Here is a 103,705-nt window from a genome sequence, read left to right on the forward strand (position 1 = left end):
AAAAGAAAACGAACTTTAAAAATTCGAATTCTAAGGGTCCTAAAACTACTGATATCTGTAATTACTGTAAGGAGAAGGGGCACTGGAAGAATGAGTGTCCTAAGAAAAAGAAACAGCAGGATAAAAGTGAAGGTTCTGCTGCTTTGGCAGAAACTGGAGGTGATTCTGAGGAAGATCTGGCCCTAGTAGTTAATAGCCAGTCACATTGTAGGGATGTGTGGGTTCTTGATTCTGGGGCATCGTATCATATTAGTCCATGCAGGGAGTGGTTTTCAACTTACAAGCAGATAGATGGAGGCAATGTTTCTATGGCTAACAGTGCTGCCTGCAAAGTAGTTGGGATAGGCTCTATAAGGGTGAGGACTCATGATGGTACACCTGTACCTTGAACGAAGTTAGGCATGTTCCATTAATGACAAAGAATCTGATATCTCTGAGTCTTCTAGATAGTAAGGGGTTCAGTTTTCAAGGTGAAGGTGGAGCTATGAGTGTCTACAAGGGTTCAAAGGTGGTTCTGAAAGGTATTAAAGTTGGTACCTTATATATTCTTCAGGGGTCTACTTGTGACAGGTCTGCTGCTTGTTGCATCATCTGAGATTCACAAGGAGGAGTTGACCAAGTTGTGGCATATGAGACTTGGGCACATGGGTGAAAGAGGGATGCAAATTCTGTCAAAAAGGGATCTTCTATGTGGGCACAAGGTGCAGAGCCTAGAGTTTTGTGAACACTGTGTGTTTGGGAAGCTTCATCGCAGCAAGTTTCCAAAGGCGGTTCATACAACTAAAGGTACACTTGATTATATTCACTCTGATTGTTGGGGACCTTCCCGAGTTGCATCTATTGGAGGTCACAGGTATTTTTGTCTATGATTGATGATTATTCAAGAATGACTTGGGTGATTATGATGAAGCATAAAAGTGATGCTTTCAAGAATTTCAAACAGTGGAAGGTTTTAGTGGAAAATCAAGTTGAAAGGAAGTCAAAAGGCTGCGAACTGATAATGGTCTGGAGTTCTGTTGGTCTGAGTTCGATGAGTTCTGCAAAAATGAAGGGATTGCTCGCCATCATACTGTTAGAAACACGCCACAACAGAATGGAGTTGCAGAACGCATGAATCAGACACTTCTGGAGAGAGCAAGGTGCATGCTCTCAAATGCTGGGATGGCTAGGAGGTTTGGGCAGAAGCTGTAAGTACAGCTTGCTATCTGATCAATCGGGGACCCCATACAGGTATTGACTGCAAGACACCTTATGAGGTGTGGTCTGGTAAGCCTGCAGATTACTCTTTGTTGAGAATTTTTGGTTCTATTGTCTATCATGTAAATGAGGGAAAATTAGAACCTAGAGCTAAGAAGGGTAGATTTGTTGGTTTTGGGATTGGGGTTAAGGGCTATAGAGTATGGTCACCTTCTGAAAATCGTGTCATACTTAGTAGGAATGTAATATTTGATGAAAATTCCATGCTTAACCCTTCTGTGAAGTCTACTGTGGTGTCCGTCAGTGGAGATGTTGATAAACAGGTGGAGCTGCAAGTCACTCAGGCTGAGAGTGAATCACAAGCACCAAGGTGGAGAAGATCAACATGAAGAAGACCATCTGAAATTCATCAACCAAGCATAGCACTTGATAGAGCTAGAAGAGTTGGTGTGGGGCCTCCAAAGAGGTATGGTTTTGAAGATATGGTGGCCTATGCACTTCAGGTTGCTGAGGAGGTGGAGGTTGAAAATCATGAGCCATCCACCTATAAGAAGCTGTTTCTGGAAGTGAGTCTACTTTATGGCTTGCTGCAATGGGAGATGAGATGGAGTCTCTCGATAAAAATCAGACTTGGGAGTTAGTCAAACGTCCTAAAGAGAGGAAGATTGTGACATGCAAATGGGTCTTCAAGAAGAAAGAAGGGTCTTCACCTACTGAGGGGGTTAAGTATAAAGCTCGGGTTGTTGCAAGAGGGTTCACACAAAGGGAAGGGGTAGATTATAATGAGATTTTCTCACCTGTAGTCAGACATACTTCCATCAGGGTGCTACTAGCAATGGTTGCACATCAGGATCTTGAACTTGAGCAACTAGATGTGAAAACAGCTTTCCTACATGGGGAGTTGGAAGAAGAGATTTATATGACACAACCAGATGGGTTCCAAGTTCCGGGAAAAGAAGACTATGTTTGCAGATTGAAGAAGTCCTTGTATGGGCTAAAACAGTCTCCTAGGCAGTGGTATAAGCGGTTTGACAGCTACATGATTGAGTTGGGCTACAACAGAAGTGAGTATGATTGCTGTGTGTACCATAACAAGCTGAGTGATGGTTTTTCATATATCTGGTTCTGTATGTAGATGATATGCTTATAGCTGCTAAGGCTAAGTCTGATATTCAGAGGTTGAAGGGTCTTCTCAGTGCTGAGTTTGAGATGAAAGATTTGGGTGCTGCAAAGAAGATTTTGGGGATGGAGATCTATAGGGAAAGAAGTCAGAAGAAACTTTTCTTGTCTCAGAAAGGTTATATTCAGAAGATTCTATCAAGGTTTGGCATGACAACTGCAAAGCCTATAGACACTCCAAGTGCTTCAAATAATCATTTGTCTGTGGCTTTTGCACCCAAAACTGCTGAGGAGAAGGAGTACATGAGTCGGGTTCCTTATGCTAGTGCAGTAGGGAGTTTGATGTACGCTATGGTTTGCACTAGGCCGGATCTTGCACATGCAGTCAGTGTAGTTAGTAGGTTCATGGGTGATCCTGGTAAGGAGCATTGGCAGGCAGTCAAGAGGATTTTTGGTACCTAAGAGGTACTTCTGATGTTGGTCTCATTTATGGGAATGATACCCAGTGTTTAGTCACTGGTTATTCGGATTCTGATTATGCTGGAGATGTTGACAGTAGGAGGTCAATGACTGGTTATGTATTTACTCTTGGTGGTTCTGTCGTTAGTTGGAAGGCAACTTTGCAGGCTACAGTTACTTTGTCTACTACTGAAGCAGAGTACATGCATTGACAGCAGCTGCTAAAGAGGGAATATGGCTAAAGGGACTAGTTAGTGATCTTGGGTTGCATCATGATCAGGCTACTGTTTACTGTGACAGTCTGAGTGCAATATGTTTAGCTAAGGATCAAGTTCATCATGAGAGGACTAAACATATTGATGTGAGATACCATTTCCTGAGGAGTGAGACTAGGATTAAGGTGAAAAAGGTAGGAACTGCTGATAATCCTGCTGATATGTTCACCAAGCCGGTTCCGCAGAGTAAGTTTCAACATTGTTTGGACTTACTCAATGTTCGTGATTGTTAATTGCCCTCCTTGGGCAATTCTGGGGTCCTTAGGGACTAATCTATTGGTTGTCTTTTGGGACAAATCTGGTGTTTGGGAGATTCTGGGCATTGTGATTAATGCATCTGTTTTTCTGGGTATTGTGAGAGGATTCAAGTCAAGGTGGAGATTTGTAGAAGTTTATGCCTTGAATATGTTTGTGGAAATGCGTCAAAAGGCTTCGAGGGCTGTTTTGGTGCACCGCCCGATCGGACCCGTAACTGAGCTGAGGAAAGAAGTTAAAGGAGTTCGCCCGATGCCATCGGGCTGGTTCGCCCGATCAGGCGAGTCACCGAACAACGACTCGGGCGACTTCGCCCGACCGGGCGCGCAACGAAGATTGGGAAAGTGAAATACCGCCCGATCGGGCGGGTTCACCCGACCCGATCGGGCGGCTGCCCGGTAAACGCGGAAACGCGTTTTCTGAACGGGATATAAGTACCTTTTTTGTATCCTAGGGTTATATACTGTGAAATTCATTCTTTTCTCTCTGTAATTTGTTCTTCTCATATAATAAAATATTCTCCCTCTCTCTGCCGTGGATGTAGCCAAATTGGTGAACCACGTAAATCTGTTGTCTGATTTTATTGTTTTTGCATTCGATATTTGTTTCTCTCTCACGTCCGTTATAACAAATAATTATACTAACTTTATATTTCTATATTTAGCACATAGCATATCACCAAGTTAGAGCATATTACATTTTAATCCAAAGTAACTATTCTAAGGAACATATAAACTTGGACTTCATTCTTGATTCTTCTTTTCTTCAAAGTCTTCGTTTATCAATTTCTTTCTTCATGCATCTGTTGCAACTGTTACATACTTTCATACTACAACATATTATATTAATTTTCATCATCAAAACATAACATGTACATGCACAACAGTAACTTTTAAAGAATGAAGTTCTCATGTCAACGACCATGTGAATGAAACTTTATCCCAAAATATGGTTTTCCCTTTATAAATTTACATTACCACCCAATACCACCTTCGTTAGTGGTAATGGATAGTCACGAGATTTTAGGAAGAAAATGGATATATTGGGATGAAGTAGGCAAGTAGCACTGCCATAGGTAGCGACATTATATTTTTAGTACAAATTTACACTACAACGCATTACCATTCCCACCATTTATAACATCTTACCAAACCGGCGGTAAATGTGTAAATTGAAAATAAACAACGGAAGTATTACTAGCAGCAGATATGTAATATTTGTACAAAACTAAAGCTTGTCCTTCCACTTGAAACATAGTTTAATTAATTACTATAAAAACTAAATCCTAGAGACTGGAACAATTGTTCATTTGAGAATATTGAGTGGAAGTAATCATCTCAAACAAGTCCATATCTTTTGGCTTCTGATCATGAGTTGAATGCCAGCTGAATGCTTCATCCAAAATCAGTGTCTCCTTGTGATCATCATCATATTGGCTACTGCTCATCGTCTCTTCATAAGATATAGATTGCTGAACTTCACCTCCATGTAGCAGATCAAATAGAAATTTATCAGAGTAACTAGTACTAGTATTATAATTACTATTACTACTACTACTACCTTCTTTTGTGCTCATCATCCAATGATCACCTGTATTAATAATCTCCTGTGGTTTTACCTGATCATAATTCTCATGCAAACTTACACAAGTACCATATGATACATCATTAGTAGCCCTCAACAAGTTTTGCATGAACTCTATTTCCTCATGGTAATTAGGGTTTACTATGGTTAAGGGAAAAGAGTAGTAGTAGTCATTAGAAGGTTCTAGATCAAGGTTGGTGTACGGGTTTTCGACCTCGCCCGAGATGGTTGTAAGCACCGATCTAGGTGGGTTTGATGGGGTTGTGTTGGTCTCCGGCGAGGTGGTGGGTGTGAATGTGGTATTAGGGTTTTTGGTTGTGTTGCATGGATATTTGTTTTTGATGTATTGTTGCAAAATGGATGGTTGATTTCCACCCTCAAACTCATTATTAATCTTCATGTTCTTCTTTCTCTTTGAATTTTGCCTTCTTTTGGTGGCATTCCAATGATTTTTGATCGAGTTTTCGGTTCTTCTAGGAAGTTTCTTAGCAATTTCTGCCCATCGGTTACCAAATTGTTCATGAGCTGCCACCAAAATCCTCTCTTCTTCTTCATTCCAAGCATCTTTCTAAATTTTCAATCAAAAAAGATTTGTAAAAGAAGGTAGAACCTTAGTATATATGCATTATATCCAATATAATATTAACCAATGAAGAAAGTTCAAGAAAGACTGAAAATTTGTTTGTTTTTTCATATAAAACAGAAGTCCCGTGCATTAGCTAGCTTTTTTTTTTTTTTTTTTTTAATAAGAAAGTCTCATGCATTAGCTAGGAAGATATCCAAAGTCCAGCTTATAATTTTCCAAAAAATTAACCCATAATGGAGATCAATTTATTTTCTTTACAAATTTATGATTAATGTGGTATGAAATTAACCAAACACTAATAAAATAATCAAAGTATAGTTTAATCTAATTTCAAAACTTTAAAATATTGTGTTTCCTCACGTTTCCTCATTTTAAGAATGTGCGTTTCCTTGTTTCCTCGTTCTCATCTCCGTGTCCGTTTTCCGTTTTCATGCAGCATAGCATGTGAATCAATGGTGCAAATGCATGATGATGCCTTAAATCATCTATAATAAAAGCTAAAGAGAAATATAGGAGGAGGGGAAAAAAAAACTTCACTTGATCAAAAAATTTATCAAAATCGAATACCTTAATATCAGGTCGTAAATGATTATGCCATCTTTCACGACATTGCTTGCCTGCCCTACCAATCATCTTTTCTGCTATCAAAGCCCATTTCCGATCTCCATATTGATCAACCAACTTCTTAAGAAGACTTCATTAGAAAACATCAAACATATAAAAATGTCATGAATTAGAACAAACATCAAATTCTGATCCAACAAATAATAAACAAAAAAAAAAATGCTTCAATAGCATCTACAAGTAAAAGAACAAAATATATATACACCCTTTGTTTAATTATTACTTGTTCCAATTTGATTTGTCACGTTTCCCTTACATAACTTTGATCCTTAATATACATATAATTCTCTATAATTAAAAATCATAAAAATTTAAATATTGAGTAGCAAAAATATAATTAATATGAAATATATGATTAGTGCAAAAAACAAGAGTCTAAAATAACTCAGATAATTTTGCACAAAACAAACCAATCTACCATGTTTTATTTTCATTGGAAACAAAAAAGACAGAAAAACCTCAACTTGATTAACAAATAAAAAATTGTAAAATACAAGGAAATAATTTTGTTTAGTTTACAAAAATTTGAGAGTAATCATCTACTAGTAAAGAGAAAAGCACAATATGAAAGATATGAAGTTAGATATATAGACACAAAAACAAACCTATCTTCCTTGTCAGTCCATTGGCCTTTGATACAAACTTTTCTCTTTTTCTCCTTTGATCTCCAACTTTTTTGGAATGCCAAAGAATCTTCTTCATTTCTAACTAATTCTTCATGACTTAATTCACTAGTATTCAAAGACTCATCAACTTCATCAACAAACAACCCATTTGCAAAGCTGATATCATGCATGCTACTAGTAATAATCCTAGGGCAAATGCTATTATCATTATTATTATTGTTATTACCAACACCATAAAATTCACTAAGATTACTATTACAATTATTATTAGATGATGGTGCATAATTACCAAAGTAGTAATCATGGTCTATGGTTGCTGGTATGGCGGCTGCGACGGTGGTGGTGGTGGTAGTTGTTTCAGTTTTACTATTAACGACGGCGGCACGGCCGTGGCCAAGTAAAAACCTATCAATGGCTGTTATTGGAGGAGGGGAACAAAATGAGGAGACTAAACTAATACTTTCTCCTTCATCTTCCATGATCATGGTAAAAATTGATGGCTTTTTTTTGGGGGTTGGAAGGAAATTTTGTTATATGGTAAGTAAATTAAGGTAGTCAACTAAAGAGTCAGCTGGTGACCATGCATAAATAACGACTGATAATTTTGCCATAATTAATTAATTACTACAGCTAAATTTTAGCCATTATAACTGCCTTTAATCCATACCCTTTAATTTCTAATATTTAATCCTGACCATTCATGGTATTTCCCAAACCTAGCTCAAAACTCAAAAGAGTCAGCTGAGCCAAGATCGTTTTTTAATGTAATAAATTTTAGTTAATACTAATAATTAAATAGTACTAAATGAGAGAGTTTAATAGGAAAGAATTGAGGAAAGAATTGCATGTATTGACATTATATTTGTGACGCCTTTTTATATTGTGAGGGTTTGATTTGTTGGCCATCTGCAAATTAGTAGCATTGCACATTTTAATATACTCTTGGGAAGAGAAGATGAAACTATGGTAATATTGTGTGTTGTATTGATCTCTCACACTGAGTATACATGTAGATTATATATCACTACTACACCATGTTCCACTACCTTACACTAGCAGACTAAATCAATCAAAGATAAGGTATCATAGATACCAAAATAACAGAATTATTACACTATGGGCCATATGCCTTTGTTACTAACACAATATATAGTAATGAAACTAATTGATCCATATATGGATTTTTGCTACAATTGTTACTAATAAAATTTGTTTGGTAAAATTTGTATAATAATAGTTAAATGATACAATTTCTATCATGCGGTATACGGAGTACATGGTATACCAATGACTAATTTTCTTGTTGATTTGCTTTCTTAAAGAGCTAAAAAAAAGATAGAATTAGAGAGCTCTATATTTTTGGGTTCCCCACCAGGGAACCTCTTGGTAAGAAGGACTCTGTTGGACCATCACCTTTCGCAGGTCAACCAATCTAGTTACACAAGTCAATACTTGAAAGTAGGGGGATATAAGAAAATCCCTGCTCCCAAGCACAAGTAGGTAGTGGGGTTTGACCTTTCAAAAAAAAATGTAGTGGTTTGAACTTGTAACCTCAAAGTCACAAGGTATGTTCCCCACATCACCTCCACCAAGCACTACTACAAAAAATGGCAAAAATAACTGTTAAATAAGGCTTTACATACATAACAGTTTTGAGGTGTTATCCAAGTCAATGTAATGTAAAGTAAACATAACACCTGACGAAAGTGTTATGTTTGCAAGAGAAAATATAACAGTCACTTATAATACACGTTATACTACCGCTAGATAACACATTTTGTAAATAAGTGTTATGTTTGCTATTTATATGACAAATTGGAAGAAGGAAAATTTAACACTTAGGGCCTGTTCTCTTCGGCATAAAACAGCTGAACTGAACTGAACTGAACTGAACTGAACTGAACTTATCAAAGCTGAACTGAACTGAACTGAACTTATCGGAGCTGAACTGAACTGAACTGAACTTATCAGAGCTGAACTGAACTGAATGAACTGAACTGAACTGAACTGAACTGAACTGAACTGAACTGAACTGAATTGAATTGAATTAAATTGAATTGAATTATATTACATTGAAATAAATTGAATGTAATAAATATATAATAATATTTTAAACAATAATAATATGAATATTAAATTATAATTATAATGATAAGTAATAAAATGAATAATAATAATAGTAGTATTTTGAATATCTTTAAATGATAGTTATAAATAAATAATATTAATAATCATAATTAATAATAATAATAATTAATGATAGTAATGATAATTAATAATAATTATTTTATATTATTTGTATTAATATATTAATACTTGACGATGATTATAATAACATAATATCTAAGAAGTAAATTAATATTACTATTTTAATAATTAGATTTAATAATTTAAAATATTTAGTAATAAAAATAATGATTGGGTTGGACCGTGAAAATTACATCATAAACCGTCTTGACGCGATTTGATTGGTTTATGGGCTAAAAAAAGTGGGTTTATTTGTGCTTTAATTGACCTAAACCATGTTCCTCCTAATAATAATAGTAATAATAATTAGTAAAGCTGTAATAAAAAAAATATATAGAAACAACAACAACAACAATAATAATAATAATACTTAATAGTAATGATATATATTTAAATAATAATAATAATAATAATAATAATAGTAATTAGTAAAATAAATTATACCAACATAATAATAATAATATTTAACAAAATGGTTATAAAAGAATAGAGCTGAACTGAACTGAACTGAACTGAACTGAACTGAACTGAACTTATTGGAGCTGAACTGAACTGAACTGAACTTATTGGAGCTGAACTGAACTGAACTGAACTTATTAGAGCTGAACTGAACTGAACTGAACTTATTAGAGCTGAACTGAACTGAACTAAACTGAACTGAACTGAAAATAAGCTGGGGAGAACAGGCCCTTATCTTGAATAACTGTTATGTTTTCCTATAATATATATAACATATATTACCTATAACTGTTATCTATGATATTTGTTTTTTTAATTATCATATTCTCACCTGTGAGAGGCGTTAATTGCAGCAGTACAATACCTGCTATATATCTCACCATAGGATCTTACAACCAAAATTGAATCCCAAAATTTTTATTTCACAATATAATTCAACGAATATTCATAATTCTAAATTCCAAAATCTACTATATATACAAATCAATATTAATCTAAATCATAAACGATCAAATCTAGACTAGCCACATCCACATGATATTAATATCCAAATCCAAAAATATAATGTACATCCAAAAATGGATTAAGGTAAAAAAAATTAGGCGGGAAGTTAGAATCATTCATCATTTGTGCTTCTTGTTGATCTCCGACATATGTAATCCACAACTCTTTGAGTTCATCATTTTCTCGTGAGAATAGGTTCGACCAATGCTGTAATAATCTGCAATAAAGGTAATTACATAATAAGTATTCATAAAACAATTATGCATTTGTATGTATGTGCCACAAATTGTCAAATATCTACAACAACATCTTTGAGACTCAAACAATAAGACTGTATATTAATTCAGGTGCCACTACATTCACCTTGAAATAGACGCACTTTCTATTTCTAAACTAGATGCTTCAATTCAAAGTATTAATTATGAGTTGGGCCTTCATTTCCTTATCACTTCATTGATATACATGTATGGGATGCATTAAGGTTTAAACAACCTCATTGCATGTTTGTCTACTAATGTTCTCTTCGTAAGATAAGAAAAAAGTAACCTGATTGCTAATCCAAACCTACTGACCTGACATTGTCAACTTCTCTAATTCTTTCCAGCAAGCCCCTACCTACACTCCTCAACTCTTCCTTGTGCCCATCGAAGATTCAAGTTTGTATATAGTAGTCAATTTGTTCAAATTTACCATCGAGGGTCCAGTTTTTGAACCTCTAACCAAATGTGATGTAGAAAAAAGGTCATTTTTAGCATTCTGATGATGAAATTATATAACCCTCACATGGTATTGGGAAAAGATTATATACTTGGCCTTCTTTGCCTCCATATACCTCAGATCTCTTTTGTCGCTTTCTTAAACTTTTGTCATTTTCCTATTAGTCCTTATATCTTGATTCTTCTCAATTCGTTCCTGAAGAGGAATCTGTTTAAGAAAGTTATGGTTTTCTTTTCTTCCTACAACTCACTTAAATTTCATTCAAAACTTCTGAGATACATTCAGATAGACTGCTTTGATATCCATGGGAAATAAAAGCAGACTAACAGGATAACAACATTTTTCAACTTTTGCAAAGCATTACTTTTATGTACTGAACACATACATTTAGTATATCAAGGACCCAAAGATAATTAGTCTTATTTGTCTTTTTCTTCGAGATAATAACCTTAGGGATGCCTTTTCTAATGCAAGTCCTCGAGACATGGGGTTGTTTGTTCAAGATCTCATGAATCATTGTTCGATATTTGATCTACTACAGTTGGTGATCTTGTTGGTATTCATTCATCTCATATGGATGATCTCTTGGTGGTCTGTTGTCACACACGGCGAGAACTTGGGGACAATTTTTTTTTTTCAAGAGGTGGATATAGATACAATATCGAATAATCTTTATTTGTTTTTTAGGATTGTTGCATGGTTTTAGTTCACTCTTAAAATGAAGGTTTTACATGAAACCAAAAATATAATTAGTTAAGTTAGTTAATTAAAGTATTTAATTCAAGTTAGAGGGCCGAAATTTATGAAATGATGGGTGATCATTGTAGGCGTGTGATGTTTATAAGATTTATGGAAAGTTTTGAAAAGCTTTCCTAAATCAAATTTTTCTTTATTTTGTGCTAGATTGTAGACTAGTTTAATAGTTTTAAGGGAAAACTTTCCTTATATTTTGACATGTAATTTCGGCCATATGCTTGCTTCTGAGCAAGGGTTTTCTTGTTCATCTCCGATAAATACATGTGCAGTCCTATGAGGCTAAAAATAATTGATTATTGAAATTTTAGACTTGTTTGTCTTTGTAACTGTTGGACGTATTTTCCAAGACTTGATTATTGTTTTTAGGGAGTGAATCTAAATACAAGAACCTTAGTGTTAGGCGAGTGAAACCTAAAACTAAGTGAGATTCGAGTGAGTTAGTGAGTGAAGCTAACAAACTTAATCTCAATATACATCCTAATTCGAACCCTTGGTGAGTGAAGCCTAGGTATTAGAGCTAGAACCCTTACAGAATCATAAGTGAGTGAAACTTGTGAGGAACTAAACTAGATTCCGTTCACAAAATCATATCATCATCTATCATTGAGAAAGGCCAAGAATAAGGTAATGTTACCCACTTACAGTCTTACCCCTTCATGTATATATAAATCAATAAAATCTAGCTCGATCTGTTTTAGATAGATATTCTATCTACGTATTCCAAATAGTGTTTTGCATTGCATTGCCTTAGCATTAAGCATCGCTGTTGAGATCTCATGAAATCTCCTATGAGTTCTTACATGCACATTGAAAAAAAGGGAGAAATAAATCACCTAATAATATGAAACTTTCTCTGCAATTTTAAGTGAAAGTCTTCTAAAATAATGGGGTGTGCATGATCTAGGAAACTTTTAAGATGTCTCAATAAACCGTCTCTAGATGTATCTGATAAGAGTAGTTTAATTTGAAAAGGACAAAATCTATCCTAACATATAAGTAAAAAAACAATGTGATTTACAGAAGGCCGATAAACCCTTGCTAAGTACTACTGACTTTATAAGGAAAGAAAACATACTCCTAACAAAATTTCTTGACCAAGTTATCTAAGAAAACCATGTAGAATTCAAAACCATGTGAATCTGCTTGTTGCTCAAGCCAAATGCGTATCCTTATAGATTTAGGAAACTAACTTGCTTTAGGACATACTTTTAACCAAGATTAAGAAACATCTTCACCTTGTTGTTCAAGTAACCAACTTAAAAGTCACCTCAAGTAAATCTGACAGGGTTATTGAATGAACCTTGGTTCAATGATTCCTAATATTTTTTACTTGTCAGTTATCAGAATATATATGACTACTTTCCATTAAATGTCTTATACAACTTATATGATATGAACTGGTATTTTTGGCCCGTACGATGCCTCGGGTCAATTACAATAATAAATATATATATTTATAAATTTCGTAATTTATATTGTTACTTTTTGCAGTTTTTTTGTCCATGAGAAGTTGAAAATTTGACGTTATAACATGATAAGTAAAAATAATCTTAAAGGTTTGAGTTTGAATATATTAGCTTAAAAGGAATTGGGGTAAGATAATTTGACATCAATAGTGTCTTGTTAGTACCGTAACAATAGTGTTGAAAATGTAAATACTTGTTTCAGTCTTTTTCGTTAAGTGTAACTATTATAAGACTTTATCATGTTTAACTTGAAATATTAGACGACAAAGTTATAGTGTAACTATTATAAGGTTTGAGCTTGAAAATAATAGCTGAAAAGGAATTGGGGTAAGATAATTTGACAACATTATTTTATTTTAATGCTCCATTTCTTATAATCCACTATATATGTAGTATTTTTACAGAGTACTCCCTCCGTTTCCTAAAGATCTTCCCACTTACTGTTCCTACAGATACCAAGGAAAATCAAGTTGTGTGGGGCATGGTGTGAGTAAAGTAGGAGAGAGAAAGGGGTTAGATAAATAAACAAATATAAAGGGGTTAAAGTAGGAGAGAGAAAGGGAGTAAAATTGAATTAATAATGTAATGGTGGACCATATGATAGTGACATGAGAGTGTAAATAGGGAAATTTGTTTTGTCAAATAAGGAATAAAGCAAAAGAGGGAAGATCTTTTGGAAATACCCTTAAACGGAAAGTAGGAAACGGACGGAGTAAAAAGGAAAAGGTAGAAGAAATGAGTTTTTGGGTGCCCAGAATTTTAATGAAAGAGGAATTATGGGGTTACTTAGGATGGTGGCCAACTAGCCCGATAGATATACATACATACATACATACATACATACATACATACATACATACATACATACGTACATAATATATATATATATATATATATATTATATATATATATATTATATATATATATATATATATTATATATATATATATATATATATATATATATGGGGCTAACGGCGGTCATGGTGGTTGCGGGGTGGAAGGGAGGAGAGGGGTGGGGGCTAGGCTGGGGGATGACATGGGGAGGGTAATTGTTAGTGTTTAGGGATTAGGTTAATTAGGCATTAGGGTTAGGGGTTAGGATTGGGGATAATAGTGGAAAAATTGTAAATAAAGCTAACGGTGAGTTAACGTCCGTTAGCAAAAAGGGTACATGGTGCACAATTTTGTAAACTCAAGGGTATATGGTGAATATTTGAAACATGGAGGGTATATGGTGAATTTCGTGATTTGTCGGGGGTATTTGGTGAAAAAAAATCGAAGAAACTAACATACACACGCAAGAAAGGGGGTTCGAAGCAACGAAGGGGTCCGGAGAACCTCATCTCAAGGAATTGAAATTAAGAAACTAATGGTAAAGTTAACGTCAACTTAACGGAGTGTTACAACATAAAATAGATTAAAAGTTCAAGAGTACAAATTAAAAGAACAAATATTAGGTGTACAACATAGAAAACGTAGAAACACACGAGTAATTTGTAGAAAAATCTAGTTTCATTTTATCCACCCAGAAACCCGCACAATCGCCTAGCCTACTATCTATAACTAAGAGGTTAACTAATTGAGAATATCGAGGAAATAGTAGGCATGAAGAACATATAGTTTTGGACATTATAGGAAGTACATAATTATGATGCCAAATATCAGAATAAAAATATTTAAGTAACAATTTTTTTATATCAATATTTAATGTTACATTGATTTCTTTTCCGATTTTAAATTTGAAGAGCAAAATGGAAGGGATTATGAAACCACCCTCTAATGATTCATTGTGGAAGTAAGATGATCATTTTTGCTATGTTAAAGGAGTGTTTAATTTGTTGGTTTATTATTATAAGTACTATTGCCTAGTGGCCATTTGATTCCATTTAATTATCTCAAGACTAAACCAGAGATTGATACTTTAAAAAATAGAATTATTCTACATATTTCATTTATCTAAGTTTGACTTTAACTTCAACCATGTTGAAAAAGGTTCCATCTCCACTTAGCTACAGCTTTCTAATTATGTTCTACAGCTTTCTAATTAGGTTTCACAAATAGTTAGTGTGTTGCTCTGACTTGCTCAAGAGGATTAATCAACACATTACTCAAGACAACTATAGTTAATAGTCCAAAAAAGAAATCCAGTTGGCAGAACCCTACTTGGCCTCATGATTGCTGTTAGTTGCTTGAATAATCCTCCAAATTAGATCGAAATTCGAATATGATGTAATTAGATTCACTTGGACCGCAAGTGGTCTTACCAAAAATACTGCTAGAACAACACATATACACCATGACCATGCCAACACAAATTAAACAAACACACGGTTTCAACACACAACAACACATTAATCGTCCCTGTATTGGCTGCATGCTTAGTTATCCTTTTATGTTTTTCTAGAGCAAGTTATCCTTTTATGTTTTGACTTAAAAGTGACCTATCTGAAAAATATACTTCATTAGACTTATTCATCTATTTTAACTATTAATATCATAAATTACGAACAAGTCAAAATCATAAAAATTTGGAAAACTATATATTAACCAAATCTTTTCTTAGATATAGATCATTAGACGTTAATAATGATAGTCAGGGTCAATTATATGAATAGTATTAACAAAAATTATTAAAAGAGACGGTCTAATTTTAATATAAAAATAGACCTAGTCACTAAATGAATTAAACTAGTCACCGAAAGAAATTAACCTAGTCACTGTTTGACTTATTCTCTTTTTAATATTGAGCTTATCATTGCCTAATTTTAATTTTAAAATAGGCGTTCTCTTACAAGACAAACTCTAGTATTAAAATACGAAAGTTTTTCCACGTTATACCCTTGTGTTCAATTTCTACATTATACTAAAAATTCCACACTTTATCCTCAAACTTACTTTTTTTAATATACAATTCCCTGCCTGATTATACATCATTCATTTCGTGCTTTTTATAATTTAGTGGAACAAATCTAATCTGTGAATAATTTCTTTAAGGTTTAAAGTATATATAAGTCAAATTAGTTCTAATAAATTCTAAAAAATACCAAGGACTCTTGGGTTCAATAGTATGGCTTCCTATCTCCCACATGGGAGATCAAGGTTCAAATCTTGGTGGAAGCAAAATTTCAATATTTTTGGGGGTTAGAGGGGGAGGGGGTTTGGAGCTTGTTGTACCTCTAAGTGAGTGATTTTATGTATGGGCAGCCTTGAGGAAATTCATCTTACCACGGGTTTCCGAAGGGTTCCAAAAAGATTAAAAAAAATAAACAAAATTACTTAATGACATATAATCAACAATTTGGGCATCGTGTATTAAAAAGGTAAGCTTGGGGACACTACATCGAACTTTTAAAAGGTTGAAGTACAACATAAAAACTGAAGAAACACAAAAGTATAACGTAATTAGAGCTGAAGTTAATTAGTTAGCAGTGAGGAGAATAACGAAAGCACTGAGCTACGAGTCCCACACACTGACTACCCACGGTTTTGGCTAGCTGCTGTGGGCTTCAATTCCCTCTGCCCTCATGACTACCACTGAATACTAATGACCATCATAAGATGGGCTCGACAATGTGGACGGTTTCTAAGCGTTGTGATGCTCCAGCCTTTCACGTGCCCCCAGAATAAGGTTGTCTTTTTCTATCAAGGTTGCTCAGTGGCCACTTTCATGTTACTGCTTTTAATACTACTGCCAAAAAAAATTATCCTATAAAAGACTATTGAGGTCTATATGTCATCTCTTTGCACATAAATTGCCAAGCTTGAAAAAAAAAAACACCACATTTTTTATAAGGTAAAAAACCACATGCTTGTGTCATGTGTAACGTTTGTTTGAGGTGACCCTTCTTGTCCAGTACTAAACTACTAATGCTTAGTTGATCAGTTTTTTTATGATGCATGTATATGAATACTTTTTCTGCAAAGAGTTGTAGTATGAGATAAGGCTATCATTTATTCGGTTTGGTGCAAGTATGATAAGAATATGATTGGCTCAGTTTGCATTTTATTGTTGAATTAAGAGTGAAAATTTCTACAATATATAATATTTTCGCTTCCATTGATTAATGATATAATATGATATATTGATATGTTATCTTCATGTTTATGTTAGAAGATCAAATCATTCGTGGATTCTTTTTTTCCCAATATCACAATAAAAATAAGACGTGTAGGCGAATCGACTTATCTTGTCTCTCATATCTTTAAAAATTCCCATGAAACACCAACTACTCCGACATAATTCCTAATGGGACTACCAACTTCTTGGCAGGTCAGACAAAATCAATTATATTGTTGTTGTTTCATCCACCAGTGTGCCAATACCGGTTCACAACTGCAATTGGAGCCAATCCCAAATATTCTCGAATAGGAATGAATCAAATACATTAACAAATGAGAAATATATCTATTGTTTTGAGCGCTCATGAAGTATGAAAAGTGCCAAACATTGAACACTACCTAACATATTAGCCCAGACTTCATTTCCATAAATATATATAGTCATTCCTATCCCCTCACGTTAATCCTAAGGATAAAGACTTATTTTGAGTTATACGTTGAATAAAGCAGCCTTAGCTTGAACGTAGCGTGTATAGGCTAAGGCCTTAAACGCAGACTCCGTAAGACAAATCTCTTGATGATTTTTCAACTATCAAATGGAATAGCACAAGTTCTCATAAAGAGTGCTAATTCTAAGTTGATAATAAACCCTAAAGAAGGAGGATCAATGATAGTATGATCATTGGAGTCTTATAGATAATTTTAATGAAAGAAAAATAAAAATAGGGAAACCGAAAGAAAAGCAAAGAGAGAAAAAAAAAAAGATCATGAACAAATTCAACTTTGGAATTATAAGACATAGACTATAGAATCATATATAGTGTTTTAAGGAGCAGGTCATTATACATCAAATCCATTGACAACGTCCTTATCTTTTTATCCATGGGTGCGCATGAGAGTAATTGCATTATAGAAAAACACATGTTCTTTCTGTTTTATCCAATGGTTCTAATACTAATGAGAATTATTGTATTCTCAAGATAATATTGATATGACCCTAAAAAGCCTTGTTTTCATATCACTTATTATGATATTCGCTCTCTTTTTTCTATTTCATAAATGTTACCCCTACTTCTTTCATATTTGCAACAATTATCATTTTCATAATCAGCGAAGAACAGAAATTCACAAAAATAATCGTAATTATAATTAAACGAACTAATAAGAAAACTGTGGCAAGTAAAATAGACATAAGTAATCCTCGCTAGTTTTCACCGTAAAACCAATGCAAATCTTCAACAGCAAACAACATATTTTTAGAAACTAAACAAATTTGAGACAAAGTCACATTAAAGTTCAACAAAATGTCATCACTCCAATTATATATTGCTCATCCATTATTGAATATCGTTCTAATACAAGATTTGAGTCATGTACACGCTTTGATCTGTCAACTAGGATACAACACTATATATGCTCTTTTAGCATTTAGGATCACTACAAACTATGCTAATTGTTATTTTCTTTCTCTATATATCCTATCATTTCATCCCGTCCCTCCCAAAACAAATTTACAACCATATCACAGGACAAAATTTAGAACCAATAGCATTGTCATTGTGTCATCACAATTGCTTTCTCGAAAATTTATATTATCTTCCTACTTCATGTTAAATGTTCCTATTGCGCAAGAAACCAAATGGCATCTTTAGTTCCTACAAAAGAAGGGGAAAATTTTACATCAGCATACTTTATTCAATGTACCACAATCAATTGTTGCTAATAAGAGCAAGTTTAAAACACAATTGCATAGAAGGTTTTGTTATTATCAATCTCATTATATATAACATTTCTAGGGTGATATGTATTTCTATTAGAATTTTATGTTTTTCAGAAATGGCTTGTAAGTGCCGTTTGGCGAAATATTAATGAAATCCCTTTTCTTTCCGTCAAAAAAAAAAAAAAAAAAACATAACTTCTCATACCAAAATTGTAACCCTCTTGCCAACATGAACATTACAGTCTGAATATAATAACTTCACTTACGAAAATTACTCCTGATTTAAGAACTACTTAATTAACACCTTAGATTTAAAAAGCTCGATATTTATTTATTTTTTTATTTTAAAAATTGGTAAGAAGAATTCCTCTGGACTGCCATCGCACAAGCTCCATCCATAATCTCATTACAAGCCAGACACTCCCAATCCCCCTCCCCCCTTAAATCCTAAGCAAAAGTTTCCCTTTCTAAAGGGAATACCTAATTTATTAATAGAGAGCACTCTCCTCCTTTTATTGAAATAATAAATATACAAATTATGATACAAATAATTTTATTTTTAAAGAATCAATTCATATTTCATACATTTTTTTGTTTGTACAATTTGAATATAATAACTTCACTTATGAAAGCATGAACTTAAGTCCTATCTCAATATCATTTGCCAATAATCTTGTTGGGTAAGAAATTAACTAAATAAGGTAGTCCCCCTTCAAGAGAAAGAAAGAAAAAAAGAAAGAGCATATAATATGCAATACATAAAGAGAATATAAATGTGATAGAAAAGATCAGAAAAGAACTACGGACGAAACACGGAAAGCATGCAGCAACAACCAAACGTAATCGATAAGGTTTGTATACTTGTATCTACTGGCTAGTTCAGAATAATAATGCATTTCCCAATTTGCACAAATTGTCAAATCCAAAATAAATAAATTGTCAAATATAATGTGAATCTGATTCTACTTGCCCAAGTGTGTTGCATAAGCACCAGATGTTTTCCAACCCTATTTAATTAATCTTTTTACTACAAGATATTATCACACTAATTCATATGAACATGTACTGGATGCCGACTTAATAACATAATTAAATCATCTCTAAACCGACTTCAATATTTTTAACACAACATCGGATCAATACATCTAATATTATTATATTAGCAATATCTTATGTCGAACAAAAAGTAAAGTGATTCAATTCATCTGAATTGAACTGAACGTATTAAACCTGATTGTACCTAATCAACCATGAATATATTAGCTTATAATTTCACCCGATTGAATATGATTGAACTTGAGTAATCATGATCAAACCTAAAACTTTTTTTTTTTCTAAATCGAACTTATTAGACTTAATTGCACATATATAATTAGCCACGAATTTATTAACTTACAATTTTACCTGGCTAAACCTAAGTAAACATGATCAAACCTAAAACTTATTTTTTTCCCTTTTAGATCAATAGAAGCACCCTACAACTATTCTAATTTAAAGATATGACTCCGTAACATTTTCACATAATAATTTATAACGTCTTACGATAAATTAGAGATTATCCATCAAATATAAGACATTGCATATAAATGTGCAAACTAAATTCAACTGATAACCGAAAAAAGGAAATTTAAAAACAATTGCTCACCTTAACGCCTTTACAAGATTTTTTTTTTTACAAGATTTAATAACAGCAACCAACAGCTTGTCCCCTGCGATTTGTCTCACTATTTTTATAAGCTCCGGTCGAGAAATTCTCTTTTCCTGGAAAACAGAAACAAAATAATTTGTTAATAAATAAACTCAACTAATATCTTAATCAAAAAGTTCCTAATTATTATTATTATTATCAACTAATATAAAATTAAAAGAAAAAAAATAACACGTACTTTATATTCTACATGATACTTGCTGATCAAGGAAATAGCATCAGGTGGCAAGAATTTCCCCAAAACTGAAATCAATGATGGAAACGAAATCCACGGAGAACTCGGCATTTTCATTCCATTCACAATTTTTGAATTTCCTGCATAATTAAATCAAAATATTAAATCACAAATAACTAAAATAAAATTTAAGATAAACTTAATTTTGTTTGATTTTAATTTTTACCTGTAGTAGATGAATCTGTGAAACTAACAACATATTCTGGCAAAATGTGAGAGTTCATATTGGAACTCCAGATTATATACTTTTTCGGATTCTCAAAATCATCAACTCCTGAGTCAAACTCGTTTGAACTCGGCTCTGTTTGAGCTGAGTTAGGTTGAACTAACTCGGATCGTCCGAGTACGATTCGGCAAAGTAGCAAATGTCGAACTCCATCTTCGTCTGGAATCGCCTTCTCCAAGCTTCAATCAATCCAAAAAAAACAATGTCAAAAAATCAATTCTAATGAGAAATTAATGAAAATTACAAGGAATTGTGTTAAGTATGAAGTAATTTAATTACCTGTTGACAGGTGAATGATCAGGAGAGAGAAAAATGGCAGCATTAATGTTATCTCGAATATCGTTAAAGCTAAAACCACGAGATAAAATGTGATGAATTCTTTCTTTTGAACCGCCAAACCAAGCGAATTTCATAGAATTAGGAGAAGCTCCAGCGCCGCCATTGTTGTTAGAGGCTAAAGCTTTGGAGTGAACTTGAAATGATTGAACACGAGCTTGAGCAGAGAAATCAGACGACCAAATCCTCTTATGAATTGAGACAACTTTAGTATCATCTCTCATAGCAGAAAGGAATCTCCGGCGAATCACCTCATGAGTTCTCTCTTGTTCAGAGAGTTCAACAGCAAGATTCTCGTCGAAGATTCTTCGCCGGAGATTCGATCTCCGGCGACGACGTCTAGAGTCAGAAGATGACGATGATGAAGAACTTCCGGTTACACCACTTTCGCAATCGGAAGCTGAATCTGATAGTGATCGTGAAAAATTACCGTTATATTCACCAGCGACGGCGATGAAATTCTCTTTGGAGAATTGAACAACATCATGTTGTTGAATGCAAGTTTCCATTAATAGAAATTCGATCTATAAAAAAAAATATCAGAGAAATCAAAGAATTTGAGGATGAGATATGATGATATTATTATGAAGATAATAACAATCTCATTGAAGAAGAAGAAGAAGGTATGATTTCTTTATCTTGAAGGAAAGAAAATAATTTTTTTGTGGTAGAATGTATTTCTTAGTTCATGCAATTTGTATTGTCGGAAAAAAGTAAGGAGGGAAAAGGTATATATAGATAAGAGATTAGAGAAGGCGGTGGAGGAGAGAGAAAATGAAGTACGTAACAGAAGAAACCGACTTGAATTAGGAACCCGGTTTATGGTTTTGGGTTAAAAAAAAGGTTGGCGGTTTAAATTTGCAAATTGTATTTTGGGGAAGAAATTAATAAAATAGGGTTGTTTTGGGTGATTAGATTCGCCGTCGGTTTACTAAAAGAGGAAGGGGGGAAATTTTTAATGTGACTTTGAAACTTGGGAAGGAAAAAACTGTGGGGGTAGTGAATTGACGATTTTGCCCTTTTGAGGAGTTGGGGGAAATTAAGTGTTTTATTTTTGGAATTTAGCCTTGTAGGGTAAGTAAATTAGATGAAGAAGTGTGGGTGATGGTTGAACTTTTGTTTGTGCCACGTAGGAAACGTGGGGTAAAGGTGTGAGAAGTTTTTTTTTTTGTTGTTGTTGATATCTTTATTATTGATGGTTGTCTATTTTGGGAATTTGGTGAGATACTTGTGATAGTAGATTAGGAGAAAACTAGTGATTTTGGGTTGTTTTTTTTGAATAAAGGATAAGTTTATTTTGTAATAGGTATGGAAGGGAGATGATGATGATGATGATGATGATTTTAGAATTAAGATGATGTTGAAATCCAAATTTGATTTGAGGGGTTTATAACTTATAATAGAAATATTCTTTTGGTCAACTTATTGTTTTGTTTTCAGATTATTTTGCTAGCATCACAATGAGAAAAGGAAAAGAAAAGGAAAGATTAGCCGTTAAGATTACACTTAAATGACGTGTTTAATTAAAAAGAGAACACGTGCTAAATTCTAAGTTAACCAACTGAAAACACAAATATAACAACTTTTTATCAATTGTAGTTAATAACGGTTGTTCAGTATTGCCAGCTTTAATTATCCTGAATCTACTAACTTTTCCAGGATTATATCCTCGTAAAAGGCACATGGTGCTCACCTGGGAAATGGATATTTGCGACATAAATTTTTGTGATCGAGAAAACTTCTCTAGAGATTGATTTTAGGAGATATCCCAAATCTTTTAAGAGGATCTATTTGACTAATATGATATAATTTAGGAAGGTCCTTGATATATTAAGTTACCTAACGTGGATAGATTAATGTCGTCATTGATTACCATACGAGGACTTTACAAGAGAAAATCTCCTAGATAAAGCTTTATTAGGGACAAGCTTTGGGGAGCAAGGATCACAACCCCTTATATGAAATCTATAAAGTGTAGTTACAAGATCCAACGACAGTTTACGCGAGCAATAATGCTGCTCCGATGAGTAGCTTATTATTGGTCCAGACGGGATGCTTGGTCCTGTAGCTAGCTATTGAGTTCGCTGTTTGGAGCCATAGGTCGGGGGGGGGGGGGGGGGACAATATGCCTGCCCAGGTGTTAGGGTGTTTGCGACTAGTACTTCGTATATGGGAGATATTATTAGAAAGGTTATAAAGGTAGGTTAAACTAGCTACCTCATATAAGTAGGTAAAGGAGGATTGTAGGTCTCCATAAAAGCAACTCCAAGTTACAATTGATCATTGAGCGGTCAGGCTGGTCAAGCCAGATTTTGACCAAATTGCATTTGAGACCTAAGTCTCAGGTTGAACCATACCTAGCATATGACCAAGTCAATATTTTTGTGCTTAAACCCACTATTTTGGGCTGGTAAGAGAACTTTTTCGGTTTGGGTTGGGCCAAATTTTGCCAAAAAATTCAGATTTGGTCAAAACTTGCGATGTCCAAAATCCAGTTGATTTTAAAAAAATTTAGTCGGATTAGGTCAAACTTGAAAAACCCAGTTAGTAATTCCTATCAAACCCGCGCCTTTTGAGTCGAAAAGGATCACTCATAATCATATCTATTTGAAGAGTTCCCTCTAACTTAAAATTTATATTTATATTGCTTTTCCCAAAATACTACTTTTGCAACTAAAAGTTACTCTATGTCTTTAAATACATTACTCATTATGCCAATATGGATGTCATGAAGTAATTTATCCATTTCTTTCTTATTTGACTTAGGAACAATATATACTCAACTAGAATATATACTACTATATATCATCTATGAGACTTACTTTTTCTATCTTTTCTTAATAGCCACTATCTTAAATAATATCTCATTTATCAATTGCAATTTCTTTTAAATGAATAACCTTATATTTTCTCTGGATCTTTGTGCCCAATTTTTTCTAAGATAAAGAGATTATACTAGGTTGCTATTTCAACAAACACCACCTTTTCATGTTTAGTGAAGTCTTGATTTAGTTAAAAACCCTTCTTAAAGGTAAAAACAATATGACACCATTAAGCCTTAATCTTTTCAACTTAAAATAATTTTAGTCAGTGTAAACATTATTACTTTTCATAAGCAAAAACTAGTTTCAATTATAGAAAAATCAATTTAACTCCATAAAAATCCGTATGAGAAAAATATTAGGCAATGAACAAAAATCAATTTTAACTTTTAAAGTATTAATTTAGCTTCAATCCTCCTCTCCTCTCCCCTCTCTCTCTCTCTCTTCCTTCTCATAAAATCCTAATCATTTTTCTTATATATAGTTTGGGACTGTCATATGTCATAGGTAGATATTGTGCTCTTTCGGGACAGGTCCGCAAGGATTTGCTTTGGTGCAGAACCGAAATATTATCCAAAAGACTTCTACTAGGTTGAAGTGTCCACGGTCCACCTATTAATAAAGAAGGATTTGTTCTCATCAACTTCCGATGTGGGCTCTTATGCACCTTAAGAGGATAATATCTACTTGTAGGCTCCTCAACACTTATGCATGTTACATATGATATCAGAGTTAGGACCATTTCGATATCCTATAGTGTTTACGTGAACGGAGGCTCCTTAAAAGAGGGGAGAAGGTGACTAAGATCTTGGCTATCCCACATCAAAAGTTAAGAAGAACAAAACATGGTTTATTAATTAAGAGGTGAACACTCCAACCTAGTATATGCTAAGTGTTTTTGGTTAGGACTTCGATTCTGCAACAAAGTAAATCATTGCGGGCTAGTGACCAAAGTGGACAATATCTGCTAGTGGACTCCTGAACACCGAGGGGTGTTACAGCATCAACATCGAGATATATCCGAAATTCGAATGCGGTCAACACAAATTTAATTTGATCTTGTTTAATTATATCGTGTTATTATTAACATAATTTTTTAGACGAAATTATAATTTAATATAAAAATCAATAAGTGAACAAGGCATAGAAACTATAGGTAGAATCGCAGAAGGCAATAGATGGCTAAGTAAAAATCGACAGAATCAGAAAGTCAATTTGGCGGAAGGATGTCCATATCAAAATTAATGATGTGGGTAAGTAGATATGGCTCGAGCTACAAATCTTTTGACTTTTCTTTAAAGGATGTTCTGCTTTTTTTTTTCTTTGATCGATCTTTTTTGTTGGAAGTAAAGAAAGTCATATTATAGAACTCAAAATGTTTTTAAAAATCTAATTAAAAAGGCAGCAATTTGAGGGGGAACATATACTTCCCATTAACTTTCAATCCCCCTTATACAACATTGACACCAACAATATATATATAACATCATATCTGTAAGATGAAATCACTTGCAATAGGGGATTCGGGAATACCTTCTTGTAAGGGGGGGAGATTCGATCCCAAGAGAATTAGAGTTGATCTATTTATTGTGAGACCCTCTTTTAATACAGTTAGTCTTGTAAGAGATCGACTAGTTTTAATTTAAAATTAAGCACGACACAAACCCAATATTAAGAAGATAACATGCCACCTTTTTTCGATATAGTGACTAGTTTAATCTATTTAAAGACTAGTTCAATCTATTTCGTTACTAGTTTAATCTATTCAATAATGACATTCATTAACCCATACAATGACTAATTTAATCCATTTAGTGACTATTTTAATGCGTTCGGTAAGACTATCTAGTTATTGTTTAAAATTGTTTGTTGTATTTCGAGAATCAAGAAAACAAAGGAATGAAGGAGAAGAGAATGGATGACTAGAATAATGTTGGGTGAGAGTGAAATGTAATGGACTTGTTAGAATAAGTCAATTGAGTTCATCTAATTCTATATTAAAATTAGACCACCTATTTTAATAATATGTGTTTTTTATCAAATATATATGTCAATTGTCAAGTGTTCTAAAACAAAGGCTGTAAAATTTAGTCTGAAATAAAACTATAAAAGTACCATGTAAAGTTTTCTCAATCCTAATTTGAAAAAATTGGCTTAGCTTTTACCTACACATACCAATCCTCACATCTTAACATCCCCCTAGAAGAACATTAACTCCCCTTTTTTTTCCTGATCTTTTCTTTGATTTGACATAAAACCTCCCTTTAAAATAAAGCACAATTATAGCTAAATTGCAATAGATAGCTAAGTGGAGTTAATTAATGTCCAAAATGCTATGAAATAGCAATCGACCTATTGCTGAAACAGTTCCTGAGTGGACGTGAAAGGTCTAACATGCAATGATATAGTGCCTCTTTTCTTACTTGGTCTTTTTTTTTTTCCTTTTTGTACTTTGGACTTCTTTTTTACAAGAAAATTGGTAATTTCTCACTACATTTAGCGCACAAGAGCCTTTTTACAAGAAAGATATAGGGTCCGTTTGGTAGGACGTAAAACATTTTCAGTGTAAAATGATTTTCATGGAAAACTATTTACAATGGAAAACACAATTTTAAAATTAGTTTTCCGTTGGTTGGTTTCATGTAAGGAAAATGATAAAATGAAAGGAAAATGAAAGGAAAAGTAAGGAGGTAGTGAGAAAAGTATATAAGAGAGATAAAAAAATTATTTTTCCCTTCATCTTGAAAGGAAAATGGTTTTCCATCATTGGGAGACTAATTTTACCCCAAGAGAAAATGGTTTTACACTCTTTTGCCAACGAAACAATGTAAAACTGAAAATGGAAAAAAACAATTTTTCGGGAAAACGTTTTACGCCCTACCAAACGAAGCCATAATGTCGAATTGACTCACTACGTCCAAATCAAGTGAGGAAGTGATGGTAGAGCAGTGTCTTCCCACAAAGAATTTTAAGCAAAGGGTTGGGTTCGAAACTTCATCTTCATGTAAGTTTTAGGCTGTCAATGAAGGGTTTGGGTTGGGGGCCTGAGGTAGGGCAGCATGGGCCTAGCCCGAATCTGTACCCAAAAAAGTTATCATTATACGTAATAAATGATAAAAATGTCTTAATAAATCGCTGTAAAAAAATTTAATTTTTTTTATCAACTTCACCATGCACTGCAAATTGAATACTTTCTTCGTTTTTTAATTGTTGTAATATTTTGACTTTTATAATATTTATGTACTTATTTTGACAAAAAAAATATGTGAATAATATACAATACAAATTTTAGTATGTAAGATGTTGTAGGATTTATCTCAATATATATTTGCAAGATTACACTTTTTTTTTTTACAATTTTCACAAATATATAATTAGAGATATTAATGGTCAAAGTTGTATATTGACAAACTTAAAAGTTAAAATGTTGATTATGAAAGAAGTATATAGTACAATGACATTAGATTAATTTTCTTAAGTTATGTCCTAGAATAAAGTTAGGGTTTTATTCTTGTAAGAAGATTCTCTATATAAGAATCTTACTGAAAAAAATTAAAAATAAAAACAGTGTTAGTAGGTAGAGGCATTAGTCAGTTTTAGTATCAATGAAGAATGTAAAAATATATATACTTTTAATTTTATTCTCTTCCATGCATGATTTGATTTTCTTATTTAATTTAAGCACTCTAGTTGTGTAGTAAGTTTTCTTTCCCCCTACTCCTAAGGAGCCTTGCCTGTAAACCCGAACCGGATTGACCTGTGCAAGGTTCCGGTCCGATTAGGGCGCCTTCTTCTTATTTTAAAATTTTTTTATATTATGTCTCTAACATTTTAATATTAAGTGTGAATTATGTAGGCAAATGCTAACGAGTGCTATGTGAACTTGTAGGCTTATCTAGTAATTACCTTCCTAAAATATCAAATAGTAAATAAGCCATATGCTCTTAATAATAAGCTTGAGTTCATCATAAGATCAAAACCTCTTTACGGGCCTTTTAGAAGTACAAACTCCCTATCCTCAAAAGACATGACCTATTAATTTAGGCCAATTGATCAGTGAGAGAGGTGTCGACATAGTAGAGTTTTTCTCCATATCATATACTATACTTAAAAGAAATATTTCATTATTCTTGAATGCAATAGTAAGGTAATGAATATTTAAAGCTTGTAATGTGATCTTGGGATTACTTAGCCCCCTTATATTTGTAGCCAAATCTAAGTAAAATGCATTCATGGTTGGAGTCTTAGGATAGGAAAAGGTTCCAAAATAAACTTTATCAAAAGTCGAATGTAGGAGAAAGGAATAGAAAAGGAAGACCAAATCTTCATCCTTTTTTAATTTTTTTTGTATCTTAGACATTATTTTATTTTCCTAGCCTTTTTCTTTAAGAACAAAGTCTTATTATTGGTCAATACTACTATTCTTCTTATATGTTGTAGTGACTTGGATACTTCACCATTAAGGTGTTTCCTACTTCCATTAGAATTTAAAAAGAAATATTCTAAGCCCTCTTTTTTCTTCTTCCTTTAGCAACTATCTGTATCATGATCACTATATAATTATTGAAGTATCGAATTCTCCAAGTATGTTGCAGCTCCAACCATCTTAGAATCTAACTTTTCGCCAGGAAGATTCACATTTTTGTATTGAGAATTGCGTCAAACTTACGGTTCATCAAGATGATTAGTAAAAAATGTGCAAGGTAAAATCTAATGGTGCCAGTGACATATTGCTCCTGTATTCCTGTCACCTGTGTTTTTCTTTTGACAGGATAAAAAATTTATATTAGCAGAAGTTAATCATACTTCTTGATAAATAAATAAAAAATCTACTTAATTGATCTGTAAAATCAAATATATTTCTCTCTAAAGTAGTATTATTGCACTGGGGTTTTAGAGTAAAACGTAAAAAGAAGGCTGGATAAGTGAAGTTAGAGATCAGCACACGGGTGAATTGCAATAAAGGTTTGTATAGGCTGTTTTTCTCTTGTAGGACATCGTCTAATTTTAATTTAAAATTAGACAACGACCCAAATTCAATATCAAGAAGAGAACGTACCACCTTTTTTTTTTTTAGTGAAAGTATTGTATCAGACGGTCTGACCGAAACTTTCGGTCGGACAACAACAACAACTCACAACAACAACAACGATGAACCAACAACAGCAGCGTCAATTATTGTGTCTTGAATAATTTCAAATTTTCAACAACTTTCTCTCTCCTGCATCTGGGTGTGCTCCTTCTTCTTGAGCTCAGTGATCTTCCAAGTTTGCTCGCTGCTATTTTCTTTGAATCTAATTGCTTATTATAACTACAATTAACCATCGTAAAATTATCGCTCCAAAATAAGTGTATGTGATTAAAGAATGGTTAAAGGAGTACCCATCAGCTACCACCCCTTCTGTTTGTTTTGCTGCCGGCAACCTAAATTTAGATATTCGTTTGTGGAGTTGAAGATGATTTTGCTCGTTAAAAAGCAACATCAATAATTGGTCGGCAAATCAACGCAATATTATTATTAGTATCGCAATTTTCATTCTTTATTTACACATATGCTTCTATGAAGCATGCCACGTCCCAAGTGTTTAATATATATGTGGCTGTCGGAATTGGAACTCCGATGATGGATCTAAGTTCATGTCAACAACCAGAGGTTCTTCCATGGCTACTGCAGCAACACAAGCTCCTGAAATTTTCTTTCAATTGGACTTTGTTTTCTTTCAGGTGGACTTTGTTTTCTTTCAGTTAGACTTTGTTTTCTTTCAGTTGGACTTTGTTTTCTTTCAGTTGGACTTTGTTTTCTTTCAGTTGGACTTTGTTTTCTTTCAGTTGGACTTTGTTTTCTTTCAGTTGGACTTTGTGTTTCTTTCAGTTGGACTTTGTTTTGTTTCAGTTGGACTTTTTTTTTTTCAGTTGGACTACCTGAAAAAAAATGAAGACTACCTGAAAAAGAATAAAGACTACCTGAAAAACAATGAAGACTACCTGAAAAAGAATAAAGACCAACTGAAACCCAAAGTAAGTCTAACTGAAGTACAAAAACCAACTGAAAAAAAAAGAAGGCTAACTGAAAACAAAATGAAGACTACCTGAAAAAAAATGAAGACTACCTGAAAAAAAATTAAGACTACCTGAAAGAAAATTAAAACTAACTGAAAAAAAATTGGAACCACCTGAAAGTCGTCCGACCAAAGATTATGGTCGGACGAGTCCGACACAATACGTTCTCTTTTTTTTAATATCTGATGCTTGAAGAAACTTTTCTTCTGATTACTATAAGATTCATTTACATCTCAAAATGCAAGATTTCTCCCTCAAAAATAGAATGAACCTCACTGTACAATTCTCTAACTCGCAAAGCAGCACCTTGGTATACATATATGTACATGGCGCATTTGCACTACAAAAAATACATAGGAAAAGGATTACATGGAGAGAAGGTTGGGGAACAAGACCAGATATACAGCGAACTTTTTAGGGTGACCCTGTTTCTTTACATCCATGCACCCCATCCAGGGAACATGTTACATAGCCTCTCTGGGTCAATCGCGTCTTGGATCAGCTGTTGAACCTGCAACACAAAGATAGGCTATTACGACCCAAACAGAAAGATATAACAAGAGTGCAAACAACTCCAAATGTATGACCATAAGATGCATAACAGATACACAGGATATTCAGTAAAATCTGCCGATCAGGTATTTCGTGGACTGGAAATAAACTCATCTGCTGGGCGTGGGAAAAACATTTTGTATGAATTTTATCACATTAATATGTTGGATGGATTAATAACTATAGAAGCATGAGCAAGAAGCAACATTCTAACATGTTACAAACAGCTCTTTTTCTTGGTTCACAAACATCTTTTCATGGTATTACATATCTTATCAAATACAAGATTTTAAGTTGAAATTTGAAAATAAAGAAGACAGTCCACAAGAAAAATTTTGCCTGGTGGGAACCTTACTACGAGGTGGTTGTTCCTGTACTTGCCTTTTTTTTGTTGTTGGGTGGTTGAGTATTTACCTATGTGGCTATGTGGAACTCCGTTTCAATATGGACCTCATGTAAAACAATAAAATAGGCAAAGCAGAACACAATTTGACAGTGCTTTTATGTGTCATCAAATAGAAGCAAGACTGAAGCAAATGGGACACAGAGAAGACAAAAAACCTTGAGCTGGAAAGCGGCTTATTTACCGAATGTATCTACTGATCTGTTACATCAAATGATATCTAGCAAAATTTACCTGTCCATGCACACTTCTCATTTCACCATCCTCATATCCATCTAGTTTCTGTTTAACACGCATCAGTGCACGTGCAGCGTCCTTATTCCCTTCATGTTCATCTTGCGAGTCCTCCCAGCTGGTCTCTAGATCATCATCTGTCTCCTGTCAAAAGGCAAAAAATCATGAATGAGCATCACTTACGGATGATAGACATTGAAGCGGCAATTTATTTCAAAATTGATCAAATTTTTCATTATTTGATTTCTCCAGCACGTGCATGAGCTGTGGGGAAAAACAAATATGCAAAAATAAAAAGAACACATTACGCAAAGGATTCCTGCTACACAATAAACTGGCAAAATTGTGCCCAATCATTGGACTATAATGGTCTGGATCAGACCCGAAATATACTCGAAAGAAGAGAACCTGACCCCTCCAAATAAACATGACCTAAATCGGCTAAATGTGACTTGGATTGAAATGACTAAGTTGCAACAGACCTAGATATGACATGGATTGAAATAAACGAAACTGATCTGAAAAACTGAACCGAATGTTTGATAACCTCCTTTATATGGTAGAAACCAAATTGAAATCAAGTCGGTCAATGACTCTTCTGTTAGCAATAGTCTACTTCTCTCAAGTGCTGCAGATTCCATAGGGTTTCACTCCTTATCATTTAACACAGAAGAATGAAGACTCCACTAACAAGCATGATCTTAAATTCTTGACCTTGTGCACAAGAAATTGTAAAGTGCATAATTATGTTAGCTGTTGCAAGTTCGGAGCTACAGCCTATCACTATTTCATACTAGATACTAATTCAGTTCTGCGGATTGCCTTCATAATTTAGCATAAGATAAAAGGCATATGACCTATTACCTTTTGCCTTTGTAATGCCTTCAGCGGAGATAGAGCCCATTTATAAAGAGGATCATGAATAAAAACCTGCATGTCAGTAAAAAGGTAAATTACAGATGGTAACAAGTTCATTAAGATCTTCCGGGAAGATAAGAGATTTCATGAGCTGGCAGTACTTCAATAATAGTCAGGAGAGCTTCTTTATTAGTTCGCATCACAGCGAGTGTTTCCTCACAACATCTTCTAAAAACACCTTCGACCCCGGTGACGCCCATCCCGTCTATGATGTCTCGTGTTAGCCTGAATGGTACCTTGAAAAGATAATTGGATTCACATAATCAACAAAACGAGAACATGAGAACACTACATTTACGCAAAACTGATCATCAGAGTATAGACAAACCCGCTCTGGTGTTTTAAGCATCAATCCCTGTTCAAAAGCTACACCAAGATCAATATGAACAACTTCTGCAGTAGCCTGATCAATCAAAATGTTCATGGAGTGTCGATCTCCCAGTCCAACAATGTACCCTACCTATGGAAGCGGAGAAATGCAAGTATTAGAAAATCTCTAGAAGATAAAGATCACTGTTTACAGCTGAGATGATAGTTATCCTAGATAACAAGACATTCAAGTCAAAGACATGCAAGAAAGATTCAGATGTAAGGTGTGCAGAAATGATCACTTGGAAGGGATACAATCTTCCTGACTTTTGAAGTGATCTGGTGAATGAATTCTCATAAATCAAGCATAACAAATTTGCATAGCTATAGAAGTAGGTACTACAGAATTACATTGAAGCTAATCTATAGGTCAATGCAGTTAGTGGGTTGATTAAACTTAATCTACTTGATTAACCTACTTGCTAATACTACCTCCAAACTTTTTTATTAGTCACAGTGCCTTTTTTGACCAAAGGACTAATTTACAATAAATAAGTAATACTGTTTGATTCATATATACTACAAATTATGGTTTATAACATCTTCCGATTCATAGTGAACATCAAGGGTCAAATTTGGTCCCAAAAGGTTCACGGTCCACATTACAAAGAAATTTGACTGGCATATAGCCTTGGGAGAAGACATTCCAAAACTTCATTATATCCTTAACTCAAAAAAAATAAAAAGGTTTGAGAGGCAGAGAAATGATAACCAATGCTAAATGTAACAGAAAGGTTCAAGAGAGGACGATAAGTCGATAACAGAAGAACAAGAGGGAAAAGATGAAGGAACCAAAAAAAGGGGAAAAAAACACGAGGGATGACGGAAAGGAATATAGCCAGGACGAGAATTACATATGCATAGAGCACACCAATAAGGAAGCATGGGTATTGTGAGGATGAATAGTGAGGATCTTGAAATCCATATACCCTAAGAAAGTAATGGATCATTTGGTTCATATAGTGGTATGGGTTTGGAATCAGGAATGAAATCAAGATGGTATAGGTTTGGAACTTGATACCTAATACCATGTGTTTTATTTCGGAATGAAATTTTTTCTTCTTTTTGACACCTAGAGGTATTGGTATGAGCCATATCCACCTCCCCCCTTGGGTTTCTAAACCACATACGTTATGGGTTTGAGGTATTGGTTTCAAATCTATCAATTTATTACACGAACACTAGGTATGGGTTTTGCTTATTCTAAACCCATACCTCATACCAGAATTATATAAACAAAACGCTCCCTAAGAAGTATAAATTACTAAAAGCTACTGCCACCAACTATAGATTATATGATTATGTGGAGCCTATAATTGTGTGTTCTTTACCTATTACATCTGCATGCCTTTTGATGAACATTTATATTTAGATTCTCTACCATTCTAATTAGATTGATTGGTTAAAGGTGAAACAAAAAACATCTGTCTAGACCCCCACTAATATGTGAAGCCATATTGGACTAGTGTTGTAGTTCCATAAGTCGAATGAATTTGTAAAACCTAAGCTCGCATGGCAACTTCAGGAATGCTTGTTAATTTGTTACTGTCAATTCGCATTGTAATTGTATGAAATTTAGACCATGGCAACATATTTAGAAAATATTTTAATAATATTGGCAGAAGACATTTTGCTGGGATCAAATAGATGAGTCTTGGGAGATGGTATCCAAGACTTGGAGACAGGCCCCATTTTACATCAATACCCTTGCAGCCCGGCATAGACCCCAAAAAGAAGGCAAGAGTTCAGACTTGACAATACGCACCATTGAGCTGGCTGCAACACTTCGAGTATAAGCCAATCTCTTCTCGAACCAATCAGCTGGCTGCAAAAATCTTTCGAGGAAGAAATTATGCATGACAGGCCTGCAAGGATCATCATGTCAGCCAGGCAATGTCCCTAAATATCAAAGCGTAAGCTGTTATCTGAAAGAACAGTTACCTAAAATTTTCATAGACTTCCTGAAATGCTTTGCGCTTGTCTTTCACCTAAAAGAATTAAATAGATGGGTTGAACATAAAACTGCAGGTTTTTTTCTTTTTAAAAAGAAGTGAACTTGTTAAAAGGCCAAATATAGTGAAAAAAAAGGCAAAGAAAACATACACTCATCATGTGCTCCCGGCATTTAGAAAATGCCCAATCTCCTGCACCATAACGCCCATGTGCTCCTCCACAACGCGAACTGACCAGCAGAAAACATTTGATATTTTTTATTACTTAAAATTTAGAGAATGGGGTAAGATAATTTACTTTGAATCAAACTCACCTGCCTATAAGATATTCACCCAAGGGAAGTGTACCATCTACCCACTCAATAATACCAGCACTAGGAGTAAAAGGCACAACCTGCAGCACACTTTTCATAATTAGTCCAAGAGGCATCCGTCTCCATAAACATCTGCACTTGGAAACAAGTACGCCAGATGCTTTGCAAACCATAGTAAAGGTGGTTCATGGCTTCATGCACATGAATCAGCTTCGTGACGAAGCACACTTCAGTACCATTGATGTGGGTAAAAGAAATAATCACAGAATACATCAGGAAGGAAAAGTACATACCTTATATGTGCGTACTCCTAACTTCCTTTTCCAGGTGTCTGGATTATTATGTAAAAATGTGTTCACCAAGCCAAAAAATTGCTCCATAACCTGAAAGCACACACCAATTAAACTTGCTACAGAAAACAATGTCTATGGAACTCACAGATGCACAGAACATCAAATACATGTTTTTCGCTAAGATAAGGCGAGATTTAAGCTGCATATAGCTCTGATAATAGTAGATAATAATTGAATGAGGAACAAAAATAGGAGATAATGAACTCAAAACTTTCGGTTCAATAGAGTACCGCATCTTGTCTCAGATCATCATTTCCAGATTTTGCCAATTGCCTATATGTTTTACCATCAGACCCAAAGCACTCAACCACTTTTGGAGCATTGATACCATTCATCACTCTGCAAAAGGCAAGTCCATCAATTTGATTATTGAACAATCTGATTAAATACTGTTCAAAAATAGAAGACACAACCAACTTGTCATTTTCAGTTCTTTTGAACATACACAACTGAATCACCCAATCCTTTGAAGTGAGGAAACGTCCCTGCACGATATTGACAGCTACGATCAACAGCGAAATTAGATGTCAATACTGGTACCTGAGGAATCAATTTGAAGAAGGAAACTCAGTGACAGTGCCCAGCTCCAAGTTGTTCAAGACAAGAGTAGAAGCATGATAGCATTGCATTTCGACCCTTTGACAGATCAGTATAATTTTTGTGGCCCTAGATGAGATTCACAATATATGCAACCTTGAAACACTAAGGTATATTCACCTCTAGAAGGCGGTCCTTATTTTTCAAAAGAGAAGATTCGGTACAGTGGGTACACAGTGAGATATGTTGACTTTTTAAGGCATATGGGTGTGGAGTGACATCTAACAGGATGAGGTTGCATGCACTAACTATAATTTACTAGTCGACACAAGTATTTTTAGACTTCAGCAATATTTTAAAATATCTACAAAATATACGATTTCAGCAATATTTTAGAATATCTACAAAATATGAGATTCTATGGTCTGTTTGGAACACTGAAGAGCATAAGTTCCCAAACTCGACAACTACAAAAAATACAGGATATATCCAAAATGAAATCAAAGAAACAATTGTGAGATAGAGAATGGCAAAACGAGAAACCATTTGAACAAGACACACTAGTTCAATATGTTGCAGGGTGTTACTCCTGTGATTCCATTTCAATTTTGAAGCGCCAGGGAAGCTACTATGAGGTATGAGTCTATGACTGCAGATGACTAATTCCACAAGAAACCGTAACATTACATATAGGTCATCACTCCCACATCATGATATGTCAAAACTACTATGATGAGCTATTTAAGGGGAGCTATTTAAGGGAAGTAAGTGTTATGGGAGACATCTCTTATGTAATCAACAGTTCAACACATAGATAGAGCATGCAGTGAGTAAAAATCTAATGTAATCATAGGCAAAATTCACTTTTTTTTCACTGGAGCAATATAAATATGTAATAAGTTAGTGGCCACCCAACAGGAGAATATTGCATTTACTAAGGGTAGCAGTATAAATAATTAAGGGAAAAAGTAATCTAAACAGACTACTCTTACGTATTCATTATAATCACTTTTGGCTTTAATGCTCTATGAAGTCTGACGTACACAATCATGGATTATGGTAAGAAACATACAAGTTCGAGTTCCCGAACACTTCGAATATCTCTTGGAAGGTTAACTTTCTTGTTGGTATCCTGTCAACAAAAAAGGCTTGAGCAGTCTTTCAGAAAGCTAAATATCAGAAATTGTTACAACTTAGTTTCAAAATGTTACAGCTCTAAGGAATCAACATATACATAGCCAGAAGCGCAAATTCTAGAAAGCCCAAGAAGCAAAAAAAAGTCTGCACTAACCTCTCTCTTTGTCTCCAACTCCGCGAGTCTAATATAGATCTCCACCAGTTGTTTCATCTACATAATAAATGAATATACCCATTACTCATCTAAATAGCATATAAGAAAATAATAAAATCTCCGCTAGTGACTCACATCTGCACTATAATCCAACCTTGGAACTCAAGTCAAGCCAAACTAGGCTGGGTATAGAGTATCGAGATAATAAACAAACACCAAAAGGGCAGCGTACACAACCTAATACGGTCAAAATCATGTGAATACCTGCTTGATGATGCTCCCATGATGTGATTGTAACTCCTCCAAAAGATTTTCTGCTGCAAGCTTTTTATCTATATCAACCACATATGAATTTCTACTACGTTGTTTATCCTTTATTCGATCACCATTTGCAAGAGCCAGAAGCTGGTGCCAAAGAAAGTAATATACAGTAGAGAAGTCCAGAAACAAAGACAAGGTATCATCTTAGTTAGAAATCATAGAAAACCACTGCCCAGCGTCAAGCCATCAACCATAGAATAAAGAGACAAAATAAAGAATTGAAAGATGCCAGTAAATGGGAAGGCTGAGAAACCTCAATGTTCCTCCCTGAACCCATATATGATCATTACAGAGGATGTAGCAGTTAGTGTACCTGTAGAATGGTGTGATATGGGTGTTCAATGGCCATTTTCTTCAAAAGTGAAGTCAACGCAAACTGCAGAATATATAAGGTAGTCAGTCAATTCTTTTGAACAGAATGTTTCATATTTGGGTATTATTAGACATAATTTAATTTAGATGTTCAATAGATGCATAGGCTCAGAATTAGCATTGGCTTGAAACATGAAGGGACAGCAGTATATGTTGGAATTGTATATAAGTTATTAGATCTACTAATTTATCAATGCCCAATATCGAAAAACTGAAAGCATAACAGTAGTTACTATTAAACACACCTACCAATGCTTATGTCCTCTCTCCGTTTTTCTCTGTTTTCTTTCTTTGTAGAAACTAAAATTTGACATTTCCCTTCTTTATTTTATTTTTTGCTTTCTTTCTTTTCTTCAGTGCTACTGTTTCTCTATTGCTTTGCTTTTGTGGCTTGTCCTTTATAATTTACTTTCTTGGAACTTGTAAATATTCTTTTTCCCACTTTATGGTTTTTATCAAATTTTCTGATTTATATAATTATGTTAAACATTGCTATTTCCTGCACTAGTTTTCAGAATTTTCAGATTCGCCCCTATCCATTTACATTTCCATCCCCGACTCAATGCTACTTAGTCCAACACATCATATTGGACATTCTTTCTACGTACATTTCTTGCTGTGTAGATGCAAGAAACCTAGCAGGCAGAACATGCATGCATTCTGATATACCTGGAAGCTATGGGGACCTTGAACCTCTTTTGTGCTGCCCATCCTAGATGCAATCTGGTAGACAAGCGGTATAAACTTGTATGACTGGACCTGCAAACATTAAGGTAAAACATACATTACGCAAAAATCAATATATTACAATTTTTTTAACTCCTGTGAAACTAGAATACAATTTGAGAAGTTGATAGTTGATTATGATGCACGTGTATCATCACAAGAATGAATCTGCATTTATGCTAAACAAGCCGCTTCTTTTGAGCAGTTTGTACTTAACTACTTAGTAAGGACTAATGATACCTAGTGACAACTTCTACAAGCCACTCAAGGCCTTTAAAACCTAAACCCACCAAAAAACGTGTTCTGTTTATAGACACTGCATAGTGTTCACAACATTTATGCATACCTCTTTGACAGTGTTAACCATAGCCTTGATAACATTTTGCCTGGAAGAGAGCCCAAACCAGATTGAAACAAGTCGAAATACCTGAAACAATGTCAGCAATTGCATTTAGCGTTTGTAAAACACACTTGCTGAATTCAATACATAATACATCCACAAACGCATAAAGAACTTTAAAGAACTAGTCAACAAGCATGAAGTATGCTGCCTCTACAAACCATGTAAGCAACTAGTGGAGTAGTGGTCAAATATAGATGAGTAAAGAGCAAGATGTAACTACCATCTGTAACTTTTGTGGCCCCTTTCAGAAATTCTACACCCCTAGATAAATTTAAAATATTATGAAACAAGATTCATTTATGATATCTATCCAACAAATGCAAATCACCTGTTCAAACATTGATAGTAATAGAAATAAAAAACATCTAATTCAATAATGAACTGCGATTCATTAAATTCAGTTTAACATAAAACAACAAAGACAGTTGTTTTTTGCTATTAACAAGAAAGATAATATGATTATACTAGAAAGATAATAGTGTTTTCTGCTAGGTTCTAAGGAAAATTATGATGGCACTTCTAAGGAGTTACATCAAAAAGACACCATGAACAAAAGCAGGTTATCATAATCTTCGTTTTTCATGCAGACTTGTGTCCATTCTTCTTTCAATTCCATTTGGCTATGATTCATAACATTTTAACTTTGGAGTCTAGATTTATTTATTTTCAGTTCTTAAGCATGCTTCTTAATTAGTTTCATTTTGATGCTGGATTATTTTATATTTAATTTTATTTATATCTATGAGAAAATTATGTGGCCTTATTCTTATTAACCTATGGCGAGGAGAACTCTCAGTTATCCCCAATGGTTGTGGCTTGTATATTTAATTTGCAGGTTAATTGCTTAATTTTCATTTTAAGAATGGGTTACTTTATGGGAGTTCAATCTTCAGGTATTGAGACTCTGCTATCGAAGAATGCATTCCTCTAGGGATTGATTATCTAATTTCATATGTTCTTTAACTAATCTAGTATTTGGGCCAATGTAGTGCGGACAACCAGATCATGGTATTTTCCGCTAAAGTCAAAGTTATTAAATTATTAAAATGTATGTTCTCTATCAATTTCAGCATTGTAAAAACTGAGGTTTTACAGTATGTCTATCCTCCTGAAATAGAAAGATGTTACAAACTTCTCTAAAGTGGAGCAAAAGGAAGAGATCCAAACATTACATATCAGAAAAAGATGAATGGAGAACTGACCACTCTCACATCGTATTTCTCCCCTAATACCAGACAATGTTTATATCCCTCCAGTGCAAGGTTTAAAAAATTGTCTCTGTCATCCTGAAATATGTAAAATAATGTCAGAGGGAATTTTTTTTGCTTCAATTACACTAATCAGAAATTGTAGATTAAGAAAGGAAGAAACAGATCAATTAAAGGAACCTAAATGGCGTAATAATATTTACAGCCACATGTAATATGACTGATGAAGTGCAACAATGAAACACACATATAATAGAATTCCTTCCATCCCATTGCTAATGTCAATGCGTATATTTGTCTGTCAAGTTAATTATTCAAATTTCACAGAAGTATTTAATGTGTTCTTCTAGTGGAAAATGATTTAACTCCATGCCAATACTCAGACTTAATGTTTATTTTCAGATATCCCCTAGCACGGACAACAAACATCGGATGCAGGAAATGTCACAGGACATGCCACAGAACATTTCAATCATCACATTCTCTGGCATGCACACGCACCAGCACATATTATCAATATGCATTATCCAACTCCAGGGCAGATGTAACTCAGCATGTACATGAATAAGATGCAGAAATTATACAGTCAATATAAATACCTGTAATTTTTCGGCAACCTCAGTATCCAAAGCAAGTTGCCTTTGCAACTCCTGTATTTTTAGCGAATAGTCTGTTTTCTCTCCCTGTATGACAGAAAAAAGGAAAAAAAAAAAAAACAGTCACATTTCAAGGATGTTAAGTTTCATAAAGCTCCAGCATTCGATGCACTATTTTTTCCTTGAATAGGGGGCACTAGTTCATCTATCGGGATGTGGATGAGGAAGAAGTTATAGCCAATAGGCCAATAAGAGAGTGCCCACTTGCCTTTGTTGAACTCCTGAATCTCTTAATGAGAGCTTCCAATTCCATTTTCTGCATGGAAACAGACTTTCCTGAATTAATTCGTTTCACTTGGCTTGCTGTTTCGCTATTGCTTTCTAACTAGATTAACTAGTACCTTGTGTTTCCTCAAACGCAAAGCAGCTTGCCATTCACTAGAATTTAGCCTGTCTTCATGACTTCTAAATAGTGCATCTGCATAATGTGCAAGATGGAAACGTGTTTGACACTTTCTGTCCAAAGATTTTCTGTTGACAGCTTTAAGATCCTCAGCAAATGTCACTGCACGCTTCAAGTACTTTTCCAATATTGTCCTTGAGCTGTATCCATTTCAACATAAAATGCCTATAGGATCAATCATGATTATACACAGAAAAACATGCATGGTTTTGATAACTGACTTGCTAGATCGCGTTTCTGCAAGCCACTTTCCAACCAAACGATGTACTTCTGATGCTTCTTCACTTGATTGGTTCTCATCTGCAATATATTTTGCAAGGTTGATAGCCATCTCTTGCCGACCTTGTGCTCGCAGAAGCTTGGCCTCTTCAAGCTGCAATCACAATTCAGAAACACTGTTAATGCTAATAATCTTTTGGGTTTAAGAGCCATCTTGGAGTCTTTGTAATAGACTCCACCTATTCTTCAGTTAAATTCTGACATTAATGCTAATTATGGCCCATTAAGTTCGTATATTGTTTTTTTTTTTTTTGATCCATATGAGTCACGAAGGTAGTACAAAGTACAAATAAGGGGAGGGGGGATTCGAACCTCACAGCACCTCAATCTTAACTAGGCCCCATCCTTTGGTATATTGTTATTTCTTAGCATGTTAAACCATTCATACATTTACAGTACACATTGGGTTACTGAAATCAAGGTGGACAGATTTGATGAAGATTATATTGAAAGGAAGGGGGGGGGTACAGCAAGAGGTAATTGCTGATGTGGACAAATTCTTTAATTGATAGCTTTGAATAGGCTTCTTGGCTCTCAACTAACATCTAACGCACACCACCTCCTGTAAGATTGCCTGAGTTCACTCAAAGAGATTGATCATAATTCTGGGATTATGATTTATTTTCTCATGTTTTTTATGTTGAATTTCAGCTACAGCTCTTTACAGTTACATGACCTATGATAAAATTATGATTATGATATATTAGCAAATTTACCCAGTATATAGACGATATTTTCTTCTTCTGTTTCATATCCATCGATTTTCCACTGAAAACTGCATCCCTCATTCTAAAGGCCATTTCTGGGAAATTCTCACTGGGATCACAGGGATCGATCTCCCCAACACCCTAAGTTACAGTGTTGATTCAAACATAACATATACTCATAGAATTACCAATCTACTATGATTAACTTATGTTGATGAATTGAGCGCTTTGACGACATGAGGATAGTAGCCTTAAAAACACATAAACTTGGTGCTTTCCAGTGACAGATTTAAAGGGCAAGGTCGAATTCTATATGGCAACACAACATTATCACCACATAATGCTATCCATATTTTAAAACCCAAGCCAACTTATCATAGATATATAGCTGCAGCTTAGGAAAAGCTATACATATTCCCTCCATGAGACAGCGTAAATGAGGTAATGTTTTTTTTACAGCGGGAATTCGGCAATGTTTTGACACCACCTACGTAACACTACTAAAGAGTATTAATGTTCATAAATTTATAGTTATAATCACTTAGGCTCGAATCATTGCTCAGCAACTATAATTCTCCTTTTGTTTGCATTTACTGCAGTAGCATAGTGTACTTTCTTTCTGCTCTTCTATCACACATGTAGCTACGTTGACATTGTAAAAAATATTTACCCTGCCACACCAGTATAAGCTTGTATTTTGACCACCGAACTGCATGCACATGAACTTGAACTCATGTAAACATCCAGCAGCTTGAGAGAACATAGAGCCCTGTAATAGATAATAAAATGAATAAATAAATTGGTAAATAATCTTAACAAGCATATACAGTTGTCTGAACTAAGAAATATACCTTGCGGAGAATGGATGATGACTGCAAAAGATGTTGAACTGTACAATCCTTACAACCTAAAATTTGGAGCAGGACTTTCCTGAACGCCACGAATGGCTCTAATAAATTCATGTGTAGTTGTGTCTGCTTCACAATGTTATTCCATTGTGTATTCAAACTTGATAACTACATGACAAGAAAGCAAAAGTGTGATTTCCAGTTCTAGAAACATATAAATGACTGCAATGATGCAACCCAGTAGAAAAGATAGAACAACTTTTCTGTACGAAATATGAATATAACAAGATAAACAATATCTGGTTGAAGTGAACTACACCTATCAGAATATATCATCAGTCAAAATCATCTTATAAATGCATCAGTTACAAAATTGCAAAATTTCTTAATTTCAGAGGCTTCTGAAAAATAAAATAGAATCTTCTAAATGTAGCTTAATTTTTTTGAATGAGTAACAATAAAAAGACATCAAACAAAGAATTACAATAATATGTTATAGGAAGAAATGACACATACATCTTGAATAGAGAAGGCATCCTGATAGAAATGGTACAACAAAAGTACAACATTGCCAATTGTCTTGATCCCTTAGAAGTTCCCTGAGGCCAATTTCTAAGCATGTAATTTCTAGGCCCGTAAGACATCAACTACAAGAGCAACCCCTAGCATGGTTTGAACAATCAACTAAGAGCGGAGTCCAGGAAGGTCCAAACTCCAGAGATATGGGATAAATTTCTGAAGTAATGCTCCAGAAAATAATCACTTCCCCTTTTGCAGTGGTTTCAAAATTATTTACCATTTATGAATTTCATAAATAATATCATATGTGAGCATGCAAGGACATAATGGTTTTTGACTTTTTGGTCCATGTAACTCTATTGCAGTGGTCTTTCATTCATATGTTATTAGTATTCATTAGTTGTTGCATTGAAAAAAAAAAAAACTCTGAATAATCAATTCAATTTTAAATGGCAGTTCCAAAAAAAATGTACTTAATGTACAAAAAGCTTATTCGTAAAATTATTTGAAAAAAGGGGTATTAGGAGGCATTAGAAGCCTGCACAAATCATATATACCATTGTGAATCCTTCAGAAAAAATTGTGTCTTACACAATGGAATCTGATAAGTGATTTTGAGTAAGTGTTTATAATCTTCTTTTGTCCGGAGAAATGATTCATCTCATCCTTTAGAGATTACGAGTGTAAAAGGAACATCCATTGACAAAAGGACTAATCTAAGATGATCATCTCATGGCTATGGAGAACGAATCAAATCAGATGGTTCTATTTTTTTCAATCTTTCTGACTTGCCCCTACAGAACCAAGGTTGAAAAGATGGAAAAAATCAGTCATTCACAACCATTGATAAAGGATTTCTCGAAAAGTTAAGGATTAGTAATCCTTTTTAGTTTTCAGAAATCGAACGGATTCGGTCTAATACATACGCGAGGTAGATATCAAAAAAAAAAAAAAAGAACTACATAGCATATAACCAGACGCTATAATGTTTATTATCTAAATTCCAAAGAAACATCTTACTACAGAGCAAAATAAACACATTAGCCAATAGCGTCTGAGAAGTCCAAGAAGAACAAAAAGAGTCTTATGTACCTCATCCAAGGCTGGAATAGCGGGTTCAGAAAACACATTACGCTTCTCTGCCCAGGAATTTGTACCTTTACACAATGATCTCCATCGCATGTCCCATGTCATACCCAGATGATCAAGGGTCTGCATGAAGATTTACAAATATTATCAGGTTATAACACAACATAGGGAGGAACTGAGACCGGGTAGAGAGAAAATCAGAAATACCAACAAAGAAGAACAGCTTATCATTGAGGTATCTAATAGTCAGTCCTGTAACAGCTATTCACTGAAATACAGGCCGCCAAATTGGAGTACCTTTACCAGATTATACCTGTAGTTTAACTATGGTTGAGTAAATGTACTCTGTGCTCTCCTCACTTGTATGATAGAGCGACAACACAAGCTCCTAAACAAATAAAAGTTGACTTAGTTTATATTAACTTAATATGCTGTCTGTCACAACAACAAAAAAACAATAATTATCACCTGCTTGGAATCCTTCAGTTCTTTATAATATTCACTGGAATCTCCTTCTTGCAATGCCCTCAAACAACTGGTAATATAGAGCATAAGCACAAAAGATCAACCAAAAGAACAGAAACTGTGATTTTCAGTGCAAGTCGATGGGAGGCTGTGAAAACTAGTCTCTCTTTGATATAGGTATGGCTGTGCAAAGTCCAGACTCCATAGAGTCTGAACAGCTTGTAGGGTCAACACTACAACAGGAAGAAAATGCATCAGACTGAAATGAATAATCTTCGTCTGATGCAGGAGTGGTGAAGTGCGGTGTGCGCACATGCTGGCATCTATATAGTCCGTTACTGCTTGACTGTGTCGGGTTATGATGGCTATTTGCATGTGTGTGTGGGTGTGCACCTGGGTGGAACAAAGAAAAAGGAAGACCAATGGCATGTATAGAACTGTAGGCAAGCAATGATTGAAAGTATGAACCACAAGGAAAAAAGAAACAAACATATGAGAACATTCATAAACTCACACTTCAGGCAGGAAGAACCCAGGTAAAAGTCTTTCTGAACAAAAAGAAAAGCAAAAATAAAGAGAATTACCTATGCAGGTTTTGATTGAAACGATCAGTTCTAGTAGTCTGGTTCAAAGCCATAGAAGCGTCTCCTATGTTGAACATAGAGAAGTCCCAGTTCCCAGAACGCCAAGCAGCCTCATACTACATATAATTTAAAGCAGAAAAGAAACAAGAAAGATTAGCATCAATACGCATGAGAGTTATCGACTGATAAAATTCTTAAAGCTCATCAAGTTCATTCGTATAATCAGGCAAACCTGCAATTCCACAAACTCCAGATCATGTTGGAACTCCCCTCTACGAGAAGCCAATCCTTCACAATATAGACCAAGGATATGAGCACATCCAATTTGCTGCAGAGATCTAATAACCCCTTTGTATGGTTTTCTTTGTTTCACTCCAAGTTCTGATTCCGAGGTGGAGGCACGAGAAAAGGCTCGGCTGCTATCATGAGAAGCGTAATTTTGAGAATTCTCCAATGTCTCTAGCCTCACTTGTAAATCATAATATTCTAGAGCCTTGCTCCAGTTACCCTCATGTTCAAAGGTCAGAATTTGAGAGGTCAGCTTTACAAGAGAGCCCGTAAAAAAAAAAAAAAAAAAACAAGTCAGTTCCCAAAATAAGCTAATCGCAGTCTTTCATCAGCATTCAGGATCACGTTGGAGGTAGACGTTAAAGTAGACATTATTGTTCACTGGGGATGATGATGTTTTCATGTGACCACAAAGCATATCATAATTGCTAATGACTTATTAAGGAAGAACAGAATAAACATTGGGAAAAACTTCTAAGAGAACACATCAGCACTATCCTTTTCCTCTTTTTCAAAAAGCCAGAACAGCATAAATGAAATGCGCACTGCAGAACAATATACTTCATTGTATGTATAAGCCACTAATATATACTCGACAGGATATATAATTTTGAAGTCATATACTATAAAACTATTATTCTTACTGACAAATGGACAAAGTATTTGCACCACAGAATTGTACATGATCATCAGTTACCCCCAAGGATCTGCATATAAGACTTATTATCTAACATCTGCTTGATGCAGGCCAAGCTATTAAACAAATTGCTCCTTCCATACCTAAATAAAGCCAACATCTTATCGGATATCTCATATGAGTGCAAGGTCTCCCATTTTAGTAACTATTGTAACCCTTGCTTGTGTTCGGCCTACTCTAGGTATAATAGTTTCATAAATATGAACTATAAAAGACCGCATCAGGATATATTCCCTTTAAACGAAACAAGAGATTTTATGCAACTAATAGAGCTTTGTTTACACACCTTGTGGGATTGAATAATCCCATATAAGCTGTCAGGCTCATTTATCCGTGTAAGAGCTGAAAGCAGTAATTCAATATGATCGGGCAACTGCAAGTTAAGAAACAGGGGAGCGTTAAATCCATTCTAGTTCTCCCTCATTCGTTTTCTTTTCAGAGAAAAAAGGGTGGGATCTGTTTGTTTCTTGAAGGCTAGTTTGATATCATATAATTTAAGACAAAAATGAAGGCAATATCTCAATATAATTGTATCTCCACTTACCATTTCAACATGGGAAAAGTCAGGCTTCCCAAGTGTAAGGTTATTAAAATGGTCTTCACACCAGTGCTCAACATACAGCATAGCAGTAAAATATGACCCACAGAACTGTTTTTAAAAGCAATATTAGCTAGGACTAAGAACTATAAGAACCAAAGTAAAAAAAAAAAGGATGTTATATATTGTTATTGATACTCACAATTGCCGACTTCGCTGCAGTGAGGTAATCAATGTCAAGCCAATAGACCTGCCAGACCAAAGATCAATAGATCTCAACGAGGAATCAGAGAGGCATACAGAATAGAGAACAAAATCACACAAATATTACAATTCTGATTCCTGACAATTCAATACCATTATTACATGTAACAGAACTATTACTTTCGTAAGTAATCAAGCAACTAAACCGGTAGATACGCAATGCACCAGCATATATGTAGCAGTTCCTCAACTTACCGAATTGATATGTTGCAACTAGCCATCTACTAAGAGGCGGTAATGTATCGGCTAACGCAAAGCCAATACGAGTAAATACAAGGCCGATACTAGCTGATGTGGACCATAAGATCGATGAGATAATCAAGCCACATTAATAGTGACCCTTTCTAGGACCCAAAATAGAATAGAGTGTTTTATTGGAGCTCAACTGAACTTATAGAAACTTATCTGAATTCATTGTAGTTTTGAGTTAAACTTGGGTAGCCATTACTAGAAGTCAAGTACACTTATCTTCATATTGAGAAGATTATTGGAACATATTAGAGCCATTGTGTGATAATTAGGACTTATTGGAACTTACTTTTCTTGAAATGTGTTTTTAAATTGAAAAAAAACACACCCACTGTTTGCAATGGGAAACTGTTATAGGAATCAGGGCCTTTGCCTGCAATTAAAACTATGTCACGTTTAGTAAGAAGAAAAAGTGTGCTACTTCAAGTTTCACGAGAGTTTAGACTAATGATCTACAGTCCTGAGGGGTAAGGCCGAGGACATCTAATTTTTTTATTATAAAAATCGGCCATATTCAGAATCTATTTTGGTTGGTGGTAATTGTTCCTCCTACTGTTGGGTGGGGAGATTAAACCATTGGAGCTACTGGGTGCCGAATTGGCCACAAATGGCAACCATCTGTCCATACATGTTCAAGTGACAGACTACATCATAAACATGAAAATTTTCACATGCCACATTTTGGATAAATATTTATTCATTCCCAGAAAACGTCATGTGATATTTGATATAAAAAAAAGTCTTATTCGCATTACGGTTTTCCTCAAGGAACACAAGTTTTTAGATGCAAATCATGATTGACAATATTAAAAGAAAGACCCAGTAAACAGCTCCACGAAATGGCACAAACAATATGTAAGGTATAAGACCCTATCCCATAAAGCATTCCTATCTATGTTTACATAATACAAAGACCTGAGATATCTCTCCAAACCAAAGAAACCAAGGATAGCTGAGCAAGTTGAACTCCCTTTTCTATCAGTTTCCTTTAGATCATTCTATTTAATGGAATAGCCGACTTCTTTTTTAGTTCTTTGTTGATTTTATTCTGCCAAATTCTGGCATCAAGCAAATTCATTATAACTTGTTGGGTATACCCAAAAGACTACTGCATTTTCCAGTACAAGTTGTTGCATTTGAAATTACTAAAATTTAACTATGAGCTTAACCAAACTATTGCAAACTTCAAGGGCCCAGGCAGCATTCAGTAATCAGTACTAGTACATGTATCCCATACCTTGTCCCATAGAGTAGTGGAGATTAATGCTGCACTCTCCGTTGTTGCCAACACTCGGGCCTTCGAAGCTGCCCGCGATTTCCCGCTTTGCCCAGAAGAACGAGAAGCCTGTATGACCAACCAAAAGTTTTTAAGAATAATTTAAACATCAAATACTTGCGACATTAATCTGCAGAACCTATTCACCACTCACACGTCACAGCCCCTCTTTATGTAATTAGCTGATAGTACAGCCTTGGTATCCTACTATAAGTCGCTATTTTTCTGTCTACCAAAGAATAGGGAAAAGATAACCAAGATGGGAGGGTCACCTTTAGATTTTCCTGTTTATTTGGCATTGAACCCGTACCAGCTCTTTCCATCACATGACACAGTCGTAGTTCATTCAGTACATTCAGCATCACCTGAATGGACTTGGTCAGCTTATTCGTCTCTAAAAGTACATGCTGCTCTACCTGCATGTTCAATTGGTAATTAATTATATTTCAGACAAAGTGCAAACATAGGACGAGCCAACCCTATCGCCGTTCACTTGGAAGTGGCCCAGTTAAGGCACACATGTACAAACACACAAGAGTTTGGGTGATTAAGTAATGAAGAAGCTCTAAAAAATGAAGAATTTGAACATCAAGAATCAGACAATGCTTCAGCAAATAAACAGGAAACCTTGACAGAGATAAGTTTGCCGAAATCAAAGGCCAGATCTTTTCTTCCAGCAAGATTGATTATAATACTTGGCAGCAGGAGTTCAGCAACTTCAGCCTTCAGCAACACAATATCTTGACATAACCTGACATTCATAAACTCAAATTATTTAACTTAAAGCAAAAAATACAACACCTTTCATGTCAATGTTGTGAGTCACTCAGACAGTAAAAGGTCAGAAAATTACCTCAGAGTGACATCACTGCAGTAACCAATCAACGAGTAAACAAGAGGACATATCCAAGATTCAAATGTTTTGTCGCAGGTAGTCCATAGTGATGACTCCTCTAAGAATTTTGCTTCAGCTAGTAATTTCACGTAAATAAGTAACAAAAAAAATTAAACTTTGGCGTTTGACAATATGAAAGCATAATTATCTGCATCAATCTCTAAAAATTTTATATTATACCCGTAAAAACATGCAGGATTAGTTGCAAATCAGATCTATCAATCTACTTCATACCATTATGAACAAGAAAGTACCAAGTTAGAACTACACCGCCAAAATGTCATCTCCCAGATCTTAAAAAACTACAGCAGCAGCAGATTTGTGTTCTTTAATATTTGAAAAAACAAAGGCAGATGCATTCCTTAGCCTATGTGGGCACTGGATTGCTTGTTTCACCAATGCTATGCAAGCTGTGTGGTGGCCCTCCCTCCCCCTCCTCCTCCCCCCCCCCCCAACCCTCTCTCTCTCTCCCCTTTGTCTTCAATAACCAACACAAGTTCTTCCGGCGCATTTTATCCTCACTCATGCGCACCCTGAGAAACTTCCCAGGAGGTCACCCATCCCAAGACTACTCCCAGCCAAGCACGCTTAACTGTGGAGTAACTAAGGAAATAAGCTCCCTAAAAGAAAGATGCATCTTGATGGAATGAGTAGCCTACTAAATCCCTTTAAAGCAATTATGAGGGGTATTACATAAATATATGTCAGGACAATAAACACCACTGCGCAATGAGCCATTGAGATCCCCATTGGGGTGCCCAACTGCTGCCTACAAGTAGCACATCCTCTATAACAAGGCTAATTCATGAGACGTTAAGCTTCTGCAGGAACCACTCAACTGACAGAAACGTATTCAGTGACGAAACTGGGCCAGCATCGGCCATGTTGGTCCAGTTATGGATTTTCGGTGTGCTTGGACATGCGCATCCAAGGCATAGCCTCCTGAATGAGTGCTCTTGTAGATGTATCTAGAATGTTTGTAGAGATTCGATAGTGGAAAGATATTGAGCACTCAAAGAGTAGTCTTGTAGATGCGTCTAGAATGTTTGTAGTCCAGAATGTACTAAGGGTGTACATAGATGTAAGGCAGAGTTTAAAATTATCTAGAACAGGGAAAGTTCTAGAATCGGGGACATTGAGGCCTATGTATAAGTATCAAGGCTCATTTGTATACCAAGAATTGAATGCAAGAATACAATTCCAAAACACTTGGTTGCTCTCTTCCAACATCTCCCCCACTACTTAAGCACAAAAGTGAGTGAGGCAAACCGGAACTAATGTGTTAATGAGTGTGTCTGCTACTCATACTAGCTTATGTGCACAATTGCCTACATCTACAAGTTGTAACCTTGGTATTTAGGCACATTGTGCTTGGCTAAGTGTGGTACAGTGACGAGCACTAAGGCATACTTTTGTACTTCATTTCCAGTGCATATGAAGTGCTAAGTGTGGAAAAGGTTAAGGCCCGACTCGAGATAGTAACGAAACTTTGTCTAGTGGAGCAAGGTGTGTGGCTTGCTTTGCGGATAGCCAAAGTCAGTTCATATAATAAACTACTTCCAAACTAAAAGTAATCGAACAAGCAACCTTTAGTCAATAGGAGTCTTACTTTCATCTTTTGGACCTCATCACTTCAATTCAAGCCCCAACCTATTTCTACGCCATTGGGCGCAGACATCTGTTCAACTCAGAGAACAGGAACTACCTCCGAAAGGCGACAAAAAGGCTTCCACGATTCAGCAAACTGTGAAACTCGACAGGGTACCTTTGAAAGGTTTCCCAGTAAGTGTCACCCCTTCCTTTTGATCATGTCATGATGCTGACTGAATCTTATCCCAGAATAGCAGTTTATAGAGTAGTGCCACTATTACTATTAGCTGTCTCGCTAATTACAGCCTACTAAGGCATGAGGTAGACAGCTTTATTGACCAACCAGAAATGGGACCCGTTGGCAGCCTAATAAAGTAAAAACACGATAGCTATGTCTTTTTCGCTTCTCATTCTTTCTCTCTTTCTATGTTGTCAGAAAGTTAGCACCTTTTTCTTTTCTCTTTACTATTTCTCTCTCTCTCTCTCTCTCTCTCTCTCTCTCTCTCTCTCTCTCTCTCTCTCTCTCTCTCTCTCTCATGAGTCATGAAGATAAAAATCTTACAATATAAAATTCATCATTCCCAACACACCCCCATGAACCGATAAACCAAAAAAGCAGCCAAGGGGGTTTCCAAATGCTTAAATCTGCCCCCTAAAATCCGTATAGTTGACAATTCCCTGTTAAAACATCGCCTAATTTTAGGAAGGTTATAAACTCAATGGTGATACGGGTTATACCCGATAAATGCATATCATAGGGTTCATTTATAGAAACAACAATGCAAATGAGAACTCACTTTCTCTTTGGCAGAGATTTTTAGGGAAATCATTCAGAAAATATATATGATAACATCTATGCTTGTGCAAGGCTAGAATTTTGGTGTACTTAGAATATAGCACCATCTACTATATGCATCATATACAGCCTACAAAACGATAGTTTAATCACTATACTTTTCAGAGACAGAACATAGCTACAGGAAAAGACTACCAGTAGACTTCTTTTGCAGATCCAGTAAAATTTTCTCTACCAGCTGCATGTTGACTCCCTTCGAATGAACCTACAGTCCAAAAGAACAATATCAAAAACAAGAAGTAATATCAGTAATAGTAAGAAAATAATAACAATAACAATAATGATAGTAGTGTAGACTAGTAGTAACCACTGCTATATTATTATCTGAATAAAAATAAGGAAAAAAAAAGCAGCAGCAAGAGGATCTTAAAACAAAAAATACGACTTACGACAGCGTCCAGGAATAGATCATTAGATAATTAAACAGGCATTAGGTCCAATAAGTTTCAGCACTGCATCTACACTCTACTTACCTCAATAACAGATCTCTCAAAAGAATCAAATGATTCTAAAATCCTACTGCCTCTTTCTGTCGAAAGAATTCCCTGGTATAAAATTTAATAATTCATTAAATAATATATAGATAAAAAAATGAAATGGACACGCAAAATGTCTTTGTTAGTAGTGGTATCCCGATGAACAAGTGCAAAAGAGATGACCAGTACTCACACGGAGAGTTCTAGATGATAAATCAATTATTTCAACTGAATCATCCATCAAATATTTCTTCAAATTCCTTATGAGGGTTATTAGCAGTTCTTCAGATGTGACAGTATCCAACCCAATATTCATTTCAGACACAAAATTCCCATTAGATGCTCGGCAAACATGTATATGGACTGAATTACCAGGTAGATGGAAAACCACTGAGCGTGGATCCCCAATTCCAACCTGCAAAGAGAAACAGATGGAGTTCGCATTACACCCCCAAAGAAACAGCATGCAGCTACAGCAACGATCATACCTTGGAAATGAGATCAGACACCAATGCACGAGCATCTGCATCCTGTGAACCACATATTCGGACAAGTGACCAGACAGCTTGTACAATCTCCAGGTCAGATTGCCAGCAACTACCCGTAGCATAGCTGCCAGTACCCCCCGCAACATGAAAACCCTCCCCACCAAGTAACTTCCTGTGAAATGCTTGGAGACTGCAAAGCATTGAAAGCATTTTGGAGTTAGCACGTAATTAAATAATTGTTAAATCCCCTTTACTTTAATCCGTCCTACTCACCCACCAAAGATCTAAGTAAAGCTCCTTCATGAATTTTCCTACAAAGCCAAACATTTCATGTTTGGCCGTACTGCAGGCTGATTGTGTTTGAAGCACAATTTAAGGATCTTTTCTCTAAGACTTGATCATTTATCATTGGGAACTTTTTGTAGAAATATTAGGTGTATCAAAACAACATATTTTCTCCTTTTTTTTTTCTACTTGCATCATTTCCGTAATATAAGAAATTGCATATTACTTGCATCATTTACTCATATGGTAACTTCTACAAGTTCAACTTCCCAATATGCCCTTTGTGGAACATTATCATATTCTGAAATAGTATGCCCATCCCAACTAAGGCTACCTTCTTTCTCCTCTATACTATTAAATATATCAGTTGTTGGGACCACAAGTCCCTTTCTATATATTCCTTAAATCTTGAGCCAACAACGGATGATGCAAGTATAAAAAACCAAGGAAGTACTATGTAACTTATCTCGCAAATATTTGTGAAGTCTTATATAGTGCTTCTTGATAGTGAAGAATTTTATTCTTGATATGTGGTGAAGAACTTCGTGAAGTCTGAGTTCTTATAATTCAGTTCAATTAGTTCTCTTAGTTTTGTCATTTAGCTTCATTTTTGACTGCTTCTATCCAACATGCCTATACCAAGTTCAAGAATTCAAATTCAAGAAAAATATAGTATATTCCACCATATTGGATTTGGAGCGAGAAGTGGTAATTTCGGACTCCCGCTCAATGAAGTGACATTGTAAAAAACGTTTAATCATAAAAATAGGTTGATTACCACTGAGAACCAAAAAGTCACAAAGGGAATGAGGGTTAAATCATTTCCAACCTAGGAAGAAGTCAAATGAATAAAAGAATTCAGAGTAACTTCTTCCCTCTCTCCTTGTATCTCTTTCTGGATAACTTTTCATCACTCCCGTGCGAACCAAACAACCCGAGTCTTTTCCTCTTTGCAACAGTAATTAAAGAACTAACATCACATATCCAGGATCAGTAACCATGGTGTATGTGAGTTGCGAATGATATTGCATTGATGGAGGAGATTAGAGATGGATGGGGTAAATGATAAATTGGAGCATGGATGCAAACATCAGGATTTCGAGAGTCTAAGCTAAGTCTGAGTATGTGGAGTAAAATAGGAGTAAGAGGGCGTCAAGCAAGGATGGACAAACATTCAATGATAAGGAGTTGTCCATAAGATAGTGTTTTAAGTACATTAGGTCGGAGTTACAAAGGAATAAAGATATAGGACAATACGTGAATCGTGGGATCCAGTCAAGGTGACTCAAATGGAGAGGATAAATTAAGATAGTTTCGATGGTAGCATACTTACATGGTTTATAAAATAACGGTTTTTTCACCAGGTTTCTTAATATTCACCTCGTACCCTCGTGTTTTCCAAAATTCACCAAGTACCCCTAAGGATTGGTAGTAATTCCATAAATCCCCCTGCCGTTAAGTTTCCGTCAACTTCATTAGGTTTACGTCCAAATCATTCATATTAATCCAAATTAACTCTAATTAAACCTAATTAAACTCTAATTAATCCTAATTAACTTTAATTAATCCTAACCTAACCCCCACCCAACCCCAACCCCACCAACCCCCTCCACAGCCCCACCCAACCCCAACCCCACCAGACCCTCCCTCACCCCCACCGCTGCGCAACCCCCCTCTCTCTCCCCCTCCGCCGCACAGCCCCGTCGAATTTCGCTCAAACCCCCCCCCCCTCCGTCAGATTTCGCTCCCCTCTCCAGTCGTTGCACGATATTCACAAGACCAGTTGCAGAAGGTTAAGGAAATTTGACGGGGTGGGGGGCAAAGGAGTGAAATTCGACGGGGGTGGGTGGAGGGGAAATCCGCTCGGGGCTGCGAGGGGGTGGGGGGAGGGGCTGCGCGGCGGAGGGGGGGCTGTGTGGCTATTGCAGGGGGTGGGGGGAGGGTTAGGGGTTAGGGTAGGGTTAGAAGTTAGGGTTCATTAAGTTTTTTTAGGTTCATATTTAACGGAAAGATGACAGTAGGGATGATTTTTCAAAACAACAGGGGGTACTTGGTGAATTTTTCGAAAACGCGAGGGTATATTAAGAAACCTCTGGTGAAAAAACCGATAAATTAATTATACGTACACTATTAGACATATGTTGTTATATGGCTCGAAGTTGGGGCATTTAGGAATGGATCATATCAAACATGCATATGATGAATTGCATGAGCAGGAACATCTTAAGAAATAGAATTCGGAATAGAGATCTCCGGATGAAGGTTGGAGTTGCGAATATAGAGGATGAAATAAGAAAGAATCGTCTATGTTACTCTTGACATGTGAGGTGTCTCCTAGAAATTTCACCGATAAGGGTAGTGGAGATTGGAGAAAAAAGATTATATGGAACTTTCAGAATTTTATGGAAACTTGTACAGTTCTTCCTCTAAGCCTAATGAATGAACTTCCAAAATCCTTCAAGTTGTATCACATTAAATATCCATCCTGTATCATTTGCACTCATTCCCCAATTTTGGTGTTAAGAATGATAAGAGGAAAATACATTTGCGAGAACGTATATTTGGCATACAAGAATGAAAGCAGATGATCTATGTGAACAAAGAAGATATAATCTTGCATGCAGCCGATTGCCGACTCCATCTTATAGTGATTAAGGCTTTGTCATCGCTGCATCAATTCTAAAATTTAGTATGTAATATTTTTAAAAACTCCCATAAGCATTTTGAGCAACTCGAGTGAAAGTTGGAGGTAGGGAGAACAAAACTACAACTTTAAATTTTTGTATTATAAGTATTAAGCATATGAACAAATACCTTATATTGATTTATGCCAACTCTAGTTAGTTCTAATCTACTAATAAAATTAGGAAAAGAAAAGAGAACTAGGTTCCACAATTATGGGGTTTTCTCCTTATTTTCAAACAATTACAGGCTTACAAAAGATTAGCTATGGTAGAACTAAGATGCCCTGTTCTCCCAGAAGCCACTGCAGTCTGCATTCAAGAACTTCAAACTCAATTCCACTATTACCCCTTTTCTACTGCAACTTACTGATTACCTCTTATTCTCCTTTCTGTCACTTGTATCAACTTCCACCTCAATCTTGAATTCTTTTTCCCTTCTTTCTCACAATATCCCAGCTATGAAAGCTCTCTCTTAAAAAAGGGCACAGGAGAAGGTCCTGATTATGGAGGAAGGGTCTACTAATCAGAAAATTAGACCTTGGACATCAGTATAGCTTATGTTAAGAGAAAAGAGGTGTTTATTATCTTATATTCGAGTATTTTCCCCTCATTCTAAAAAGATGTCCTTAGGCCATGGAAAAGGAGGATGATGACATGTTGGATTGCATAAGTTTGGAAGGCGGTTTCATTGGTTCCAACCTGTTCATGAATTTGATAAGATATAACCAGCTTTAATGGTAGAAACGTAGAGGTTATGTGGTTCAAATTTTCTTTGACGGCTATAGCATAGCTACAGTATTAGGCTCTCAGCAGTCATTAACTTTTCTTGACTTTGTTGATAAAAGAGTATAAAATTCTTATGTATAAAGATATATTGAGCCATCGAGGACATAATACTTCTGGAGATGAACGGAAAATCTTGCCAGCAAATCACAAGGAAAGAATCTCTGAAAGATAAAGCATACCTCCATAGAAGTAATCTTGGTGGGAGGTGGCATGATTTCTTCACAAACTGGAATACAACTTATCACTTCAGCAGGTAGTAAACCAAAAAGTAGAAAAAAGAAATTGGATTTCACTAAAAGAAGATACAAAAGGTAGATTGTACCTTTAAAAAGTGGTCTCTTGGTGAGTAACCTTCGCATAATTCGAAATGGAATTTTCTTATCTTGTCAAACATCTCCAGCTCAGGAAACGGTTCAAATTCCTAGAAAGATCAACGAATTGAAGGGGGGGTAAAACCAAAAAAGAAAATGGAGTTCAGTCCGACTTTAAATCATCTAAGAAAAATGAGAAGAAAATAAAGAATGACACAACTTAAAAAAATTCATAAGTTGCATATTACTAATACTTAGCAATGCACATTAAGTCCTCGAAGTTGTCATAGTATGCACAAAACAAGTAGGGAGATGGTCACGATAAAATGATACAGTGACATGTAGTGATACACACAGCAAGTATGAGTTCTCCCCTTCCGTGTCTTTTGGCAGGAATAACCAAATAAAGAGCAAATTTTTGTTGAGGCCACGAAATTCGGTGCTCACCAAAGACAAGTAAGAAAAGTAAAAGCCAAAACACGCCATGAACAATCCTATAAGAGATATTTAGTTACGTCCTTCGTGTAAAGATTTGAATATTAAAGTACATCTAGAAACCAATATATAATGGGTTCCAAGGGGAAAAAAACGAATCGCATCAAGTTTCATTCGCTTTGTAAGGAGTCCAAAAAACAGCGAAAGAACAGACATCAGCTAATCACAGGCAACCCAGTTATCCATCAGGCTAACAAAGTATCAAACTATCAATTCAACCCGCTCCCCCCCCCCCCACCAAAAAGAGAAAAAAAAAGTGACTAAAGCTACAGTGTTAAAAAGGCTTACTCTGATGTAATCATACAGATTTGGATCAGAATCCACAGTCAGGAGGTGAAGCAATGACAAAACTTGGGATGAAGGAGTACATGAATTTTCTGAATTGGACCCCAAGGGTATGCAACAGGCAACCAATTTTGACACCAGAAACTGCACGAGCGCAAGAAATATATCACGACACAGAAACTTCAAAGTTCATACCACTAGTCCACTACAGTTTCTGCTTAATAATGAAAGAAAATGCACATAAGAATATAGGCAATTTTCTTTAGATAATAATATCATCAAAATGAACAAAGCTCCTTGAATAAACCATTGACCATATAATTATGAGACAGAACTTTTTTTCGCCTTTCAGACTCATAGCTCCCTCAGAGAATTGTGGGAATGTGGCCTCATCTTTATGTGATGTTTAGTCAATATCATTGGCATGCAATTCTTTCTACTTGTTTCTAAGGGACTCCTGGTCCTCATGTGATGTACTTTCTTACAATCTCCATCATACTCAAATTTTCTCCACTAATACCATGGAGAAGGAGAAGAAAATCAGGCTGATGGCTATTTTTGGTGGGGGAAGGTGAAGTACCATAGTTACAAATCTCCAAGAAGAAGGCAAATAAATGATTAAGAGGCAACATAACGCAGAATCATCAATACAACAAAGCCCGCCCCTTAACTGAGAGTATCTTAATGAAAAAATTGGTTAAGTCAGGCTAGGGTTGGCAATGGGTCTGGGTCAAGATCAGGTTGGGTTGGCGGGTTAGCAGGTTGAGAACCCCTTGACCAACCCGACCTGTTAACTTAAATGGGTTGGGAAAACCTTATGATAAACGCGTCAACCTTAAGGTCAACCCGTTAAAATTTTTTTCGTGTTTTTTCCTGGAAAAAAAAGTAAAACGACATCTATGCTAGATATTGTTCAAAATCAACCCAACCTAGCTGTTGTTCAAAATCAACACTATTACAACTCAATAATCAATTGTTCAACATTAACCGTAATGAGTTAGGGTTTTTTACATTTTAACTTACTATATGGTTGGGGTTTTTGATTTGTTTCCATAAATGGGTCAAACAGGTTACAATCAGGTCGAAATTTTCAACCTGACCAAACCCATTTAATTAAACAGGTTGGGTAAGGTCGACCCATTTAACTAGATGGGGCCAAAATTTCGACCCAACCCATTATTAATGGGTTGGTTTCGGGTCGGGTTAGCAGGTTGGGTAATATTTTGCCGGCTTTAGGTCAGACTGTATTCAGCTTGGTGGGTAGTGGTTACTGACTAGGGTTCCCTTTCCTTTCTCTTTTTTGTGTTCAACAAACACTTGACAATGGAAGCCAAGCCCTTTCCCTTCTCAAACCAAACCAGATAGGTAATTTGCAAGGGTATTTATTTCAATTCCTTCCCTTTCTATTTCTTATTTCCTCTCCATTCCCCACGCCTAAACCAGACATCCCCTGGATCTCTACATATATGAAGGGATTCCAGACAGGGTAGAGTACACCCCCTCACATAAGAGCCGATTGGGCTTGAACTGCGGATGCAGCATAGGCCCCATTACACCCGGCTTGAAATATTCAACTTTGAAAAGGAGGGGTGGATGAGATTTAAACCCATGACCTTGTCACACTGGCTCATGGTTCGAGCCCCAAGATTGGTTTTATATTCTATCACACAATACTCTCCAGTTTCCACAGACCTACACCTACCTTCAGACATTCAAAGATTTATTTCAGCCTGGATTTCGTAAGTGGTAGCTGTATAAACAGCCTACAATCTGTTACGCTTTGATATGGGACAAACATGCCATCTTAATTTATAGACAATAATTAACTTCCTATCATGTGCCCAAAAAAGAAAAAAAAGACCCAACACAAAGCTAAGCGTACAAAACGTGGAGTGCAGACACAGCAATACCCCTAAATTAAGCAAAGATATCAGCTGTAACAGGCTTTTACAGTGTAGCCATGCATAAAATAGAACATAACAGATAAATTTACTTCGAAAAATTGAACTAGTCTACTACTTGTTATATTATATAACAGCACGCAAACATGTATAGATTCATATGTAAATATTCTTATAGTGAACTACTTGTTTCTGGAATCAAGTCAAACACTATAATGATAGGTAGAAAGATGGAAACCTGAAGCTGTTCACCAAGAACGTGAGTAGTCTCTCTGGAAGGGTTAGTCTTAAACATTTTGAGCAAAATGGAGATCATTCGACAACATTGATCTTGTAAAGCCGGAGAACTTATAAATTGACCAACCAAGTTGAACAAGTAACTGAAAAGCCAAAAAACAGAAAAAAATTAACCATCACACCTAAACTCCAGCAGGCAAGATGCTAAATCATGATTCAGAGTTGTGGACATCGAAATATGAAAATGCTGAAGACCATACGAACTTAAAAACTCACCAAGAAGTGCTTGGAACTGCTACTCTATGGCCAAGGATGCTAATGAGCACCTCAATTCCAGCTAAGCGGTGTGACCTATGCCTTTCATTAACTGCAGCAGCTACTTTGTAATGCAACTCTACCAAAAGCTGCAAATTTTGCAATAGCAGTTATACAGAAAAGCCATATCACGTGGATGTTGTGTGCTTGTCTAGTATATAAGAAAAGAACCAGCGGAAGCATCTCTACCACAAATAACTCCACATAGAAAATCTAATTTAAAAGTTGAAAAACAAAAAGAAAGAAAGAGGGATACCATGAACACTCTATCAGGACGAAAAACATTGATCTTGTCGACGACACCCTCAATTGAAGAATAATTGTCACTGAGATAGACCCAAAAACGTTCTTACTTAGTAAAAGCTTAAACGAAGTCACTGAATACATAAAACTTAGGTAGGGTATATTACAGCTCCATGAAACCATCAACTACTGTCCGGACTGCAAGTTCAACAATTTCTCTGGAAAAATAAGGAACCTTAGTGTCTGATGCAGAAGAGGCAAGACTGAGGACTTGGCAGACAATAGAAACCTGCAGAGATAAGGTACAAAGCACCCGTCAAAATAAAAGAAAAAAAAGAGAGAGAGATGGTAGAAAGCAGGGAACATTATCAAGAGTATACTTATTTCTTTTATTAACAAGCACAATATCAGTATTGCCTCTTTGTCGCATTTCGTAGGAGAAAATATAGAAAAAATCTATACAGTATCCTTGTATTATCGACTTTTCCATATGCTATCACTAGAAGCTTTCAAATTCCACGTAGTACCCTTGAATTATTGATATTTCTATGTGTACCACCTCAAATAATAATACTACATCCCACCATCATAACCACCCACCAGTCACCTTTCCAGAGGCCCCACCACCACTATATCACCAACCAAAACTACAATACCCCTTTTTGACATCCATTTAATCTATCAATCTTCATCGTAAAATTTGGTGGAAGTAGTTATATTTTCTCCATGGATTGCAAAGAGGGGCCTAATTTATTTGATGGTGATAGTGATAGCTAAGACTTTGGAAAGGTGACTAGCAAGTGGTTAGGATGGTTGGAGATAGTAACAGATTATATACTATTTGGAAGAGAGAAGAAAAGACAATTTAATGATTTATACTTGACAAAGATTTCCCCCGCTTTTATCATCCCCTCACCCCCCAAGGAGGAAAGTCTGGAGTATGACAAAGAGAAAAGGCAAAGGTGCTGAAGGAAACACACGAAAGGCGATGGATAAAAGAAACCTCAAAACAACTTGTTCTTACAGAACTATAAAGGGGACTCCCAATCCATAGTCCACTATGCAAATACTAATAAGCCATAAAGTTTTAGTAAGGGCATGCCTCACTGAGACCTAACAGGATTAGAATATCTTACAAACTCACTCAAAAGTCTAAGCATTAACTATCAAAAAAAAAAAAAAAAGAGCTCCGCTACCTAGCCGTCTTAGGAACTGTTGGTTCTCTAAAATCTCCTCACTATACATTAACTTAGTTTTAAAAGGCGCAAGGCGTACTAAGGCGCAAAGCAAAGGGAGGCGCACACATCTCGTATACGAGGCGCAACTTTGCTGCCAAAAAGCTGGAATTTCAATTATAGGACATAGTTTACATTCAAAACAGCATACAAATAATTTAAAAAATATGTGTTGTAAATTAATAATAGTGCCTGCTACTTGCAAAATTAAGTACTCTGAAGATCATGATTGCCAGCCTTTTTAATTGACCTGTGAAATTAAGTTACCTGTTGCAATTACTAAATAACTTGAATTTCTTTTAATAAAAAGAACTGACCAGAGGCGAAGGAGAAAAGAAGAAGGAAAGGAGCGGGGAAAAGGAGAAAAAGAAAAAACGGAGAAAAGAAAAAGAAACAGGAAAAAGAAAAAAGAAATACACCACATGACTACTGTAGAGTGGGGAGTGGGCCTACCTGCTACAGTGCTACCTACTGCTTACAAAGTTACGACTCACGCTTCATGTGTCAACTCCGATGAGTTAGCACGACCAACTTCCATCAAATTATGAATTAGGGTTTTCTCCCAAATTAGGGATTTTTTTAATTAGGGTTCGAAATGATGAAATTCAATGAAATAACAAAGGGGTTTTATTTGAAACTCGTAAATCAAAGCCAAGGTAAGTCTAAATTTGAAGAAAAGATTGATTTTTTATTCATTTCCAACTCTGATCTACTCACTCCCACACCTCCTAAGGCGACCAAGGCGGCGCACCTTGCGCCTTGCACAAGGCGGCAAGAAGTGCGCGCCTTGCGTTGCCTGACGTAGCTCGAAAGCGATTTTCTATGCGCATCTACTTGCCTGGCGCTTGGGCGCGCCCAAGGCACGCTTTTTAAAACTAAGAACATTAAGAGTTCTAACATTCTCAATCTTTAGTGAAATCACTCACTTCAACCACGACACTTAAATCTTAATTCACAATATGAGGGTGGCTGAGATTTGAACCCGCGACCTTTATGTCACGTTGGCTCTAATACCATGTCAAAGGACCAACTCAACCAAAAATTTCAAATACTAGTTTTATATTCTATCACGGCCCCTCATACGAAAGCCCATTGAGCTTGAAGTGTGGATGCAGCACATGCCTCCGTTATACCTACCGCTAAATATTCCACTTAGAAAGGAAGAGTGGATATTTGAACCCGTGACCTTTATGTCACGTTGCCTCTACTACCATACCAAAGGACCAACTTAACCAAATAGCTTAAATGTCAAATGACCAACTCAACCAAAGCCGATGGTTGGAGTCCCAAAAATAGTTTATACTCTACCATGCCCCCTCATAGGAGAGTCCATTGGGTTTGAAGTGTAGATGTCATACCCGACGTTAGATATTCGGCTTAAAATAGGAGGAGTGGATGAGACTTGAACCCGTGACCTTTATGTCAAGCTCGTTGTGGTACCATGTCAAAGGAGCAACTCAACCAAAAGGTTAAGCTAATAGTTGGAGTCCCAAAAATAGTTTTATACTCTATCACGCCTCTCATGCGAGAGCCCATTGGGCTTGAACTGTGAATGCAACACAAGTCTCTCTCACACCTACCGCTAAATATTCCATTAAGAATGGAGGGGTGGATGAGATTTAACTTGTGACCTTTATGTCAAGCTGACTCCGATACCATGTCAAATGATCAACTCAACTAAAAGTTTAAGTCCCAATAATAGTTTTACATGCTTTCACCTACTTTGTGTTTAGAAAGTTATTGAGGGATGTACAGATGCTACAAGATTTTAGTAGTGCTATAACTTTACCATCTTTAAGGCTTTGACCTGCCAATACAAAATTTTACTATATTAAATGATATTTTTTCCCCTTTTATAATAAGATTTCTTGTTCATTTCAGTATGGAGGAAAAGATATCAATTTTTTATGATATTCTTTTGGTTGGTATACTCTATTTATATTTATGTTTTCAAGCATCACCATATTTGACCGTTTGTGTTGCTTATATTTGCTTATTCTTATCCATGTTGCAAAAGTACTAAGGCTGATAATGCTATGTTTCGACCTGCAAAGGAACCAAAAGTTGTGTCTCCAGACATACGTCTAATGGAGTATATAATCATGAAACAAGAAAAGGCCAACAGGTAAAGATATACTTTGGTCCGTTCTAGAATAACAATTGGATTGGAAAACCCAAAATTTATTAGCAATTTAGCCTACAACAGATTACACCTAAGTCTGCTCCAGCATAAGTAACTATTGGTGTGGGAAACACATCACCAATTCAGCCTTCATTCAAGGAAAGATCAGTCTGAGAATTCTTGATTGCAATAGTGAGATAAAAGAAGTTGCTCAGATATGCATAATTTTCGGCTATTATTCAGGGTTATATCTTGAGAGAATGGATACATATTCCAGGATAAAGGCTAAGTATCAAGGTTTTCATATTCTTCAATCTTTCTTGGCTAGATATCCTTTCTTACTCTTAACCTTTCACGACTTGTTCTTATATGATATTCAGTATGACCAGTTCACACTTTGTATCACTGCGACGCTGTAGGCAAAATGAAGATCACCTGTAATTTCAAACCTGCTTGTCATTTTTTTTAGTTTATCTAAATTTTGATTTTTTTGATTGGCCAGCAATATGCTCAATAGCAATTCCAATTCACTGGTGAGAGCTAAAAGCATGACATTGATAGATTCAACATAGAGAAAAGTGCCAAGATAAGCAAATTTGCAAAAGAGAAATGCTAACCATGTGTTTCTTTATAAGCATGTCCCTCTCATCCTCAGAAATCTCAGCAAAGTGTAGAATTCTGCTCTGAAGAGCAGCTGATCCCTTTTCCCAGCCAGTCATCTTGCTACAATACAGCACCATACAGATAGAAAAGACTGGGACAATGTGACTTCTAACTAGAACAGGTACAGATTGCCGGGTAAGCTGCTTGCATGAAGAAATTGATGTATTATAATCGACCAAAGGCACACAAGAAGCATCAAAAGGATACATCATTTTCATAAACCTAAAAAAGTTCGGGAAGGGACGAAATGTGTAAGAAACTCAAGCAAGTTCCATCACTATTAACCAGAAGCTTCTTGGAAAGAAGGAGATGAAGAACCCCTTGAACCACACCATTCACAAGCACACCCTAGTCCCTCCCCAGCCCGACACAAGAAAATACATTTAAAAAGAAGGTCCACATAACTCTACCAATGACAAAATAAAGAAAGTGAGTAATAAGGGAAACAGATTAGGGAAAATATTTACCTCAGCTAAACATTGAAGATTGGAGCTATCACCATGCAAGATAAGGGCAGGTAGAAGCCATTGACAACAATAAAGCAGAAAATGATTTTGCTCAACATCTAAAACAAAGAGATCCATTATCTGTGAGCATAGACAGAATCACAAGGTTAGATAGTCGGCAACAACAATTTAAGAAACCTTCCCCTTGTGCAAGCAGATGGCCGTTCCAAAACATTCATCTTCTAGTTATTGATTTATTATATTAAATGAGAGAGAAATAACAAACTATGCAAAACCCAAGGAGCACAAATTAGAGAGCCCCTTTGTGGTTTCCACTTTTCTTGCACTTTCTTTTATCTCTTCTTTTTTTTCTTTCTGTCAATGAGTATCAGAAAGTTGGACAGCAAACTGTACACTAGATAGTCATTTCAAACAGAATGTCTCTATATCTATGCAAGGCCATCGCACAAAGAATTCTGTTCATGTTTCAAACAGTAAGCCATTTCATTTTATATAAGAGAGACATTATTACCGACAGCAAAAAATGAAAAAAATACAGTGGACAGGACCTTGAGCGGTTGAGCCCAAAGAGCTCCAATAAGCACAGCCCCATCTGACAAAGGATAATCACAAGACACTCATCCTAAAAATTTCTATATTTCCTTTAAATCCTTTCTATAAAAAACATCCACCAAACAGCAAACGGAGTTGTGCGCCACAAAATACATCCCCAATGCCCCTTACACTCAATGAAACTTGTATAAAGAATCAGCAGGTGCTCCTAAAGAGCTGCTCGATTAAACTACCTGATCCACCTAGAAGCAACATTCTGCCACAAGTTAACAGCAAGTTTACAATGCAAAAGCAGATGTCTACCTGTCTCTCTATCAGAAAAGCACAAGATGCACACAAGAGGAAGCTTGACTTAATTGTTTCCACACTTGAGTTTCTCAGTAAAATTGAGTTTCCTTAAAGTCGCTGCCCATACAAACATTTCCACGCGATGCTGGTTCTCCTTATCTTATCCTCAATAGCTGCAACTCTAATTTTCCTCCAAATATTTCCATCCCATAGCAAGTTCCTAACTTCCTATACATACATCTCAACATACGGATCTGTGCTACACTGCTGCATCACCTTTTTATTATGATCCTTCCTAAATGCCCAACATCAGAACTAAATAATAACGTTGGTCGACAGATAACTTCACAGGTACTGTATATCACAGTTGTTGCTCTCCATTTGAGCCACTCAAACATAACTCAGTGAGTCACATCTTGGTCAACATCTCCATTCCCCTCGGGAGTCAACCCAAAGAGCTTAAAAAATTCCTCAGAATTCTAACTTGTTTCTTGTACTTAACGTTCACACAGGCTCTAGTCTCATCCATTAACACAATATCATCGGAAAACAACATAAACCATGGTATCTTATCCAAAGACCATGTTAATTCAAATCTAGCAGTTGCTAAAACGAAATGACTTGATACATATCCTGCTACAGTCCAATCTTGATAGAAAAATCATTTGCCACTCCTTCACATGTCCTAAAACATATCCTTCACAGGTCAATAAATTTACAAGGTAATTCTGTCATTGCCTTAATGAAGCACGTCACTCAAGATATAAATTCAAATTCGTTCAGCAAAGTCTGAAACACTTACTCAATCTATGTTCTATAGCTCACTTCTACAAATCCATGGCATTACTTATAAGCTTTGTCCCACTATACTTTGAGCATAAAGGAAGATAAGTCTCACCCCAATAGCAATACTACCTTTCAAATTTCCAACCAAAATATATCCTCAGACCGGAGAAACTTTTTTCCCTCACTGAGAAGAGGTTTTGCCCCCAAAAACACAGCATCTAAATTTTAATAATACTACTAATATTCCAATGTGTCACTGCAGGCAGCGACAACTGTGACACTTAACATACGAACCTGAGATGCTACTTCTAAAACTGCACGACAGTTGCCAAAGTCCTAATCAGACTACTAAATTCTGATTCCCTTCAGGATACCTCATACCATGTAGAATTGCACTGAACTCATCAAGACAAGTGACATTAGACTGCATATTGAGCCAAAGTCCAAACTTTACAACGCCTTGTGCCAAGTTTTAATTCATTAGCATTAATGATTCGTTTTGGAGTCTACATGTAAAGGAGTGGAAGCAGATGCTAGTTGCTACAGATGTTCCCAACAAACAAGGACTACATATGAAATAAGAACATCGCCTGCAAGATTGCTCAAATAAAATATAAGTTCAATGTTTACCTGGACAAATGCAAATAAGCTCACGCCACAGGCAACCCAACTAAATAGGATTGGACCCATAAGTTCTTCCAGGTACTGCAGGAAAGAGGAAAACAAATTTATAAAATACAATCAAAAGAAGATCGATAAATAACTCAATTTCATACGATTTTTAGAAATTTTACCGAGCATATGATAGCAAACCATAAATTTGGAGAAAATTTAAGTGAAATTACCAGAACATGGGACATGCATTCATACAAACCACACAGAAATAACCATAAATAGTAAAAAAAAAAAAAAAAATAGGCACTTGCACAAGGGAGAGCATATTACCTTTGACCGACCTGAATAATGCAGCCGGCTCGCAAGATTGTCTAACACTGTTTTTACCAATTCCCTGACCAAAGACTAAAGTCATAAAAGAAACTGATCACTAACACCTAGATATGAAGTGGAAGAAGATAACAGGAAATACCTTTGACAACCACCACTTGCAGAAATGGCACATATCATAAAAACCGCCTGCATTTACCATGGATACTCATTTCAAAAAATAGAAAAAGAAAAAATACAAAAGAATTATAATTCATTACTATAGCATTGTAAAATACCTCTGATTCCAACTTCTCGCTATGGAAGGCAATATGCATGAGAGTAATGACAATTGTTTCCATAATTGGATGAGAGCAATAAGCAGCAAGCTGAACCTCCTTTATAGTAACAACTTTTTCTTTTGAGCACATTATCAATTTCGGCCCAAAGTTGGAGCTATAATGAAAACCAAAAAAAAGGATGAACGAACAAACCCAACAAATGGCTAACATAGAACAATATTATTGATATCATTATGAGAGAAGGCAGTAAGAACTGAGAATAAATTTAAACATGTAGCAAAAAGGGGAACAAAACAATATGGGATTTATCCACTAGTCTTTCCTTTTTATACTTGAAAATAAAATATAAAATAGAAGTCGAAGAAAAAACAAAAGAAAGCAAACAATCCCAAGTCTTCATAATGAAAGCAGTGGACATGGGTTAAATCATCAGTATAAAGATCCAGTACAACAGATTAAATAAAAGGGAAATTGTACAGCAAAAATACCAAAAATTGAAATTAAGTGGGATAAAGAGCTAATGCACTCAGCAAAGCTTTTTTAACGCTCATATGTAGCTGACATGGTAAAAGAGGGTATCGCATAATATCCATCACACAGTTCTGCCTAAATACTAGTGTATTAATATAGTTGCTTCATTCAACATAGACTTTTCCTCTATACTGTTGCGATATATTCCCATACCCTAACATATTGGCTACACTAGTAGATCAAGCTTGAGGTGATCATGCAGATTGTGATCACAAGAAGCCACATACGAAAAATAATAATAGTCAAATCATATGGAGAAAATCAACCCACCAGATATCATGAAAAAGCACATCATGACCATCCCATGTGAGGAAAAGTATACCGATTCGTCTAGCCAGGATGAACCTAACTCGATAATCAGGATCCTTTAACAATATTAACAGCCTTTGGATCATTGTCTGCCAATATGAAGGTACAAGAAACAGTAAGGACTAATGACAGTTTAGAGTCGGCCAAAAAAAGAAAAGACTCACATGAGGAGTGTATGTGTGTTTGAGTGTGGCTATGTTTAGTTCACCTGAAATTTTCTGATCTGAACTTATCTGATGTGATCTGAACTTATTTTTTCTGATCTGATCTGAACTTATTTTTTCTGATTACAAGATCTTATCTTTTAGATTTTTCTCAATATATAAGAAAAAATATAGTCATGTGGGGTCTTGTTTGATTCGTCTCAATGAGTACTTTATTAATATTCAATTATTATAATTTTTACTAATATGTAATGAAAGATATAATGATTTTTAAATATAAGCATGATCTGAACTGATCTGAACTTATTTTTTCTGATCTGATCTGATCTGATTAGATCTGAAATAAGCAAAAATAAGGTGAACTGAACATAGCCTGTGTGTTACCCTGTTATCACCATTTGGCTTCCTTTTCGAAATGCCAAGGTAATTACATAAACTTTAACCACACCATATTAAAATACTTGCAATTTACGCATAAACACACACACATATATAAATAGGGTCGAGTTTCCATGAGAACAATCCTTATATGAGAACATGAGAGCACTTTGTTATAATTCTTTTTAACCAATATGTAATCCATTTTGGCTAAATTATAACCCTTATTTTCTTGCAGGGCAATCTTCCAAAAGAACAATATTTTCAAGAAAAAGGATTATCATGTAATATCTTAAAAATGGATTATATTTCCACTTAAATAACTTACGATTTCAGTGTTATCATGTATGTATACATACATACATACATATATATATATATATATATATATATATATATATATATATATATATATATATATATATATATATATATATATATACATTATATATATTCTGAAAAGTGTTCTAATATTAATTTTAAAATTATCTTTTCAATCCTTTGTTTAGAATTACTGAAAGTGGTGTACTCCCTCCGGCATATTGAAAATAATCACAAGATGGAATCTTGTTCTATTTGTCTTAGAAGTACGTTATATACTTCCTTCTTTTCAAAATTGTTGTATCACTTTGACTGTCACACTTGATAATGCACAAGTTTGACCATTGATATTTTTAATTATCTATTCGTAAAAAATTACTATTACCGTTCATTTAAGTTGGTTCCAGTTACTATTTATGTGGTCACATATTTTAAACTTTAACCATATTTTTGAATAAAATATTTTTCAAAAAACATCATCATGTGGGATCTTCCTAAATTTATCTCAATATGTGTTCTCATGATATCAACTTTTTATGATTTTTACAAATGTGTAATCTAGATGGTGGAAAATATGCATTGTAGACCATGAAAAACACAAGTGTAACTTATAAGAACAGAGGAAGTATTAAAATTAATATTTTGAAACTTACAATGAGAACAAACCAATAACATATTACATGGTAACTTTTGTATTTATAAAATTGTTAAGGAAATATGGTTCAAGTGGGCGATGTAAATAGTGTTGAAGTCAAAGTAGTGCAACTATTATGAAATGGAGGAAGTATTGTTTACATGCACTTTAAGTATCTAATTAAAGATATTAATGGTCAAAGGTGTTATTTGTAGACCTCAAAAATCAAAATATTTATTTTGACAAAAAAAAGGAGTATTTTTTCTAAAACCACGTATAACATAATTATTTAACCCCCATGTCACATGCATGAAGGGGGAACTAATCTAGCTGAGAATGAACAAGGATGAGCACACAAAATTGGCACCCATTTCTGCAGAATATACATCATTAACATTCTTCTTGGAAGTTAACTAAAAGAACGCATGTCATTAAATGATAATTACCTGGCCAATCAGAGGATTTAGACAAATAAAATCACAAATGCAATCTACCAACTTCCGACGTCCGCGCCAATCAAGTAAGTTAGACTCGGCAACTTTGTTTAACATGTCTCCAATGGGCATTAAGTTCTGCAATTAAAGTAAAAGAATGTTCTCAACCAATTCAACAAAGTATGTTCGTAATACATTGAAGATGATCAAAACAGAAACAGAAGCTCCAACTCATAGATTAAAATCAGACAACCATCTCCAGACTCCAATCATCTCTACCAAATGTTGTAGGGAGTACAATGCCAATCTTTTAAGAATACAGGAGCAACATTGTCTAGAAAACATCAAAAAAACTGAAAAGGCAATCAAGAAAGAATTGCTTCGTGTTAAATAATTTAGATAATATAGTTAAAGAGATGCCAATGGTTGTAAAACAATTCAGCAGTTTGCTAATTTTCTCAAAAAGCTAATGCCTCCTACTTCCCGCAGCACAGAGAGCTCATCCAAGAGGCAATAAACAATGAATAAAAGTTGGTCTAAAAGGTCGAATTTCTCCTTCAGATACATATCATATATCGGGAGCATCACACTGCTCAATCATACGCCCTCCATCCTTCAAAGGACTCCCATTTTTCCACTTTAGTTTTTCCCATCTAGATTTCCCATCTTTTGTTGAATTGGTGCACTAACTCAAGTTATTCTTTCTCAATCAAATATTGCCCAAAATCTCTTACAATGAAAATCGGCAATCCCTTAAGAAATCGAGGGAGTACCTACTAATTTAATGTTTGAGACCTTTACGAACCACATTCGAAATAAAGCCCATAGTTTTGGGAATGGATGGTTCCACATAGTATCTGAAAAAGGTATATTGGGTGCCCGAATAACCGCCCCATAACACAATCACAACTCTATTCTCTCACATCCTCGTCTCCACCGTTTCACTCTTCTCCTCACCTCCACTTTCACTTTCCTTCTCCCTCACACAACCACCTCTAATGAACCACTACCCATCCGCATTGAACAATGTAACCTAATAATACAGCATAAATACCCACTAAGATAAGTAGTCTTTGGCTCTTCTGATGGGCCTATAAAAAAACCACTTCAGCCAAAAGTGCGACCATTTTTTTGGTAGAATTCTGAAGAGTTAATCTCTAGTAAAACAATACTATGGACATAATTCTTTGATATTAGATTTGTAGCATCACAAACTTCAGGATTGGAGAAATAAGGAATCGTCAACGCGAGTCTTGGATCAATACGAATGTGAACTGGCCAAGTCAAGCTCCAAAATAAAATGAAATCAATCACTCCAAGAAGTCCCAATACCACAGATACACACCCAACCTACCGTGGACAAAAGTTGCATGCCGACCACATAGATTACACCACTTAGCGACTTAATGTATAATGTTCTCATGAGCAACAATGACCCTAGATTTCAGCATGAAATGTAAAAACGCAATGGATGAAGGAAAAATGAGGGGAGCAAAGGGAAGTATCAAGAAGAGAAGTAGAGGAGATAATACAAAATTTCACTCAAAATCATCAACATAAATGGAAATAATTTCCATTTAAAGATTAGTTGGTTGGGCGGAAAACATTTTCCTGAAAATGTGTTTTTCTGTCCCTACTTCCGTTGTTAAAGGGTAAAAAAAACAGTTTTCTTGATGGTGCCTAAGGGTGACAAACAATTTTCCTTCCCAGAGGAAAAAAATGTCACATTTTCCGCACTATTATTCAGTTCGTCTTTTGCTCCTCTCCCTTTCATTTCAATTAAAGGACCAACCAAAAAAAATATCTACAATTGTGTTTTCCCTTGGAAAATCAATTTCTGTTGAAGATGTTCTCGTCCAACAATAGGTGGCTATCAGCTTAATAATCTAAGTGCTAGAAAAACATTCAGAAAGATTCAAATAATCATAACCTTACCCCTAACCTTAAAAAGACACATCTAATTGAGGAAGAAGAAAACCCCATTACCAATTGCACCAAGCCAATTACTCAGTAAAGGGAGCTGCAAAGACATTTGATAGCTAGAAAAACATTAGACTAGCTCATCCAGCACCTCCACTACAGCAGAACGGCAGTACTGATTTTCAACTGCAAAGTTGAGTTATATCGTTGTATCAACCCCCATGAAACTCAGTCCTTTTGAATTTTGAAACAGAAACTAGAGAGCAATTTGCATTTAGATAATTATGCATACAACCCTGGAAGACGAGAGCTCTTTTAAGTATTAAAAGGTTGCCAGAGGAGCAGATAGGGTTAGTTTCTACATAGAAAAGGGAGACCACAGGCAAAAAGCATTATGCAATCAACTGATAAAGTCAATGTAACAAAATGAAGGATTTGCAACAAAAACAATCATGTCGTCAAGCCAGCACGAATTCTTCACAATAATGGATATCCAATTGTGTGTACTGGCAAAGAATCAAGAACTGTGAGTACCTTCTCATCATTTCTTTCCTCCGCAGACAGAAATCTAGTTTCATCTTTCTCAGAATGCAAGGATAACAAGGTTGCTAACAAGCAACAAATCGTAGTAAGGACATCAAAGCAGTGAAGCCTCAGACTCACTTTCAGCTCAATTATTTCATCTACCAAAGCAATCTGTCCCATATAAATTCAGACACAACAGTTAGTAAGCACTTTTACTCAAGATACAGGTTGGTATTTTCTCTTGCAATATTAAAAGTTGACCATATACTTTTGTAGACAATTCTGTTCTTGAGTTTTCAATGCTCAAATTCACTAGGAGTTTTTAGAAATTAAATACCATCTCATAGTGTGATTATTTTAAAATGCAAAGAAAGAAATATAGGCATGTACATTCTCCATTTTTACAGTGCATTATTAGATTTAATGTATTGATAACAGAGTACCAGATTAGTCAGCTTCACAAAAGAAGACCAGTGAGGATTTTTGCAAAGGCTGTACAGAATCTTTTCACATATCTGCATCAAAACATAAAGAATGACAGGAGAATAAATATGGCATAAACTTCAAAGTGATGCGAGGAAGTTTTCTCAGCATATGCATGTATACTATGCATAATATAAGATACCTTGAAATCGCTTTCAGTACTTAGAAAGTCAAAAAGTATATCCCATGTAGCCACAGGCAAAACTGAGAAGCCACACGCAATAAGTGATAACATGTCCACTTTAAACCTTGAGCCAGCAACAAAAGTCCCAGCCCCAGTTGCCCCACCAATAGCATCAATAGATTCATCAGCCACATCCAACTCCATGTCTATTAACCTGCTTTTGCTTCCACCCAATGGCTTATCAGCTGGGGAGCTAGAAACAGAAGCCTGAGAGGAGGCGGTCTCACTTTGTAGGTTTCTATCACAATTAGAAAATTCTACGTATAGACTAGAAAAGGCCTTCAAAAGCCTCTCGATACACAGAACAATTGAACTGTGCACTACAGGATCAACTATATCTTCTTTTCCACCATTGGTGAAAATTAAGCAGGTGACAAAGCTCTCGAAGCAGGCAACAACCGAGTGAGTTCCTTCAAATATGAGGTTTGTGCTCCAAAAACCATTACATTTGAATTCCATTACTAATCCTTGAACTATTGAAACAGCAGATTCAACTAGATCTGACAAACAGTTGCCAAGCTTCGCATGGAAAGGTGATGTCTCGTCTTTTAGCCTGCAGAAAAGTACCATAAGAATTACCCATAGAGAAAATACATTTCAGATACAAAGGAAGCATAAGGAAAAAATAGCCAACGACAGCTAAGACTAGAATCAACAATAATTTTAGCTGAAAATGAACAGCATGGAAGAGTCGGGAAGAAACCAGAATAACAAATCAGTAAGGTCTGCAGCATTACAATAGCAGAAGAAATACAGAATAGGTAATTTCTATACATGGAAAATTTTTATTTACTACTCTTTCCTTCTTATATACAAACAATGTTCGCAAGTTAAACTCACTGTCAAATAGGTAACTACAAACATAGACAGTTTGATAAGCCATTTTAATTTGTCTATCATTGTCTAAACTTAAAGAAGAGAGAATCTTTTGGCTCCATTTGAAATGGGCAAAGAGTCCTCTAGCTAAATATTAATGGAAAAAAGATACAGCGTTCTTCGAACACCACACAACTGAAAGGCCATAGAAGCGCGATTTCAAACAATTAGACGAGGAAAACAAAACTATCCTACAAAACATAAGAAGCAAATTCCTATCACAAAAAGAACCAATGTTCTTCTCCGATCATTGCTCCCAATCAAGATACTCCCAAAGACAAAGTCTCATGCCCTTAAATTGTCCGCCAGAGCTTCTTCAGCTGCTGAAATCAGTATCATATTAAAAAATACCTTAAATTAGGATTTGAATATTTTCTACATTTTCCATAAAGGATGAGGCCTTTATGTAATCAATTGAATCGCACAAACCTCCCTACAACCCATGCTACACAGTACACCATTCGTTATATATAAGTTGGGATGTCCTACGCGCCCTCCCTATGGTGTACCCCCCCCCCCCTCTTTGCTGTACGTTCCCTCACAAAGTGAAAGAATAGTAACAAAATGAGAGACGAGTAAAATGAAACGCAGAGGGTTAAAAAAGAAGAGTCTGATTATCAAACCAATCATCCGTCTTTCTTGTGTCAATGATGACATATCGGTAACTTTGACTTTCAGCGCTTCTCATTTGAGATCAGATCTGACATTATCTTCCTTAACCACTCGTTCTTCTTTCCGTCTCCTCTTTCTCCATTAGCATGATTTGTATCTTTCTTAAGAAAACAAACTCCAAACTCCCAAAAAGTAGATCTAAAAAATATGCTCTTTCTTTTGTTGATACCTATGAGTTTTTGTCACAAAAGCTAAGTTTACATGCCAATTTCCACGAATGAAACTTTTCTCAACTGCAACTACAAATCCACTCAGTTGCATTTGACCCATATATATTGGACGCGTAACCGCCTAATGCACCCAGTTTCCATTGGTCACTCCAATATACGATCCAGATAGCAGTGCCTTCAACACAATACAGGCCATTGAAAGGATGTCCACAGAGCATAAATTTGGTAAAGCTAAAAAAACTAAGTGACCCCTTTACTCCCTTATAGGGTGGGTGAAAATGCTACCTTGCCAGCCAAGAAGTTCAGCAAAAAAAAAAAAGTGAAATAGATATGAAATCCAGGAACATTTCAGCAAACAAATTAAAGATAGAAAGTTCATCAAAAAAAAAATTCACAGAAAATATGTCAAGTTCACTTGAGTGAAGAAAAAAAAAATCTTTAGCAGATAAGAGCTGAGGAGAACAGAGCCTAAAGCAGCACTTCCCTCTCCTAAGTAAAACTAGCGGTGGTTGCAGACGAAAGTATGAAATTACTGCACCAGCTGTTAGAACATGGTGAATTTGACAAAGAAATCATATGTAAAACTATAGCATTTCGTGGGTGGTTATTCGTTGTACTCACATTGTTTGGAGTTATTGATGATTAGTTATTGCTTAGTATCTCTACCTCTAGCTTCTTATACATAGCAAGTAGGGCTACAATCAACAGTCTATTTTAAATCAGGACAAACTCAAAAAGCAGTCCGGCACACAGACAAATGGACTGTTGGACTTCAGCCCTTCTACTATCACCGAATCATTTTTTTCAGCTTTGTTAATAACACTGCCAACAGAATAAGGTTTTCGGTACTCTGCCAAGTGTTTGATTGCCAAGTGTTCGTTAGGTTGACAAGGAAAAAAGGGGAAGTGGATATTCATGGGAAGTAAACATTGAAGTGTGGTTGACAATAACATACGAAGTTACACTTCATGGAAAGTTCTACTTCCCAGAAAATGGAGGAATGAACTTCCCTACTCCCGCCTAGGTTAGCTTAACTTCCCATGTAAATTTCTACTCCCCACTTTCAAAACAAACAAGGGACCCAAGATTTGAGGTCTGTGCAACTAATTCATCACAAAGATAGTGGAAACAATTATCGCAGTCGACAAAAACAGGACATTTGCAGTGACTTCACCTAAAATACAGATTACAGTAACAGCCAAAGATATATGAATCTAGATCGAGCAAGACAACAGTTCGTCCACACATTGACTGTATGTACTTCACTTACCTGCAGTGTTTTCCAGATGCCAAGTTCTCCAAAGTCCAAACAGATCCAATATAGACACAGCACAACAAAAAGCACACAGGAAAGAGACTAACCTTGTCAAAAAGGAACCATAAAGGAAATTAGACAAGAGTGAACACCGAAGAAAGATGTCAGACAGGCTCTTCTCTGTCTTCAAAGACACCAGAACATGAAGAATGCAGTTCTCCATTTCATTCAACAATGGATCTCTCAGCTGCCGCGGGAGACGAACGCCTCGGGAGTTGCATGATAGTAATGCCTATAGTTGGAGCAAAGAGTATAAAAGAACAATAACCTTCAGATACAGATCACAGATCTCTTTTCATCTCTTTTCTTTCATTGATTATGCTTTTCTTTGTAGATTTAGATTTCATTACTTATTTCATGATAGAGTAGTTTTTATTTCTAGGGTTTGGGAATCCATGTTTATATGATATGATTATTGATATTTATTCATGGTTTGATTAATTATTGATTTCTCTAATTGATTAGTGTTTTTATTGTTAATCTTGCAATCTGATCAATTGGCTGATTAAATATTGCTAATATCGAGTCATAGATCGAGAGATAGTACTCTTTAGAGGCTTACGTACAATTAGCAAATCTGATTATGTTGAGCAACCGTACTAGCAAAGAAAGTCAGCATGCACTACTTCCAGCACATTCAGCATGTCCTTTTACTCAGTCTAGTTTGTTATGTAATTTTATAGTATATAGCCTTGCGTAGTTGTATGTCTTATCAAGAAACCCTTGTAAGTAAAATTTCAAGATTACCATATGATACTTCTAGAAAAACATTCTCAACCAATTAAGGAAAGAATTTCCTATTAGACTTCAGAGTCCTGCTGCAAATGGAATTTGAAACATCACAAAAAGGCAAGGAGCAACAATTCATGGACTAAATCTTGCCAGAGTACATGAATGAGGACATACTTCTCCAATATTAGTCTTTGTTTTTTAACAGGAAGGTATTCCTTTTTAAGCAACCATAATAGAAGTAATAAGAGATTAAGAGTAGGCATCAATATTTTTTATTGTTATTTAGCTTCCTAGTATTTTAATTTTCAAGAAGTAGCTACTTTTCCAAATTCCAAGTGACTGATTATAGTTTACAAGTGGGACCCTGTTATATTTTCCACATTTGTTTTTAATAGTTGGATTTTATGGACATTCTCCAATCTCTTATAACTCGGAGATACCCAAACGTCTGCCACTGTGAAATACTGCCATCATGCTGAATCCTAACAAGTTTTGTGATCTAAACTACTGATGCATCTCACACCCCACACAACCAAACACTAGTAGAAATCAAGTTCACAGGTTTCATACCCAAAACTGAAACTTGCAGATCAGACCCCCTAACCATCCTTTTGATTAATTTTACCTCCCCCATTCAACCTAAGTACAAATTAAAGGCCCTTGTCCAATTGCTAGATGTTGCATCGACTCAAAGCCCAATTGAAACAGAAACCCTAACCTGAAATTTTTCACATTTTTAATACTCAAAGTACACAATTGGCCCTCAGTAGTCAGTACTACCAGAATCACCTTGTATGTCTAGTTCATCAATTAATGATATGGGGATATAGCCTTGCTGGGTCATTTATAAAATTTTTATCAGTAGGATTTCAAAAACCCTTGCTATACCAACCCAGATCACAATACTTCTCGGCAACAGTACTTGGAAAATCGCAGAAAAGAAACACAATTTTAAGAAAGAGTCTTGCAGTTAGAGGTAGAGTTTATCTTGTCCTACTATAGAGCTCCAAGCCCAAAGTCTTTTGGTAAAGGATTGTGGTCTCCAGGGTTCGTTTTACACCTTTACTTCCTTTAGCAGTTACAGTTGTCATTATGTTTCCTAATATTACCATACATTATGTTCTAGGGAGTTCCTCATTTTCCAAGCTAGTCTTGCAATGCAGGACCTTAATTTTATGTTTTCCACCAATGTGTTTTATAGATCTTAATATTCTCAATATCCATCGTAATGGAAAGCTCCTAGTCATCAATGCATAGCACACAGTAGTTATTATTCACACGCACAGAAAACTCTGACCGTAGCCAGAAAGATAATCAGGTACCTTGTCTTGGTAATCAATATTTATTTCGGCAAGGACATTGACAAAACAATCAAAATCTTCATCAGATTCCTTGTGAATTTGTTGATCCCCCTACAGGAAAGTCCAGCACCAAAGTAATCAATCAAACACTAACATCAAACAGTTCAAAATAGTTATAAATTTGGGGTAAGATTATAATTTCCATGGGAATTAACTTCCCTAAACATAGTTTGATGGCACAGAAATCCTTAAGGAAGCAAACACACATGTACTTGAATGTTCAAAGCTCCAACCATTTAGCATACCCAGCCAAGAGGCCAATTTACTTCTCAGCTTCTCCAAAATAAAATAACAAGAACAAAAATGCATGTCACCTTTACTTGAACCAAAAAGTCTAGGACATTAATAACAGATATAATCACTTACATAAGTTACGCTAAGCCAGTCAGCTGCATTTCCAGAAGCGTCTACATTGCAATTATATCTAGAACCTCCAAAACGGTCCTTAATGAAAGAAACTCCCACACAGATCGCATAAATGGCTGCTGGCAACAATATAACCACTTGCTCATCCAACATGAGAGTCTCCTGTAGCTCAATATAAATTTTCTCCTTAAAAGAAATATCAAAGAGTTTTAACGACTAAGCGTAAACACCAAAACTTAGTCCTCAAGAAACTATTGAGCATAGATTGCTATAACAATGGTTCAGACTTCGATCCATACTGATTAGAATGAGAGGATGTGACTAACCCTTGTGTTGATAATACTCATAACTCCTCTCAGAATATTTTGTCTGAGATATAAGTTGTCACGTAGGTCACCCTGCAGAACACGATAAATGCATTAAAACATGCTCAACAAGTCGCCTAGTTACCAACAGAGCAATTTAAGTATATATCTTTCAAGTAGATCAACTGACCAATGACATATCTCAAAAGCAAACAGGTAGTAATAGCAAGGCATGAAATATATTTTAATGGTTAAAAACCTGTGGAGCACATCACCTTCTTCTACACAGACCTACCTAGAATAGCGCGTCTCCAGGAAATGAAATAAAAACAGGCAAAATAACAACAATAGTAAGGTCGTAATCATTGCTCAACACAGGAGAGATCTCTAGGCCTGCTATAGAATGTCAACCCCAGTTAACCATTCTACTATTAGTAAACCATCAAGAAGAGACAATCATCTACTTATACCACCACCCCGGTCCCAAAAAATAAAGAAAGAAAGAAACACAATATGGAGAAAGTACAAAAAATGCAATACAGCAAATGATGATAAATAAATAAATAGGAATATATGCACACAGAGATGCGTGAAAAGGATCAATACCATCAAACCAGGTTGGACATTTAACTTACTTGAGAGCCTTTTCTGGAGAAATAACAGGAAATGAAGTACAGAGCAGACCTGCAATAAATTTATTAAAACAAGATAAGTATAAGACAGCGTCTGCACAGTTGCGCTTCTTCTGCCATGGTCTACATCGCTCAGTACTATTTAAGGACAAGCACTTTCAAAGTCAGTCGTTATGAACAAGGTTTTCTATATCACTCACTAAGTCACTATCTACAAAGGACAAGAACCCTCTCTTCTGTTAATGCTATCTTGATTCTTATGAGAAATCCTAAATCTCCTAATTACATATTCTTCTCTCATCAACTGTCCCTTATTTTTTCCTACCAATATAAAAAGATTTATGAGCCTTCATTGATTTCTCTTTTTGAAATTAAGGAAAAGAGCTGGTGAAGATAGTGAGAAAGAACTACTATGTTTAAAGAGGACAACGAGCAGTTGAAAACATAGCGATACTGGCGAAGATCACATTGATGGCAAAAAAATTAAAACTAAGGGATTAAATCAAAAAGTTGAGGATCGTAATACAAAACACTCACGGAGATGAGATACATCTGAAACATTGAAGGTCCCAAATATCCTGAGGTACTTCTGTCATATTCAGTATGTCCTAGAAAAAGAGAACATTAGCTGCTTACTGCAACAGTTGAGGTTTATAGATCTCTATCAAGCATTAACAACCAATAACACCATGCTTAAGTCTCAAGAGTTATCAAAGTTGAAAGAAGATATTCAAATAAAAAAATAGGCGATGCAAACACACATGGGAGACCATATCCCCAAGCAGTCCAAAAGCAGCATCTGCCTGCACATTGTCAAAGTCAGTCCAGATATAAGTGATAGCTAGAGGAGCAATTTTTTATACAAAAATAAAGAACTACAACTAACAGATTGACAAAGGTTTATCATCCATAATTCTTAAGAGACAAAAGACACTTCCTGATAGACTTCTCGAAAGAAAACAAAAGGAGGTTAACTTGTAATAAAAAGTTGGTCAGAAACTTGCCACAAAAAATTTCAATAACTTGACTTATCTTTGTAGTTGACATAAGAAAAAACAACTTACATAATAGAAATTTATAGGGGGGGAGGGAAGAAGTGAAATTTGGTTCATCAGCATGCATTTAATAATTAGTAACTACTCTTTTAGTAACTACTCACATCCCATAACAGAAATGCACTACTAAAACATCTTCCTCCATATTAACTTATACTCGCCATCTCTTGTTCTTTACTAATTTCTTTCACAACACATTTACCTATGAACTTCAAGTTAACTAGCAAAATAGTATGTGAGCTTTCAAAATAGAACTTACAACGGAGGAGATATAGCTAAATTTAGGGAATCCATGGACAAGGCAGCTCCAAACTGTTTGCCAACCACGAGTAATCTGCCAAATTGAATGAAACCATTCGCCAATTACCAACAATGGATAGAGACAGAATGAGGCAAGAGGTATAAAACGCCAGCCACTACTTTTATTCCAAAATCATTGTCTCACAAAAGAAATTAAATCTCGAGTTTCTGTTGTCTATGTCCCGCCCTACATTAAAAGTCCGAGTATGAAATCTTTTAGTAATGTTTCATGGGGTCGCGGACAAATTTCTTCATTTTAATCTTCCTTTAGCAGTTATGATAACCATAGTAAGTTCGTTGATATTTTCCTTATTATTCAATTTCCTAATATTACTTGGTTATGTTGTAGGAAGTTACTTATTTTCTAAATCAGTTTAGCTTTTAAATTGGATTTAATTGTTATGCTTCTCTCAGTTGATTGATCAGAATTTCAATGAGGATTATATGATTTTTTTTTTTTTTTTGGAAAATCTCCAATCTCGATCAGAGGGAGAGAGAGAGAGAGGAAGCAGCTATAAAAATTAGCGAATGTACATGAGGGTTTGTTGTATTTTTCAATTTTCATTATATACCTTGGTTGAGATTGAGGATGACTTCAGCACGCCCTTCTCTGTAGACACCAAGGGTAAAAGTAGCAAAAAGAGTTGATGTAGGCTCCTTCAGACATGGGAAGAAGTATTAGAGAAGTAAGGATTTTACATATTAAAAAATGAGGAAGAACACAAATGTACATCGTGAAATAAGGCTAAGCAGAAGTTCCAAGAAAGATCCAAGGTTTACACTTGAAAACAGTTCGAAACAATAAGACAATATTTCTATGTGCAGCATACCGCAATGTCCAAAGCAAACCGTCATAAGCATGCTCCACAACAGCATCAGACAAGATTCTACAGAATAGCAGAGTTACAATGAGCAGAAGAACAAATAATCAACATCCTTGCAATATCTTAGCAAAAGAACAATTAAGAAGCCATGACAAGACTGACAACAGCAGCAACAGCCCACGTATGAATACCCCCACTGAAGCACTGACAGCAATAGCCCAAGTATTTTGATATTGATGCACTTAAAATCATTAAAGTTGAGGCTTTAATTTAGGATTTGTAAGTGGCTACACAAGAGAACAGAGGAGTCAGGACAAGGCACCTGGTATATAGTCAGTGGTTAATTAGTACAGCAGGGAGTTTGCCCGCCATGGAAACAATACCAATGACTGACAATAGCCAGAAAGTCCCACATCAGAGGCATGGTTGCACTAAGGTTGGCAGGAAGGAAAGTCGTCTGGAGAGTGACATGCATGCGCAGTCGGTATTCTTTTTTATCATTGTTGATGATATTTGAAGGGGGATTCCCAACACCTGACCTGTCCTTTCCAGTGCTACAGGTTCCTTCTAACTTATCACATTAAGAGAGACAAAGAGGAAGAGCGAGAGGAAGAGAGAGATAATGAGGAAGAAGGATACACAAAGAGCAAGAGGATGTACAAATATTTACCTCTCCAAACTGGAGCATATGCCATCAAACCAGTATGCAAACAGATCCTTAGATAAGCGTGTTTGGTGGCTATAGCAAAGATGACAAAAGACAGCATGCCTGTTGAAGATTTCCATTTCTTTAGATGAAATAAAATTTATATAATTCATTGTAACTCAGAATACATAAACACTACTTCTCATAAACCAAACATAGGAGGCAGCACATACCTTCCTTTTCTCTGACACAAAATGCATATACACACGTACATATATACACATTTAGAGCAAAAAGAGTAAACAACATAGTAGGACAAGAGAAGCTGTCATCCAGTTCATTTGAATCTCCACAATTTAACAACTCACTAAAGTTCCACCCACCTTATCCCACAAGGACACTGGATAAATACCCTATGCCACAGCCTAACCTCTCAATTTAGTCTGTTAGGTTTAGCTGAAATAAGGTCATCATTGAGCTTGGTGATTTAATATGCGTCAAGTTGAATCACATGACGAGTTGAAAAGTGGTTGACCCTAACCTCTCCAGCTCCCAGATTTGGGTTAACCCAGTGAGCTGAAACGTTTAAAGTTTTCTGTATTTATTATTAGAATTAGTCAAGCTACGATTTTTCTTTCTTATTATAATAATAAATAATTGTTCTTTATTACTATAATAAAAAAGAAACATCCCCCTTTTTAGCCTCTTGCCAAAGGGAAAGGCATGCAACAATTTCCACACACTAGATGAGAATTCGATGGAACCCATGTCGTCATGCCAGAATATTGACTTTAAAGGATGAAATTAGATTATAGGTTCTTTCAAAAAAAAAAAAAAAAAAAAGATTATAGGTGCCACCTCGCACAAGTTCAATATTAGTGTGTGCTTGATAAACAGGTATAGAAGTTAGAGGAGAAAGGACAAGCAATAAAAACAAGAGAGGATGTAAACAGAAAAAAATGGTTTATCTAAAAGCGTCCAAAAAAGTAGTCATCTAAACTTGGTCTCGTACTTCACCACAACAGAACTTGAAAAGCAAAACCAAGAAAGAAAAATCTGAGGATGGAATAAGTAATGGTGTGATGCTACTACCTATTCCAGCAAATAACTCAATCTAGCTGAGACAATATTTTCTTTGAAGCACCATATACCAAAAAAGGGGTGTCAGTTTAGACTGATAGCAACCATTTCCTCTTTAAGGCAATGCTTTTAGCTACCATCTTATAACTCAACAATCAACAACACAAATCTACAAAATATAAAATGTGCAAATATCCCCCTCACTCAATCTGTGTAACAAGTTAAATAAACATTTAAGCTTACCATAACCATTTTCCTCTTGTTAACTGTTCGTTCAAGTAGACTACAGCATTCTCCCTCCTCGGTCGTTTTTCAGCTACTGGCCTTTTATTTAAACCAATACATGCCTGAGAGAAGAGACAGGTCAGAAGCCAAGACAGCAAAAGAGAAAATAAAAAGAAAGGAGCTTTACCAAGAGCAAAAAATGTGGCTGGGTAAGACCTTGAAATCAAGCCATTTTTGAAGTGAAAATGGAAAGCAAACAGCACCCAATCACAGTGTACATAAATGAGTTCTAGATTGAGCCCCACTAGCATGAGTCTGAAAAGATGCTATAACTCTATCCCGCTAGAAGATATCAGTAGACAAATCATAGTGGAAGATTCTATCATTCCTCCTTAACTAGAACCCCCAAATGTGTGAGACAGAGTTTCATCCTTCAGCCAATTTGAGCCTTCCTCTTGGTGCTCTTATCAAGTGCACTTCAGTTTGTATCTATATATTCTTGAGAAATTCCAAGAAAAACTTGCAACATGGAAGTCAAAATATGTTTTTAAAGCATATGGTTTAGGTAGAGGATTTTTATCGAGAAAAATTAAAACTCACTTAACAACACTTCAGAAAAATAGCTCAATATGGAGAGACAGAAGTATGAGACTGAACATAAAAGTGATGTAGGCTAAAGTAAAGACTTTTATTTCAATTTCTAATTTCTAATTTCTAACTACTTCTCTAAGCTAATTGATAAGCTGAGAAAGAGAAATTTCATTTTTTTTCAGACTGAGGTAGAAGAGATTTTCAATTCAATAAAAGCCTTTGACATATGGATCTTGAGGTTGTTAGAGTGAATGCAATAAACGGAATGCAAATAATTACAAGGAAACCAGTATTCAGAAAGTTGACTGTTTTACTGAGAACATTGGAAAAAGTTTGTTCGTCAAAATTTCCAGATACAAGAGGTGTGGCAGGAGGACTCATCCAACCTTTTCAGTGATTAATCTTTCTACTCTCATCTATCAAATTCTCCCCATACTTCTCAACATGCATTAGCCTCCTTTATTTGGAAAATCATGACCCTGAAGAAGGTGAAAGGCCTTTGTTAGAAAGACTGTTCCTAGGATCAAGAACACTTTGAAAGTTTTACAGCCAAAAATTTATAATTCCTTCAACACATGTCTGCTATGCGTTTGGAGTCATGAAACAGGCAACTATCATTTTTTTCTGAGCTGTAAGGTACCTGCTTGTATCTGTATGGAATAAGCAAAACATGGGGTTCGATGGGGCTTCTTCACCTTCTATTTTGGTTTATTTACTAATTGCCTGTGTATGCTTTGGGAAAGGAAAGAGCTACTACTTCCTTCTGAGATCAGCATGCCTAGCTAGTGCCTAGTAGCTACACTTTAATTTTTGCGCTGAGAAATAGTAATATTTTATTTATGTACAAGGTCCAACTTTTTACAGGACAGAGTAGATTACCTTGTTTCGTGGTGGGAACTAACTATATTATTTTTCTGTAAAAATAATCTTCAAACCACATAAAAATGTTAAGTAACAAAAAATTTTGAGAAACAAATAGATTATTATATAAGAAATCGTTCGTCCTGTATTATTATATAGCCTGAGTTTTCCACTTAAGCTTAATGGTATAAGAATAAAGAATACTCCTATATATAAAGCAATTTAGATGAAAATGTAGTACACATAGGACACAAAGCACAAAAACTTACCACTATTAGTATTTAGTATGTAAAGGGAAAGTTTGGATTAAGCATAAAAGCTTACAAGACATAAACAATACTCTAATTACAATTTCATGGAAGAAGGAAAAATAAGTCCCAGGACATTAAAATAATGTCAAACTAAAAAAACACGAGAAAAGAAGTAAAGAAGGTGATTAGAAAAAGAAACAAGGTAAGAGGTTGATAAGAAGAAGGAAAAAGGTTGACTGAAAAAAGGAAAAGAGATTGATAACAAACAAAAGAAGAAAATGGCGGATGACGTCATGTTCAGTGTTCACAGTAACAGTCATACTGTAGTTTGAAGAAGCGAAGTGTAACTAAATACTGACAAAGATAGTATTATGTAAAGAGCGAGCTGCAGAAAACATACTCGATAGAAAACAAGTGTCGTTAGCTCCAATAGACTACGATGAGAACTTGCCAAAATCCCGAACTTTTCATCTTTTGATGTGTCAGACCTGAGAGAATGATGTCACAAGGTAACAATCTATTTCAGCAAACAATGCAGTTCATCGACAATATCCACTAGCGGATGTGACAAACATAAACGCTCAAATTAGTTTATAGCTAAATCAAGATTCATGTATGTGGCTAGAGCTAGACTGACATGTGATCAGATATTTTTCATTCCAAGTACAGAAACATCTTTTTCTACACTAAGGGTCTGTTCTCTTCGGCATAAAACAACTGAACTGAAGTGATTGCAACTGAACTGAAATGATATGAATTGAATTATAACTAATAGTAGTGATAATAATCTATTATAAAATTATTTAATTAATAATAAATTCATAATAATGATTTAATTAATAATAAATTCATAATATTATTTAATTGATCCGAATAAGACACGGGCTAAAATAACTGAAGATATATGGAAGTCAATGCAGAATAATTCCGAGTTAATGGAGCAAATTTTTGGACAAGAAAAAGACGAAGAATTAACCGATTATGAAAACTAGTTAATGTTGATAGTATTATTATTTTGCCTAGTAATTCAACTATCAAAACGTGTATTTTTTTTTTCATTTCAACAATGATAAGTATTATTGTTGTTATTATTAATAGTATTAGTGTTGTCATCTATTAAAAAATTTGTACTTTGAACAATGACAAATATTATTGAAATGTGTACTTTTTAGGCTTAAATTATCATTTCAATATAATTAGCCGAATCATATAGAAAAAAAAGTATTAGCAAAATAATAATTAGCAAAGCAATAGTAATAGGAGTAATAATAACAATAATAATAATATAATAATTGTAATCATGATATTAATATTTATAATTGTAATGGTAGTAATAATAATGATGATAATAATAATTATCATTGTTTTATTATCAGAGAATTAAATGATTGAACTGAACTGATTGCAACTGAACTGAACTGAAAATAAGTTGGGGAGAACATGCCCTAATTGTTCTTATGGACATGCAATAATAGTAAGGTGGACTTCCGAGGTGATGTGAAAAAATATAATATTTATTCATTCCTCGAAAGTAATATAGAGATATCAACAAATGATGTCAAAATATTAGATTTTGTTTAAAGTGGAAGTATTACTTTGTCATTCAGATACATGCAGACCATATATAGCAAGGAAATTTCACAAAGCCATCTATGTCCCCTAGCAAACCTACATAAAATATGCTCAACTCAAAACTTCAATTACATCCAACAGCCACAAGATCATCTTCCTCTAATATCAAATTTTATTTACCTCAAGATGCTTAAACGGCTAAGCATAAAGAGGGTAAAGGAACAGAAATAACAGAAAGCTCACCTTGATGCAGAAGTGCTGGGAATACTACCTTGATCTAGCTCCTTACTAAGTATCTCTAAAAGTTGTTCTACTAAAAGGACGCCATCTTTATCTTTATCTTCATCTTCATTCACTCTTATCAGATGTAACTGTAACTTCATATACAAAATAAAATTATCCTGAAAAAAAATAGTTCTATTAGTTAAATTGGCAGTGAAAAGGCAAGTGAATAATTGCATAAAGAATAAGTTATCTAGATAGAGACCTTGAGATCACGATCAGCAATTTGCCAATTGTCAAATACAAACCGCTTCACAGATTTATGAACATCGAAGGACCGAAGACCCAGATTTGGGCCATCCTTCAACAAGTACGTATTAAGACACTCAAATAGCTTACGGGAAATCCTCCCAACTTCCCTGCAAATTTCGACGAGGATAGATATTACAAATTCTGGGAAACAATAGCCAAATTAAAAAAGAAACAAATAAAATCATTCTGGAGCAGTAAGTCAAGGGTTATGTAATGCACCTCATAGATTTAAATATCTCAATGAAGAACTCGACTACTTTTTCTCTTAAATCATCAGGAAAATCCCCAGGAGGATTCTCAATCAGAGAATGTAGAGTCAAGATATAGCGGAAGACCTCCTCTTTGGGATGATTCAAGGGACAAGAATCCTCCTCCACAACACTTGGTTCAGCTTTTTCCATATATAAACTCACAAGCCCTTTCAATAGACAACAGTAAATCAAAGAGAAATTCCAAAATAAAACAAGGTCACATATTTTTCTGAGAAGCAAGGATGTCAAATAAGATATAAAAGCAACTCACCAGAATAGACGCGCTTCCGCATGTGAAAACAATAATCTTGGATTGCCAGAATATGGCGCAAGATGATAGAGTATTCAGAGTGAAAACTTGGAACATCTTTTATGACATCCCAAATGTGATTATATAGAGACTTCACGATCGCAATAAGTGGAAGACTATTGCCTACCAGATATAAACATGAAGCGGTAAGAATTCTAGACATGTGTTTAACAAAAGAACTTATTTCTCCTAAGAAAGGCAAGACGATTCAAGGCAACAACAACAACAACAAAACATTGGTGAATGCATGCATATAGACCTGACATAGGAACGCTACAGATAGAGCCAGAAGGGAGACACATGCTAGGACTGTATACTAAAACAAGTCTATTTCCCTTTAAGCACCCACCCCTAAACTCATCGTTCACCATAAACACACTTCTTTAAAAGCCTTATGATCCGAGTCCTTCCCAACGATTAGGACAGTACAGCATCAATAATACCCTAATGCCTCTTACAGAAGCTCTATATTACCCCCACAATAACAGAAAAGTTGTTTCCAATCAACCAATGATCCAATACACAATGGTTATCTTCTACTTCACACAAATATACAATGGTTATCCTCCGATATAACTGTTACTAATATCTTGAAGAGCTCTAAGGTATTGAACAAGTCTACATCTTCATGACCAATCTGTACTCACTCAGTCACTCTTGCCTTCTCTATCTTAGGTGGGTTAGTCTTGTTTTCGTTGCCAAGTCTAACTTTACCGAGGAAACACCGCAAAACACCAGATCAAGGTGACTTCTGGAATAATTCTTCACTCATGCTAGAATAGTCACTAAGTTCTTGTGGAAAAAGAGTTCACGCATGCAAGTATAGCTTATTAATAACTATGGCCATTTTCCTATATATAGATGTATATTAATAAGTATTATGATTTAAAAAGAAATGGCAATTTACAAATCTTTTGATAAAAGGCGTCTAATACATAAAATCAGTAAGGGCAACAAGTGACTGAAGAAAAAGGGAAAGGGAGGCACAAAGTAAAAGATAGCATGTGAATGTTTCCTCAAATGTCTTGCTAATCAACAAGTAAAATGAGAATTATGTAGCTGAACCTGGAGCACTAACTTCAAGTATTTGCTGTTTGGCATGCAAGTTTCAATACCATCAAACGTTCTGCAACTTTCTATACAGGAACTAGAACTACTGTCTCAATGTACTCTTCTATGGATATTGTGGAGCCATATAGCTCCTACTAAAGTGTGTTTTTATGCTTGAACGGAAACTAAAGATAAGATTCCTAGAAAGAAGGCAGTAGAATAGCAAAGTGAAATTTTGGAATAGCAAGTGGTGGGGACTTGTGTATGGATTACAGGTCAGTGCTTGGCTTCTCCCTAAGGCACCCATTCTTGTCGCTATTTGGGCTGAGCTTGGTCTTCACAAACAATGTAAAACATACACTTGTCATATGGAAAAGATGATGAAGAAGTCTTGATTTGTGAAGTGCCGAAGTCGACCGCGTTACCATATGGGGTGGAATTGGGAGAGGGAAAAAAGGAGAAAAGCTTTAGGGAAAGGTAAGCTTTTTACATATAAAAAGGTTAAAATTCTTTTTTCTGTAGATGTATAGTAAGAGGAAGGTGCTGCACTTGAAAAGGCACTCGTCTTTTCATGAATTTGAGGTGGATTGATACATGCAACCCAAACCCCCAGGGCTTGATAATCTTTGCTCCAATGCTCCTTTTGCGTGTAGGTGAAACGAACTAGGTATCTAGTTAGTCATTTAAAATTTTATTACTTACCCACATAAAAAACAAGAGCACGAGAAGTCGATTATGATTCCAAAAATTTACTCCATTCTCCACTTTCATGGGTAATTATCCCCTGATTTTTCATGTCCGGCCAAAACAATAAGTCACAACTTGCAATAGGTAAACTTAGGTACCTCCATATCTCGGACATATAAGGATCATAACGCCCCACAACAAATCCACAATCAGCAACAGGATACCTTAAATCCTAAAGCTAGTTTTTACAGAATCCCACGATACACAAAATCATAATATCACTTCCAGGGAGCCAAGTAGCGAGAGGGAGTAAAGAGTTGGATTTTGGAAATTCCTCCTGAGTATACTATGCAACTCTACTGTAACTCTTGCAGATCTCTGAAAACCTAATGCTCCATTTGTAGGTGGAAAAGAAATCTTAAATACCTACTAAAACCTCTTAATCGATAACTGAAGCAAGCAAAATATTCTGCCTCTACTCCACATAAGGCATACCATGTCAAGCCTCTGTAAAACACTACAAGTTTCTACAAATGTAAATCCAAATAAACAATGCAAGTCCACTAACCAACAATCTCTTAGTCTTCCACACAAAAACAAACTCATACTCTTAAATTTCATGGCATAAAATAAACATGATCATCAAATTTGAACCATACACTAAAAACATGAAAGTTTTTGCTTGCATACATAACCATACCATGACCCTTACTATCCTGGGCCCGTTGCACTAAAATCCGAAGAGTTTTAGCATACGTCAACTTCGGCAACCGCCTCTTACTCGCCGATATCTCCTTGTTTGTACAATCAATCAGCAAAGTAACAATAAATGGCCAAGTTTCAGCTGCGTATATAACAACACAAAATTCAAAACCCTTGAAAGTAAGAACACAACCAAACGAACACACGATCGAAAATTACTGAGTATTACCGCCAGGAATTTCATCAGGTTTAAGCATTGCAGTTTTACGACTGAGAAATTTACAGAAATTAATCGATCGTTCACCTTCTAACCATGTATTCAGCAATTTCATTCCCTCCTGGAAACAAAAAGCAAAAGTAGAATATCCGATGAACAGTATATACCGTCAAATAATCAAATTTACAAGCAAATTATAGTTGTTTGAAAGCTTAATTAAGTGGACAACAAAATAAATTTGTAGAGAATAGTTAGGTTTTGCATACTTCGCGAATTTTTGCTTTATCGGAAGATAATTTGGAGACGATCTCTTGAATGTCCCTTGAAGTAACTGTCGTCATCGCCACATCAATGATGATTCAGAGCAGAAGAAGAAACGAGAGTTTTGTACTGAAGAAAGCTTGAAAGAGAGAGAAATGGCGGGAAGTAGAGGGGAAGGGTTTTAGAGTGAGAAAATGACGGGCATTTGTTTATCCCAAGTCCCAACCAAATTGTAATAGCGTAAAACGTAAGGGAAGCGATTACCGCGTAGATTGAGATGGTCCGTTTTGTAGTCGTTAATAAATTGTGTGTAATAAGAACGAATTTTAAGTGTAATATTATTAGGAAAGTACCCTTAAAATTTCTATGAGAAGCCATTTTTTGTTCATAGGCAAGCAATCTCACCCCTAAATTTTGTCTCCAAAGGGAAATAATTTTCATTACCACCTACAAGGTGGTATTGGATAAGAATGAAAATTCAAGAATTAAAGTAGACAATTTAGGATAAATTACATTACCATGGGAATGGATAATGATATTCTTTACAAATTTACACACAAATTCATTTCCATTACCACCATTTATAACCAATTAATAAACGGGCCGTGAGTGGTATGGGTCAAATATTCAATTGTGATTTGTTTAATTTACAAAAATTAAATGCCACTATTAATATAAGTTCATAATTTTTACTAATGGTTTTGAATTACGTAAAGTTGTAAACAAGGAACGGTGTCACGTGACGCTCTCTCTAAGGGACTTAATTTGCATGGCATAGGTTTGATTTTATGACCTCAAGTTCATATACTAAAGTTTTTAATTACTATATCAAGTTGTATTTTGTATTACCATTTTAAAGTACAATATTGATAAATGAAAATTTTCCTTACCCGGGACATAATCCGGGTCTAAAAACTAGTTAACTTTATTAATGAGAGTTTGAACAATTTCAACCATTTATTTAACGGTTTTTTCACCAAATATCCCCGGCAAATTACAAAATTCATCATATACCATCAATAATGTTTCAATATACCCATGAGTTTTCAAAATTGTGCACCATCTATCCTTTTTCTAACAGACATTAAGTCGTCATTAGCTTTATTTACGATTTTGTTATTATTAATTCGTGACCGTGAATTCTAAACCCTAATCCCTAAAATATAATCTAAACCCTAACCCTAAAAAGGGATGGCGGGGGAGGAGGAATGGTGCGATGGGTTGAGGTGGGGTGGAGGGATGGGTGGGTTAGGGTTAGGATTAGGGTTTGGGTTAGGGTTGGGTCGGGTTAGGGTTTGGGGAGGAGGTAAATAATGGCAAAATTATAAATATCGCTAACGGTGAGTTAACTACCGTTAGTAAAAGGGCATTTGGTGAACGTTTTTGGAAAGTCATGGGTATATGGTGAATATCTGAAACATTGAGGGTATATGGTAAATTTTGTGATTTGTTGGGGTATTTGGTGCACGTCAACATTTTCCCTCACCATTCACATACCACATTATGTCTCCTCTTTCACCCACCACTTGTTGCACCACATGTCCACATGAAATATATATAGATTCTTTCGATTAGCACATTACGAGTTAAACATCTAAGGGCTAAGGCCTCGTTCATTTGGATTGAGATAAACTAAAATGAACTAAACTGAACCTAACTTAACATGGAGAAATTGAAATGAACTGAAATAAATTGAGGTGAAAATAAGTCCAAAAGAATAGGGCCTAAAATGATTTCAGCACCGATATTATCTTTATTATATAAGGGAAGGGGGTGTATGTATTGGTGTCTCCTCGATAAATTTACTTAACTTCCCATTAGTAAATCAATTTCTACCGCAAAAAGAGAAAAACAAAGTCGAACTCAAATATAACACTTAAAACATAACTTAATGTTGAAGGTAATCAAGTTATAATCGAGCCATCAAAAAAAATCATTGACTATAAGATTTAGTACATTTATGCTGAAAAGGTAAAAATGAATATTACATTAATCAAATATATTATCAATCAATTCACAAACATAACCGAATATTACATCAAAACGAAAAATTAATCAATTAACAAAGTGAAATGATTTGTTTAACACAAAAGACTATGTTAATACAAGATAAGAAATCCTAAATAAAAACACTTAGGGCCTGTTCTCCCCAGCTTATTTTCAGTTCAGTTCAATTCAGTTCAGTTCAGTTCAATTCAGTTCAGTTAAGTTCAATTCAGTTCAGATCAGTTAAGTTCAATTCAGTTCAGTTAAGTTCAATTCAGTTCAGATCAGTTCAGTTCAGACCAGTTCAGTTCAGTTCAGCTCTTGACAATACTTTTTCTCTCACATATCACTATTCATTTCAATTCAGTTCAGTTCAATTCAGTTCAGTTCAGATCAGTTCAGTTCAGTTCATTTCAATTCAGTTCAGTTCAATACAGTTCAGTTCAGTTCAGCTGTTTTATGCCGAAGAGAACAGGCCCTTAACATTCTTTTATCGTTCATGAAGTTAATTTTTAAACCCTAAATTCAATAATAAGTTTTAAAAAAAGGGTTAAGGGATACAAGTTTAAACTACGAAATTTAGCTATATAAAGTGTATTGTTTAAAATTTTTACCCTTTTTAATTATGTCCAAAAAGGTTAGAATTTATATGTTTGAAAAAAACATGCACGCATTGCGTGCATAATTTGCTAGTTGTTCATCAAAGTAAAAACCTCTTTGTTTATCCACTCTATTTCAAAGATCGAAACTTGATTTATGAGCATTGCTAATTATACTTTGTTTTTTCCCCACAAGATTAATCTTGATAAGGAAAAACTTACGAAAATAATCTCAATTATAGTTGCTAACTATGAGCTATATCAAAATGATCCCAACTACACCATATGTCTTTCCTAAATGAATTATTGTGACCTACAACTGGTTAAACTCGTAACTTTTCATTATTTTTTGAAATCTCTCTTTCGTTGTCTCCTCACCCCTTCTCAGTCTCAGTCCTTTCACCCTACCACCCCCCCCTCAATTCATACTAAGACCATACAAAAGCGGGCCATTTGACCAACTTCAATGTCTATATTTTTTTTTTGGATAGCAGGGATTCTGTTCCAGTATAAGTCTCTAGTTGAATTTTCTTCAAAATCATTAATGGTTCATACATTTTACAATTTCTTGGGTAGGAACACCACCCTAAAACCACCACTAAAGTATGAAAAATGTTAGGAACCAAATACGAAAAATGTCAATAAAAACATTTAAAGGTGATTGTTTCAAGTTTTAAATGTGCTTTACTTGACTTTTATTTTAAACCCTCATCATTCTATGTGATTTTATCTCCATCTAAAAACACTTGAAAAAGAAAAATCACGAATTTGTCACAGTCTGTATTTTTAAATTAAAGTGTTTCATAAAATGCTAAACTAAACAAACTAAAATTACAGTTTTTTCATCCTATATCACTAACAAATTTTTTTTGCACCATAAATCCTTTCGACTTTTGAAATCCACCATATACCCTCAATATTGAAAAACTACATCCACTTCACCTTAATGACTAACGGTGCTAAACTCCATCACTCATTAACCCCTAATCTTCCTCTAACCCTAATTAACTAACCTAAATCTACTCCTAACCCTAACCCCAACCCTAAACCCTAATACCCTAGCGCTAATAGCACCACCCATCCCCCACACTACCCCACCCAATAATAAGCCCCTCCCCCTTCCATGCAACCATATATTAAGCCCATAAATCTGAAGCGGCGACCATTCTGTAGAGACGAGCGAGGGAGGAGCAACGACTCTGGAGACGAGCGAGGGAGGAGCAACGACTCTGGAGACGAGCGAGGGAGGAGCAACGACTATGGAGACGAGCGAAGGAGGAACAACGATAGAAGGAAGAGAGTGCGCAAGGGTGAAAGACGAAGCAGCAGGGGGGAAACTACGCGCGATTGTGGAGGCTACTGGCATGGAGGGCGTTGCCGCGACTGCTGCGCGAAGGTGCATCGAGAGCAAGGGAGGAGCGAGGAGTAGGGGGTTGTGTTTGCTGGGGGTGATGGGGTCAGGGTGGGGTGGGGGAGGGGTGGTCAAGGTTAGGGTAAAGGTTAGGATTAGGGTATTAGATTAGGGGTTAGGGTTTGACTTAGATTTAGCTTAATTATTAGGGTTATGGGAGGATTAGGGGTTAATGACTAACAGGCATTAATGAAGTTAGTCATGAAGAGCAAATTGATGTGTTTTTTGAAAAGTGGAGGGTATATGGTGAATTTGGAAACTTGCGAGGGTATACGGTGCAAAAAAAAAATTGTTCGGGGTATATGGTGAAAAAACCGTTAAAATTAACATGGCTTATGACAGGTTGGATTTATAATAGGTGTTTCATTGAGAATATTTATAGTACACCTGGGTGTACCATGCTCATGGTACACCCAAGGCTATTTTCTCCAAATGAGCAAATGAGCAAAATGAGTAAAATGAGCAAATGAGCAACTGAGCAAAATAAACAAAAGGAGCAACTGAGCAAAATGAGCAAATGAGCAAGTATTTCTACTGATAATTTAAGAAAATGAGCAAACTTTGAATGAGCACAAATTACTCATTTAAGAAAATGAGCAAACTTTGAATGAGCACAAATTACTCATTTAAGAAAATGAGCAAACTTGAATAAGCACAAATTAGGTAAATGAGCACTGCTTCACACCACCACCACCATGAACAAACTACTTTCTATCTCCTCCTCCCACAGCTCAACCACTCCGGCGAGCGTATAACAAAAAAAAAAAACAATCATTACCTTGCATAAACTGTAAAAATCAGAAACAAAAGATTTGAAAGTAAGGTAAACAAACCATAATCATGATGTAATTAACAAGCTTGAAGCAGCCATAAAAGTCTGAAGCTAATGATTACTTTTCTTTCACACTTTCATAAATCACAACCATTAAATTGTAGTTCATCAGTTAAACACACCAAAAAAACTAAAAGAAAATGAAGACCAGCTACTCCTACAAAAAGAAAGAGAAAAAGACTGTAATTCTTTTTTTGTTTCTTCATTCATTCATCCTCTAATTTTCTCTCTCCTCTCTCTAAATTCTCTCTCCTCTGGTAGTCGTTTCTTGGAAGACTAATCTTTCTCCTTAACCCAGAAAATCAAAATGATGTGTTGAACTACAATGTTGAAGCAAGGAATCGGAAAAAATGAAGTTGAAATTACAGAACAAACACTTGAATTAAGAATCCTCTTCATCGTTTTCCTCGTGTTCATCTGCGTTCCAATCATCCCAACCTTCATTAGCTTCGAACTTTTGGTCATCTTCATCAATGTCTAAATATGAATCTTCGAGATCTGGAAATGAAGACCAAAACCCCCAAAACTTTACGCCGAAGAAGACGACGACGATGAAAACGACAGTATCGTTGGAAATGAGCAGTAGCAAAAGCAGCGGCAGCATCGCCGGAAAAAAATGGCAGTGAAAGCACTTAGAAGAGGAAGAGGTAGAGGAGAGAGAGTATGCGGAATTACGACCGTGCCCCTGAAGTTCCAATTAATCACGAAAATGCCCCTGGGTGTACCATGAGTGGACTCTGTTTCATTAGCAACTCAAAAGAGTGTGTTGTTATTTACACTACATGATTTCTTATATATTCGACTAGTTGCCTCATCAATAAACCAAAAAGATCACCTTTTATTTATATTTTCTTAGTACTTATGGAGATTATGATGATACTTCAAAGTTTCATCGCTTAACTATGTGGAGTTACTTGATATTTGGGATAATTGAAATAGGTAGATAAATGATAAAAATATGTATATAGAAGGATTTTGGTTGCTAGAATGAAGGCAATATGAGTTGGAAAAGGAGGGGGGCAATAGAAAAGGGTGGGATTTGGAAAGGAGAAAATGTTATACAAAGATAAAAGGATAGATAAAAGAAGCTCGAATATTTCTATTACATACGTTAATAGGGGTAGGCCACCAAAATGTAAAAAGAAAAAAATTTATAAGTTAGTTACCAGAAAAAAATAGAAAACAAAAACATGCCTAACTAATTCACTCACAAAACAATACAAGAATATACAATAAAAAGAAAAAAAAAATGTTCAAATTAAGAATATATAATTGTCCAACTCAATCCCTAATTACAAGGGGGAAAAACTAACTGCAACAAAATAATCTAAAAACCACTACTTCAGTTTGTTCTCTTCGCTTTGCTATGATCTCTACTTCAATTATATGAAATCCACAGCAAAATACCGGAAAAAACGGAAGTATTAGAATACTATAATTCAAATAATATTAGTATTTAGAAATCACATAATAAATCACTGCTTTTACAATTTAACTATGGCTCGGACGATGCCTCAGGCAGTTATAATAAACAAATATGTTATATTCTTAAATTTCATAATTTATTTTGCCACTTTTTTATTTTTTTATCCATTAATAAATTAAAAAGTTTACGTCATGACGTGATATTTAATTTTTTTTTTAAAGGTTTAAGTTTGAAAATAATAGCTTAAAAGGAATTGTGATAAGATAATATGACATCAATAGTCTCTTGTTAGTTAAAAGAGTATTATATATGTATATAATTGTTTAAATCTTTTTATTCATTTATTATAAGACTTTATCATATTTTCTTTCATACATTAGACAATAAAGTTAGAGTGTATTATTGATGGTTAAACTCTTACTTTTCATTTTAAAGGTCACGTGTTCGAGACGTTTTAATTACACAATTTGTTTATATTGAAGAGTACACATGAACAGAAAACATTTGCTTTAGAAGTTTGAGCAGAGTGCCACGTGACACGTAGATTTTCTTAAGGCACGACTTTTAATATATTTGTATATATTTTATAAATGCATCATTCATTTTCTCATTGTGAATTCATGCTGGATATTTTTCACAAATATCCCTCTGTTTTTTTATCATCCGCACTTTCCTATTCCCATCTCCCAATGCACCTATTTGAACTTAAGTATATTTTATTATATATTAGTAAAAATTATAATGATTGAATATTAATAATGTACTTATCGAGATGAATCAAATAAGACCCCACATGACTGTATTTTTTCTTATAAATTGAAAAAAATTGAGAAGATTCTCGAATAGTGTCAAGATTCCAAGTGAGAAAGATAAAAAAAAAAAAACAGAGGGAGTACTCCACAAGCCATAAGAATAAACAAATTAAATTTCATGATTGTCAAGCAAATAATTACAAGGTTTTTCTTACTTTTTCCACACATTAAGTGGTGTTTATTTATTATTCACAACAAATTATCGTGATACTGTTTTTTGTGCAAATTTTTATTCACTACAAAAGTAGAGGGCTTCACACAATACAATCACTGCAATCGACCAAGTTTCGTCAACCAAATATCAACAAAAGGGGTAATAATGCAAGGTGAATCATGAAACTAGTGAAAATAAGATGAGTGTGCAATTGCAAATCTTTTACATGCTAATATTCAATTGTAAATTGTTTTTTGTTTTTGCGGAAATTAGGAAAGAACCAATAAGATGGAACCTTACAATCAAAAGAAACAAATCGAAAGTAAGAATGTGAAAGAATTTCGACTGTTATAGACAATATAGCGTATTTTAACATTTTTTTATTTTCAACTAAAGAATACTTTTCGAAATTTACAAAAAAAAAGATTTTTCGAGAAAAACGTGTGACATTTTCGCATCCAAAATAAAAAAAAATGACGATATTATTAAAATATTTAGAATCAACTATAACTTTTCACAATAAAAGATATAAACATCTTTTTTCCCCAAAAAAAATAAAAGTTTATAAATATTCTGTTGATCATAGAATAAGAATTCGAACTTAATAAAAGAAATTATCGAGTATTTCACTAAATTTTACAATCTAAAACCCTAAAAATACAATTAAATCGATGTGAAATTCTAAAAAGAAAAAAAGCTTACATTAACAAGGAAAAAGAAAACGAAGAAAGTAATGACCGCCCAAACCCCCAAAATATGAGTTAAAAGATAGTTGCACCTTAGTCAAAAGTATTTCTTCGTAACTCTAATTCTAAATTCTCACTGGAATTTGTGAAAGATCTTAAATTAGAGTACTAAATTGAACAGATAAAACTATAGTTTTTTCAGGAGAAAAAAGTGTTTCAAAATCAATCTTTTCATGGAATAAGAATTAAAAAAAAAATTCCATGGAATAATTACACAGTGTTTCTTTTTTTTTTTCCTTTAAAAAGCATTCTTTTCCGGTAATAACATTTCCAGGATGTTGAAAACGTTCAATAAATATAAGATTTGAGATTCTCTCGCATGCGAAAATGATGAAAATATTTGAAACTCACCTCCTCAATTGCAATTCGAAATTTATGCGATTCTTCTTCAATTTTTTCTCGCTCGACCTTTAATCCTTTCAGTGCTTTAATTGGCCGAAAATGCTCCAATTATTAAGTTAAATTTATTCTCGTATCTACAATTATTAAGTTTTCATTTATATATAGAGAAAAGGGTTCGAAGATTAGTGAAAGAAAAAATACGAGATAGAGGGGCGATGGGAGGAAGAGTCTGAGAAAGAAGAAAGATGGTTGTGGAAGGGAGTGACAACAGTGGACTAGTGGTAGAGGGGGGAGTAGAAGCGGAGGTTTAGAGAGAGGGGGTGCGGGGATGAGGCGGGGGAGGTGGTGGGGTTGGGTGGGGGAGGTGGTGGGTAATAATGGTTAGACGTTAGGGATTAGGGTTTAGTTAGGTTAATTAAGATTAAGACTAACAGAGTTAACTACTAGTAGTCATTAAGGACATGTTGAATTGTTGATGTATTACCAAGAAATTGAGTGTTACCCACTGAATAAATCGAAAACTTGGGGTACTTGGTTAAAAAATCGTATTAATTATCTCAAATTATTTCTCGATGTTATTATGATAATTAATCTCAATTAATGACATGCATTCAAAGTATGACATAATAATAAATCCCATAAAAACCCACACAATAAGCTAACATTAAAGTAAAAGCTTCCTTCTATTAATCATTTGTAAATATGGAAAATTCAAATTTTCAGAATTGAGTTAGAATATAAGACTTCAAATCTCTATACAAACCCATCCAACGAGGATATCAACAATTTTAAAAAGTAGTTTATTAGTACTTAAAATTGTAAATATGAAAAATAAAATTTATGAAAATGAGTTAGTATATAAGACTTCAAAACGCTATACAAACCCATATAATAAGGATATCAATAATTTTTAGAAAGTTGTTTTATTAGTACTTAAAAATTACCATTAGATTATTAGATAAAAAAAAATAAAAGTATTTTGACTTTTAGATATTGGGGAATCATTGTTAAATAAATTAAAGTTATATTCACTAAATATTATTAAATAAATTAGATGTAAAATTATTAAACCTCAAAAATTAAAGCCAAACTTAGATAGGAATTTATATATTATAGCTACCTATATCTTGAATAATGTATATGAGCATTGCATATTAAATAAATAAGAAAATACGATTATAAAATAAAAACAAACATATAAAAGGATTAATATAAATTGATGTCATAGTATGACACATTGGAAACAATATTCTCAAACCTTAGATACGAAGCATTTTTTTTGGATCTTATCTCCACTGATGCGAGAGCTCAATCATGATCATTCTTATACTATCAGCTATGTGTTGAATGTCAAATGGACAGAGGAGTGCAGGTGGTTAACCAAGCACCATGAAGGCAAATTACACAATTGAAACACAATATATTATATCTTCATTTACTCTCTTTGTTAGTATATTTTTACATTATGAATATACTTTTCTTAGAAAAGCTTTGTACATAATTTTCATATAGAGTCATTCTATATGTAATTTCACATTAATTTAATTTCAATAACGATTTAGCACGCATCGCGTGTATGTAAGGCTAGTGTCTACAAGAAAAAAGTAGTCAATCATAACTAGCCACATAAATGAAGTAACCTATAAAGTTAGGTTTTTGAGATCACATGTTCATTATTAAAAGATATATGGTATAGTCGAGATTCATCTCAAATATCTCGTTGTTGGGGTTATTATAAGTAAAAATATAATTGGGACTATTGCTATCAATTTTTTCCATGACAATTATCTTTACAAATTATTAATTGTATAGAGTATGAGAGCCTCTTTGGGGTAAGCTTTTAAAGTGCTTAATGTTTTGTTTTGACTAAGTTAAAACACTAATTAAGAAAATGGGTAGTGGTACAAGTAACTTTTAATGGTAGAAGTAGTGTTTAAGTAATTTAGTAGTGTTTGTATTAAAGTTTGTAGCTTTTGGGTTAATTTATAGTGGTGTATAATTTTTATATTAAAGTTTGGTTCGAATTTTTGACTACTCATTTGTAAACAACTCCCTTATTAACAACTTATTTTGTCGAACATCAATATTTTATACCGCTGCTTTGCCAACTAACAACCAACAACTATACAAAAACCACTAAGAGTTCCCAGCACACTTAACAACTAACTACTGTCACCGCTCAAAGCTACCACCACGACTACCGTTATCGAGTATATCTTTAGTTTTCAGATAATGGTGAACATCGTATGATAATAAGTTAAAACTAAGGAGTAAGATTCACTAAAATGCTCTTATAATAGAGGTATGATAAACCTCTAATAGGTAGATGTGTTAGATACAAGTTTTCGTGTAATAAATATTGTTTATGTATATAATAAATATTGTTTTTGCAGTTTTCCCTTATTTGTTATACGAAACACAAACAATATTTTTATGTATACAAACAATATTTATTACATATATACAAAAAATATATTTTTATATACACAGACAATATTTATTAGACGAAAACTTATACTTCCTCTGTTTCTAAATAAGTGCAACATTTGAATAGTATTTACTATTCACAGTTTAAACTTTAATTAGCTTTGGTGATTTATATTTTAGGAAAAACATAGTCATGTGGGATCTTGTTAGATTCGTCTGAATGTGAATTTTTTTAATATCAACTTTTTATAATTTTTACTTATTGATAATTGAAGATATTAATGGTTAAAATAATGCATTGGCAAACGTGAAAACAAGAAATGTTGCACTTATTTAGAAACGGAGGAAGTATTAGATACATACATATAACTATTAGAAATTTATGAAACCTCCTTATCATTAATGGGTAAAGTGGCCCATAACCGTTGTAAGGTTTATGATCGCTCTACCCGAGGAGACGGTTCCTCACATTAGAAGGAAAGTATCTTGAATTCACACAACAAGGAGGCTAGGTCTAATATAATAAGGTCATGTAGACATCTAGTAAAGCAAACTTCTTTAAATTGATGGAAGCTTGCTAATCACATCTGTCATACAAACCACACGACACGATACAGTCCAACCCAAAGTAAAATAGTGGGTCTCCACTGAAAGACTATTGGGCCCACTAAGGATGTTGAATGTTGGGTAAGAAAGACAAAAAGCAATGCTGCATAAAGTGTGCGACAAAGTTTAACCAATTAAACTCTTCAATTTTCAACTGTGTCACTGTGTGAAATCCAAAATCCAAATGCAAAGCAACTTCATTGTAGCATTATTCAATTTCATGTAACACGTTACACGTAGCATGCATAAGGACTTAAGGAGTAGCATGATATTGGAATAGTACAAGAGTGTAAAACATGCACGGTATAGCCACTAGTAAAAATTAGAACCTTCGTGATTCATATGGACAAAAAAGACTAGCAGAAACTAGTAAAAAAATTTGAAAAATAATACTAATCAAGGAGTTTCCGAGGGTCGGTCATGATTCAAAATTATTGTTGAATGTAGGGGATTACATTATTATGGCAAAGAAACAAGCATCCATGGCATGTTGTCATGTTACATTATTAAGGTAGGAAAATTATTTGTCTTTTTTAGTTGTTGAAGAAATTTGTAGTTGATTTTCATCTTTGTATACGGGAATAGAAAAGTT

General features: G+C 35.1%; 3 protein-coding genes across 10 annotated transcripts; all 3 read right to left on the reverse strand.

Annotated features, from left to right (window-relative positions):
* Positions 1 to 4,510: 4,510 nt before the first annotated feature.
* LOC125497446 (transcription factor MYB64-like) lies at positions 4,511 to 6,285 on the reverse strand. Its single transcript, XM_048644366.2, has 2 exons — positions 6,043 to 6,285; positions 4,511 to 5,457 (listed from the first exon to the last, which is right to left on the reverse strand). The coding sequence occupies exons 1-2, from the start codon at positions 6,106 to 6,108 to the stop codon at positions 4,591 to 4,593; spliced, it is 933 nt and encodes a 310-aa protein (XP_048500323.2). The 5' UTR covers positions 6,109 to 6,285; the 3' UTR covers positions 4,511 to 4,590.
* An 11,945-nt stretch (positions 6,286 to 18,230) lies between these two features.
* Positions 18,231 to 21,872, reverse strand: LOC104894277 (probable inactive poly [ADP-ribose] polymerase SRO5). Its single transcript, XM_010680467.4, has 5 exons — positions 21,104 to 21,872; positions 20,765 to 21,003; positions 20,542 to 20,678; positions 20,301 to 20,416; positions 18,231 to 18,590 (listed from the first exon to the last, which is right to left on the reverse strand). The coding sequence occupies exons 1-5, from the start codon at positions 21,667 to 21,669 to the stop codon at positions 18,584 to 18,586; spliced, it is 1,065 nt and encodes a 354-aa protein (XP_010678769.2). The 5' UTR covers positions 21,670 to 21,872; the 3' UTR covers positions 18,231 to 18,583.
* An 8,359-nt stretch (positions 21,873 to 30,231) lies between these two features.
* Positions 30,232 to 91,998, reverse strand: LOC104894278 (serine/threonine-protein kinase ATM). 8 transcript variants are annotated; one of them, XM_010680468.4, is made up of 79 exons: positions 91,778 to 91,994; positions 91,524 to 91,632; positions 91,293 to 91,436; positions 88,817 to 88,978; positions 88,514 to 88,712; positions 88,248 to 88,401; positions 88,004 to 88,161; positions 86,589 to 86,676; positions 84,504 to 84,607; positions 83,205 to 83,303; positions 82,541 to 82,597; positions 82,283 to 82,367; positions 81,670 to 81,744; positions 81,117 to 81,158; positions 80,893 to 80,963; positions 80,359 to 80,407; positions 79,745 to 79,816; positions 79,419 to 79,580; positions 79,014 to 79,103; positions 77,007 to 77,191; positions 73,885 to 74,479; positions 73,703 to 73,774; positions 73,269 to 73,430; positions 70,827 to 70,952; positions 68,845 to 68,972; positions 68,041 to 68,197; positions 67,905 to 67,951; positions 67,763 to 67,826; positions 67,448 to 67,522; positions 65,192 to 65,311; positions 64,679 to 64,864; positions 60,872 to 60,993; positions 60,718 to 60,787; positions 60,423 to 60,550; positions 60,148 to 60,289; positions 58,012 to 58,152; positions 57,240 to 57,338; positions 57,097 to 57,143; positions 53,163 to 53,352; positions 52,868 to 53,089; positions 52,672 to 52,743; positions 52,334 to 52,403; positions 49,711 to 49,828; positions 49,485 to 49,608; positions 49,130 to 49,273; positions 48,819 to 48,926; positions 47,271 to 47,318; positions 47,075 to 47,179; positions 46,817 to 46,903; positions 45,778 to 46,086; positions 45,546 to 45,661; positions 44,965 to 45,031; positions 44,810 to 44,884; positions 44,500 to 44,619; positions 42,892 to 43,056; positions 42,711 to 42,809; positions 41,276 to 41,427; positions 40,993 to 41,194; positions 40,860 to 40,907; positions 40,595 to 40,678; positions 39,990 to 40,073; positions 38,731 to 38,811; positions 38,328 to 38,417; positions 37,600 to 37,662; positions 37,230 to 37,370; positions 36,966 to 37,022; positions 36,747 to 36,806; positions 35,583 to 35,677; positions 35,368 to 35,476; positions 35,078 to 35,167; positions 34,785 to 34,864; positions 34,622 to 34,700; positions 34,460 to 34,506; positions 34,284 to 34,383; positions 32,478 to 32,609; positions 32,251 to 32,385; positions 32,096 to 32,161; positions 31,232 to 31,375; positions 30,232 to 30,553 (listed from the first exon to the last, which is right to left on the reverse strand). In XM_010680468.4, the coding sequence occupies exons 1-79, from the start codon at positions 91,850 to 91,852 to the stop codon at positions 30,476 to 30,478; spliced, it is 9,117 nt and encodes a 3,038-aa protein (XP_010678770.2). In that variant the 5' UTR covers positions 91,853 to 91,994; the 3' UTR covers positions 30,232 to 30,475. The 8 variants fall into 8 exon arrangements, 6 of the variants coding, with proteins under 6 accessions (XP_010678770.2, XP_048500072.1, XP_048500071.1 ...); XM_048644115.1 differs by lacking the exon at positions 39,990 to 40,073 and having other exon boundaries at positions 91,778 to 91,995; XM_048644114.2 differs by lacking the exon at positions 52,672 to 52,743.
* Positions 91,999 to 103,705: the final 11,707 nt, after the last annotated feature.

This window comes from Beta vulgaris, chromosome 5 (assembly GCF_026745355.1).
Source record: "Beta vulgaris subsp. vulgaris cultivar EL10 chromosome 5, EL10.2, whole genome shotgun sequence".
In the NCBI taxonomy this organism is placed as follows: Eukaryota; Viridiplantae; Streptophyta; class Magnoliopsida; order Caryophyllales; family Amaranthaceae; genus Beta; species Beta vulgaris.

Bases quoted from the DNA above. Each gene is read 5' to 3' on its own strand.
- LOC125497446 (XM_048644366.2), bottom strand. From the start codon at position 6,108: ATGATTGGTAGGGCAGGCAAGCAATGTCGTGAAAGATGGCATAATCAT. The intron at 5,458-6,042 runs GTATTCGATTTT...TTGAAAATTTAG, and splicing joins ATTTACGACCTGATATTAAG to AAAGATGCTTGGAATGAAGA.
- LOC104894277 (XM_010680467.4), bottom strand. From the start codon at position 21,669: ATGGAAACTTGCATTCAACAACATGATGTTGTTCAATTCTCCAAAGAG. The intron at 20,679-20,764 runs GTAAAAATTAAA...TTAATTATGCAG, and splicing joins CACAGATTCATCTACTACAG to GAAATTCAAAAATTGTGAAT. The intron at 20,417-20,541 runs GTACGTGTTATT...TCTGTTTTCCAG, and splicing joins AGTATCATGTAGAATATAAA to GAAAAGAGAATTTCTCGACC.
- LOC104894278 (XM_010680468.4), bottom strand. From the start codon at position 91,852: ATGACGACAGTTACTTCAAGGGACATTCAAGAGATCGTCTCCAAATTA. The intron at 79,817-80,358 runs GTAAGTTAAATG...CGTGTTCTGCAG, and splicing joins TCTCCAGAAAAGGCTCTCAA to GGTGACCTACGTGACAACTT. The intron at 40,679-40,859 runs GCAAGTGGGCAC...TCTGTCATACAG, and splicing joins GATTCAGGAGTTCAACAAAG to GGAGAGAAAACAGACTATTC.